Genomic DNA, 144,179 nt, shown 5'->3' with positions numbered 1-144,179 from the left:
GAGGATATGAGCATCATGGCAAAAACAATAGAAATCTGTTTAGACTTGAGATAAAAATTAATTGATGCTCACAAAGCAGGAGAAGGATATACAAAGTCATCAAAGCGTGTCATGAACTGGAGTGAGAAGCAACATCCAGAAATTCAAAGAGAGCCAACCAGCACAGAAAAAAAGCCTGGCAAATGTAGGAAGAAAAAGATTTCAAAGACTCTGGAAAGTAAACTAATGAGAGATGTGTCTAAAGACCCCAGAACAACTGCCTAGGCACTAAAGAAAGACAAAAAAGACCATCACTACAGCCCTGCACAAAAATGGACCAAGAAAAATTCCACTTCTGCAGACGAGACACCTTCAAGCCAGACTGAAGTCTGCTAAGGACAACCTGGAGAAGGATTCTGCATACTAGAAGCATGTCCTTTGGTCAGATCAGACCATACTAGAGTTCATAGAGACACAGAGATGTTTATGTTTGGAGAAAGAAGGGAGAGGCGTATCACCCAAACAGCACTTTCCCCTCAGGGAAACACAGCGGTGGGAATATTATGCTGTGAGGATGCTTCAATGTGTCTGGAACTGGGAATCTCGAAGGTGAAAAGAATCATGAAGAAAGAAGGATATGTGGAGATTTTAAAAGAAAACCTGAAGCAGTCAGCAGCAAAACTGGGTCTGAGTCGTCAAGACAGCAACCCAAAACACGCGGCTCCTGGTGAAGAACTACCTCCAGATGACCAAAGTGAACATTATCAACTAGCCTGCACAAAGCCATGACTTGAACCCAATTTACATACTGACATATAGCTATGTATGCATATTTTGTGCAATATTACATACATAGATATACTTATGTATGTTTTTCTTTTTGGGTGCAATAATATATGCATAAATACATCTGTTAATACTAACTATGTGCGATAGGGCTATGTGCAATAATACTAGCACTTTAACTAACCAGGCCAAGGGTGGTGTGCAATAACTTTAGCACTTTAATTAACAGGCCAAGGGCGATGTGCAAGTGCCTTTTTAAGCACACTCATGATTATGTGCAATATATCAGCACACTTGCACTTTAGCACTAAAGCACTTTATTGTCTCCCTTATACACTTTAACTACAATGTCACTTATTTCTGGTCTGTCCTAAGCCACGTAACGTTATATTTGGGTCTTTGTATTTTATTGTACTGTCCAAACGGTCTGGTTTTGGTGTTGTCTGATTTTTATGTAGATTTTTAATGTACTTTTTGTTGTATGTACCATCAACCGGCTGAAGACTACAGATGGAAATTAGTCTATGGCTACAATCTGGCACATTTACATGTTTATGTTCATTAATGTGCATTGTCCCTTGTTATAATAAAAAAAAAAAAAAAAAGAAAGAAAAAGAAAAAGAAAAAGAAAAAGAAAAAAAAAATTAAATCTGTGGGATGACCTAGGTCCATGCCAGAAAGACCATCAAATCTGAAGGAGTTTGAGAGATCAGGAAAAGAATGGGCTGGGATTCCTCAGGAGACATATCTGAGACTTGTTGAAGACTACAATAAACAACTGCAAGCTGTTATCCAGCAAAACGGAGACACAATTGACTATTAGCATCAGGGCAGCTAATAATTTAGTCCGTAGTAGTTTCTGAGGAATAATTTTGTTTCTGTGTGCAAAGTAAAATAATGTAAGAATCCAAAATAAAACTAGGATGTTTGGTAAAGCTGCGTTAAAAAGTCATTTATCTGTTTAACAGCACTTGGGATATCCTTTAAAAAATGACAGTGCCTTTAATAATTTCATCCTCATCTGTACTTCAAAGCATCAGTTTCTAAAAATAAATGCTTAATTGAGCTTTTGGTGTGAACCTGGCATTAATACTCCATAAGAACAGCGTGAGACTCAGAAAAGGCAGTAGAGAATTGAAACTTCTAACCTCCTGGTCAACCAGACGAACATCAGGCCGAACCTCCTCACAGTAGTACAAGTAGCGCAGTGAGTTCCCAGGCAGATCTCCTCTGGTCAGAATGATGGAGTCATTTGGAGCGGAGGCCAGCAGCTCCCTGCCGAACCTCTCGACCACACTGTTTCCACTCTGATCACACTCCCTAGGATCATCAGCAGACACATTATCAGAGTGTACACCATCATCACAAGATGTGTTTACTTGAATTTAAAAAGGGGCTTGAATGAATCTTCACCCTGCTTAGAACTGCGTGTGATCTGTAAAACTGTGTATGAGAGTGAGTTGCTGCTTGTAGGTACGCTTTCAAGGTGCTCTGAGGGTAAGTTGTCAGTGCCCCCGCCCCTTCCCCTCCGCAGAGCGCCGTGGCTGCCTATCTAATCGTGGGGAGACAGGTGTGATGGCTCTGACAGCACAGGCCATGCACTCCCCTTGATCAAAGCCGCTCAGTGATGGCTGTCTGGCACTCCCCAGCACTACGCCGGTGTAATCTGCCTTCTCGGACAGCTAACATCTCAGACTGAGCTCTGTGAGTGGAATCTATGTGCTAACCGTGCCTCTCTTTAGCCCCTACCATGGGGTGAGCAGAGAAAAAAACTGACATGTGGAGTTCAGACCTGCAGTATGAAGCGCAGAGGAGAAACAAATCAGGTTGACTCAGGGAAAACTTCTGCATGGGGATTTTAGAAGGAACCGGAATGAGAGCAGAGTTTGTGCTTCACTTCAAATGTGCCCAAGAGACGTAGTTCGTGCAACACACACTGCACAGTGAAACTACTCCACAAATAAAAGGAACAGATTCACTGCTTTTGAGATCAGGACAGCCACTATCGGTGGTTGGAATCACTAATTGCCTGCAGAGCAAAAGGGTGCAGCTAATTATGGAGGTAAAACTTCACTGATGGTATCAGGTACAAGATGTACAGCCGTTCTTGCAGAGTCAACCTAGAAAATGTATGTAACAAGGCTAACTTTATATCTTAGCCCTAAAGAAACTTCTGGGATATTACCTGCAACTTTGCAAAAGTGGAAGCTCTCGGATGAAGTTGTTTTACTCTTTACTTAAGAGTATTATCAAATGTTTATTTGAAAATAAAAATGAGTAAGCTGAAGACTTTTTTAACTTGAAGAGGACTCAAGATCATAAGCATAGTCGACTAAATGATTAAAGCATCATCTTGGAAAGCTAGAACAAGAATTAATAGTTGGTGAAACTATTGTTTTTATTCATGCAGGCCCACAATGTCTGCTAAATGATGAGTCTATGCTGTAATGAAGCCACTCACCACTAGATGGGGCTCAGTTTAATGGATGTTCTTTTCTCCGCTCTAGTGCCCAGATGTTAACGTACTAGCAGAACGGAGTAAAATTGCAGCATCCAGATGAGCAAGCCTAATCAAAACCTACACACACAGACTCATTCCTCCATTCTTTGCAAAACTGCTCAAGCTCTGTCAGGCTGCACGGAGATCATGTACAGCCCTTTTCAAGTCCAGCCACAAATTCTCTATTGGATTGACTCGGCCACTCCAGAACATTCACCTTGTTGTCTTTAAACCATTTTTGTGAACCTTTTCCTGTATGCTTCAGGTCATTGTCTTTCTGTAGTTCTCTTGGAGACTGATTAAGATAGTCCTCCACGATTTTTTAATAGTTTGCTGCAATCATTTTACCCTCTACCTTTACAAGCCTTCCGGGGCCGGCTGCCAAGAAGTATCGCCACAGCATGATGCTGCCATCCCCATGCTTCACAGTGGAGATGGTGTGGTGTGCAGGGTTTGGTGTCCACTAAACATGAAATTTTGTTTAATTAGCCAAAGGCATAAATCATCTACCACCATAGACAATGACTGCTGAGTACTGAGACTGCCTGCAGAGTAATGCATGCTTTAAAATGCCTCATATGTCAGAGGCATGTAAAACAGCTGTAGATTTTGCTATGAACGGATGTAATGAACTGAGCAGTGGTATTAGTATGGTGTTTAAACGTGTTTGGACATCTTACATAAAATGTACATTTTAAGTGTTTTATTACTTATTACCAGTCATCTAGGCTGAATTCAAATTAGTTTAATTGATTGGCAAATTAATTGTAAGGAACATTCTTCGACTTCATAGTTTAGCCCTAATTGTAGGTCTAAAAATAGTGTTTTACCCACATAATTACTGTTTCATTTGCAAAATGATGTTGTTATTGACCCCAACAATAGAAAGCATAACTGCACATGATTATTTGAACATTGAGGCCTTTGTTTGCCCATCATGAGTCCGTTACCATAATAGAGTGTATTACTCACCTGTGATTGCTGTGCGCCATATGTGCCAATAGACCCACAGTGAGGACCCAGCCTGAGGTCTTCCATAGCCCCCCACAGCCTAGCCTCCTCTCCAGCTCCGTGTGTGTCTGGCTCAGGCCGAGGCCTGCCAGCACACACACTGCAGCATCACTCTGGAGCCAGAAACGCTCAACCTGCAGGAAGGAAGTGTATAGGTGTGCACAGACAAGCACATAAACACACTTCAGTGTCTACTGCAGTGTTTTCCTGATTTAAGTGTAGAGTCTATCATACCAACAGACCTAGAGCAGCATTAGCACTTATATAAACTGTTTTTTTCAATCATCTATCTCAGGATTTACACTGTGCATGTACTGATTTCCCATATATTAAAATTTAGACCACTGCATTTCAATGCAAACAACAAAAATGGGTCCAAGGACGTATGCGCATGTATTTAGGTGCTAATATTTAGGTGCTAATGTCTAATGTCTACTACACATTAGAATATTTATTTTCTGAATACATGCTTTGCTCTTAACCTTTTACTAATTATATCTAGCTTCTTTGCTTTGAAATTTAGAAAACTTGTTCGACTGACACCCAAAATGCCTATGTGTATTAATATTTTAACACTAGGGCTGCAACAACCAATCTGTAACACTGATTAAAAGCCGTTATTCTAAGAGTTGACAACATATTAGATCATCCATTCAATGTGTCCCCCAATCAGAACATTATTTTCCATGATGCAGAGGAGTCTACCTCTCAGACCCACAGTTGGCTGGCTTGTTGTGTAGTACTTGGTTTGCTAAAGATATGTTTAAATATGCTTCATAAATTCACTTTTTAATCACTTATTACATCAATGGGACTGACTACCGAAAAATTAGGCCTACAAATGTTCATCAGAGAACATCGGGCATTTCCAGAGAACTGATTAACATACTGTGTCTGTCTTGACAGCCGTTTTAAAAAGATACACACCCTTACAACTGTAAAAATTAAAAATTTCGTTGGCTTTCAACTGTTGTAAATATTTGATGTAATGTAAGTACTCTACTAAAAACAATGTACAACACAGGAGTTGCCATTTTTTATTTAATGTTGACACCTCAGTGCAAAAAATCTTCGTATTATGTTTTTTAAGTAGGGCTGTCAAATAAACACATTTTTAAATCACAACTGATCTCAGATGTCCTGTTGCTGATTGTGATTAACCCCCCCTCCATGCAACAGGATTCTATTTGCTATTTAAAACTGCTTTTGTTTCATTTTGGATTATTTTTGTTTAGCTTTGTGTGTACTTGTAAAATCAGTCATTGTACTTTTACTTTTTATTTTACCTTTGAAAGTATTATTCGGGAGACGTATTAACCACATAACCACATTTTAAAAAGCATCAAGTACTGAGCAAAAAAATAAAAGCCTAAACAAGAAGGTTTAGCCAAGCTTTTGGGCATCAACACAAAACTGACAACACGACAGTCAGTAGTACATAATCCCAAAACAGCTGTTGCATTTTACTTAAGGATGAGTCACATCCTAAAATAAACAATCTGGTTGGAGATTTATTTTCTCTTGTTGTTAATGCAAGAATACATATTTTACTGAACATGACCTTCAACTATCAAAAGTAGCTACTCAGTACTATGAGTAAACTTTAAAGGACTTACTTTTTACTTTTACTTGAGTAGACTAATATACCAATACTTTTACTTTTACTTAGAACATTTTTACCACAGTAACGTTACTTTTACTTGAATGTGATCATCTTGTACTTCTTCAACCTCTGGTACTGTGTTCAACTAAAGGCAGGCATACACTGTGTGACTTCAAGCCCACTCTCTAACAGCCGTAGTGAAACATCAGCTCATACTGTGCAACTCAATCGCTTACAATGCCCGACCATCACGCATAATTACTATACTTACACTGGGGGACAGAGCAACAAAAATCAGTGGAGATTCTTTGACAGTGAGGGTGAAGTCGTATCAAGTCATATCCTGTCTTTCTTTTGCTATCTCTCTCTATCACACAAACAGCATCTGTGTCGGACAGGCATATTTCCTGATATTTCCTGCTCTTTAATTCCTCAATTGGAGGGGGGGTAGAAAGTAGGGGTGCCCAGTATTATCGGTATGATACTAGTATCTGAAGATAGCTAAAAAGTGAAATATCTGTATCAGCACATATGAAAATTTCTGCTGATATTTAAGCTATAAAAATCTGCCTGTATCAGCTTAAAATTCTGGCCATATGTACAAATAATTTAGTGGAGTTTTAGGCTGGACTCATAGACCGATGTCAGCTGAAGTCTTTTTCTCTATTCATAATCATTCCTTACACTCTAAAGTCTGTTTTAAGGACTAAAATTTGTTAATTTGTTCATCCTAAAACTGTAAATTGTGTGTTTTAAGGGCTGAAGTTTTAGGTCTGAACTACATTTAAATATCTGTATTGATATTGGCTAAGGCTAAAATTATTTTGTAAATATCAGCATAAAAGCGTAAAATACAGTGAATTAGAAAGGCAATTCTGCCATTGTCTTGATGATTTAAGATGTTGTCTGAGAGTTTACAAAGAATTCTGCTCGTGCCCGTGCTCTCTCTGTGGGAGTGGATCTCTGTACGACCAAAAAAAATCAAACATGTCAGAAATCCATCGGGAGCAGCTCGTCAGGCCATAGTCGGGTTATGCTTGGCTGAGGTTTCCCCTGTACACTGCACAACAAATGACGCACAATAAAACTGAAAGTTGGCACAACTTCCAAGTGAGTATGCGACTCAAAATTCATGTCTGAACTGAAATTTGCAGTGTACTCCAAGCTTAAGAGTAACTGAATTATTGACTTATTATAAATTTCGGATGTTCTTTAAAAGACAGTGGGTAATGTTTACAACTCAATAGCACCGTACTATGCTCTGATCATATCCCAGATAAGAAATAAAAAAGGTTAACTGAGTTCTAGTTTGATATCGCCCTGCTTTTATTTTGAAAGAAGATAAGGATTCGTGTTGGTGAATCAAAGATTATGACAAATTCTATCTTGAAAAAGGAATCTTCTATGGATTACAAATGATATAAGGCAACAGTTAAAAGGTAAATATTTGATGACACAAGGCACAGATTACTTCTGACCTGTCCACTGAGCTGTCTGTGAGTTTTCCTCAAGAGAAAAAAGACATTAAGGAGCAGTGATGAACTTATTTTACATCACTTTGGTTGCAGGGAGATGTTGCAGTGGCTTAACCAAATGTGCTGAAAGGGAAAATAAAGCACTGATTAAAAAAACTGATGCACTAGTTATGGACTTAATTAATCATGACTGATGTATTAACACTGAAAGCCCCAATTTTTATTTAATTCTAACAGCTCAGAGGTGGAAAAAAGGGTTGGAAATGAATGCATATTTGTTATCTGACTCACAAATCAGGAAAAATACTGACTCAGTTTATCAATTATTAAAATATTCATTAGTTGCAGCCCTATCTTTCTAAAAAGCATTGTTGTTAAGAATTTAATGTAACAGATACTGCTTGGGAAAGCTTCTCAAGGAAAAGGTTTCAAGAGATGCTCCATGTGTTACAAATACTATTAAAGCTCTCAGTAACTACAGAGCTCTGTCTCTGAAAAATGCTCTCAACCATTGTCTACATGAATGATGTAAAAATACTGACAGTGAGTTCATGTGTTATCACCCACCACTCCGAGCAGCAGGGGTCTGCTGATGTCCAGGTTTGCTCTCCAAGCGAAAAACAGTGAGTACACGACTAACATGGCAGTAAACAGCCAGGCCACAGAGCGACAAATCCTAGGAAAGAGAAGGCATTATATATTCAGTCAACCAATACTCTTCTTTTTATTTTAGATCATTTAAAATTGCACTGTATACCCCTGGACTGCAATTCCCACATATCAACTGCAAAGTATTATGTTGACTATTTTCTCTGTACTTGTTTTGAATAAGTCTGTAAAAATATTAATGCAGGGATGGAGATCACAAGCCCGAGGGCAAACATATACGCCAGCCAGCCAAGAGGTGCATGATTGATTTTCTAATGCAGACTGAGTCATAATGAGCTGCTGCCAAGCGCTGAATCACAAACTCATTACAGTACAGCTGTAAAATGTACTTATACACTAAAAAGAAAAACATGCTAGCCTTATGGCAATAACAAAATCATCATCTGAACCTGAAGAGACACTTTCAAGCCACAGAGAATGACTTTTGCTTTTCCTGCCAAAAAATTGATCTGATGTGCTCGACTGACTGGCCACGAACTCGTCCTGTCAGAGGCTGTTGTTGTTTTTCTTTGAATTATGCAGTGTGAAAAATACATGCAGATTTTGTAGTATTAAAGTGGCATTTTTATAGTTTCCTTTTGGCATCTTATGAATTGACCTTGCTCCATTTCATCACTGTGTATATGCATTCAAGTTGACCCAAGAGAGGAGGGGGGTCGGCCGGTGCCCTCCGGAGCCCCTGGGGTGTCACTGGGCTTTATCAGCTCTACCCCGCAGACCCCAGGAAAGGCTCCACTGTAATGAATAACAGGATCAAACTGCCATACTTCCACAAACAGATACATACAAGCAGTGATTTACTTGTACACACAAACATGTTTGTGGAAAATTTAAAATACACATCAACCTGTCTCCATTTGAATGTGGAGCGCCGCGACAGCTTGACAGTTAGGTGGCTCAGTGTTTTTTTGTGTTCTTTTTTCCTGAGATCAGCGTTTTGTCAGTGGTTTTGTTCCCCGTCTCTTACTGCAGGGGATTAGATTTTTTGGTTGAAGTGGCTGAGGAGATGTGTGTGACAGAATTTGGTGTTTTGTATGCCCGCTCCTCGCTTGTCCTACCTGTCCCGTGAGGAGAGGAGAAGGCCTGTTCCTGCAAGTGCGAGACAGGGGAGTGAGAGGTCCGCCAGGCAGTGGTCCAACTGAGCCCTGGAAAGACACGCGCATAGAGTATATATGACGGACACCAAAGACAAGCTCAATTACCCTCCCTGCTACTGAACTCAAGGACACCAATTATGAAATGCCCTCCATCCCCTATCAAAAACAAACTCCTTGGACTGTGCGCTCTTCCTTTCAATCGGATTGACGGATACGAATGACTGTGTCATCCACTCCCCCCCGCTGCCCCATCCTCTCCTCACAGCGCCTGTCAGTCAGCGAGCGCTTGCTCAGAGCAGAGAGATAGTTTCCTGCCTCTTCCTTAATACCCATCTCTATTTGACAGCTTATTGAGTCTCTATATCTCCCAATGTACACTATGTGTGAATGTGCTCACAGGCGAGTGTTTGTGGGTGTGTGTGTGTCAGCTTCTCCAGCGGGTTTTACGTCTCCAGTGCGACATGCCTGTCATGTTCGCCTCTCTTCCCCATCTTGAAGGTGTGCTTGTCCATCAAGCAGCGGGGGTGATGGGAAGGGGTGGGTGCCTGGCAGAGGGGGAGCCAGTAGTGGGGGGTCTTAAGATGCACATGCACCCCCATCCCGTCAGCTGGAGAGAGATACCAGGAGTGGGATGACTGCAGTGGTGGTGGTGGTTGTGGTGGCAGCAGGGAGTAGGGGAGGTGGAGGGGTAGGGGGGGTTGCTGGAGTGGAAAAATACAATTTCTCCAGCTCTATTGCAGTGTCTGTCATCACAGCTTGTCACGCTTAAACACCAGAGCTGAGTGATCATTTCAAACTGCTGGAGAAACAGAACACAGCGATTTGGCCCTCTAAGCAGGTTCAGTTCTGCTTTGATGGGAGAGAGTGGAAGAGGAAGAACAAAAGCTGCTGGGGAGAGGAGAGACGGAGAGAGAGGAACGGGCGGCAGAAATGACTCCGGGCTCTCAGAAGAGATCGGAGTGTCTGTGGTTAAACCTGTGTCAAACACCAGAGCCAGCAAAAGTAAGTGGTAGGGTCCTCCTTGGCTACAACTGACATGCCCTCGCCGCACCCCAGATCAAACCCTCTCAGATTGTTTCCTTCATACTTCATCTTAGGAAATGATGACCAAGTAAAAACAGGACCCTAAGACTGTACAGACGTCTAAATACAACTTCACATTACACAGCTGAGTTTTGCCAAAGAACTGCTGGAGTATTAGCTTATTCCTTTTTTTAAAGAATAAACATATATATAAGATGGATCAAAGACCAAAGAAAAGGATCATTTTCAGCTTCCTTTGCTATTTTTTCTGTCTTGAATTCTCACAAGTTATGTAGACAACACCAGTAACTTCAGGATGTCAAGGTAGGCTGAGCTGGTTTTAAAAATACTTCAATAAAAGTTAACAGAATTTTCAGTGAACCCAAATAAATCCTATGATGGAGTATAAAAGTGAGGGCTAATCCCAATTCTTCCCCTTAGCACTTCCCCTCAGTCTACCCCTTCCCCTTCAAAAAAGAGTGGTAAGGAGTAGGGTGGAAAACATTTCCGTAAGAAACATGACACCACGTGATTGCTGTTTCATCATCACGCATTGTTGATAGAAAAAGCTGCATCCTCAGAGGTGACAAGAGTTCACATTAACAAGTACCCTTGTCAGATTTGGTACGGCCAGTTCCTTGGGTCCTTGCCAACTTTTTACACCTGTCTGTGGCAAACGTAAGACATCAGACAAGAAGACGCATTGGCGAAACCTTTAATTCCTGCCAGATCAGCTTATGGTACTTTCCCAGCAAGTTCACATTTATTTATGTTTCTTTAATTATTGTTATTAGTTGTTATTTTCAGTAATGATGCATAACTGCTGACTTTTGTGCGAACTGTTCATAATTCAGCAGTTATGCATTATTCCTGAAAATAACAAACAATCAAACCAATATTAAAGAAACAGAAAAAAATGTGAAATCAATGGGAAGCAAACCTGGAAGACAGACTCTTGATCCACCACTAAGCTACTGGGTTGGCTGAGAAAGGTAGTATTTTTCCTACAAATAGATGACAACACTTAGAGTGGTTGAAAAAACCATTACATGCATGTATGTTAAACAAGAAAACGTGTGGTTATAGAACAGACAAAATACAACGAGCAGGTAGCGCAGTTGCAAAATTAAGGAGCGAAAGCAAAAGTCTAATCACTGAGTGAGAATAATTTGTTTGCAAGTTTTACTGTTGATGTGAACTTGTTTTACTTGTTTTTGTTTGATACTGAAGTATTGTGATTGTTGTATTATCTAATAATTATTGATGATGTATTATATATAATTTAATACATGGAAAATCGAGATTTATTTTCTAAGTGTTGTAGTTTAAATCAGAGGACATGATCATGCGCTCTGAGTTTGACAGTGTTCATTACAATAACCAATGGTGCAGTTATACAGTATTCAAATACACATTTAGGGAATAACCCCCCATAGCTCTAACCTAACACACCAGATGGATGTGTTTCACACATCCATCTGGTAAAGCTTCAATAGGAAACGTTTGGGAAAAGGCCGAGGCTTTGAAAAAAACTCGGAGTGTGACTGGATGAACGTTCTGTCTGTCACATCTCTATGGGCCAATAAGAGCAACAAAACACGTGACGTAGCCGCTATTGAGCTGTGCGTGCGCAGCTACCGAGGAATAACACAAACCATGGCGGCTATAGACATGTAAGTACTCGACTTTTGTCGTTTTTGAAAATAAAACAACTCACTGCTGTTCTCTGTTCTTCTTTAAATGTTGTCAAGTTCTGGTAAAACTGTCGCTTTAGCAGCATCCACACTAAGCTCTTTCGCCATAATTGCACCCTCCTCTTGCATCTGCTCGTTTACAATACGACTCTGCCAAACCTGAATGTATTGCCCCTCGTCGCTGACTGGTCCTGTCACTTTCTAACCGGGCCCAAACGTTTCCAATGGGAGCTTAACAAGATGGATTCGCCAGTGAAAAACAAGGAAACGGGCATATCCATCTGCTTTGCAAGGTTACCATAGCTCATTATAGTGAATTACTTAAATTAAAACAATAACAGCCTCTAAAAAACATAAAAGAGCATTTACCAAAGATTATTGCTCTCGATAAACTAGCAGGTAGCCCTTTGCTAATGATAGAAATATATGAGAAACACAACCGTCGTATTTTCTATAATTAATCACAAATGCTGAAAATTTACATGCCTCCATTCATGTGAATGTGGTGCATGGTGGGAAATTCATTATACGTACTCCTCAGTTTCAAGTGTGGTCCTGAAAAATCTTGGTTCAAGGGCTATGTAGCCCTAGCCCTAGTCCTCGAATCAAAAGAGAATTGGGACACCTTCCCTTCACCTGACATGGACCCACAAAACCAAGAGAAAGAGCTAAGATAAGGGTTAGAAATGGGATTGGCCCCAAATCTTACACTAAATGTAACTAGCCATATAATTTGACAAGATGACGTCCAATTTTAACGAGATGTGATTATATATATTTTGAATCATCATGTATGAACTCATTGTCGACAAATTCAATTTACTTAATTTTGCAAACACTCTTTCAAATTTGTAAAAGGTCAGTCATGAAGAAGCAACAAAAAGACTCACCTTAACATTGTAGTGAAGTTTACAGAGCTCTCTGTCTTTGCCTGCAGCACAGAAAGAATAAAACCATCATTGTAAAACTTTGGTTTTTATAATACACACATATACTCTGTAGTTTTTACATGACAATAATGAGAGAAGAGTGCAAACTAGGGATGGGCTATACGGCCTACACATAAAATCTTAGATTTATCACTCTAGATTTGAGATGTAGTTTTAATCCATTTTATTTACACCTTTAAAAAAGACTAAGATTTGCTTTTATTTATCAATAACATTTAAGTAGAATAAACTAAAATTCCCTTTAGAGTGAAAGTGTAAGCTGAATACTTATTTTTAAAAGTGCACTATGTAGTTTCAGTGAAGATGGAAGCTATTCCTGTTCTCAGGGTCTGAAAGTTTTTATCTGCTAAAGAAACAGACTGAAAATAACGCTGATGTCTTTATGTGATCTATAAGTAAACAAAGCCATCAGCAAGAATATTGTTTTTTTCCATTATTTATCCTTAATTGCCTGCATCTCTTCCACTGAATCATTTTTTCAAAAATCACAATTCAATGACAAAATTGATTTATCGCCCAGGCCTACCAGACTGAAGGTGCCATATTCAACCCTCAGGAGGTGGGTCAGCAGGCCTGACAGAGTGGTCTGATCCCCCCAGCTCCAGCGAGCAGTGTTCTGATAGGAGGAGATGGGCAGGTAGATGTAAGGCAGGAAACCAGCCAGGAAACACACTCCAAGAGTAACAAGGACCCACAAGGACAGCTCCTGTTCAGATTATTCAGAAAGAGAGAGATTTTCTTAATCTGTTCACAAATATTCATGTAAAAATGAACAAGAATTAAAAGATTGGCATAATAAGAAATGTAATTATATTCTAATACTTACCAAAAAAACGCTACCTTTGTTATACAGTTGCATCTCAAAAAATTAGAATACCATGAAAAAAGTAATTTCTTTTCCTGTGATTTTATTCAAGATTACAGCTTATATTAGAAAATCATAAAAAAAAATCAGTCCAAAAAAAGGATTTATAACATATGAATGTTGACCTTCTGGAAATTTATGCTTATTATTGTAAATGGTTTGGGCTCCCTATGCACAAATAACTGCATTTTGCGACATGATATAGAGCTAGTCAGCCCATGGCACTGCTAGGTGTTAGTCTAGGTTAGCAGCCTTCAGTCTGTATTGTTTAGTCTGGTGTCTCTCATCTTCCTCTTGATATTTACTCAGCGACTGTCTATGGGGTCCAGGTCAGACCAGTTGGCTGGCTAATTAAACACAGTGATACCATAGTCAGCAAACCAGTTTCTGGTAGTTTTGGCTTCACTGAGGGAAGGTGCCAAGTCCTAATGGAAAAGGAAATCAGGATCTCCATAAAGTTTCTCAGCAGATGGAAGCATCTACCAGGAGATGTGCTCTGACATCTCCTGGTAGATGGCTGACAGTGTTGACTCTGGTTTTCATAAAGCACAGTGGATCAACAGCAGCAGATGACATGGCACCCCAAACCATCACTGACTGTGGAAATGGAAAACACTGGACTTCAAACACCTTGGAGTCTGTGCCTCTGGTATCTTCCTCCAGACTCTGGGACAATGATTTCTAAATGAAGTGCAAAATTGACTTTCACCTGAAAACAGGACTTTGGACCACTGATCAACGGTCCAGTTCTTTTTCTCCTCGCCCAGGTGAGACACCAATAACATTGTCTGTGGTTCAGGAGTGGCTGGACACTAGGAACAACACACTTATAGTCAATTTCCTGGACCTGCCTGTGTGTGGTGGCTCTTGATCCACTGACTCCAGCCTCAGTCCACTCCTTGTGAAGCTCCCCTAAGTTCACGAATCTGCTTTACTTGACAATCCTCTGAAGGCTGAGCTCATCCACGTTGCTTGGCACCTTTTCTTACCACACTTTTCCCTTCCAGTCAATTTTCCATGAATATGCTTTTATACAGCCTCTGAGAAAGCCTTCCCTTTCAGCAGTAACCTTCTGTGGCTTACACAAGTGAAGGATTCTTCTTGGATCATACAAAACATGAAAATTTTATGTCAGGGTTGTACTTGAGTTACAGGATGTAAACATTGATAAACTTGCATCATTAAAAACATTATGGTTTACACTACTGAAGGGAGATGTAAAGAAACATGACCTTTAAGAATCCAATTTGTAATAGACGTAAGGAGATGCAACACAGTATCTCACAAATTGATCGCAGAATTTGTTCGTTGTGATTTCACAGTAGGAGCTTCCTCAATTTATCCCAACTGCTATAACATATACTGGAACTATGATACATTGTCTCTGGGAATGCTAGAAAAATAAACTATTTTGGAAAGCAGAATATAAGGAAAAATAGGCTTAGCGATAGAACAACTGTGCCTTTTCCCACTTTTACATATACTAGGAAATATACCCAACCATCTGAAGGAATATAAGGAAACTATCCTTTTATTTAATGATGGTTATTTGATGTTATCCTTTTAGAGAAGTTGAGATATTGTATCTGAGGATGGACTCATCTTTGTAAAAGACAATGGAATAAACCATGGAGTCTTCTAAATATTAAGTTTAGGTTGGCATAAAGACAACTGAATGGACTTGTTCTGTCAATGTTCAACACCACTGCTTAATCACATTTGTACTTTGCTGATAAATGTTGAAAATGATTCATGGACTAGCTTTGCAAATCTATAAGACATCGGACACCTGTTTCATGTGAGCATGTAAATATGAGACAACAGAACTTACCTTTTGAGAGTAAAGTCTGTAAAAGACCCAGGGAATGATGACCAGCACGTACAGAACCAGGGTGTGCTGGTTGCAGAGTCCCAGGCCACAGCATAGCGCTCCCCAGTGTGCCACCTGACAAAGTCAAGTTTGTTAATACGGCATTTTGAGATGTTTTTACCAAGTAGTCTAAGGCAGTGGTTCGCAACCTTTTCAGCTCACAATCCCCAAAATAAAGATGCCAGAGACCGGGGACCCCCACTGTACCTGAAGGTGGTTGGACAAGCCATGCACAATCAAGAATAGTCAGGTGCAGACAAGGCTACCCACAAGAAGGGATAAATGTGAGAGTTTTCTGGGTCCCAGCCGAATTGCGGTACCATGGCCCAAAATCATGGTCAGTTCTAAAATTAAAGCGGTGGTATCCATATTTTATATTTAACTGGAATATTTTGTTTTTATCATTTCGTGTCGTAGTAAATAGCCTTTTTAAAAATGTAAATCCTGTTTCTTAAAAAACAAAATTGGGTTAAAAACGTCTTAAATGGGTTAAAAATTGAAAAAAATGTGGAAAAGGTGGAATGGGATTTGGAAAGTAGCTGAAATGGGTTTTAAGTGGCAAAAATTAGATGAAAGTGGCAAAAAAAATCAGCAAAAAATTGCAAAATGGGTTCAAGCGAAAAACAGGCATAAAGAGTGGTAAAAAGTGTCCAAAATGGGTTTAAAGTGGCAAAAATGGGTGGAAAAAGTGGTAATAAGTGGGTCAACATAGACAACAATAGGTAGAAAGTGGCATGAATTGGTTTAGAAGTTGCAAAAAAAGACAGAAAAAAAGTGTTGGGAAGGGTTTAAAACTGACAAAAATGGTTTTTAAGTGGCAATGTGTTAAAATTTGGCAAAATTGATGTTAAGTGGCAAATGTGACATTTAAAAAATATTTTTAGTTTTTCTTTAAGGCATCTCGAGACCCACTCTCAGTACCCACCCCTCCTCCCCATGCTGAGAACCACTGGTCTAAGGAATGATTATTAGAAGCTGAAGGTCATGTGTCACTAATAAGGTTTGTTACCTTCCTCCTCTGAGCTGCATTTTCTGCACAGTGGAAGCTTACAGTCAAGAAGAAGAGCAGACCAACAAAAAAGTTGTTGAGAGAGAAAACTTCAGCCACCATCGACCACTGCCAGCTCAGCCTGGATATGGCGAACGATCCTCCAGCCAGCACAGCTCCAGGACCAGGACCTACCAAGCTAATAAGAGGGAAGAGGCTTCAGTTAATGAACACTACTCTAGACAGGTGAGTATTTAAAATCACATTTTGATTTCAACTCTAAGGTTGCTGCAAAGTTTCTCAGACTAAAATAAATCTGGGAAAATCTACGATGCCAATTCTAGACTATCTCTTTGTTTTTAATCAGTTTTAAGGCTACAGAACTTCTTTTTTCTGTGTTTTATAACTTTTCTTTTTACTTAAGTTATACTGCATTGACACAAAAGGCAGAACAAAGTCAGCAGCTTTACAAAAAATTAGAAATTTACACCGAACAAAAAAAAAAAACAACACTTCCCCAGACTCACTGAGGGACCCACTTTAATCTTCCCTCGACCCAAGTTTGCTTCTCAGACAGGACCTTGAAAAACACTCAGTGAATTCAGGCCATTCAAATGAGAAGTCCCTCTGCGGCAGCAGCAGTCCACAGTTGATCTGGAGCAGACTGGCAAAGAAACCACCGTGGTGGAGATAGCACTTTATCCTCAGCTTCTTAAATATAATTTGTGCACTAAAGTTTTCCCCCTTCCTCGTCTCCTGTACAGTCTCCATCTCCTTTTGCAGTAATTGAAGCAAACTTGGGATAATCTGTCATACGCTAAGACCCACCACTTACTAAAATGAGAGACAGAGGGGGAGAGAGAGGGAGGCGACAAACGACGGAGGGAAGGAAATAGTGCCGGGAAGTGTGCGTTAAAAGGGTGAGACAGTGTGCGGGATAAAGGATGAAATAAAGAAAAAGGAAGAAAAAAGTTCAAGAAGAGAGAGGGGGGGAAGAGAAAAGGAAAAAAAAACACAGCCTGGTCCCCGGCATGCTGGCTCTGAAATATGAGCAGGCTCGACAATTAGGGAAGTCAGGCAGTATGGCCCTTTCCGCCATTGTGTGGAGTGGCTTAGAGTCCTCATCAGCCTATCAGCTAACTGACAGGCAGAGAGCTGCTCTATTCAGCACCGCAGATACAAGCTGCAGGCCAAACGGCTGCCAGGTCCCTTATGACCCCACAATCCCTTGCCGGTGACAGCTTCAAGCTCCATAGCAAATTAGGCGCTCTCACATTACAATCGCAGAAGACAGATTCCATTAACGGTATCTGAAATTGAGTAGAGAGCAGGCCCGTTATCAGACCTGACTCATAAGCACCGCCATTAATCACAAGGCATGATACCATTTATACATTTCCAGCTCTCTGCCTGCCGCTGTGATAGTCAGCCACAAAAGGCCTGATGAGACTTAGGCTAGGGGAACAATGGAGCTTTCTGAGGAAAGCGCGGTAAATCAGGAAAAAAAAAAAAGAAGAGAGGGAGAGCGAGAGGATGGTAGAAAAGAAAAAAAACTCTTGCCTGCTGACTACTTCCCCTTTTTTTCATGGGTTTTCTCTCTGCTTCTCGCCACTATTTTTCCCTCTGTGTTCTCTGTAAGGCGAGCTTGGTGAATGAATATGCATGTGTCTGTGCACTTTAAAGAAAGGGGGGTGGACTGTGTTGATGGGGCGTCTAGCAGTGGGTCTTAATAAGAGATAGCAGCGTCTTTCTCACTGCACCGCTCCAGGAATTAGTTGTAACTTGAAGGAAAGGATGAAGAAGGATGGGCTGGGTAGTGGAGGATGGAGAAGGGGAGTAGGGGGGGAACTTTTGTTGAGGTGCAGAGACCCCCCGCACCCATAATTTTACCTCCCTGCATGACAATTAACCCATAGCTCTTACACCAAGCAGGGGGGCTGATTTTGGGGTTACACTGGGTGCACAGCAGTCATGGGGGTCCACAGATGGGTTATTACACCAAGTTTGGTCCTGCGTTTGATACTCCTGTCCCCCCCTCACTTCTTTATTCTCCCTGAGTGCCTGACAAATCTCTCTGTTAGAGCTTGTCAGTCGGCGAGAGCTCAGTGATGTGTATACAGTGCAGGCTGTAAATGACCTGTCTGTCTGCATGGGACCACCTGGGTCCCACTCAGCCCTCTCTACAGCTCATTCTCCAGGCCGGCTGCTCCCAGGGCGCCCGGATAAAGCGGGGACACATTCTGACACTGGAGCGGCCGTGTTCCCTGTTATCACCGCTCAATGCAGTGCAGGATGCTGCTGTGCTGAAATGTTGTGGCTCAGTGACAATGGCCCTGGTTGAGACGTGGCAGGAGAATAACACAGCTGCCAGCGAGGCCCCTCTACCCTGAACTCATCCACCCTGCCAAAACATCTGTGTCAGCACTTGGGTAATTAACTGAATGACAAATATGATACATTCAGCCCAGAATGAAGCACAAACGTGCACATAATTTAAGTTTTTATAAGAGGAAATGACCAATCAGGCAGCTTTCTTTTAAATAAATCCAAAGAATGAAGAAAAATTAAAACATTCAAATACAAACAATTCACATTCAAAAGGAAAGATCAAAGGTAAATAAAAATCAAATAAATGACAATAGCTGTGGTAAGCAGTGTCCCCTTCAAGGACACAACAAAAGCTCTGAAAAAAAAATGACTTTGAAGTGTCTAAATGGGACCTGCCTTAGTTGTGCAGCATGTGCCAGAGACGTGCCAGCATCATCGCCTGAGCTAAATAACAGCACACAAAAAGCCGACACCAGCACTCTGCACCGATTGAGGCTTCACAATGGAAGCTGGCCGAGGGAGCCGCTGTCACACACCACCCCGGGGAGCACACAATGCCACAGCTGTGCCATCGTGGATCAGGGCTGCACTGTTCTCTCACCGTGTGGCGGTTTGGGGGGAATGTCGCTGGAAAAGAATCACACATTCCTGAAGAGGGTAGAGAGCCCATGAGAGGAGGTGGCCTGCTCGGGCCGAGGCTGAGGGTTCCAGCTGGCCCTGGATGGCACCCTGGGGCTCTCCTCTGGCCAGGACATCAGGCAGGGTACTTAGTAGCCATTATATGAAAGTGGTTAGTGTCAGATGCAATGTGCTGAAATTTCAAAAGCAGCAACTGATGCACCAATTTAAGCCTTTGAATATTTTATGAATCTGTGTAAGAGAATCAAACAAGTTCTCAAAAGCATGCCTGTAAATGGATAAGGGATGAGTGATATTTTTTATCTCAGTCTCACTTAGCTATGGAGTTGGTAGCATCAGCACCATCAAAATTAGGGATGCACAATATTGGACCTTTGCCAACATCTGCACATTCCTTTCAGCTGGTAATGAGTTGATATATACACAGTTAAGACCTAAAACTTCACTCCTAAGGCACACTTGAAAGTTTACGGGGCAAGGATGAACAATGCAAAAGGATTCAGCTGACATAAATTCCTTTATCCAATCTATACTTACAGCGGATATATATTAGTTTTGGTTTTATAACTAACTCTCAAAATTATGTTGTGTTCAATGTCTTTATCAGCGCTTGAAAGCATGGGTATGGTTAATTTTGTAGCTGTGATTTAATTAAAAAATTGACACTTCTATGTATTCCAGATTCATCTCATACAAAGTGATATTTTTTCCAAAAACTTTTTTGTTTTTATCTTTATGATTATCGCTTATAGCTCACAAAAATCAAAAGTCCACCATCTCAAAATATTCAAATATTGTAGAAAGCCCAATTTTTTGTCAGTTACTTGTCTCATTCTGGTTAGGTACACACAATCACAATCATGGGGAAGGCTGCTGACTTGACATATGTGCAGAAGACAACCACTGACACACTCCACTAGGAGGGCAAGCCACAGAAGGTCACTGCTGACAAAACAGGCTGTTTCAACAGGCTGCATCAAAGTATTTTCATAGGAAGTTGACTGGAAGGGAAAAGAGTGGTAAGAAAAAGTGCACAAGCAACAGGGATGAGCTCGGCCTTCAGAGGATTGTCAAACAAAGCGATGTAAAGACCTTAGGGGAGCTTCACAAGGAGTGGACTGAGGCTGGGGTCAGTGGATCAAGAGCTACCACATATAGACAGGTCCAGGAAATTGACTAAAAGTGTGTTGTCCAAGCGTTGAGCCACTCCTGAACTAATGAGGTCATCAGCATCTCACCTGGGCTAGGAGGATAAGAACTGGACTATTGATCAGTGGTCTGAAGTCCTGTTTTCAGATCAAAGTCAATTTTGAATTCAACTTGAAAATCAAGGACCCACAGACTGGAAAAAGATCAGAATCCAAGTTGCTTGAGGTCCAGTGTTTTCAGCAGTGGTTTGGAATGCCATGTCATCTGCTGCCGTTGGTCCACTGTGCTTTATCAAGCCCAGAGTCAATGCTGTCAGCCGTCTACCAGGACGGCTTCATGTTTCAATTTGCTGAGAGGCTTCCCACAGTGAAGCCAAAACTACCAGAAACTGGTTCGCTGAGCATGGTGTTACTGTGCTTGATTGGCCAGCCACCTGTCTGGCCTGGACCCCATAGAGGATCTCTGGGTAAATATCAAGAGGAAGATGAGACACCAGACTTAACAAGACAGATGAATTGAAGGCTGCTATTAGAGTAACCTTGGTTTCATAACACCGCAGCAGTGCCACGGACTGACTGGCTCCATACCACGTTGCCTTGATGCAGTAATTCATACAAAAGGAGCCCCAACCAAGCACCAAGTTCATAAAAGAGTATAATTTTCCAGATGGTTGATATTTCTGTATTATAAACTAGAAAAGCACTTGGAGAGTGCAGACCTCCGCCGTTAGCCCCATCTCCCAATAGAAAAGAATCCTTTAAAAAATTCCTGGTTCCAGACGGTGATCCGGATCACTCCCAAAACCTAATCAGTTCTTCCTTATGCCATTTCTGAAATTTCCTGAAAATTTCATCAAAATCCATCCATAACTTTTTGAGTTATGTTGTTAACAAACTAACAAACAAACTAACAAACAAACTAACAAACAAACTAACAAACAAACTAACTAACAAACCCTCCCGATCACCAAACCTCCTTGGCGGAGGTAATAATTTATTTTTATTGGTATTGTGTGATAATCTAATATTTTGAGATAGTTTATTTTTTATTTTTGTCACCTCAATCATCACCATTTAAACATAGAAAGTTGTCTAGCCTCCCTGACTTGTATCAAAAAGAAGCTGAGTCACCCAAAGATCCACTTGAAAGACTATTGTTAGCATACTGTCGCTAATAACTTCACACTAAATATTGTTTAACTGATAAAACTCTAAGAAATGTTTTTATTACCAAAAGACCAGTGAGTAAACTGCTTAAGTGCTAGTTATGATTTTACGTGGTATGTGCACGTGTAACTTTGACAACCTCAGATCAGGCCAGTGACTCACATCCCACTGAGATCTTTGGCAACCCCCCAACCCCCCAAGATTGGGAACCACTGATGATATAGAGTACATGTAAGTTTAACTTCTTGAATTAAATCACAGCTAGAAATCAACTTTTTCATAATATTCTATTTTTAGATGCATTTGTATTCATGTCTTTAACTATCAGACATTTCTTCACAAACTCATGATAAAGATTTAAGCCACAATGCTTTCCATGGATGTTCAGCAGTCTTTTTCTATGAAGGTTAAAAAAAATATACTAAGGTGATTCTGAGGTTGACAATGTCCTAATCTTTTTTTCCAGACCATTATAGACAATATCAGATTTGAATCTCAGACATCACAGCCTAATTTTCATCCTGCCACTAAACCACTCACTTCTCCGTCTTTCCTGCCTTCTCCGGTGTGTGACGAGGGGGCTGTCTGCTCACACAGAGAGAGGAGGGTAAATAAGGGTCCCAGCTCTGCCGCTCAGACACCCCTCCTCCAGGAGAGCGCTGCAGTGCACCAAGTGCGTGTAAAATTAATCACCACAATTCTGCTCAAACAATGCAGCCACTGACATGACAATTTCTCCCAGAATGCCATCTTAATCTCCACCCAACACACAAAAATTACAGGAAGAGAGGGAAAAAAACAATTTAGAAAAATCCTGTGTTTATGCAATTCTCTGAATACCATTTTTTATTGCCGCCTTTTCCAACAAAGTCATTAGGCACACACCAGTGATACATAAATGTTGCTGTATAGATTCCATTAACTAATTCTGGGTGAATTGTAATTGCCGAGTCTGATCCGTCTCCGTGCCTGGTGCCTTATTAAGACCGCCTGTGGTGGGTGAGGAATGTAATATTGACGTCCGAGGCAGACACAATCTCGGGCCCACGGGCGAAAGGAATATTAAACTGCTACTGTATTCTGCTGTCTATCTCGCCCTCCTCCCTCCTCCGCTCTATCCCCATCCCATAGCCAGTAATGAGGAAATAACATCTTCATTAGACATCTGTTTAACTGTATTAGAGGATGAGTCCTGAGGGAACCATTGGTCATGCTGAAGATGGGGGGGAGTGAAGGAGGTCTGTTGGACTACAATATGACGAATGAGATACTGCAAAAATGGAACAAAAGGTCTACAGATTGGGGCCTTTTAAATAATCAAACTTAAATGGTCCTCTGCATTTTCAGCAGGGCACAGAAATGGCTGTATTCTCTATGGGAGGAAGATTTTATCCAAGTATAGCAGATGTGAGAGGGAGGGGCTGTCCTACCACCTGCAGGAAAGGTGAAAACCTCATCCAACAAAACAACTCTATTTAACAGTTTCCCCAACTTCACATCACAGTAAAAATATCTCTCCACAAATAGCTACAAAACAACAATACCCACATACCTGACATGACCCCCAACAAGAAACAAACAGCCACACTCTTATGGAAAAACAACCCACCTGAGTGAGGAGGGAAGAGCGCCATCATGACCATATGGTGGAGGTCCTTATAAGGAGATAAGGATGGCACCACGCCCACACTCCGGTCCTCTGAGGTATCAGCTGTGCAACATGGGTACACATAGGTGGGGGAGCCTCTCTCTGAATATAAGGACTGCCAGTGACAAGAGAGGCCAGACCCGTTTGGTGTGCTTCAACAGCCTTGTTATGTAATCGTGTGATCAAACAAAAAGTGCTGATGACTGAGCGTTCAGGGTTGTTTTTCTGCTCTGATGGCTGTCAGCAGGCTGCCGTGTCTGCTCCCGGTTTCTCAGGATAAGCTCAGGAATGGAGAGAGAGATTCCTCGCAGGTAGCAGAGATTCAGAGCAGCTTTAGCAGATAAACTGTGAAACGAGAGAGAGAGAGAGGGCGCAGAATACCGAGCTGTCTGGATAATCCTGCTATGAAGGGTGCATTCCTCCAGAGACTCACTGCTGAGGCCTTTAGCATTCAACGGGGCCAAATGTTTCCATCTGCGAACCTCTGAGTGCAATCGATAGTAATTATCATTACGTCCAGCATCCTCAAAGGCTTGTCAGGCCGTGGTGTGAAAACATAACAAGACGTGCAATTTGGCCATCAAACCATATGATCAAGCCAAGAGAAGTGTAATTGACAAATCAAAGGGAGGCTAAGTGCTACAGTTTAACTTATGCAAGAGAGAGAAGTGGCTTCCAAGCCTATCAACTTACATTCCCCCACATTAAACACGGCAATCTGGCCGACTAATTTAAATTGATACATCAAAGGCTTGCCATGTTGGGTATACTCCAGATGAATTTCAAGGTCTTACAATTTACTGTTTGAGAGAAACTGCCTTCAAGTATCTGTATTAACTCCAATATAGTTTCCATCTGAAAATGATCACACAAAGGCAGATTTGTTTGGCGGGGGGGTCTACTTCACTCAGCTGAGAGAAAAATGAAGTAAGAGAGCTTTTGGCCACAAAGCAAGATAGTCAAGAACTTAACCTAAGATTCAGTACTTATAAAAAATCAAACAATATGGATACCTGCTTACTGAATTTGGGGTAGTTTCTTGTTTTTTTAACAACCAAAGAATGCAGGCAAAGTCCCACACACTGTCTAAAGTCCACATATAGACAAGCACCATTTCAGTAATTCCAGTCTTTACTCTTAACCAAAGGCTGCGGTGCTGGCTGGTGAAAGGGACAGAACACTGTCTAAATTTGACAAATACATTGGCAACATTACGTCTTAACACACTGATATTTTTAATGATGAAGTGCGTTCTCACAAAAGTCAATCTGTACCATGTCCAAGAATGCTTGTGACAAAAATTCCAGTTTGTTTGACAAGTGTGAATGCTCTGTACCACACTCAGGCAAGGAGCACAGATGGAAGCGGTGTGCTCTGGCACAATACCATTGCTCTTGCATGTGCCCATGCATGGGTGTGCAGCACTGTTTGATCATTCCGATGGACAATCACTTTAAACTAAGGGTGCACCGATTGCAGTTTTCTGGCCAATCACTGATCTTTAAAAAGCCTGACCTGCTGATTCTGATTTTTGCCAATACCGATTTTTTGATAACTGACAGCATACACCTTCAATGTTCCAATCTTATTTTATTGAATAATATTGAACAAAACCCGTAAAACAAATCAAACTTGTAGTTTTAACTGCACATGAGGTAGTTCTCTCAAATATAAATGAAAAGTTTAGAGCATTGCTGTCCAAACTACTAAATTATATCAGTTCCTTTAGTCTTTCAATTTTCACCTTTCAGTAGGTAGAGGCATATGAAACCGATCTTATCCACCAATCTTATTTACAAGAATCGGCCGATTGCCGATCTCCTAAAATTAAGGAAATTGGCATCGATACCAATCTTCGCCGATCGATCGGTGCACCCCTACTTTAAACGATGGCAAAATGTTATCATAACTCAAAATAGGCCATAATGCAAGTAAAGTTGCTGTCATTTTTCCTTTTTGCTGGGTCTTTGAGACTTTCTGGGAAGCTGTGCTCAGGTCACGTTGGGCTTAGGACGGTGTGAGTGCACACCTGGCAGGGGGACAGCTAGCATGCTTTAGCATGGTACAGGGCAGGTGTGGAAAAAGTACAGGACTGTTAAACTCAAGTAAAAGTTGCAGTAAAATATAGATACTCTGGTTAAAATTAACTTCAGTAACTAACTAACTAACTTCAGTAAAAGTGAAAGTGCTGCTCTATAAATCTACTCAAGTAAAAGTAAAAAGTATCTCAATTAAAGTTTACTTTAAGTACTGAGTGGCTACTGAGGAGCTGTACAGTAAAATATGAGTTTTCCTCATTGGTGAAAACAACAACAAGAGAACAGATCCAACCAGGCTGTTCAAGTAAAGTCACACCTCTATAATAAAGTTAAATACACAGCAAAATTGACACTGTTACTCTTTGAAAGTGTTTGATATTTTACAGTATGATAGAGCTGCAGTAATTCTTGAAAACCTGTGGCAAGGTTGGTCTCTTCTGGCAAAAACAGACTCAAACTCACAGCAATGCAATTCATGATGATGAAGAATATGGTCTTTGTGTGCTTTAGGAACACCTAAAGTCTCAGACAGGAACTCTAACTTGGTGGATAACTTCACTCATGGTGCAAATGTGTCCCACGTCAAAAACAACAACAATCCACCAGAAACATGACCAAAAGAACCCTAGTAGGGATCACTAAACAACAGGCAGCATCTAAACACAACTAAGCCCTCTGCCCAAGGGCATGATGTGAAACTCTGCCCACACAACGCCCCAGATTTGAAAAGGCAGTGGGCAGAGCTTAACAGAGTTGAACTAATAGTGATGGATCAACACTGTCAAATAGCAAATGTCACAGTTCCCTAAGGTCCATAAAGTCCAGAACAGAACAGATTAATGTATTGGCTTGGACACTCAGTTCATTGAAAGTGTAATGGCTGTGTTTTAAAAAGTGTGATGGCTGTTTTTTTAATGTTTTATATGTTTTCTCTTGCCTTTCCTCCTCCACTCTGATGATAGCTTAATACGGCACTATTTCAACTTTATAATCTGACCCATGTTCCAACTGTTAACACTGAGGAGGCAGGATTTACAATCCATACCAGTCAGTCAGTGGTTAGCTCTGTTGCCTTAAAGAAGTTCCCTAATTCGAATCCTGGTTGGTCAGGTCCTTCCTGTGTGGAGACTGTTCCCATACATGCACAGATGCTCCAGCTTCCTCCCACAGTCCAAAGATAAGATGGTTAGGTTATTTGGTGACTCTAAAATGTCTGTAGGTGTGAGTGTTAGTGGGCCAGGTTGTTTGTATTGGCCCTATAATCGACTGGTGACTGGTGACCAATGACAGGTGTGATAATCTCCAGTTTACTGCAACCCTAATGGGACAAGCGTATAGATAATGGATTGATGGATGGACTGCAGCCAGCTACCAAGGGGAGCCCTAAATCTTTTGGCCTCACTCCCAGGCAGCTGTTGCTACATCCATCCTAGTATGAGGTCTATATTTCAATGTATCCAACATTTTAACAAACTTACCAGGGAAGTGTGATACAAAACATTTCAGATCTTATTTATGTTAGGTATAGATAGGTCCAATTAAGAGAGCAGCTATGAACTGATAGTTTTGGCAATGATATAGCGCAACTTCTATTCCTGTCTTGTCCATCTATTGAAGCACCCAAACACCTCCATAATAGACATGAGGGGGGACCATCCAGAGAGCCCACACCCTCTTCATCCTCCTCATCATTTGCCCTTTCCAGTAACCCCTTACCAGGAAACGTGTGCCAGCTGATCCACAGCCAAAAGCTAAACCACTGAGCAGATAATGACTAAAACCTTTTATGCTTATTTTTCAAATTGAAAGCGTAGATTATACGTTCATACTTAAGGGCTTATCTGGTGTGACCGTGTGATCTGGCTGAATTCCTTACAACCCATCATCCCTTTTTGGGGGGGTTGGAGGTCCTCATAATGACTTTTAACTTGACCGTAATCCAAAATTGGATCTAAATCTGCAGAGATTACAAACAGGGACTGCAGTTAACATGCACACTGTAAGCCAAATATCACCCAGACTGCATGGATATTTTCTGGCCACAAAGTAACTGTCTGTAAATGTCTAGCCAAGAGCTGAGTCCAATTTACTGATAACTCATCAAGTGCATTAGGACTTGAGGGTAGTAGTGGGATACAAAGCCAAAACGCCTAAAGGAGCACAGTGTTTCTTCCTTTTTTGGTCTTCCCTTGTTCTTTTACTTTACTCAGTCCCATCCCTTAAGAATCAACAAAACCATTTACAAAGAACCAACAAACCCACTCTTCATCAAACAGAAAAAAATGAAATTTAAGGACCAGGTTGACCTCTAAACTATTGAAGTATCCAAGTATCCGAATAGCATTCAACCATTTTTTTCAACAGAGAGAAAGCAAAGACAAAGTCAGAGGAGTACTTGAGTTTTAAAAATGAGACATAAGCACAAATGAGGATGAGGATATGAAAACATATAAATCATGAAGAAAGCTTAAAAAATCTTCCAAAATAACAACTAAAATCAACTATAATTAAATGATAAAATAAACAGTGAATTATGTGCATTTTATTGATAAACACCTTTGGAGTGTTTGTCCTTTTCCAGCACCACTGCCTGTGTTTGAAGATGCTTTATAAGTGATGCCAAGAATTCCTGTAAATAAGAACTTTAGATGACATCACAGCACTAAAGTCTGACCTTCCTCCCCATTTAGACTCCACTGCATGGGATATATTTCACATCAATCTGGCCAACCACCCATAGTCTGTGTTTGGGAAGGGCTGAACCTTTTATAAAAATCTCAGAGGGTGATTAGGCAAACTCTATGTCTATTAAATTCAGTACAGACCGATGAGAGCAAAAAAATGCATGACATAGTAGACACCAGGATGAGTTTATCATGCAGCTGCCATCGTTGTTCACGATCATTGGAGCTAGCTACTAAATCAAACTCTTTCTAAAGCCAGTTGGGAGAAAAGCAAAAAGAAATTTCACCAAGGAAATTTGTAAACCCTGCAGTTATCATTTACATTGCCCTGTGTTTTTAAGGCCTAGTCAACATGTGGGTGGATATTTTTAAAACGCAGTGTTCTAGAAACATCTTTGTCCACAAAATGCAAAAATGCACTGCTGTAATTATCAAACCATGTCAACAGTCTGTCCTTTACTGTGCAAGTGAATCAGTTTACTCACACTGATGAGTGAAAATCTGTGTATGTATCTGTAAGAATGGAGAAACTTCTGTAGCAAGTCCAGTTAGCACCACTTTGGCTGCGTCCGCCATTGCTATGGAAACAAAAAGTAGCATCACACACCAGTGACGTAAAGCAGAGGAGAAAGTGGCGCATAGTGTGATGTTACAGGCCAAATTCTGTGTTTTACCCATCTACATGGAAGCAGGGTAAAGGAGTATCTAAAATTCTCCATCCTGAAAGGAGTTGTCAATAAGGCGTGTTTACAGTGACCTAAAAATGTACATTTGTGTGTGTAAGTAAGGTGAAAACACTAGAAAAACATTTGTTTTTAAAAATACCCACCTTCGTATAGACAGGGCCTAAGTCAAAAGTAGCAGGAGCCAGATACCATTCATGAAGCCAAAGGAATAATCCTCTGAAGGCTCACACGAGTTGGTAAAGAGATCTTGATTGCCCAAAGATGGTCTGCAGCTATGACACCTGACGAGCTGCAGCTGTGACTGCCCAGTACTCCTGCCCGGCTGAACTAGCCCGCAGTGAGAGAGAAAAAACACACAGAGCCTCCTCTCCAACACAAAAACAACAATCTAAGCACAAAATCCAAAAAAAACACAAGATCAACCATGACACATCAACCATGAATAGCATGCTGTAGAAACAGCATTATTTCCTAGGTTTGTTGCACAAGAAATATTTGCATGAACTCATACAGTGTGGTATACTGTGTCATGAACATGTGGTTAAAAATCACATTAAACAAGAAACCACTGGGAATGTTTGGCAGCATGCAGAGTGCACATCTCACAAGATTCTACACACGTTTCTTTCAATCCCTTAAAAATGCTCCTTCTAACCTGCAACAGCTGAGCAGCACTCCACTGCGCCAAGGTTTTGCTCTGACCTAAGGTGAGCAACCTTGCCCTGATTAGAGGGCAGAGATCAGAACTGGGAGTTCACGTCGGAATAGTAGGGCAACAGCTGAATATTTTACCCTTTTTTTGGCTGTTTTTTCATCCATTCCATTGAGTGAGTACATTGGGACGTTGAAAAGTTCATGCTGCGCTGAAAATAGACCTGCATCATATCCCCAGTGAGGCACAGTGGAGTGGCGATTCATGGACACACGCCAGTGCCAGACTAGAACAGGGGCAGTGGAACTGCTCTGATTGACCAGAGAGGGAGCGATTTGCTCTGCAATAGGACTCGCCAGCAGATCATGCAGCAGCTGTATGTGGAAATTGGAGGTAAGTGATCTTTCCAGTAACTTTCTAAAAAAAATTGCAAAAATCACATTCTTTGTTGTCTTTTTTCTTGCAGTGCCTCCTACACCCTGCCAGTGCTTCTGTCTGCCACCAGCCAGCAAACTCACTTTCATTTGCACCGCAATCATCTGTAAATAAACTCATTTCACCTACTACCTTGGCTGATCTGCTTCTGCCTCCTATTTAGCAAATCATCACAATTTGTGTTGATACTATCCTACGGCAGCAGCTTCAGGCATTACAAATAACTATACAGAAATGGCCTCATACTACTGGTAGTCTTGATTGTTCTTGTAGGTCATTAAGAAGCATTAATATTCATTTCAATCAGTTTCATAGCCTGCAAAAGACTCCTCACAGAAGCTATGAAAGAAAAAGGGTAGTGCGACATGTTTTTACTGAGCCTATTTTATTATTTTTTTTTTTTTCAGTCTTTAAATATGTTAAACTGAATTATTGAAATGTATGAACGAAGCTGGCAGATTTGAATTCACCTCAGAAAGCAGTGATGCTTTTAGTTTGGGACTGATCCAGTCTGGGATAAGATCCAGTCCCCTGGGTTGCACTTCCTCCCCAGCCTCTGGCCTACTGCACGAGGACTGACCCTTTACTCTGACCTACTGCAGACCACCTGGCATCTTTCTGGTGGCCAAGCTCAAATCAAGAAGGCCCAACACAAAACTTCCTTTTTTACCTGCTTTCACCATACTAGCACTGCATCTTAACAATCTGCAGAGGTGTACAGAAGGAAGGAATTACATCACATTCAACAACTCCTTTTCTGGAAGAGTAAACTAGAAGAATATGACAGGCTAGGAAGTGTCCTCGTGTGCATAAACAGGGACAAAAAGGAAAAAATGTCGACACTAAGCTGCCACCGACAATGCAATGTGGGAAATCACTTGGATCAGCATAAGGTTGATGCAAGGCAGTCCAGGAGATAATCACACACAAAGAGGAAAGGGTGAAATACTTCCTTCATGAACAGGGTCAGCAGCAGGTGAAACTGCAGGGTGGTAGATGCACTGAAGAGACCGAAAAGTGAACTCATAATTGAGCGAGGGGAGAGATGTAGAAGAAAAGGGAGGAGGAGGAGGAGCAGAAGTAGTCGTCTTGTTCACAGATAAGAAATCGTGCCATGTCAGGATTGGGAACACGCTGGGCAGTGGTGTTAGTGGCAGGGAGGGGGGGGGCGTGGATGGCGAGTGGGGGCTGGAGGGTGCGATAATTGTGATATACATACACACGCACTCTCACAACGGGTGGCTGATGGGTAAACAGGCGGGGCAAGGCGAAGGAAAGGAGGAGGGCGGCTGGGCTCTGCTCCTGAATACTGAACAGAGGATCAGGGACGACACTGCTGGTCTGTCAGGACCCAGAAATACCATTCTCTGCTCCAGACAGCATTGACATGCAAAAAGTCAGTGAGAAAATTTAGAGGGACCCCAGAAATGTCTTGATTTTATTGTTGCTTCCCTTGGACGTGTGACTTTTGTCGTATAGTTGTGTACATGCAAAATTATCTGCTGTCTGGGCTAAAGTTTTTACAACAGAGCATTCTAAAAACACAAAACCTTTAAGAATAAGTGAAAAATAGCATAAAAACTTACTTTCAATACCTACCTGCAAACAGAAATGCACAGAGTACCGCTAGCTGCAGCCCCCAGCAGACTGCTCATCAAGTTGACGCTGTGGGCCGGGGAGAGGGCGGGCAGGAGGCACATGGCCAGGCGAGCTAGAAGGGTAAAGATAGGGTATCCTGGAGGATGCGCCACCTGAGAACAAAAAAGGACAGTAGCATAAAATGCACACCCAGAGACAAAGTTAGAGATGGCACAATGATGAACATCGTTTGGTTGAACTGATGTAGGATTGGGTGGTATCCATCCATCCTTTCCAAAATTTTGTCCAGGTATATGGCATTACCACAAAGTAGTGCAGGGCAATTAACAAAGTTTCAACTTCAATCCCCATTTTAGTTTTCCATGATAATAAAATAAGATAAGCATGATTAAACAATCACTACACCAAATGCTGTTTTGTGCACAGGATTTATCATGTGGTAAAATTTCAGCATCTGGCCAGAAAAATGATTATTTTTGTTGATTATTTTTATATATAACTATTTTGATATATTTATGTTTTTTTTACTCATACATATTTTCATGTATTGTTCTTGTAAGTGTTAAGAATGATGCATTTTTTGCAGATGTATTACAGATGTTGTCAAATTAACAGGTCATTTTGATCTTAATACCAGTCAAAATAATTGTGATTATGATTTTGCCATTATCTCACAGCCCTACCAATAGGTGATTAAAAACTAGGGCTGGGCAAGTAATCCCAAATGAGATCAAAATGCAAAATGGTCTGCAATTTTCAAATCGCAGACACTGCAATATTTCCTTGACCTGAAATGTGTCAAAACACCAGTTTGATGCCATTTTTTATGCAACAGAGATTTTATGCTATAAAAATTATGCATGCATTCAAATAACTGTTTTTGGAAGAGTTTACAAAAATCCTACCTTTCCTGTTTCTTCATCAAAATGAGAATAACATAAAAACAATTATCACCCCCTTCAGTATTGCAATTGATGTCAAATAACATTGTGCTGGTTTTAATATAGAATGGTTTATTGCTTGTGTTTCCTGAACAATCCATACGATGAGGAACCAAAAAATTATCGCATATTAAATCACAATCGCAATATTAGGGGGAAAAATTATGCAATTAAATTATGTTCGCAAATTGTTCAGCCCTATTAAAAACCACATTAAACAAGCAGGTCAGACCAAACACCTGCCTGTGTGCACATGCACGTGCAGCGAGCAGGGCAGAGCACACTAGGGGTGGGCGATATGGAAAAAAAATCATATCACTATTTTTTTATGGCCAGAACACGATCTCGATTTTATCACGATTTTTTTTTCATTAAATTTCTAAGATAAATTTGCAAGTTAGTGACCAGAAAAAAACAACCTTTTCTCTGATTTTTCTCTATTTCTTCTGCACCATCCTGTTGGCCAATGCATTATATGTATGTGTGCATGTGTGTGTGTGTATGTGGGTGTGGGTGTGTATGTATGTGTGTGTATATATATATACACAGAGGTCTTATCCCACAATATATTAAAGTTCCAAACATTTGTTTTCCTGCATTCTGATCTATTCTGTCTTCTGGAACCAATTTTCTGCACCACTTTAGTATTATGATGTGTGTCTTCATCTGTGTTTTAAAATCTGCTTCACTGTTTATTAAGCACATTTTGACACTTTGATTTGCATTTTAAAGTATATGGTCTTTAAAAAGAATTTCTGCTGCTGAAGCTTTAAACAAGTAGCCTGTTCATACAGTATGCAATTTGACATCACATTTACTTCAGCCTTGTTTACAGACTGCCAAATAAAGAAAATATAAAAATGACACACATTTGACAAAATTTTGAGACATGTGGCTATGCAGTTAAGTAGTGACTGTATGTTATTTTAAAGCAATTTTGATTTCTATTTTAAAAAGGTTGTGTATACGTTGATTTACTGCTCTGAATAAGGCTGTGATGAGCAGTGATATAAAGGTGTCACACTGGAACCTGCCTGCTGCTTAGAATGAAGGAGAGAAGAGGAGGAAAGGCAGGATTAAGTGCTGCAGCAGTATGAATGTAGGCCAAAGAAATGCATGTAAATCAATGATTTTACTGTTTAAAACATTTTCTAATAATGATGCATGTCTGGACCCCGTGGACATCACCGCCTCCCTCCGTAAAAAGACGCTGATGTTGCAACATTTCACCTGTGACTGCGTTATCCTGTGACGTTTACTTGCCAGATGGAAAGGCTTGTAAATTACTCGGAAAATAATAATTGAAAGCAAAACAATGTCGGCTGTAACTGTTAAGTCAGTAGGCTACCTGCCTCAGACATACTTTACTCCGCTGAACCGCGGTATGCTTCATCTCTCTCCTCTGTTTAAACCTCGGCAGACCGGAGGACGCTGTCTTTACAGCTCATCAAAAAAAAAACGTTGATAAGCAGATTGTGCAAATAAATATTTTTTTGCACACTAATGGTTCAGAAAACCAAGACAAAGCTTCATATAATAGTTCGAAATCATCATGAGAACTAAATCTTTAGTTTCGTTTTCACTTTTAGCGTGAGTCTCCACTGCATTTGGGAGCAGAAGGAGAGGGGGGGAGGGAGCAAAGAGCGAGAAGTAGTAGAGCCGATCCTACGATAAAACAGATTAAGCAGATCGCCAGTACATTCTATTTCTTCACGATCTGAGATCGTCTTATCGCGCACCCCTAGAGCACACCTCAATCATTTCATTCAATCCTTTGACAAAATGTTTTGAATCTTTAAAAAAAACTATAAGGAGGTTTATTACAGGGGTGCTGGAAGCTATATAGGTCCTTTGCATTTTAGGTTCTTTGCAGATGATGTCATGCAGCAGCAGAGAAAAAGTGATTTCAAAATAGAGAAACACTACCAAAAAGTTAATGTTTTAAGCAGTTTATAACTATCCCAAGCGTTCAAAGTGCGACAATATAAAAATTCTTAATTATTCAGCTACTTGTGTCCTAAAGTAGTATTGTATTCAGGCCAAAGCAAAATATTTAAAAACTCATGGAGAAACAGAGGTGGGCAGGAATTAAAAAGCCTCTGTCAAAACCCTCCCGCACAACACTCAGGTATGGTCCGTTTCCTCAAAGCGGTCCGACTTGGTTCAGCACAGTTTGGTATTTGGTTTAGTACATTAAACTCTGATTTACCCATGTTTCCTCAGTTGAAGTTTGCCGTGTCTTTTGAGACATCCAGATCATTCGGCCCGGCTAAGTAGAGCTGGTTGTTTGGCTCCAAAACGGCTCTTTGTTTGGTCACAGTTTGGCTTTTTAAATGTGGATTTAATAACAGCAAAGGATGGAGGAAAGGACACTGACTCTCAAAGAAGAGCTAGCTACTGCAGCTAACTTAAAAGTGCCATTTTGTAGAACAGGCTAATTCATGAACAGCTCTTCATCGCTTGGTCACTTAAGGTTTATCCAGCTGATAGTCTATCACCTTTTCAATTAAAAGCATGTTTGTAAAAACGTGAGGATTTTTTATATGTTTAAGGGGCTCAGCTAGCCTCTTAGCGGTGTACAAGACTCTAGACTCTTGTCGCCCTTCATCTGACTAGACTACGCTAGGAGGCCTGCAGGACTGAGTATTTGTGATGTTAACCAACTCCATGCCAGGTTAATCTATTCAACTTTAAGTTAAGTGCAGGGATTGTATCAATAAATGTTGACATTTTCTGACAATTGCAGCATAGAGATCCATTTAGGACTGTAAACCACTAACATTCCTCCGTTCCCCTTCATTCCTAATGGGATCACATGATTGCAAACAACCTAGAGCTGCACTGTTTACACACTTCCCTGGTGAACTGAGGTTCATCAGAAGAGATAAACAAATGGAAGTTTTGTTCCTATTTTCCTCTCTCTCTGTGCGCAATGGTCCATATCTGTCCTCTTTTCTTCCCTCCCTCCCTCCTAGAGGAAATATGAGAAATAATAATCCAAAACTTTTATTGGACAGGATCCAGGAATGTGAAGTAATGTTTTGTGTGCATCTAAACTAATAAAGAGAGGCCATAAAAATTATAATCGTTTATTGTGCTGTTTATTTTGCATTGCAAGTTTCATCCAGCCACGACTTCCTTCTGCAGGAAGCTTATAAAAAGTTGCAGATGACTTCAGCACCCTAAATGAAGGGTTCCCAAACTTCTCAGCCTGTGACCCCAAAAATAACAGCAGAGACTGGGGGGCCCCCACTACACCTGGAGGTGGTTAAACAGTACGATTCTGCAAGAAACATCATATACAAATTTAAGTTTTAGGGAGTTTTTGAACAAATTACATTCATTTAAGCACAAATTTCATGTATTAACTATGGCTTTATTTCAAAATTAACTAATTTAAGGATTTTTTTAACAATAGTGGAACAAATATACAACTTTAAATCTTTTTTTTAATTATTGTTTTTTTGTCTTGTTTTTTTTTTTAGAAAGCACCCTGCGACTCCTCTTCAGCGTCTCGCAACCCCCCGGGGGTCCCGACCCCCACTTTGAGAACCACTGCCCTAAATAACCAACAGCTATTAACTTCATCTAAATATCCCATAAAAAGGGGTTAACAGAAGTTTTAACATTTTAAAAACTGTTGTTTGTTTTATGTGCTTGATTTTGCTGTTGCAGCACCTCATCATCAAGTTTTTTAACTCACATTGCTATGGTTCAATTAGTAGTGCATGTTTCACAGTTTAACATTAGAGAAGAACATCGTGCAATGCCGTGTGGAGAGCGGTGCCATGCCATGAAGCACACATTTCAACAGCATATCCTTTTAATAAGTTTGTTGTTTGACAAATTAGCCCAACATCCCTAACAGGAGCTCTTTAATCACTTTTATAGCATCTTCACACACAGGCAGTGGTGCTGCTGCTAGAAAAAGACACAAACTCTTAAGGAATTTATCATAAACATGTGTATTACACAGCACTGTCCTGTGGCATCTAAAACAATACCGTGGCTCCTTTTAAATACCCCTGGATATGGTATTATTGCCTATATCTAGGAAAATTGTAGGTATTGTACTTTTTTTAAAGAAAGAAGAAGAGTGAAAGCAATACTACAAAAGCTATAATAAAATTAGGAGAAAAAAATCAAAGTACCTGTGTACAAGTGGCATTAAGGAGAAGAAAATATATGTTATTTTCTTAGCCAAAGCTAAGTTCGGAGAAAATCTAGCTGCTGTCTTGTCCTTACTGAAAGCAAATATGTTACACTGTAGTTTTTAGTACTGGAGAAGAGGGAAAAGCTGCCTAGTATGACCGCAAACTTACTCCCTCTTCTTACTTCTTTTCCTCTGGCCTCTTCCCAAGGACAGTGCCGCTCCCTAGAGCCCCCCGCTGGAGCACGTGGTGCTCGCCAGCCCCAGCCCCCCAAACCACCTCCGAGCTGCAGTCATTCTCGCCTGGGGGATCTAAGCAATCACAGCAATTAGCTACTAAGTCTCCTCCACCCAGATAAGGGCTCAGTCATTAAACACAGACTCATTCGCTGGCCCTGATAACATGAGCCACGCAGGCGGGGAGACAGGGCAGCTCTTCTGATGAACGCAGAGCTGCGAGAGGTGACAGTGTGGCTGCATCACCGGTCACCTCAGACGCAGCAAAGGCTCGGTTACATACATAAAAACTTGACCTAGAACAGAGGGGAGGGTTGCAGACAGAGCATGTAGGTCAGGAGAAGTCACAAAGCAATAAGGAACAAGTTATGTCGAGAAAAAAGAAAGCAATTCTGCAGACAGCTTGATGAGTGTTAGCGTCAAAAAGAGCATCAGTTAAGAGTCACAGAAATAGAGAGACACATGGTGTAAGGGGGACAGGGATAGAGGCAACAGGGGGCACAGGGAAGCAGAACTCAGAAACTCTGGGGATCAGAAAGGGGGGCCAGCAGCCTGGGGCCCAGGGGTTGGCCTGCAAGGCCCTGGGGAGGCCTGAAAAGCAGACAGGCAGGCCACACGGACTGCAGCACTAACGGCAGGATTACTGGCATAGTGACACCGACACAGCCTCCCTAAAAGGATCACAGCGGCGTAATAAACTTTATTAAATAATAAAACTTATTATAACTGTTAACCCGATTTAGTTCATTCTTCGCGGCTTACACACACACAAAAAAAGAGGGGTGGATATAATAAGCCTTATACCGTACATAAGGCAAAGCCTACAAAAGCCATCGCCTTACCATTGACTTTAATTGGATTTGAAAAACGGGTTGCAAATTATAGCATTCTCTACTTGCAACTTAGTAAAATAAGTGCATAGAAAAGAAGGGGAAAAACCTGTGGACTGAAAGTAAATTAATCTGCTTTCTGCCCATGCTTAATTAAACTTCCTTAATGCTTATAAGAGTTAATGAGTGAATTGATTAAACAATACAGCTAATACTTACCCCCAGCTCACAGGCAGTGGTGATCAGCTCTCCTGTGAAACAGAATAGGGGAGGAAATTAATGTAAACCCAATAATTATTATTAAGAGACAAGTCTGCTCCCAAAGTTTTCCCAAATCAAATACTTGCACTGGGGTTTTGCATTAATTTGCCAGGATCAAAACCTACAAATCTTCCCAGTGTGACATTTCCTAAGCGGCACGCTCATTCTCTTCATCTCTCGCTTCTCCCCTGATGCCTCCCTCCCTCTCTCCAGCACACACAGATATAAACACACACACACACACAAACCATTAGGCTCCCTCTCTGTCACACAAAGACACACACATATGCTGATCTGAGAATAATGCCTTCAGTCCCATCCTCCCCAATGCATCGGGGTCCTTTCCTTTCCCCCTTTCTTCTGCTGCTCTACGTGCCTCTCTGTCGCTCCCACACTCCCAGTGTCTCAATGTCTCCTTTAGTCCGTCGGGCACAAACAGAAAGGCAACGTTGGTGACAGTCACAGAATGAGGTAAGCTGGAAAAATAAGAGCCGGTTGCACAATTTTTTGACAAGCTCTGTGTGAGGCGCAGCACAAAGTGAAAAGAAAACCCCTAAAAGCTATTTGAGGGAGCTTTAACGTATCTGGGCACAAACCCATTTGTGCCAGAATACACCCAGAGCGTTTCAAATTAGACTGATTTCTCACCCAATGTTTGCATCTCCCACTCATGAAAATTGAAATTTGGTTCAGATTAAATGACATTGATAATTTTTTAGTTCAAGACAGCTCCCTCTACTGGTACTAGGTGGGTAGTCAATACAATAAAAACAGAGCCCTTGTTTTCTACAGAAGCAATGACAAGATAATAAGCCTATATTTATCCTTTATTAAATCTATATGGATTGCAGAGTCAATTTGCAGAAAAATCCTTGTGAAAATACAGCAAAACAGTTTTTTCCAAACACACCACAGTCAGTTATTTTTAATCAAGCATCTTGAAGTGTTCAGAAAACATTCAAAACTCAAAATAAACATTCTCCAGCGCAACAACTTGGGCCCAGATTCAGCCCCAACAATTATAGAACAGAATGGCTGCATTTCAGATGGCATTGGCTGCATTACATATTCTGCAACCTTGCCGATACAGTGAATTATTATGCCTAAATTTCTGCCACATGAGGAACCCTAACTCTTATCGCTCTAATGGACCATGAAGTCAGAACTCCTCCACCTGCACAGCTTAAATGTTTTCACAGCTTCACTTCACCTGGCATGAGCCGCCAGCTACCTGCCATCATTTTTACATCACACTTTCCCAGCCCTCATCAGTTCCTCAATTTCACTCATTTCCCCTCAGTAGCAGCACACTTTTACACCATTCAACAGAGAAAAACTCTAGCTAATATTGAGCCAAAACATCCATCTCGGAGCCACAGAGATGCAGTTCTGCAGCCCCACTGCTAAAAAAGGAAAATATTGACTCAACGGGGTAGCGGCATGGGTGCCAAGAGTCTTTGTGATAGTGGAGCATGGGCACCCACACCAGTCTTCCCATAATCCCCATCATTTCCACACTCCACATTCCTAGACAACAGCGTACCCGCGGGGCTGTGCTCAAGCCTCTCCAGGGCACATCACACCTAAAGAGATTAGGACACAGAGACGGAGACCTGGAGAATTCGGAAGGGTGTTCAGCTGGCACTATCAGAGCGGGCATCCTGCACCGTCCCTAAACACTGTGGAGAAGGGGCTGGCCATTTTTTCAAAGGCCTGCGTTCGCTCGGCAGCAGCACAACCAGCAGGGGCTACTCAGCTACTCCAATTGCCTGCTCTCACCTCGTCTCCGCTCTCTCCTATCCGGACGAGCTTTTCATACGCTTTCATTTTGCGAATTGTGCATTTCCCCTCTGCACAGCAGCAGCTTGTATGCCAGAGCCAAGCAAAGCTAACAAGCAGAGCCTTCATGCCCTAAAGTCCACATTTACAAGTTTGTAACCTAGCTATCACTTCAAAACACTGTTTGTAATTGTGCAAGGCAGGCCTTTATAAACTGCATTACAAGTATGTTGGAAAACACATCGCCCTGCAACACAGGAAGGTGCTGATTGAAGACATTCAGCTCCTATGTTAAGCCTTAAATTTAATTCATGCACATACATGTTCAATTCAAGCAAACCATATTATTTTATAAGTCAAGGCTGGTCAACAGTCCTTTTTGATTATATGTGGTGTCCAAGTCTCCCACCATGCTGCTCCAGTCTTTACAAAAATATTACTACCTTCCTCTTTACAACTTCAGAGGAAAAAGCAAAACAGTTACATGTGCAATGATGTTAATCATAAAGAAAGAAATAACACATTTATCATGTTCCTATTTACAAATTATTTCCATGGATAAACTTCTTGAGGTACTATCTTGTTTTAAGAGGGTCCAAACAGAGAAAAGAACTTTGACTTATAACTAGATGAATGACAAATGTTTCATTTATGTGTGGAGGAAAGGAGGAAATGTACAAAACAAGTATGGTGATTTTGAAACCTGATCTACTTACATGTTCTGACTGCATTTCGTTAGAAATTTGTGTAAATTTCCATCTTAATGTTGGAATATGATGCATTTAACTTTGAAATACAATCCACTTCCCTTTTAAACGCTTGGAACCCCAAGACAGTTTTAGCTATTTGTGGTCTGCCTGTGTTTTTTATGCAAAAATGTCTGTAGAATCTCAACCCTTTTAGGCACAATTAAGTTGTGGTTATCTATTTTTTCAGGACAACCTGTACTATCAGAATATCTGTGTTTCAACCATATCAGATAAATGTATTAAAAGTTGTATGAAGTAAAAGAAAATCTCAAACTTTAAACAAATCACGGCCAGATCAACAACAAGCACGACTTTTCACATCGGTATTCAGTTTCTACAGCCCTGGTCTATAAGGAGAAAAAAATAACAAACAACCTAAACTATCACTCTAAACTATCTCCACTTTGGTTGCTACCAACAAGAAAACAATAAAAGAAGAAATTCAAGCATTGTGATTGGCCCACTGGCTGATAGGAAGTTGTCGTCTTTTATTTCTGGTGTCAAAATGGACGACTGATAGCAATATTGCTGACATTTTCATCATGAAAAGCATGATAAATAGCCACATTATCACAGATTTAGCGAAGTGGATTTGTAGTATCAAAGCTGAATAAACCCCAGGCTTTGTGCCTGGATTAAAAATGTTCTGAAAGGGATATAAACGCCAGGAGCCATTTGTAGATTGGCAAAAAAGGTAAGATTCCAATCACACTTCATACTATAGAGATATGTTTTATCTTTCCTGAGATAATGTAAACAACCCATGTGCTACAGATTGCAATGGCTGGCAATCTAGGGTTCAGTGGTTAGCCTGTGTCACGACAGTCTATACCCAGCTCACGTTCTTTATTGTTAAAGAAATGTCTATGTCCTTTCCAATATTTCTGTCTCAACAGATATTATGAGGATGCTTAAAGAGGTAGTGAACACTTTAAGACTTTTTTTTTCCAACTGTACACTGAGGTATCTGACTGAACTATGATAAAACATATCAGTGTTGGTGTTAAAGCTGAAATTTGCACCAAACTGATAAAAATCTGGATTTTACGGCTTTTAATTAGCTCAAACAGACATCTGCCTTGAAAAAACTTTTCTGAAAAGGTGGGGCTTATGTCACAAAGTCTCTATAAAAGGTAGAGCGTTACCGCCTCTAACTGACTTTACCATTCAGAGACCATTCCCATCCTCTCCTGCCTGCACCTGCACTGTCTCCGCTCTGAGAGCTTCGGCTATAGTAACGCCGCTGCTCGAGCCAATGGACCGAACAGGTTGTGCTCAGAACCACCACGACACTATAGCCTGTGTCAGGGGGGACTCTGGAGGGGAAAACTCCTCCACTTTAAAAGATCAAAATGAGGCAGCAGTGCTGTGGGATTCTGTCTGTGTCTCTCTCTGACAAGGGGACATCACTGTCACTCTCGCCTCATCTGAAAAGCCCAGTCCTTTTCCCCCTCCCTCCTCTCGGAACCAAACTGTTCCATTTCTGTGCATTTTTTGAATTACAGAGGTGGGCAGATTTAGCTCTGAGCCAGGGGTTCACTTACACTTTAAGTTACTTCAAGGCTTCAGGTCAAACTTTAAGGTCAGGGGATGGGACTCTAGGAGTCTCTCCTCTCTGCCTGGACTGTTTCTCCTCGTCCAAGACTCTGTAAACAGTTCAATGTCAGCCATCTGAGTCTCCTGTGTCTTTTTCTCATCTCAGTGTTCCAGTAACTTCCTCATCAAATTGGCGTTGTTGGCAGGATCTCAACACAACAAAGACTGGTAAGTGTGCATATTTTTATTCTTTGTCTTATACCCTATCAGAGTTTGAAGAAATAAAGAAAAAAAAAAACTCCATAATTTGGCTATAATCCATAAACGCCAACTGAAAATAAACATGTCTGGTGATAATTTCAAAGAGCAATTTTGATACTTTGAAAATGTTACAAATATTTGTTAATTCTACACTATTATGAAAATTTTACAAATTCTAAATGGCTCTCTGTTAATTCCAGTGTTACAGAAATTTAAATAATTCTTAATATTCTCAGAATTAAACTGCAGTGGTTTATTATTAGAGGGTGATCAATGGTGGGCTTGGTAAATTCTGCTTCATGATGAAAAAAAGAGCAGATCATTGAAGGATCAAAATGCAATGTTTGGCTACCTTTGCATCATTGCCTGTGTTTCTTTTATCTCTTTGTAATACACTTTGAGACTTGTGAAGTAAGTTTTTTTTGTAGTGGGCTGAATAGAAAAAAAATGACAATAAAACGAATTTGCAAACCCCAATCATTAAAACCTGTAACAATAAGACATTTTATGAAAGCGTTTTTTATTTATCTTGTTCGCACTTTTCAGATTAAACCTGATACAACAAATCCCCTTTCTTTATCCTGAGATATTTACTCAGAATGCATTACCTCAATTGGTTTCTGCCTTACTATATTTAGAATGCAGAACTATTAAGGTTGAATCCTAAGGAAAAAAAAAAACAAAATACTGACTCATACCCTAAAGATCTGGATGTTGGTACAGGCTCAGGTTAATCATTATGCACCTGTTCCTGTATCACTTCAGATCACATCCGATCAGCTGCAGCAGCCACACAAACACGGAGCTAAGATTGGCTGACCTGGAGCACAACAAAGCCACATGACCAGAAGAGACGCTTAAGCTAGCAGGCTAGCACCAACCTGAGTCTCCACCGGGAACAGTCTTCTGAACACAGGGCACATAGAGAGCAGCGACACAAGCGACCGTAGCGCATGTCAGCATCCAGCTTGTCCTCTGCTCCGAAGACATTTTTCTTTCCGTTTTTTTCCAGCAACTTCTACAGCCGACGATGTGGCAAGCTAGCTCTCGTTAGCATCCGTACACTTCAGGTGCTAAGGACTGCGAGTCGAGCTTTGCTGGAAAGTTACCAGTTACCCGAAAACCGAGGTAAATGTAGAGCTAAGATAAATTTGAGTTCCAACAACATAGAGTAAATATTTAGCTTTACGGTGTAATGTGTGCAGGATTTACGCTTAGCTTAATTGAAACGTTCCTGTTCCCGGGAAGAAACGAGTTGTTCTCGCAAACTTACAAAACTCGCGAGACTTCTGGACGCTCCGTTCCTAACGGAGTTTGGCAATGTTATTCCTTATCTACATTATTCTTTAGCCCTGTACGGAGCCTTATATGTCTGTTTGTGCTTCAGCTCCTGATTCTCTGTTACTCAGAGGCTTTACAACGGAAGGGGGCAATGAAACGCCCAAATTCCTGTCATAACCTCTGTTCGTATGGAGGAAAGAGGAAATGTGTTTCCCTGTTGTGAACAAACACCAAAAGACAGTTAACTGTATTAAACTGTACACGAGAATTATAAAAGCTTGGTAATTTTTGTCCAAATGTAACATTATCTACCTTGTTAAAAAATGAAGTTGACAATGTTTCTAATTGTGAGACATTTGTTCATTCTCTGCAATTGTCAAAACTGGTCTGTGGTGTTCAACCATTGCACAATGTGTGACTAAACGAGGTAAACCTGACTTTAGAGCACATTTTCTCCACACTTGACTTCATTCCGTTCACTACTTTTCTTTTGTTGTAGATGCAACCCAAACCTGTTAGTGTCCTTCTATTGTAAAGAATTATGTGAGCTATGCTGAGTATTGTTCTAAAGGATGAGTAAAGGTATGCTTTGCCATAAATGTCCAGGTAAACAACTCTTTATCCTATCTTGTCCAACATGAAACCTTTCAAAAAAGATTTCCATGCCTTTTTCATTGTAGCCTTCTTTAAACTCCCTGTTGTTAAGGAGATAATCCTAATACCATATATATTTTGACCAGCCTTTTCTTTATTTTCGTTTTAAGATTGTATTATTGATGAAAATGTGGCTCTTCACTCACATTTAGAATTTTAAAATTTAGCTGATTTGATATGTGGGAATAGATATTTTCAACAATGTTTGCAATAAATACAAAGAACGGCAAAACCTACAACTACAGAAACCTTAAGAGCTATTATCCGTTAAGGTTTTTATAGTCTTTCTCTCCTTTGATGAGTAATTTTGGGTTTTTAGTAGAGATCTGGACTTATTGATGTTATTATTTCTAAATAACAAGTTTTTCCAGTGAAATCTAGTTTATTTCTTTATATTTTTAGTGGGGGGGGGTTGACCCTTTATCACAGGAAAATGGAGACATTTTAGCACATTAATTTACTTCCTCACTTCACGTGGCCCTTGAGTTAATTTCAATATTTCAAGAATATTTATACCATTAAATTCATTTGTATTTAAAAAAGGTAGAAAAGTAAAATAAAAGAAAAGAAAGTTAACTATTGTATTCATTGCATTACAAAAAAATGGGTTAAGATGATTAAATTAGGCGTTACTATTTGCATGATTAAAGCTACATATTTGTTCTTTCTGTTAGATTCAAAATAATTGGAGTTGTTAAGTCAAGCGTATCCCACAATTTGTAACAATTTGTCCCTCTTGCAGTAAAATAAAACTACTTTGGCGCTCTCAGTAACCAAAGTTGCCCATTCCTGACGTAGATATTTCAGATCATCAAACAAATTTTAATATCAGAAAAAGATAACCAGAGTGAATACAAAATTCAGGGTTTTTTTTTTTAAAGATAATTTCACTTTTTAAATGAAAAAAAAAACATCCAAGACTACCTGGCCCTATGTGAAAAAGGCATTTGCCTCCTAAAGCTAATAACTGTGTGCCACCTTTGGCATTTGCAGTAACTGGCAATGAGGTTTTCACACTGCAGTGGAGTAATTTTGGCCCAGTCTGCTTTGACAGAATTATTTCCCACGTTTACCAGAAAAGATCCTGATGATCCCCAAGACCTTTGGGAAATTATTATGTGGACTGACATGACAAAAGTTAAACTTTATGGAGGGAGTGCGTCCCATTACATCTGATGTAAAACCAACACAGCATTTCATCAACCTCATCTTACCAACAGTCAAACATGGTGGGAGTGTGATGGTCCGGGGCTCCTTTGCTGCTTCTAGACCTGGACAGCTTGCCGTAATTAATGGAACCATGAATTCTGCTCTCTGTCAGGAAATCCTGGACAAGAATGTCCGACCATCCGTCCATGACCTCAAGCTTAAGCCCACTTGGGTTATGCAGCAGGACAACGATCCGAAAAACACAAGCAAGTCCGCCTCTACAACATGGAGGGTTTTAAGTGACCTTGTCAAAGTCTGCCGAAATCTGATTGAGATGCCGTGGCATTACTTTAAAGCACAAAAACACCAGCAAGCTGCAACTACCATGCAATCTTGCTTTTTGGTTTAGGTTTCTTGCCCTGATTTTTAGGCTAAATAATGTCTAATAACATGCATCTTTAACATTAAACTATTTTCTTTATTTAATTTACCAGCTTTGGATATGAAATGAATTAAGACCAGGTAGGAGAAATATTAGTGCAAAAGTCATAACCCAGCTATGACTAGACTTTTTGAATACAAAGCAAAGACTGATACTCATAAAAGATGCTTGGATTCAAAGTACTTCTTAAATCATTATTCTGCTTAAATCTGCTAATACACAATTAAATGTAGAATAAAAGCACCAGATTATACCTGAAACAAGATAAATGCACCCATAAATGTCTCACAAGTGTCCACATTTCCCAGGTTGAAGGGTGACTGTAATAAAGAAATTGCCCTATTGAACTGATAATAATCCCAGCCCACCATAAATGAGTCTGATCCCTCAGTAAATTGAGCCCTCGGTGAGGTGGAGTGGTGTCAGCACCTAGGCAACTCTCGGATGGCTCTCTAATCCTCGCTTCCCTCTCACCACCACCCTCATCGTCTAATCAGTCCCGAACACACACGTAACACTCACACCCATCTGACACACACACACCCAAGTACTCACCCTTCCTCACACTTGGGCTCAGCCATCTCTTCAGCGTGATGTCACTGCTAATCCACGCTTGGTTATCCACTGGGCTGCAGCGCTGCCAGAGGGGGATGTTTTGAGGGGAAGAGATGGATTGAATTGAGGGAGGATGGGGGGTAATCAGTCACGTCATACAGTTTTCTCTGTACAAACCACTACTTCCATTCCATAGAGTGTATACCAACAAATTTCAGCTCTGATTGGAAGGATAAAACATGTCTGCAGAGGCCTGTAGCTCCCAATTTAGGGGCGGGAGAATCAGAGGAGTCTGCTGGATAAGCATCCTTCAGTCCCACCATCCTTGGCCCCAGTACAACCAGAAAATGCAAGGCCTTATTACAGACGGCTTGTCCAAACAGAGGCATTACCCGTATGGAGCTCCATATGGCACCAGGCTATTAACAAACATTAGTTGAATGTAATAGCAGCGGTATTCATTATCTTTTCAGATTCTACTTGTTTATATCTGTCTGTGCATGTGTGTGTGTGTTTTGGGTGCTAGAGTGCATACACACACATGCCAGCATGTGTGATTAGAGACTATAATGTTCCAGCTCTGGGGATTTTGAAGCATGAGATAAGAAATGGCATTAATGGCAAATTGTGACGCTCCAACAGAGCAAAACATTTTTTTTTTGTAATGTGCATATGTTTCCTGTTTTTACACCAACAATCTCCATATTGTTTCACATGGAAGGGCAACTCTGATTGTTGCAGATTTTTGAACGCAACACAAATGAACAGGATCGCCATGCATGAACAAGTGGCTTACCACCAAGTGAAATTCAATCTATTTGATTTTGTATTTTCCTCACTCACCACATATCTGTTTTAATCTTACTTTAAGCATCCTTGAAATGAGGTGTAATCCAGTTAAGCCCATTTGAATCTGCTTCACAGCCATATCACACCCATTCATGGTCCCACAGACCGTCTAACCACTAAACAAGGGCTCACTCACAGGGTCCACAAGCTAAAGCTATCAAAAGATCATAAACTGTAGAGTTTTATACATGTGTGACTGCACTGACTTTCTCATGTTGAAAAATCCTTCATATTCAATTAATGGTGGACACCAGAAACCAGAGTAAACCAATATATACAGGCCCTAGTTTTATTTGACCACTCCAGAACATTCACCTTGTCTTTAAACCATTTCTGTGTAGCTTTTACTGCATGCTTCAGGTCATTGTCTTGCTGTAAAATAAATTTTCCCCCAGGCTGTAGTTCTAGTGCAGACTGAATAAGATTGTCCCATAGAATGACACATTTATTTTACCCTCTACCTTTACAAGCTTTCCAGGCCCAGCTGCTGAGAAGCATCCCCACAGCATGATGCTGCCACCACCCTGCTTTACAGTGGAAATGGTGTGTTTGTGGTCTCACCAGTCTTTTTTTTTTTTGTAGACATTACTTATATTTAAGTACAAATATCACTTTATAGCTATGGTTTTATATTCTAAATTAAACTCATTTTAAGGATATCTAATATACCACTTTGAATTACTTCAGATTTCTCCTCGTATTTTTGATGATTCCACTACTAATGTTCTACTTATGTTATTAGCGTTTAGAAATGTGAATTCGGACATCATTTCAAGCTTTAAAAACTAAAGCAAGAGGACTTGCAGTATATGTTTTTGCTCATTTGTGTTACCTTTAAAAGTAAAACATATATATATACATGCACAGTAATGCAAGATCTGCGGGATATTTTAGTATTAGTTATTTGATAAGATATGTTTAGTGAAGTCAGACATGGTAGATTAATGTTATTCGGTCTTGTATGTGAGCGAACACACCATACGATACAATAGGATAGGTACTAGTGCATGCCATCTTTCATTGACCACTACAACAGAAGGTCCACCACAGTCAAAATAGTGGTTATTTCACTAATTATTCAGACTTTTGGATAACATCTAAAAAGTTATGTAAAACTATGACAAGGTTCTATGCGGGCCAGATACTTGGCACTGACAGGCTGGACCTGGCCCGAGGGCCACCATTTGGAGGCCACTAGCATTTGCTAGATCTAAAAATATTAAGTGTTAATCCCTATTCTTAGCTGCCTGAATCTGGTGCCAAATGACACTTGTGTGTTCTATGCATCCTGAAAAAACCTGGGTTCCTTGTGTTCTGCACTGTCATGCTTATTAACCAATTCATTTCTAAATTAGTAGAACTGTGTCAAGATTCTAAATGAAATCTTCTTCTCCCATTTAGGAGTGAGATGGTGCAAAACTGACTTGGATCAGAGGACTCCTTCTCCTTGGGAATCAGGATTCCCACTGCTCTACACCAGGCTCTCAGGACAGATTGCTTTTCTCAAACCAAAACTAAAACTACGATAATGCTTCAATTACTCATTCACAGTAAAACAAGATACTCCCTACTCCCTATCTTGCAAATGAATTCAGCAGCATTACATGATCTAATAATCTAATCATAAACTCAAAAATTATGCCAAGCACATGACAAATGTTTGTTTTATTTTTCTCAGATAAAAAATCAACAAAACAGCTCAATCTTCCTGTATTCTCGGCAAAAGTGTGTTGAGGCCTTGAACCAGCGAACAAGTCTTCAGAGAGATTAATTCTCCTCTGTGATCCTGTTCTCATTACAGGAAGCAGGGGACTCAAACACACATAATAACAGGGCCGACTGCTGTTCCTTTGTAACATGTGGCTACCTAAATGATCCTAAATAAGATAGATGACAAGGATAAAGAAAGTCATAATCGGCATTTTGCACAATGGAACATAATAGTCTGAGGAGAACAAGGGGACAACATACAGAGCTGGTGTTTGCATCGCCTGGAGCAGCACACCTCGTTGAGAGCAATTAAAATGAGAGGATTCAATTTTGTCAAACACCAGGAACCTGAGATAAATCTGGTATCTCATTTTCCAGCGGAGGACACTCCCCTCGTGTCGCTGCTATCATGTTTGTTATGCTATTTTTAAGGAAACAGCTGGCTACTGACAGAGTTGGTAAAGCAAGCCCCCTTTCTATGAGTGACTCTAATCCCAATCATTTCAGTGTGACACCCAGGGGTGAGAGAGAGGGGGATGAAAGATGGTCTCAGAGTGTGGTGTTGGAGGAAAATTTTAGACAGAGCAGGAAGGAGGGAGGTGGTGGGGGCAAGACAGCACGTCTCTGCATGGTTTCCATGTGGGAGAAATCCACTTACTTGAACTGATAAAGATTTAATTAACACAAGACTCTGCAATTACTCCATAATTAAAGTCATTTGTCCTCTTGTTTGGATGAGTAGGCAAGACGCCACATGTGCCAACGTATGAGAGATGGAGGGCATCAGAGGCTCAGAGAGGTGCACTCTTGATGTTCAATTTAATGCTTGATTTTACAAATGTGTTTTCCCCTCATATGTTCCAATAAAATATTTGGATCTTATTCTGTTTAGAATGTTTTATTTGGCAACTCATTTGTTATTCACTGGGAGAGTAATAAGCTGAGTGGACTGAGCACAGTGTCATCAAGTGTCATCAAGAACCACATGAAATAGTAAATAGGCCTGAAATAATGGTAATCCTCTTCAAACTGAACTGCATTCAGCTTTAATTGTGTAAACCTTACACATAGAAAGCAAAGGATTGACAAAAAAGTAACAATGAGATCTGATTATACGAACCATGAAAGAAGCTTGTCCTTGGAAAAATGAAAGACAAACATATCAGTGCAGTGATGGTTAAGTTTCAAAAGTGTTTTACTCTAGATCAGCCAGTGGTTCTCAGCTGGTCTGGTAGAGACTAAAGCACCACTATTACCACCTCCTTAATGAGAAATCACAACCCAATTTCCAAAAAAGTTCACCCAGTCGAATTTATTTAACAAAAATGTTGCAGTTCTGACCTAAAAATCTGACCTGAACAAAGAGACAGCACAAAAAAACATGTTTAAAAAGAGCACTGATACAGAAAGCCTGTGAGGCCATGAAAACACTCTATCTTACTTAATTTCCAATGATACCATGCAAAATTTGGTTGTCTTTGAGATCTCTCAAGAAATTAACACGTTATTTTGAGAAAACCAGCTTTTTATCCCTATAAAACAAGATAAATTAGTCAAGATTTTACAAAAAAAATTGTTTTTTTTATGGTAAAGATGGGGTAAAATTGAATACAGTGCCCATAAAAAGTATTCACTCCCTTGGATGTTTTACCTTTTTGTTGATTTTAAAAAACAACTCTCTACTTTTACAAGTTTCTAGGACCGGCTGTCAAGAAGCATCCCCACTGCATGATGCTGCCACCACCGTGCTTCACAGTGGGGATGGTGTGTTTGTGGTGATGTGCAGTGTTTAGAATCTACACTATATTGCCAAAAGTATTCACTCTCCCAGTAACTGAAATCAGGTGTTCCAATCACTTCCATGGTCACAGGTGTATAAAATCAAGCACCCAGGCTTGCAGACTGTTTCTACAAACATTTGTGAAAGAATGGGTCGCTCTCAGGGGCTACTGTGATAGGATGTCACCTGTGCAACAAGTCCAGTCATGAAATTTCCTCACTCCTAAATATTCCAAAGTCAACTGTCAGTGGTATAACTAAGTGGAGGTGATTGGGAAGGACAGCAACTCAGCCACAAAGTGGTAGGCCACGTAAAATGAAGGGGCGTGGTCAGTGGATGATGAGGCGTACATCACGCAGAGGTCACCAACTTTCTGCAGAGTCAATCGCTACAGACCTCCAAACTTCATGTGGCCTTCAGATTAGCTCAAGGACAGTGCGTAGAGAGCTTCATGGAATGGGTTTCCATGGCCGAGCAGCTGCATCCAAGCCATACATCACCAAGTTCAATGCAAAGCGTTGGATGCAGTGGTGTAAAGCACACCGCCACTGAACTCTAGAGCAGTGGAGACGCGTTCAACTGGAATGATGAACCACGCTTCTCCGTCTGTCAATCTAATGGGCGAGTCTGGGTTTGGCAGTTACCAGGAGAACAGTACTTGTCTGACTGCATTGTGCCAAGTGTAAAGTTTGGTGGAGGGGGGATTATGGTGTGGGGTTGTTTTTCAGGAGCTGGGCTTGGCCCCTTAGTTCCAGTGAAAGGAACTCTGAATGCTTCAGCATACCAAGAGATTTTGGATAATTCCATGCTCTCAACTTTGTGGGAACAGTTTGGGGATGGCCCCTTCCTGTTTCAACATGACTGTGCACCAGTGCACAAAGCAAGGTCCAAAAAGACATGGATGAGAGAGTTTGGTGTGGATGAACTTGACTGGCCTGCAAAGAGTCCTGACCTCAACCCGATAGAACACCTTTGGGAGGAATTAGAGCGGAGACTGAGAGCCAGGCCTTCTCATACAACATCAGTGTGTGGCCTTATAAATGCGCTTCTGGAAGAATGGTCAAAAATTCCCATAAACACACTCCTAAACCTTGTGGAAAGCCTTCCCAGAAGAGTTGAAGCTGTTCTAGCTGCAAAGGGTGGACCAATGTCATATTAAACCCTATGGATTAAGAATGGGATGTCACTCAAGTTCTTATGTGAGAAGGCAGGTGAGTGAATACTTTTGGCAATATAGTGTATGTCTGATTAGCAAAAAGCCCCATTTTGGTTTCTTTGGTCTCAAAGAACTTTCTTCCACTTGACCATGGAATCTCCCATGTCTTTTGGTAAACTCTAGTTGAGATTTAATACACGTTTTCATCAGCAGTATCCTTGTCTTGGTGACCTCTCTTACCAGTCTCCTAAAACTCTGAAACATATTCTGAATAAAACACAAGACACTAAATTGTGCCCTATAAAGAGGATCAGGGCTCAGTGAAGAAATCCTAATCCATTACTATTTGTCTCAACAAGTCAACTGTGCAGACTGATGGGTAGTAAGAAACCGCACTTCACCAGGGCTGTCAAGTGGGAACCCTCCTTCGTCGGTGTTTCATCCAGTTAGTCCCACGACATCTCCAGAGGGCTGAACAGTGATCTCTAGCGTCCCAGAGCCAGCCCCCTCCATGCCAGCTCTCACCATCTACCATGCCAGCACGGAGACATCATCTTACCTATTGTACCACATGGCCCACACAGCCTCAACAGCATGCCATGTCAACAGACCCAGGCTCCGTACATGCAAGCTCCAGGTAGTGACAATGCCGATACTACCTTCCTTAACACCACTCATGATAACAGTGCAACAATTATAGTACAAACATTACACATAACTAAGAGTAAAAAAAAGAAAAAGAAACAAAACAAAACAGGGAAAATGAGAGTTTAGAATAGAGAGAGAGAGAGAAAGCAGGCTTAGTAATAGGGTGGGGGCAATATATACATGATTATTATTATTATTATTGATACTTGATTATTAATTAGCAGGTACTTGGCCATTTTAAGTTATATTAACTGAATTTTACTTGCACCTTTATGTTAGGTTAACCAATTTTTGAAGCTTAACTAAGCTGTGGAATTTAATAATTCTGCTTAAATCTTAATTTAGCTTTGTGCAATACTTTTCTCAAGGCCACATTTCTCATCCATTCCAATTTGCTCTTGTGTCTCTGAACCAGGAAGCAACCTTCCGCAGAGTCCAATATGCGTTCCATGTTCTGTTCGAACTGCTTTCCACAGACAGGAAATGTCTAACAGAGAGGGCAACTTCACTCATGGTGCAAAAGTGTCTAATGCCTAAAGGCATTCTGGGAAAACTATGCAGCTTAAGGGATGATTGTCAAACAATTTGAGTACAATGACAAAAAACTCTTAAAGTGCTTGAGTACTATTTACTTAAAACTAAAAAGTTTTTGCATCAACTTGAGCTGAGGCTATTTTAAACTATTACGTTTACTCAACTCTTTTTTAAACACCTTTCACTGTTCACTGTGTATGTCTGTTTGAGCCTCCAGATTCTCTGCAACCCCACTGATAGCTGCTCCATGCAGCCCGACCCACCAGTTGAGAACCACTTCTTTAGACAGAAATAGTAAGTCATTAAAAACATCATCCAATATGTGCTACAATGCAGGCGCCAGGAGATAAGACAACATGGCTGCCAAGTTTACCAAGGTATACGTGACCTGGGTTTGTTTTTAAAGGCTGTATGAGCTGTGACTTAATTTATGCAAAGGGAGGAGTACTATCTCCTATTTACAGATGATGATCTGCATATAATTTGGCTCAGTTGCGTGCTAGGTAATTGAGGTAAATATTACAGACTTCTGCGTGGCAGTTAAGGAGTCCTGCTGATATCTTGGCACAGAGCCCACAACCACCTGTGGCATTTTATATACAAGGTAGAAACAATGTACAAAGACTGAGAACTGTGAAACAGGTGGTTAGATGTACATTCACTCAGCTGATTATCACATGAGCAATAAACATGACAGATCAAACTCCAAAATGCTGACTGTTTTTTGGTGAACACATGCCCAACCAAGAGATCACATTGTACTTTTTCCATGTAAAACTAGTTCTGAACAGATGTAATTTAATTGCCACATTTGCAATGAACACATCACAAAGTTTGAATTTCACAGAGTAAATATAAAGAAAGATGTTATGTAAACAAGCAACGCTCTCTCACTCAGCATGTGAACATTTTACCTGAAGGCCTTGGTATAATAGCCATGCTTTCACACTGTTTTGATGCAGTCAAATGAAGCTTAAGCTATCCATCAGCCATTTAACAATTGATTTGCAGCAATTCTGTGGTTAAAAATGCTTTTTAGATTTATTTGGTTTCAGAAGAGACATTTTTGAAACAAAGGCATTGTGTAAAAAAACATTTAAAACAACAGATAGGCATAAAAGCAGGATATAATTCTATTTTTAGTGCAATGCCAATGTTATTACTTTTCTCATGTTGTACAGGCCAAAATGACACAAAGAGAATTTTCTCAGTTTAAAGCAGCAGATTGACTGAGAAGCAACAATGTCTACAGTCAAAGCTTTAAAAAAGTCATCCCCATAACAATATTATTGCAATTTTATAGTTATGCATTGAGGATGGGAGGATGGGATAGTTATGCATTGAAATAATCAGATGGGAAGAAAGCGTTAAAAGAGAAGGTTGCAGCAGGAAACGTCAACTACTCAATTCCAAGTGTTCTTGTTTGGAGATGTTCCCTGCCTATAGGAGCTGAAGTCAGGAATTGACTAGATGAATAACTATCACGGTTTTATTCGTTAATTCATTTATCTACATTCAAATACATTATCTACATAATCTACATTCAGTGCCCCATCATGACAAAGTGAAAATTGAATTTGAAGAGGTGACCAAGAACCCGATGGTCACTCTGACTGAGCTCCAGAGATCCTGTGTGGAGACAGGACAAAGTCCCAAAAGGGCAACCATCACTGCAGCCCCCCGCCAGGTCATCGTCATGTTGGAGGATGAACCTTCAGCTCAGTCCGACATCCTGAGTGCTGCAGAAAAGGTTTTCACTGAGGATATCTCTTCACTTTGCTCCATTCAGCTTACCTTATCCCTGACCAGTCTCCTAGTCCCTGCTGCTGATAAACACCCCCACAACATGATGCTGCCACCACCATGCTTCATTGTTGGGATGGCATTGGGCAGGTGGTGAGTGGTGTCTGGTTTCCTTCAGGCATAATGTTTAAAAATGAGGCCAAACAGTTCAATCTTGTTTCTCACAGGCTGAGAGTCCTTCTGGTGCTTTTTTGCTAACTGGAAGTAGGCTTTCACGTGTTTTGCACTGAAAAGGCTTCTGTCTCACTACTCTGCCATAGAGCCTAGATCAGTGGAGGGCTACAGTGATGGTTGTCCTTTGTCCCATTTCCACACAGGATCTCTGGATTTCTTGGTCACCTCTGAGGCCCTTCTCCCCTGATATCAGTTTGGCCTGGTTGCCAGCTCTTGGAAGAGTGCTGGTGGTGGCAAACTTCTTCCATTTGAGAAGTCCACTGTGCTCCTTCAGTGCTGAGGTGTTGCAACATCTCAGCTAAGCTCCAAAGAAATAGGAGGGACCTGAGCTTTATTTAAAGTGTTTTGCATAGATGATTGTAGCATCAGGCTGCGACATAAGAAAATTGCAAAAAGTGAAGGGGGTCTGAATACTTCCTTGCAATCCCTACCCAAATGCTCTATCTGCTTCATAAGCCGATTCTGATCAAATAAAGATGTATACTCTTAAAGGGACTTTTTGTGCATTATAATACAACTGGAAATTGTGATCCTGTACAATTTAGTCATGTGGCTGTGAGAAGAGTTAGAAGTTAATTAGGTTTCCCAAAGGTTATGCTGGAAGTACTAGGGTTTGTGTCAATCTTTTTCAGAGTCCTGCATCAATATAACACATGAACCTCACTTCCTCATCCAGGAAGCTGGCTCAAGAGAAAAAAAATATTGTATCATTCCACTTCTATTTGCATAACCCTGCCCTGCTTAAGGCAGGGGAGCCACTGAGTGATCTCAAAATTAGCATGCTGTCACCTTCAGTGTCTCTTCTGTCATTCAGAAAAACAGGCGAGTGTGCAGACATATGAACCCATCGCACATCTACAGCAGAAATGTTAATTAGCAAGCGAGGCATCCCACGGCTCCATTCCCACTCCAAATGCATAACTGACATGTTATGTATTTAAATCCCTTTCATGTGCCCTTATTATAGAGGAGAGGAAGTCACATGAGAGAGTGATGGAAACTGTCATCATCAGCAGCATCGCATTTTGCACGTACATAAAAATAAAAACTGCTCATAACTGTGCGTATTTGTCAGTCATGTTTGATGGCAGGATTTAAATATGAAATAAATCTAACAAATGAATAATTACTTCATAGAAATGTAAAAGTAAACACATATGGATGATGAAGATTAATCAGTAAACATCCAACCTTAAAATATAGCAAACATACATTATCTTTGGGAGCATAATTGCAAATATAGAGGATTTTCAGGCATCTATAGGCATGTTAATTTACTTAATTTGATTTCTCTTGTTTCAAATGTATGTGTGTAGCATTAGCACTGAGTCTTTTTCATAATAAACATCAAACTTCTATTTCATTGCTGTTTTTGGCTATAGGATGCTGCAGGCTCAGTGGATTTGGGCTAAATGCCAACATCTTTATTTTTGAGGAAACAGTGCCCTCTTGTGGCCACAGAGACGAACTACATAAAGGGGAACGTGGCTCCTGCAGTCACTTCCTGTGGTAAATCTTAAGATGTGACTGATAAGACATAACATGAAATGCATGTAAAGTAAGACTTCAAGAAAAATGTGTGCCTTATCTTATAAAATAGCGCGTTTGATAGAGCTATCATAACAAAGAGCAAGTTTGGCGAGCGAGGAGGCTGAGGAATGATGAAACATACGTGTAACTTAACATTACTGCTGTGTTGTGTGTACACAGCTGAAACATCTCTAGTTCAAAGGGAGAAGCACCACAAAAGGAACAAATTGTTAAACTTTACATGGCTGTCACATTTTAAGAAGGCCTTAAAAATCAGAGAGACAACCAACTCAGTTTGTTGTTTTTAAAAAATACTTTATTCTTCGCAAAGGAGGCATTGGGAGCATCAGTGCGTTCTATGGCTTGTGTACAGAGTTCCTGTAGGAGACAAAATCATAGAACAAGCCCTTGGGTGAACTGAGGGCCCCACCCATGTTTACCGAGGAGGAATGTTTGAGGCAGCTACTCGGCAGCTGCCACAGAGACACAGTCGAAAAGCAAAAGGGGCACAGTGTTGGAGCTCAGAGTGTTGGGGAGGAATGCTACTGTACATTATGTGACTTAGTACTTGACCCTGCTTGGTAGTTACATAAAATCAGAAGGAAAAAAAGCCATTGAGAACTGCTCTGTGGTTTGAGTGAAGCGTAATGCTGCTGAGAATGTTAGGTATGACTCTCTTAGGAGCAGAAACAGAAAAATATGCTGCCTTTAATCAAGGTGGATGAGCTCTCATTTTTAATGCAACCCTGAAGAAAATTTAACGCTATCTTAAGAACAATACCTTCAATATTTCTTAATTTAATGCTTGATATATTTCATAATCTAGAGGCAGATTATTGCCTTCAACTACACTCTACATATGGGCACAGTCTGCTCAGCGAACATCACAGAAGAATGCACAGATTCGTCCCAGATTCTTTAGTTTCAGTTCATCCGTTGCTTTGTTTTGGACAACTTGACTCATCCACACACAAAAGAACTTACTAAATTTGGCATGGTGTGCGATAATATCATTATTCCCATGCAGCTGGGTTGCAAACAGCCTTGCCTGTAATCCAGAGCTGTCACCGTTCCACCGTAGCAGCAGTTTGGGTTTAAGGATTGTTTACAGAAACACTTTGGATCGGAGAAAGTGGACGTTACATCTCTCGCGTGGAGAGAGAAAACAGCTCCCTCCTTATATTTGGTTTAATCTCTGGATGCTGCTGAGACTGTGCCCAGGTTTGACAGCAGAGAAATCATTGGATCAGACCCAGCGTGGGATAAAGCTAACAACAGTGCAGATTGAAAACAGTACGTGTGTGGGGGGCAGGGATGCAGCTAGCCTGTGAGCTAGGTAGCACGCAGGTGTGGTTGACTCATACGGTGGCACAGTTTCCAAATTGTTCCATCTCATACCTTTAACAGCACAGCCATTTAGAAAGCAATAGTATAAATGAAGCACCGCCAGCGAGAAGTGTATCAGTACATTCATTGTCAAACCCCTGCTTTGATTCCTGTTTTCTCTCAGGTAGCTTTCTTTGAGTGGTGGGTGGGGGAGGTCATAAAAAGGGGGATTTGGGTGAAATGATGCAGGGCGATTTTAACACCCACACAGTCCAAACCCCTCCACACATATACAATCATCCATTAATGCACACTCTCCTAAACATCCACACATTATTTCTGCAGGAGAAAAATATATTAACATTTGCATTACAAAACAGTACAAGGGCCTCAGTGTAGTAAAATATGTCGGGTAAAAACGCGAAGAAGAATCTGTGTGGGTTGTCTTAAGGGTGCAAAACTATCTCTCCCTTTGCCATCGACAAAATATCTTTGCTCATTTAAGAAAATACTCCCACAGTTTAATGGGATTTGAGGCACTGGATTATATCTCTATACACAAAAAAGTCTTTGACCCTCCTCAAAGTTTTTTCAGCAAACGGAAGCCAAATCCAGAGAGCTGCGTGATCCAGGTGTCAGCAGGATTTCATGGCCGAGAGGGCGAGGGGAGGGGGGCTTTTCACCCGAGTTTCTCCTGTCCTTTCTTCCAGCCAACAGTCCAGCTGTCTGGCTCTGTAAAGACTCAGACCCACCAGGAATTGAACTACAAACCCTCCACCCCCTTTTCTTCCCAGCAGACTCAACAAAACCTGCTTAATGTTTTTGGTTCAGTCCGATTCCCGAGTGAAATCAATGAATTCCTTCTCTGCAGAGCTGTGGTGCAAACCCAGCAGTCATTGTAGTTTAAAACATCCCAGCGCTGTAGCCTTGTTTAAAGCAGAAGGTTGGCAGAACAGCTGAAACAGTTTTCATTCTGAGGGAGCCAGGATTATTTGGTCCTGTTTGCCCCACATCTCTGTATCCCACAGAGGCCATCAAAACAACCACAAGAAGCCTGAACAACCTGCAATAGCTCTCTGCTGTGTGGAATCCCCAGTTTGTGACCAGAACATGCTCCCATCCACAGCTGGCTTAAACGAACAAGAGAAAGCAACAAAATAATCCAAATAGTTTCACAGCATGTTGGCGTTCCTTGTCTTGTCTACCTTACTGGATCGGGACCCTTTACATCAGTCCACAGGGCCCTGGAAGATCAGCTTGGAACAGCCCTGAGTCAGACTGAGCTGGGTGGCACAAAAGGGGCAGGCGGCGTGGAAGGCGTGGGTGCCATGGGGCAGAGGGATCTCTGACCAGTACTTAACTGACTTCTCTGAACACACGTGTCCGCATGGCACAAAGGCGTGGGTGGGTGCCCCCGTGTCCACATAGAAGGCCGGTTCACAGCCCAGCCACAGCGGCACATAGGGCCCGACCACCCGACACATCGGGCACTCTCGCTGGGTGTTGGGCTCGTGCTCGGAGCGGTGGCCCCAGTTGTGGTAGCCGTGCACGTGACCGCATGCCAGGTAGACCCAAGGCTGCTTGTCCTCCAGGGAGGAGAGGGCACGGCTGCGCTGCATGCTGGGGAAAGCGAGGGTGTTGAGACCCACAGGGCACTGAGGACGTGCAGCGTTGATCTCCTGCCTGAGAGCCTCCAGATGCTTTTGGGTGGGGGTGTGGAAGAGGCCTTCGGCAGTTCGCCACAGTAAAGTAGCTCCACACAGATCCACCAGGGAGCCATCCTGCAGTATGTTACTCTCATTCTCAACCTGCAGATGTAGCAGATGCACAATAAACTTCAAGGCTAATGCAACTGATAAACGAAATCACATTACTGTATGGATCTGGCACGTTTGCTGTATGACTACTGACCAGTTTTCCAGGGGTCTGTGCTGAACGTGTTTCTCTCAGTGTGTAAACATCCCCACAAACAGAGATCTCCCTCCACACGCCAGGCTTTGACTCCTCTGTGAAGCCACCTTTTGGATGCATAACCAGCACGCCATTGGTTGTTAGTCCATCCATGTGACCATCAGGATTCTTCCACTTTGCAGCTTTTTCCTGCAGGCGAGATTGAACATGGATGACAATAGTGATAAAAGTTATTGCACTGTCTATCCGGTCCAAACTTAAACATTCAAAGGCCCAAACTTGATATCCTGTAAAGGTTAGTAAAAATACTGTTTCTTCAATACAGTGCATTACACAGTAATTACCCCGAGGAAGATGTTTTTGGAAGAATCAAAACCAGCTGCGTAGATGCGAGCAGTGAAGGGTGGGTTGCGCTCGCAGACGACTCTGCAGGCAAAGCGGGAGATGGTGCTCTGAGTGATGGGAGTCTCCTCTCCGTCCTGGCCTCCCGCTATTGTGTCCGTCACCACATAGTCTATGGGACTCTCGGTGGAACGTCCAATCTACAAAACAACCCCATAATTGATTAATATCCTGCTGCATTATTACAGCTTCTTCTGATGTATTGTCAATACTCTGGCACTTTTTAATCCCCCGCGGACATTTGAACTTTTGACTGTTCTGCTCCCCAGCAGTTTAGTGTTCACCAGTTTGTGCTGTTTGGGAATTCACAGTATGTCCTTGCGTGGTAGAAATGCTGAGACAAAACACTTTTTTGCTGTATAAGTCTCATTCAGCAGTCTTTTAGACCAGTGAATAGACAATGTTTATCAATTTTTTCAAAAATAATATTTTTGGACTTCTTATAAAGCAGTCCAGAATTCAACCCTGAAAATGTCAGAGCAGTTCTGAAGCTGAACAAAGTTAAAAACAAGCATTTCCCGCTTTCATTTCCTCCTTTTATCATCTCAGTTGACCCGAAGTCCGTCTTTTTTGGACAGTTTCCTTTTTCTATTTTGACTGTGCTGCAGTTCAGTGTTTTGAATGGTTTGGTTTGATTTTGCAGACAAACACACACAATGCTGAATTGAATGTTCTTACACAATTATAAATTTCATCATTGCCACAGTATTTATTCAGATTAAAACAACAGAACAGTTCCCAGTCAGACATACTCCCTTATAGAGTATGAGAGGTCAAATTTATATATCAAAAAAAAAATTCTCCTAACATTTTCATCTTTAAGCCTATTAGTATGATTGATGTTTGTCTTCATTTTATCATTTAGAGATGCAGGATATTACAGGCATCATATCAGCATCTGCTGATATTTCCTTAAAAGTTAATTATAGGTACAGAGATGAAAATTTCTATATTAAGGACAATTCTGCCTATATCACCCTCTATGAGCTGCAAATATTGGCCTCCATGACCTATAAATATCGGCCTCTACAACCTATGTAAATATTGGCCTCTATGAGCTAAAAACATTGGCCACTGGCTGTATATATAGTCTATATGAGCTATAAACACTGACCTAAGTTAATTGTTAATAATAATGGGCATCTGTAAGCTGTCCAATCCCGTGCATCCCTAATACATATACAAATGATTATATAACTTGTTTTTGAATCATCAATGTATAGTGGTAAACAAACAATACACTGCTTTCCTCATTATTAAGCAAATGACATTTTTCTCCTATTTTCCTAAATATTAATGCAAATGACAGTCAGAGTATTTTTCAAGTCGTCAGCCGTTAGAGCATAATTCAAATGTTTTTGTACAAACTTCAAAAAAGCTACAGTCATGGACGAAAAAGGATTGGCGTCCTTGGAATTTTTCCAGAATATACACCATTTCTCCCAGAAATTGTTGCAATTACAAATGTTTTTGGTATACACACGTTAATTTCATTTATGTACATTGGAACAACACAAAAAAACAGAAGAAAAAAGCCAAAATTTACATAATTTTACAAAAACTCAAAAATGGACCAGACAGAATTATTGGCACCCTTTAAACTGTGGGTAAATCATTTTATTTCAGGCATGTGATGCTCATTTAAACTCATCTGTGGCAGTAACAGGTGCTGGCAATATAGAAATCACACCTGAAGCCAGTTAGAATGTATGAAAGTTGACTCAACCTTTGTGTTGTGTGCCTGTACGTGTCACACTAAGCGTGGAGAAGAGAAAGAAGAGCCGAGAATTGTCCAAGGACTTAAGAAGCAAAACTGTGGAAAAATATGAACAATCTCAAGGTTACAAGACCATCTCCAGAGATCTTAAAATTCCTTTGTCCATTGCTCGTCATATAATCAAGAAGTTTATAACCCATGGAACAGTGGCTAATATTCCTGGATGTGGACTGAAGAGAAAAATGGACAAAAGAATGCAACGCAGGATAGTTGGAATGGTGGATAAACAAAAAGACATAAAAAAGCCAGACTGGAGTTTGTACCTGTTACTCCTTTCCCACTGGCCAAAAAACCCGTTCAAACCCACTAACAATCTGATCCTGTTGACAGTGGGAAAGGCTCTAATCGGCATTCAGACCCATGTCGACTGATCCTGCAATGGACATGGGTTTTTATCAGCTCGCCTCCAATCAGCTCCAGTGGGAACGTCACACCCGTTGGAACGCGGGATGACTTTGACGTGATGTGCCTACATTTATATTAATACAAGTAATACGTTTATATTACTTGCCTGTTGTGATCTCATAGATCCTTTTTGTTGTTGCTGTTGTTGTTGTTGCACAGAAACCTTATTCTGTCTGCTGCACATTTAAGCCTGAGGAGGCAGGAGTTTAAAGGCAGAAGTTTCGCAGCACGGCAGCGCAGTTTAACAGCACATATAAACACAAAAATGCCCATCTCATAACGAACATATCAGCTGAGAACTTTTTTCCCCCAAGAACAGATTTAGCTCATTCAGCCCGTTAAAATCTCATGGATCAGCTTACAAAGCGCCATGTGTCCTGTCCGTGCACAGCTGGAAAGAGAGATCCTTTTCAAACGATATTATCTATTAATCTTTTTATTTATTTATTTATTGCATTATTTGCCTCTTGGAAATGATCACATCGATCTTCTTTTTTCGTTTGTTATTACACAGAAACTTCAGCCCGTCAGCTGTGCATTAAAGCCTGATGCGCGCTGCTGCTGGAGGAGACAGGAGTAAAGGCAGAGGTTTTGCAGCATGGCAGCGCAGTTTAACAGCACATACAAACACAAAAATGCTTGTCTAGCTCACTCCTATCATAATGAAGATATCTGCTGAAAGCTATTATTTTTTCGTGAACAAGTCAGCCTTCTACAGCTTTGGATTTTTCATGGTTTATCACATGAAGCGCAGCGATTCCTGCATAAAAACGCAGCTGGAGAATGGGAAACTTCTCTAAAAGGTTGTTTCTATTTCCCTTTATCATATGTCTGCTCCTTGGAAATGACTATATATCCTTTTTTTAGTTTTTGCCCTTAAATCTCATTTAAAGGCAAAAACTAAACTGAAAAACTAAACTGAAAACTCTGCCATCTCCTCCATCAGCTGTTAAGCCGGATGACAGCTGACGGAGGAGACAGGAGTTTGGCAGGCTGAAGTTTTAAATCATTAAAAGATCAGTGTTTGCCTAATATTTCCAAGAAGCAGATAGATGTGAAAATTTGAAATAGAAACATTGTTTAGAAAAGGTTAACTTTATTTGGCTGTGCTCATAAGTAGGAAGCGCTGCACTTCACTGGATAATCCATGAGAAATTCAAGACTGTAGGATCTGAATGTGTCAGTAGAACATTAAATATTCTCAGCAGATATCTTTGTTATAGAAAGACTGAGCTAGAAATGCATTTTAGTTTAAATCCACTAGGGGTGTAAAGGTACGTGTATTCTTACCGAACTGATTCAGTACGGGCCTCTCGGTACGGTACAGACGTGTACCGAACGAATACATGTGGAGCCGACCTCACATACAGACGGAAAACCAGAGAACACCACACTGTCCTGGCAACAACACAACCACAGCAAATGACAGCAACAGCCTGAATATTCCCAGATAAAAGTGTCCTCTTTGGGAACACTTTGTTTCCCAGTAAAATACAACAGTGGACAAAGACAACAACAATAGCTCTGACACTATACTGCAGCTGTGTCGCTAAAAGCACATCATCCAGCGGACCAATCAAAGCATTTGAAAAAGCTCCACTCAAACAAGAATGTCACAGTAAAGAGGAGGAACAGCAAAGTCTTACCAGCCGGTTCTAAATTTCTTATTCTTTAAGATCGTTTTTTATTATAACAATGGCGCTCTGGCTCTGTGAATCAAATCAATTTTACCTTCACACGTCAGCCTCGAAGGAGGGAGAGACGGACTCTGCAGCTGCGTCCTAGGTAAAGTTATCCTCAGATTTCACACGGCTCTAACCTTTTAATCCACCAAGATGGGCTGTGAAAAGTTCTCCCAAACTTTGTAGTAGGTCCCATTGATTAAATAAGTAATCCAGTGCTGAAGTCTGTGTTGAAATCGGCAGGAAAGACGCTAATTAGCTTACTTAAGCTAACGCATGGTAGTATGATGATTCGTTCAAGTTGGCTGGGAAATTTTGGTTTTTAAAAGATGGATATAAATACGTCAATATATCAATGAAAATAACCTAGTAACTCAAAAATGTATTTATTTAATAATATTTTTAATCATGGAACAACTTTTGGAAGGAGGTTACAGCATTATTAATAATATAAATGTCATTTATTCAGCCTATTTATTTCAATATGGCTTAATTTAAAAATTAAAATACATTTTATTCATTTACTTCAATTACTGTACCGAAAACGTACCGAACTGTGACTTCAATACCGAGGTACGTACCGTTACACCCCTAATATTCACCTTACTCCTAGTCCCCACTATTCTTTGCGTGAAATATGGGCGCAACTTTTGGTCCCTTCTACCTAAATGGGACTTTGCATCGAATACAAGATGTGAAACCCGATTTTTAGAGCAATTTGGACATTAAAATATGCAACTTTCAACGACATTACCTCGGATAACCTAGACAAGCATATTTAGCTAACTTTATTAGCTTCATATCAGTATAGAAATAAACTATCATGTTTTGATAAATGAGTTTGGACACCACCTTCAGATAACATTTCTAGTTTGTGGGGTTGCTGAAATCCTTATTCCACCAACTAATCCCTCTTAAAATGTGGGAATTATATTAAATAAAATTATTCATGACTGAAGTTGTGAGCTTTTCAGTTTGGTAAATGTGAAGTTTTGAATTAATGATGAATTAATATTGAAAGAATTACATCCCAAATGCATTTAAACAGTGAACAGCATGTTTAAAACACTGTTGTTAAAGATATATATTTAACTTTGTCACGCAGTCAAGTCACCAGGCTTCTGCTTGACTCTAAGCCCACAACCTGTCCACTCGATCAGATACCATGACGATTGCAGGCGATTGATCCCACAATCAGCCCTGCTGTAACTTGTATCATCAACTCCTCTCTGTCCACAGGTGTTTTCCCAGCTGCATTCAAGCAAGCGCGGGTCACACCACTGCTAAAAAACCCACTCTCAACCCAGCCCAGGTTGAGAATTACAGGCCGGTCTCACTTCTCACTTCAAGGGTCAGTGCTTGGTCCCCTACTTTTCTCAATATACACCACCTCACTTGGTGCAATCAATACACAGCTATTCCTGTCCTTTCCACCAGATAACAAAACTGCCTCAGCTCGTATCTCACCCTGCCTTTCTGATATTTCTAAATGGATGAGGGAACGTCACCTTCAGCTCAACCTGTCCAAGATTGAGCTTATTATCATCCCAGCCAGGCCCACTGTGGAACCACAGATCAGTATCCAGCTTGGATCAAATAATCTCTTGCCCACTAAGTCTGCCCGAAATCTGGGTGTCATGATTGATGACCAGCTAACCTTCAAGGTTCTCATGGCCTTGATTGCTTGGTCCTGCCAATTTGCCCTCTATAACATCAAGAGGAACAGACCCTACTTGACAGAGCATGCTACAAAGCTCCTGGTACAGGCTCTTGTAATATCATGCATTGACTATTGCAACTCATTACTGGCAGGCCTCCCTGCATGCACAGCTAAACCTCTGCTGTTGATCCAGAACGCAGCAGCACGTCTGGTCTTCAACCAACCCAAGAGAGCTCATGTCACACCTCTTTTAATCTCTCTACACTGGCTCACAGCGAGCTGCAGCTCACATTAAATTCAAAACTCTAATCATTGCTTACAAAGCAGTAACTAAAACTGCTCCTGTTTACCTGGAGTCCCTCATCCAGGTCTACACTCCTTCTCGCCCACTACGCTCAGCCAGCGAAAGGCGCCTGGTACTTCCAGCGCATCATGCTCCTAAGTCACTAGCTCGACTCTTCTCCTCTGTTGTCCCTAAGTGGTGGCATGATTTACCAAACTCCATTCAATCTGCAGAGTCCCTCTCTACTTTCAAGAGAAAGCTAAAGACCCAGCCCTTCAGAGAACACTATGCACTTAGCTAGACTATTCTCTACTGTTGTCCCCAGTAGTAGATTGAGTCTTGGCCAAACTATTCTCCACTGCTGTCCCCAGTGTTGAACAAGTCTCCCAACTACAGTTGGCTCGCACTGTCCTGCTCTACTTCGGGGATTTCTTTGCCCAGCTCTTTGTGAATGACCCAGCACTTGGTACTTGGTAATTAGTTGTTGTGAAGTCTAATGGATGGTGATGAGAGATCTCACATTTTGCTTGATTAATTGTTGGGGTTTATTAAAAAAAAAAAAAAAATTGTATACTGCATGGCAGTACCTGCATCCAATTGGACCTGAAGCACTTTGTGGCACTTGCTGATGTTGTTTTTTCTTGTCTAGATCTTGCTTGTGTTGTTCTTGCTCTCAAATGTACATCGCTTTGGATAAAAGCATCTGCTAAATGACATTGTAACATTGTAACGTAATTAGTTCCACAACTGAAGCAACAGGTACTGACTGAGCATTACAAAAAATATTATTGAAACATTCAGCTCATTTAACTTTATTGAGTTAACAAAAATGAAGCAGTATTTATTGCAGCAAACATTTATTTCAGAACAACCACTGTTGACACTAAATCACTTTAGTAATCCCTTGGAAGAATCGTGTTTTGCTATTACTGCTACTGTACGGGAAGTTCCAACCACATTTATAGCAGTAGACCCCCCAGGAATAACTTAGTATCCACCTTATTTACTTACTTACAGCTTACAAAACAATGTGAACATGTAATTTCAAAAATATATCAGTATTTACAAATTCGCAGTGAATTTCTATCAAACAACTGTCGTTCGTAGTTAGCATCTATCGTTAGCTGCTGTATTAAATTACATGTAATTATGTACTTCCGCCTTAGCACCGAAAGTTTTGCCCATATTCATATTTACAGTAGCGGCCCCAGAAATAAGGTGGATATGTGCCATGAAATTTCATTGCCGTGCTGCAATGGGCGTATATAGCCTTTCAAAACAAGATTCATATTTCACTTTTTACGTTTCTCTGCTTGCTGCGTTCTAAAACCCGCTCTCTATGACTTAACAGGCTGAATTGCTGGTGGCTCCATCAGACGGCTTCATTCGAGCTGCAATACTCAGTTCAGACTGCTGCGACTCATTCTAGAACCGTCCTGCGTCGTGAATCTTTGGTCTAAACTGGGCTTTAACTGTGTTTCGGCGCTGATGATGATGTCTCTAATGTGATGACATCAGCATGACGCACCAGAGGGAAAAAAAAAAAAAGTCACGCAGCTCGTCTGCTGGCGATCAGACATGGGTCTGCTGGCAATGGGAAAGGAGTCACTTGCCGATTGTTAGTGGGTTTACCCGCGTTTAAAAAAACCTGCTTTTACACACTAACTTTAGTGGGAAAGCGTTATGAATAAGCCCCAATCCTCCTGGGAGAACACTTTGAGGGCAGATCAGACTAAGGTAGAGCTTTTTGGAAAAGCACGTCATTCTATAGTTTACAGAAAACAGAATGAGGCCTACAAAGAAAATAACAGTACCTACAGTCAAACATGGTGGAGGTTCAAAGATGTTTTGGGGTTGTTTGGCTGCCTCTGGCACTGGGTGCCTTGACAGTGTGCTAGGAAATCATGAAATCTAGAGACTGAAAGGATTTTGGGCCATAATGTAGGGCCTAGTGTCAGAAAGCTGGGTCTGCATCAGAGGTCATGGGTGTTCCAGCAATGACCCAAAATATACCTCAAAAAGCACCAAGAAATGGTTGGAGACAAAGTGCTAGAGAGTTCTGAAAAAGACAGCAATGAGTCCGTATCTAAATCCCATTAAACACCTATGGAGAGATCTCAAAATTGCAGTTGCAAGAAGGCACTCTTCAAATCTGAGAGACCTGGAGCAGTTTGCAAAAGAAGAGTGGTCCAGAATTCCAGTTGAGAGGTGTAAGAAGCTTGTTGATGGTTATAGGAAGTGATTGGTTTCAGTTATTTTCTCCCAAGGGTGTGCAACCAAATATTAAGTTGAGGGTGCCAACATTTTTGCCTGGCCCATTTTTTTGAGTTTTGTGTAAAATTATGTCAATTAAGCTTTTTTCTTCTGCTTTTTTGTGTTGTTCCAATGCACATAAAGGAAATAAACATGTGTATACCAAAAACATTTGTGATTCCAACAATTTCTGGGAGAAATGGAGTATTTTCTGGAAAAATTCCAGGGGCACCAATACTTTCGTCCACGGCTGTATATGACTGACCAGCTCATTATTTGATATAAATATTAATAATACCAAAAGTCAGTCTTTGGCATGAAAATAAAATGCTCAATTGAATATGAGGAAACCCATGGTCATATTTTTCTATAGGAGATTATCCGTCAGTAACCAGGTAAACTCAAGGTATTAGCCATGATTTTTCATGGGTCATTACAAACTCATTTTCAGACAGAATTTATGGAAAACAGTGCTGTGTGCTTGAACAAATACTTTATATTGATGTAGTTGTATTTTTTATAATTTATCATCCATCTATAGACCAAAATTGCAAAACGTAGTGTTGGTCATTTATAGCACAAGATCTGTTTTTATATGAGGGAAAAATACATTTAAAATATAAATGCATTTATATAAATACAGATTTGACCACAGCTGTAAGCTGCTACAGAAGCTAGAAAACACTTTGAAAGTGCTTTGATTGGATTTTGTGAATGTGTGTGAACTCTGCATCTTATTCAAAGACATGAAACACACACACAAACGGCCTCCACTGCAAGTAAAGATATTTGCCAATGGGACAAGCAAATTTTACTTGTTTCATATTTTAAAATGAGAAGTACTTACTGCTTAAGATGGCACATCTCATCTTACATCTTATAATGAAATGGGTGAATAATAAATGTAAAGTAATGGGTTATGATATTCAACAACTTAGTGTCAAACATATTAAAGCAAAACATGCCACTGAGGGGTCTTTACCTGAAACATGTCAGTGTCTTTGTCATGGCAGTACTCCACTACTACCGTCTGGTTCCTGGACAGTGTGTAGGAGATGCTGTGTTGGCCTTTACAATTTACAGCCTGAAATACAACAAAAATCTCATTACAAACAAGCTACACATTATTACATGATATTTAAAAGAACAGATGCATACTCTAGCTATTGAAAGGTACACACAAGATAAGCAAATATCGGTTTTACTCCCTATAAACAGCTGAATACAATTTCTGTGTCCTTGCTGAAGCTAAAACACAAGTTTTAAAACATGCAAGTGCTGACTGGAGAGGCATATTCTTACAAAACATAACCAAGCTGTTAATTACATGCATTAAATTTGACAGAAGACAATTAAGTTTAAATATTTCTTCATTTCAAACCCTTAAAGGATCAGTGACAGGAATTTGTGGGAGAGGAGCAGCATGTAAAGTCACACTCCCATGACAGTGACCATAAATTGCCCGCTGGCCTCAGTTAACACAAGCTCGCCCACCAGCTGAACTGCCTCAGTCTGTGCAGCGATGGACGGTGGGTTACAGCCAGTCAGATCGGGCTCCCATCAACACTTACCACATGCCACTATCATCCGGCTCTAATCTGCGAATTCCATTTCCCAAACACGACCCCCCTCCCCTTCCTCTCCTTTTGTCACGTGCGAGAGAGGGAGAGAAAGTGGGTCATCAGCGCTGCCACACTCTGCTGTAACCTCAGAGACAGACGGGGACAAATGTCATCGTCACATGCAGTCTTGTCTCGACTGTGCCACTACAAACAAATGGTGCTCCACCTGTTCCACTGTTAGAGAACTTCATACACACTCCACAACATAAACATGTATTTTTATAGGCACGACACCACGCCCCCTTAAATGTCACACAACCCTACCCTCAATCGCCGGCAATAAAAACAACGCCACAGGCCATCGGACCCCGCGTAAGGAAGATCAGTGCAAACAATCGCACATGAACGAATGCGATGATTGAGATCAAGCAGGGACACGACGAAAAGGCAAGGGCATGATTTGGAAAAAAAAAAAACAGGCAAGCAGCGGCATCATGGGAGCTCCACGTTATCTGTCATGAACACCAGAGTGTGCACAGACACGTGAGCTCTCCCCTCTCAGCGTCTGAGCCACAGAGCAGTCTCAGTTCATCTGTATGACACTGCTACACTGAGTGAGCTGAGAAGGAGGCGTAAGCAGAAGAAAATAATCGAGAAACGGGGGAAATGGTTGGATTTACTTTAAATAAGGGGGCTCCCTTCAAATCAAGCTCAGTACACTGCTCAGCTCTGAGGAATGACTATTTTTGACCTTGTGTACAGCGGGGGAATGCAGGGTCAAGCAACTGCAACAACTTCCTCCTCAGTTTACCCTCCTAATCCAAGGCTTGGTAACAGGATGGCAGAGAGGAAGAGAGGAGAAATGGGGAAGAAGATAACAGAAGTTCCCATCTATGAAACAGAGAAGAGCCATTGCTAATCCAAAAAAGATGCAACTTTTAGTGGCAGTCAGCAGAAAATGTATCTCAACCAGCACAAAACTGAACTCAATAGAAGCTTGAAAGATCTCTAAAGAAAGCCTCTGTTGCTGGAGAACCTCTACCCAGATACCAGGAGGTGAGAGTAACCTGAACTAGCAGGCATTCCTTCCCGCCAACTGAGCTAAACTCAAACAAAAGTCCAAAATATAGGCCTCTCAAAGAGGTGCAGAGGTAAGCAGGTCCTGCAGCTTGTTTTGCTTGGGAACCAAAGGCAGGAATGCAGGAAGGCAGACATGTTTTACTCGATGGGGCAGTTTCTGGCAGGCACTCCTGCGCAAAGAAAAGCCATGAGGCCCGGCTAAGAGCTACAGTTATTGTACTGGAAATGTCAACATATGGGGTCTGCCAAAAACAACGTAAAGAAGTTTACACCACTTTTCTGGAAACACTAAATAAAAAACACTGCGGTTTTGAGAAATATTTTCTTTCCACTACTTTCAATCTGCTGAGCTCAATCACGAAATGAAATCAAAATCCCAAAATATATTGGCCCCATCTCTATCCTGGTTAACCATTCATTTATAGATTTTGTATACATTACCTTGCTGGCCTGGGGCGTGTTTAGGATGTGCACAGTGCTCGGCTTAACCCCATTGGCTTTGGTCCTCCTGTACAGCGCAAATCTGCTTTTCCTTCTACCCCTGTCTCCATTGGGCAGAGAGCCATTGTAACTGTAACAGAAAGAAAACAGCAAGTTCAACTTTTATGAACCGGATTTACAGCTGCAAAAGGATATATCAGATGAGATTAAAATGGAAATTATTTTAATTATATCACAAGTTGAACATTCATTCATTTTGAGAAAGGAGCTTTGCCAAGCATTACATCGCTGGTAATCTAGTACACCCTATTAGCAATGTAAGCGTTACCTTGGATAATGTCTCTTATTACATAACGCACTCTGGTACTTGTGATTTCAGCGAGCCAACTCTGTGTAAACTGCAGCTGTTCTTTTGCTCTGTGTCCCTGGCAGGAGCAGGCTTTAAGATGCACGTCAGGTTTGCTGTCACTGTAGGGGTGCACAGGCAGACTCACATGACTCAAACACGCCCAAGTTCTCAGATAAAATATTTAAAAGCCTCGGTAAAAGCAGAGGAGCATGTACAAGAACTGTCTGTCTGCACAGTCTGCCGTGAGGGATCTCATCTAGGCTCCTCCTTCTGTATGAAGAAGCCCCTTCCGGTAGGACTGCTCCTCTCCCCGTCCACCAGCTGGTTCCTACAGCTGGGACACCCCATGCTCTGGTCCCATCCAACACACAGACCTTCTGTCACCCACTCACATGTAGCCACAGTGTGCTGAGCAGACACTTAGCACAACAGAAATAACTCCATTAAAAGCTTCATGTTTGCATAACAATGCGCATCAGAGTGACCACAAACAGCAGCGCAATCTGAAAATTCACCTCTTTGGTGTTACACAAACAAAATAGTAGCAACTAGAGGCTCTATCTGCTCCTCCCTGCCTCCCTCCAAAGCTTCTCCACCTGTCCCATGACTCCACACGGTTGGCCAGGCATGGAAACACATGGTCCCAGTCAGAATGGTGCACAAAGCTGGCCTGTAGGACAAGCCACCCATAGAGAGCTAGAGAGGCTTGTGATGATACTGTGGACAAAATTACACCTGATATACCAACAGTAGGAGGAAAATTACAAACAATCATCATGGATATATGTCCATCAAAGTAGTGACTGATACCAAATGAGTCTGAACATGGTCACATCTACTATTTCATTTCAGACATTTTCAACATATTGATCTTAAGTGGTTACAGCCTTAAAGTAGGGCATTATGGGATCAAAATACTTAAATATCTCTTAATAAACTCAATACTTTGAAGTTAATCTAACAGTGTGCTGCCCCTATCCTCCCATTTCATCTGTCCCAGAAACTCATCACCTAAATAAAGAGCAGCAAGGCCTATATTCTCTTCATCATGATAGAAATAATACGATGATATGCAGCTCAGCACTGTGCCATGGTGCATTCTAGTTGTTGAATTAACCCTTGTTTAAAAAATGCCACACTTGGCATCTATTATCTATCAATACATTTAGGAATAATATTCTGTCAGCCAGAAGCCTCCACCGTCACATTAGCTAGGACAGGCTCTATAAAGCTCAGCTCCAACTAATTGTGATCATTTTCCCTTTTGACCCGTGCCAGACAGACAGCGGATTTACCTTCCAATACTTACAAGCAGGGATTAGAAGACTGTGTGGCGTATCACCTATCCTCCAGGGCTGCACTAAGCAGCCAACAGCACCTCCTACCTCTCCTGCTAACATGAAAGGCTAGTGTTTTCAGGACAAGGAGGAGATATGCTCAGTTGTTATTACCACCATTAGCATGACGCAGAGGAAAGGTGGCCTTAAAGGGTCACAGAGGATGGTACAGAGGTTAGATGATGCTACAAGTTGAAACTGCACTACATGCAGTAGACTCCAGTTATAGTTGGAGCTCTGAGTGTCCATTTGACTAAGGTAACCTTGCCCAAGAATTAAACATATGACACATATGTACACCAAGACGCTATTGCATAGCCCTAACCTTGCAAAGCTAATGGATAAGCCAGATTCCATGTCTGTAAACAGGTGGATCCATCTTGCAAAGTTTAAAGATGAAATGCTTGTTCTTGGTCAGAGTGTCTACACTAACCTTGCAAAGCAGATGGATATGCCTGTTTCCTTGTTTTTCACTAGTGAATCCATCTTGCAAAGCTCCCATCTGAACAGTTTGAGCCCAGTTAGAAAGTGACAGGACCAATCAGCGACGAGGGGCAGTACTTTCAGGCGCAGTGGAGTCGTGACGTAAACAAGCAGCAACAAGAGGCCGGTGCAATTATGGAGGAAGAGCTTAGCGTGGATGCTGCTAAAGCGCCAGTTTGATCAGAACTTGATGACATTTCTTTGTTTAAAGAAGAACAAAGAACAACACTGAGTTGTTTTCTTTTCAAAAACGACAAAAGTCGAGTACTTACATGTCTATAGTTGCCATGTTTCATGTTATTCCTCGGTAGCTGCGCACACGCAGCTTGATAGCGGCTACGTCACGTTTTGTTGCTCTGATTGGCCCGTAGAGATGTGACAGACTGATCATTCATCCAATCACACTGAGTTTTTTTCAAAGACTCTACCTTTTCCAAAACATTTCCTGTCGAAGCTTTCCCGGATGGATGTGTTTCACACATCCATCTGGCGTTTCAGGTTACATCTACACAAGATTAGCATGGGTACAGCTATAGTAGTGGTGGGTGGTAAACCGGTATTAATGCAGTCTCCGGTAAAAATGCTGCCATGGAATGGATTTTTGCAACACCGTCATCACTGGTTTAAACGCTTGTGTTGTTTTGTGGTGTACAAAAGGCATGTACAATGCCACTGTTGGAGTAATAAAGGAATTTGTGACAGAAAGCAATGCAGTCTGAGTCCAGTCAACAACATGTTTCACTCTGACATTAAAAGAGCAGCCAGGTAGCAGGCCAAATGTGACCTGTTTATGTCCGTGTGATTATTGTGAGGTGCAGTCATAAGGAAGAAGTAAGTGTTCGCTTTGCACAACTTCTCTGTCAGCCTGCCTATGGCTTTAATACTAGCTGCAGCAACACATATTACAACGGCTTAAACCAGTGGTTCTCAACTGGCGGAGCCTCAGGACCCGCGACCCAAACTTCTGATATTTTACAAATCAGATTTATATCGAGAAAAATAATTAAAGTGTGCACCTCAGAAAATATAAAACAAGTAACAAATGAAAGAGAATATGAGTAAAGAGATTTTTCTTCACATTTTGGTGCAAATTTTGTTTCTAGGCACACCTTCACCACTAAAAAGGTCTCTGCAACCAACTTTTGCTCCCGACCCACCAGTCGAGAATGACCGGCTAAAACAACTGTTCAAAGGTGTTAAAGTCCTTGATGATTCAAAGAAGCAGTTAAAGAGGACTGAGAAAAGGGTCTGAAAAGCAACTGTAGACTCTGTAGTAACGTTACTAAAGATTAGTTCATCAATGATGGTACAGCTGGCAAACCCCTTACAATAAAAGTCTGAAGTTATGGTTTTCCTGAGTGGTCTGATTAAGAAGGCCGACATCAGGAAATGTGGTATTTTCACATGCAGCTTGACACACCTGAGCAAAACAGGAATGAAACTTAAAACTACAGATTCCCTTCTAAAGAAGCTACACAAAGAGACATTTTTCTGAGCTCTTATGCTCAGACGTGACTTAAAGTATGTCATCACAGGTTTATTTTAGGGGGAGAAGGGGGTTGTAACCCCTGAAAATGCATTTAAATTAATTATCTTTTAACTCTGTAACACCACAACAAAACACCGAAATCATGAAGGACAAAAATAATACTAGACAATGTTAACAGCTGCCTTTCCATGGCCTGCTCGTGTCATATGAATTGAAGCTCTTAAGAGCTTGCAAAGTATGTGACTGAAAAAACGATAGTCAAATCACCCTTTGAGTCATTTGTTAAAGGCTCTGCCCAGATAGATATAAAAAATTCCCCATCCCGTGTGAAACAGGCTATCTGGTCTGTCAGGTTAGTGAAACATCTCCAGCCTTAATTAACATTTTTAAAACTTTGATGGGAGTGGGAATTTTGATTCTAAGATGCACTGCAGCACTAGAGTCGCCACAAAACTAGAATTTTAAGCTAAATACAAGCTATGTATTTAGGGATGCAAGATGTTGGATTTTTGCCAATATCTAATATGTCCAAATTCATTTTTGCCGATACAGATGTCAATAGTGGTACATACAAGGTTCTGCCTAAAATTTCACAGACTTGATGCCCGCCTTTTAAGGTGAAACAAGGTACTGGTAATGTTTTTCAAATATTCCACTGCAATTTTCTTCTCCACACTTTGACCCATGATCCAACTGCCATAGGCAGAATCTGGACTCATCGCTGAACATAACGTTCCTCCACATGTTCAGGTACCAGTGCACATGTTGCAGACACCAGCACAAACGGGCCTGACGGTGATGGGCGGTCATGGCAGGCCTCCTGGAAGCCCTATGAGACCAGAGATTGGCTGCGTGCAGTCTGTTCCGGATTGTCTGGGCAGAGAGCCGTCGGCCATATCGTCCTGCAAACCTTGACTGTAAATCTGTGGAAGACCGCCTACAGTACCGAAGTGCTGACAGGGTGAGGAAACGGTCTTCTTGGGGTGCTGTCTTGTTGGGATGACCACTTCACGGCCCGTCTCTGACATCCCCCTTTACATGGAACTTGGCCTTCAGTTTGGAGATGGTACTAGGGCTCACTCCAAACAATGCCGCAACTTGGTTTTGTGGAACACCAGCTTGAAGTTACCCTATGGCACGGGCCCTATCCAAACGTGGCATGCTGATTCTTGGAGCAGACATGTACGGACCACTGTAGCAGAGTCCATGCTCACAGAAGCTCAAAACAAGAGTCAATAGCAACAGCAGAATAAGCTGTTTGGCACTGGCAGAGAAGATTTGGCACATTTTTCATGGGCGCAACCCACATACTCAGCTCTGCTGCTCATCCCAAAAATGCATGATCCTTACAAATGTGGCACCATTTAAAAGGGAAATAAACAGGCTATCCAACAGTCTGAGATTTATTGCCAAGAAGCATTGTTACAACAAAGAAATAATCTACCAAACACAAATTTCCTTACTTTTTGTGCTAAGTTTAATTAAATGGACATTTCTCAAGTAAAAAATTAAGACCAAGCAATGCTAAATCTGTGAGCCTGTTAAAGGTAATTTTAATTATGGGTTAGCAACAAGCTACCAAATGCAGATGTACTTTCAGGTCCATCTCTTAGAATCTTTCAATTAACGGTAGTATTTTCTTTGAGATGTACATCCCTTACTGCTGATTTTTGCTGGTGATATAATAGCTGTTAGAAATGGGCGGTAATACGGTCATACTGTATCCCGGGTATTAAAGATTAGCCACAGTACTGCTTTACCGTCATGAACACAATGCTGTGTAACGAGCGCACACTGATAATAAATGCCTTAAGAATGTGTCCGTTTCCACCAGCAGCACCACTGCCTCCATGTGAAGATGCTTTTAAAGTGATGACAGAACTCCTGTTTATGATGTTGGGGTAGATTTGGCAAATGACGAGCTCATGCATACTGGCGCATATAATTTTCTTGTGCCATGTTATGGCACGGCGTTGCGCTATGGTCCTCTCTAAATTCAAACTGTGAAATATGCACTGCAGACTGTAAAGTGATCCATGACAACATGAGTTTAAAAACACTTTGATTCTTCTAATGAGAAATTAGGAAGTTTATGAATAACCCTATGTGTTGTGTCCTACAGCAGCAAAACCAGGTACAATTAAAACCAACATAGGTTTTAAAAACCTTTCAACTTATCTTACCCCTTTTATGTGAAATTTAGAAGTGAATCTGTGCATTTTGGTCGTTTTAGGCGCTGAAGTACTCTGTAAATTTCATACACTTTCCTTAAAGCGATTTTGTGGCTATTATTTCTACCATTACTTCTGGGAAGAGAGAAGAGGGAGGAAAAGAGAGCACGTATGTGCCAAAGATGGAGAGGAAAAAGAGAGAAACTGTTTGCTCCTCTGTCATGATGTAACTCAGTTCATCTGTTAAGTGTGAAAACAAAGCTTCAACTATAAATACCCTTCCAGCATTCCTGTAAACGTCGTCACAAAGACTTTAATTTTTAAGAATCAAAGCATTTTGATAAAAGATGCTCTACTTGCATGTGCACGCCAGCATGTGCATCTATAATGTGGATTTAAACACCTGGTGGTAATGTTTACCCTGGTAAAATAAAGGGAAAGATTTGATGGTATTAAATAAATGAATACCACCCAGTCCTATTGGCTGTGAATATGAGCTGATGCGCTCATATTTGCCAATACGATAATTGCCTTTTTGGCTATTATCTGCTCACATCAAAATCATGCCGATAACATTATGCATCCCTAAATAAATTGATACCTGCTTAGATGCCATGGCAACAAAAACAGTATTCCTAGGCAGCCAATATTAGATGATTTCATGTATTTTTTAGTTATCATTTTGTGGTACAAAAACATGCCCATGTTTGTTTGCAAATTAGATGGTGTGCAGGAGCCTGGAGGCTGCCTGTGCATCCATCGTATGAAACTGATTTTTACATTTTTTAATCAAAATAACAGAGATTGTGTCATCTTAAAACACAAAGTATTAAAAAGTATCAATACATCATCATTCGTGTTAACTTCAACTAGCACCACACTATTATTTGTACTGTCAAAAACAATAGCTTTTTCTGAAGGCCAACTGTGGTATCAGACATTCATTTGCAGGCTTGCTGTAAAATTTTAGGCAGTGGAGACAGAAACAGATACTGGTATCTTTACTGGAACAACTGCTAAATGCTACATCCACCATGTCACCACATGGAAGGCAAACATCGGTCATCTGACTCAGATTCAAGCTGCCATGGCTCTGAGCATCCATCTGACTAATGTAACCTTGCACAAGACATTGCACCAGCTCTGCCAACACCCTGACCTTGGAGTGATATGAGAGCACAAAAGGATTACTCTCCCTCTTACACCAGAATCAGTGTCAATTTGTACCAAAGATGTCCCTGAAGTTGATTTGTACACTTCCTTCCCTGAGTGGTTCTTTGGGGAGAAATGTACAAAGTTCACTCAATAGGCCCAGTCTCCGTTCCACAAAGGACAGAGGAAGCTGAGGAGAGGCAAAGGCTGGGTTCTGATCAATCCATCCTTTCATTTCCAGGATCCCCACGCAACCCCCCTCCCTCTTCACCCCACCTCACTGACCAGCACCAAGCCAACACGCCCAGGCGGAGAGCAGAGATGTGGGATAGCCATGCAAGTAATAAGAGCCACCACGGTCATGACAACAAACCACTGAGGGAACTGCTGCTCAAACAAGCTTTGTTCCGTTCTGTCAGCTATCTTGTCTACCATCAGTTTTATCAATGGGATGTGATGTCATGGTAGTGATTATACACCCGTCACATCTGATTCAAATATGTGTCTTTATGTCAGGAGAGAGAACAAAAGTGTCAGCTTCAAACACACCACATGTTCAGCCTGGGGTAATAAGCAGTCAGCACTTTTTGTCCCTTATAATAAGCACTATGGCGGTGAGTGGATGGGTGGAGGGCAAGGGACAAAACCACACACCATATATGTAATTCCCACAACACAAACACCTACAAATGTTCATTTCAAGCTTAAACAACTTCCATATGAGCTGCAGTTCTGGCCACACTTCAGTAGCTGATGACACAGCAAGTGTTTCCAATCATTGGTAGAAGCTGCTGCCCTTTTATAAATATAAATATTTAGAAAAATAACTGGCTGGGGTTTCATCTGGAAAGAGAAAAAAAACACAGATGTGCATTTGAAACAGTTCTGACAAACAAAAAGGGAGCTGAACCAGGTTTTACTCACTGACAGGATAAGACATGTAAACTAATGCAACTAGAACTGCCCAGAGTGGTTTCTTACTTTTAACAGATTAGGGAGGATATTGTTTGTAATATTGCAATACTTCCACTGGTAGGATTGCAGTATCGATGGCAAAACCTTTTTCAAAAGGCTTTTATCTGTCAATAAGTCTTTTTTTATCTCTAACAAAAGAAGCTGAAGCATTTGTGTTCAAATTTGTCTCAACACAACTTTGACTTTATAACCTTCTCCAAAATTGTTCATTAAAATCCAGAAATTAATCCCATAAATGCCAACCTAAAGAACTTGACCAAATCTAAAACAAATCTTGAATCAATGTGTGCATTTTTACTTTTTAGTTACTTCTCCAGTCAAAACAGTGAGGACATTGGTTTAAGCTTCTGTGTTAAAGTTTTCTGCTTTCTCTGTGTTACATTTTAATGTAACCTGAATATCCCTGAATATAGAAAAAGGTAGGGGTGCATGCAGGTCTCTACCTGGTCCTACATGTTCACTGACAAGAGCCCCGCCCCCTCCTCCCCATGTCAGAGCTGGGGTCTGATGTTTGTTAGGATGCTTTGACTTAGTGTCATGAGAGAGAGCTCGCCAACGCAACTGATTTTTCCTCTAAAGTTCTGTATGAACTGATGCACCGCTTGTTTTACGTCCGAGATAGTTGGACGAGCGCTGGATTTTGGCGCGAGATTGTAGCAATTGTGCACAATTTATTAAATTCTCGCAACAAGTCTGACACTTGTAATACAGGAAAGTCATGCAATCCCGCGTATATCGTGCTGCAAACTGACAAACCGGTGGGAAACGTTAAAATCAGTGGGCTCATGTCCGCACCGGCTCCCTCTTGATCTTCTCACCACAGCAGGCAGATATACGGACAGTCACACAGGCATAAAGACAACAGGAGGAGGCGGAGGCATGAAATGTGTGTGGAAAAAGTAGTGAAGAGAGAGAAAATAAGTAGATAAAGTCAATAGAGGACAATCAATCCTCATAAAGAACATTTACCAAGATACATAACATTACCTATTATAAATATATGTTACAATAAAAGGCTTCCTAAATCATTTTTGGTTATTATTTTGTTAAATCTTTGAGATGTCAGACTCATGTGCATGTGAGAAGACTTTTGACAGCACAGATCAACCTTACACTTAATACTGGTCTGATACAGTCCTAAAGTTGCTCCTGATGTTGCAGGAAGGCAAAAAGTTCATTTCCAACCTTGTCATTCATACATGCATAAATAATGATAGATAGATAGTAGGGCTGGGTATTGTTAAGAACCCCACGATTCAATTCGATTTTGATTCTTTAGATTGCGATTCGATTCGATTCATTTCGATGTTGATTTAAATGCTTCAATGTCAATTCAGTAAGAAGAAGAAATACACAAGTAACCTGTTGACAATTTTTTAATAATTATTTTCATGCCCATGTGAACATATTTGGTAAGTCACCTCACATTTTTGAGCAATAAAACATCTAAAAATAAAAATTTGCACAATAATAACTTATTTGTGCATATGGAGTACAAAAGTAAAAAAACAAGACAGTTCTGTATAAACACTGAAAAAGTAAAGTGCATGTAAACTTAAATAATATTTCTGTCCTCTTGGAAACTGTGATAAACCTCACATAACATGGTTATGGTAAGTTGTTGTTTGGTCAAGTGCAGCCTCCATCCATACAACGCGAATCACACGCACAGCAACCCCCACTGGCCAGGAGGTGAATCAATTCAGAGGATTTGCTGAATCGATATTGAATTGGGGAGGAAATATTGTAATGCATTGATGAATCGATATTTTTACCCACCCCTAATAGATAGATAGATAGATAGATAGATAGATAGATAGATAACTTCCTTAAAACACCCTTTAAAGTTTAAGAAATGAGGATGGAGAAAGTAAAAGACTTCAGCTGATAGGTATGTTGATCCTGCCTAAAACTCTCCAAATTTATTTTTTCATATGGCCAATATTTACAGCTGATATAAGCAGATATATTGGTTGTAAACATTGCAGAAATCCTCATATCTGCTGATAGCGATGATGACATTTTCGAGTAAGTATCTGCCAATACTTGGGGTGTAACAGCCCTCAGAGGCCATGGTTGGGTACGGGTTTGGTTCATCGATATAAAAGGTACATGCAGTCTAAGATTTATAATTACACATTTCCCTCAAATATTTTTTTTTTTTTACAACGATTAGTGCAGTTTATACTTTTTTGATCTAGTGTTATTTAGAACTATCAGTGACAGTTAGTGCAGCCTGTGATGTATTTAACATGAGACAAAAAAGGAGAAAATATGAGAATATGCTACATAAAAAGAAATAAAGAAATTAACAACCTAATATCTCCTGATTTGTAAAAAAAAATAATAAATACATCGTAAAAATTCAAAACTATGTGCATTCTAGAGCAAGCCAGTGCATGGTTATTCGTGCAAAATCCTGACTCGTGTTTGTCAGTAGCTATGTTTACATGGACCACTTGTAATCAGAATAAATGCCTGATCTGAACAAAAATGCTTCATTTAAACACTTCATTTGTAACAAAATTAAGTAATCCAGCCAACTCGGAAAGAAACTTCATTCCAAATGAGATGGGTGGTTTATGCCAATAGTTGTTTAAATCAGTGTCCATGAAAACAATCAAATCATCTCTACCCATTTAGGGTGAGTTTTGTCTTACTAACCACTTTTTTTAACATAAAACTTTTAAGACCTCAGAATTGTTGATCAGATAACGTCAGGTACAGACACGAGAGAGTAGCACAATCCAATATGTTCCGTGGGAAGGAGCTGAATTTCTCATAAGGCACATTTCTGGTAGATTTGACTGGTGGCATGTTTCCACACATGTCAAGAGCATTTTTATTCACATCAAATGAATCGGGTGGCATCATTTAGCTCCATGTGAACAGAGACCTTAAAATCTACAATCAGAATAAATTTAATCGGATAGAGAAAAAAATGTGCTTATGTGACCACAGCTACTGAAGGAACCCCAGACAGGATGGGACATTGCAACGGAGCCAGAGCAGAGCGCTTAAAGTCGTTTGAAGTTGGTGTTCTCTACTTCTACAGGTCAGTGCATAGTCTTTCAAATGTATTTGCATCAGTAGTATCTTTGACCCTCTCTGCTTTCACATCCAGAGGCTTTTTAAAAACAGCATTATGGCGAGGGAGAAGGAGCTGGCGGGTCTCACTGGTTGTATTATAGAGGTAAGCAAACAATAATGAACATTACTGCCACCTATATTGACATTTATTTGCTTTTGTTTGTCTTCAATGGTTCAGATGATTCATTGTGTGACAACGTCCACCGAACTGTGACATTCAGGAGAAATACAAATATTGTTTAACCCCTAGCCAATGCCAATATCATAGCAATAATACTGCACGTCCCTTAAAAACGGAACAGGCTGATGTTATTCTTCCCCTAAGGATACTGTTTGCAGCATTTTAACTATTTTTACATGAGTGATGAAGATAATAACTGGATGACTAATCCATGATAACAAGCTGCCATTGAGACTAAAATAAACACTAAAACAGATTTTATCACTGTGTTGTTTGTACTACAAAAATTTGATTTTAGATTTTTCATTATCAAGGATTAGTGTGAAAATTCTTACAATATGGCAATAGCAAGGATTTTGTCATCCAGTGCTTCCCAGCTGGTGTGCCAAGACACAGTAGTGAGCCATGGGAATTTGTAAAAACTTATTACCAAAACTACTTCAGCTACAGATTGTGTAACATGTATCAAAGAGGCTACTTTGCACGGATTTGAATTTGTCGTGCCTTCAGATTTTGGCTTGATCCTTAAATAATCTTTAAGCAAAAGTTTGAAAATCCAAGCACTAATCTGTAAGAAGAAAGTTCAGTCGTGACTGCAACATAAAAACACGCTCTTTAAAACTGCTCACAATGAAGGTTAATTGATTTAAATCAAATAAGAGAAACTCATAATAGGTTTTGGATTATCTTGAAGGATGCTGTAGCCTTTTTAACAACATACCATGTGAACAAAATATATGTATATATATTAATACAAATAAGTCTGCCATGCAGTGTTGTCCATGTTAGCCTTCTATTTTTTTTTATCATTTTAAGTACTGTATATGGAATAATTTGAAATGCCTTTCTTTTAGAAGTTTACCATTTCATTTAAGCTATTTATGTTTTGCATCATTGTGCAAATCACTGTCTATCGCACTGGACATTTGAAACACACATTACAATACATTAAATTACGATATACATAGATATCGCGATACAACACGTTCTTATCCATGTCAACAACAAGTTTAATCCCCAACGTGAGCACGTGAAAGGTAGAATTTCAAGAATTCAGGGAAAAAAATAGCGTACTGGGATAAACAAGCTGAATTCAGCAACAGATTTTGCATCTTGGAAACAATACAAACCATGGCCTTAAGGTACTGTGCGCGTGACTACAGAAGGAAAGTTGTGTTTCTTGGGATAGTATTGAAAATAAGAAGGAGCCTGGGGACTGGGGGAGGGGACCATCACCACTTCCGAATTCCTCAAACCCCACGAATCGAACCTTAAGGTAGGACAGGGCGCTTTGGTCAGAGTTGCTGAGTGTGGGATTCATTTCTGTCGACTTTCTTCAAATTAACCATAACGTATATATTTGCTGGACATTTGGTTTTACAAATAATTAAAAAAAAAACCGTTCTTTTTCTGTGAAAGAAGTTACAAAATCCCCGCCACAATCTCAGGAAAACTAAAATGTACACATTTCTGACTGCGCACGTGTCTGATTAGTGGAGTAACGTGAGCCCGTGAATCTCAACTGAGATGGACGTTTTTTTTTCTGGCAATATCAAGAGATTTAGCCGAGTAGGAGTCAACGTTTCTCTGTGTTAGAAACAGGGCACCAAAAGGTCCACATCTCATCTATTTTTAACACTTTACATGACGTACAGTCACGTCGCCAAGTTAGCTACGTGGGAGCCCCCTCGAGAAACTTCCTCCGGATAAATACTCGCTTTCAGTCAACACAGAATGTACGAGAACTCGTTTTACCCCAGGTAATATGTCGACAAGCAAGGCTTAACTTACCCTAGCACCACCAGTTCCCCGTATTTCACTGGGTCTTTGGACGGGGCGCAGTGCTCCTCTTGGCTTGACGAAAACATGAGGCTTCTGGCTTCACTGTGTAACGTTAGCTATACAGTAATAAAAACGGCTCAAAATGACCAGGAACTGCCTTCAAAAAACAAGAAAGGCTCTCATTTCATATCGTATATCCAGTGGCATATGTCTCTGCGCCTAAACCTGTCCAATTTTCTGTAAATACACTGGTCTTAAACTTCTTTACCGTGACATAGCAAAATGTAACTTACTTGGCGGTTGAATCCGCTCTGAAGCAGATACAAAAACAGCGAGCAGCAGGGCCGGGATGTACCATTCCTTCTTTCTTTACTTTGTGTAGGGGGGGACGTAACGCTTGCACTGTTTATAATATCATGATTCGCAATAATTTTGCTCTATATTCTTGTAGAGACGTATTGATTAATTAAGCGAGGGTTATTTTTTATTTTCGTGTTGTAAGAAAAATACAATTATCGTACTTTAATTTAAATTTCCTCTGTGGACCCCCTCACATGGTTCAATGATCGTATCCTGTATTATGTAAACAAAGAGTACAATCTGGAGATTCTTAAAGGGATCATACTTTTCCTGATATGTTTGCAAAGTTTCCAATGTCCCATACCAGTGTTAATTTCGTCGACTGCAACTATGACTAAAAATGTTCATCAACAGCCTTTTATTTCCATGACAAAAACTAGACTAAAACTAACAAAATAAATCTGTGATGGCTAAAACTGACAAAAAAGCAAGGTTAGTTTTTATCAAGATGACAAAACTAGAATAAATGTAATTTAGTTTTTGTCTGACATTAAAAATCCGTGATATTTCTTCACCGTGGGTAAATCTGTCAAAAAAACAATGCATATGTATCTATTCTGCCTTTAAGCTGCAGAAAGCAGGTTGAGCAGAGTGTGGAGAACACACTACCATTATTTGGTACCAGATTTAGGCAAGAAAATAAATGCTTTGACTAAAATGTGAGGACTTTTTATGGATTTAAACTAGACCAAAAGGTTTCTGAGTTTTCATCGACTAAAACTAGGCTAAAACTAAAAAGAGCAGAAATGACTTAAATGGGACTAAAACTAAGATACATTTCATCTAAAGACTAAGACAAAAATTAAAAGTAGCTGCCAAAATTAACACTGTCCCATACCTTATAAAAAATCTATTTACAGTTTCTTTGTCATAACATTTGGAAAGTGTATCCCCTCATAAAACTAGCTTCTTTTAGCGGGAATGTTTAAAGAATCAAAACTTCATCAAATAAAGCGAATTTTTACATTTACATGGGGCTATGTGAGTACAGAGGAGGTTTTAAGTACAATAATGTAGATCATACTAAACATAAGCACTGGTATATTTCCTGACTGAGATAAAAAGCACTGAATGAATGGATGGTGAAATTAGATTTACCCTTCACTGCTGACCCCTGGGCCCTCTTCAGAACTCTTTTATTTGATTATGACTTCACTGCAGTAAGCAACCACATGTGATTTATTGTATAACCCAATTACATCACTTTTTATCTGGATGCCTGGAAAACTTATTTTCACATTACCAGTGTTTATTTCATGGTTTCATTTTTTTCCTGCTCCATATTTTCAAGTTTCTTTACTTGCACGTCTACATATGTGTGCTGATCTATTACTGTAATATCCTTTAAGTCCACATGAGAGGATGCAAATCTATCTAATAATATCACCAAGAGCCTAGTCATTTGCTTAATTGCTTCTCCTGAGAATGCTTCACAGACTGTAACCAAATGTCCACACCTTCTCAACCTCCAATGTAACCCTTTTCACTATCCCACTTGTCCAGTTGTTCTCTTTCTGATGAGCAGCCACTTCTTCACCTTTGTCTGGCAGTCTCATCAACATTTTACTGCCTCTATCTTGTTTTCTCAAGAACCTCCAGGACTGGAGGTGTCCTCACTGCTCCAGGCCCCCTTCAGTGTTTCTATTGCCTCTGCAATTATAGCCTCCTGTTTGAGCTGGTGTTCAGTTTCAAAGTGCAATAACACTTGACACAAAAACAAAAGGTAGTGGGGGTCACTGGGGCACGAGAAGATTCGTACCTCCCTGCACTTTTGCAAGAACACTCAAACTTTTCAGAAGAACATGCATTTTTGTTTGTCTTTATGTGTGTGCTATATAAATCAGATTAACGAAGGCATTTGTTTCCATTCATAGCTTCACATACTTGTCCATTAATAGTATGCTGGTGTGAACTTCAGCTTCTTCAGCAGTTGTGCACAAGGATCAGGCTGCATTAGGCCTTTAACTACAGGCCTGAGGGCTGGCCTTAAAGCTTTGCGGGATAATGAATGTTTACTGCTCTTTTGTGCCACTGTCTCTTTCCGCTTGCTTTCATCCACTGGGCATTGTCTGTGTAAAAGAGCACTACAGTCTTTTCTATGTTTCTGTGACTCACCCTCCCATGCATGCACACACACACACACACACACACACACACACACACACACACACACACACAGTAGATTTGGGGGGCGGTGGGGATCAAAGGCTCTCTAGCACATACCACACTGATGGAGAGCAGATGCAGGGAGTGGGCTGCTTTGCTGAAGTTGCGCTGGCGTAGTGTGAGTGCAAATCTATGTTTAGGAGGAGGAGTCAAATGTTACCAGGCAAGAAGCATGCAGAACACAGCAGAGGCAACAAGCTAAGTTGCGCAACTGAGACTAAACACTGTGAGCAATGATGACATAGGAAAGACAAAGCCCCCATTAACTTCCTCGCAGGCTTTACACGTCAGACTTTTCATGGAAGTCATGAGATTATCAGTAAGTGTCTGAAAAAGTGTTACCTCAGGCTGGTTTCTCCCACTAATTTAAGTCTTTTGTTGTTCCTCCCACAAAGGATTTCAGACAAAAGTACAGGAGAAAAGTGACAGGGCTGCAGAAAATTCCTCATAAATTTGTCAGTTAAAACTAATCATGCTTTAAAATGTATTGTAAACCATTTATTATCAGAGGAATAAAGCCCTGCACTTGAGAAATCAACTATATTACAGTGACACATACGTGTCGACATACGTTACCACAGCAGCCTCCAGCAATGAGCTGTGAAAGACGCTCCCTCTATTATCCACCTTATGACGAGTGCGTTGAGGATACAGTGGTGCTTGTTTGGCCGCGAGGTTTCCATGAAGGTAAAAGCCAGATCTCCAATCAGCTGACTGCAGCATGACAGTATGGGAGAATGTGAGGAATGTGCTGATCCCATGTTGCCCGTGCCCCTGACCTGACCCCCACCCTCTCCATGGCAGCACAACAGGACTGTTGTTTATAAAGGCCTTTAAACATGCAAAAGATGAAAGTAAGAGGATTACAAAGAACCTGTATTCATCCAATTGAAAGACAGTAGAGGTGATTATCATTTTAAAACATTAATGAGAATCTCAATTAACATGTGGGATTCAATCACATGAAGCCACTCCCACCATCAACAAGTGACCACAACAGATTTTTGTTTACACTTTGAGCCATGCCAGATGTTCTGGGTAAGCATTTGATTATTTCAACAGTTGCATCCTCTCTTCCCCTCAGTTCTTTGCACTGATAAATACAGTACCTATTAATGTAGTCACCTGCTTGGATGTTTCACTATTTTATTGATGTCATAAATCAATCGCAGTCCATATAATTGTATCCAACTTTTTGATGAAAAATTACAGAAAAAACACCTCTTTGATGTCAAAGTGAAATATTTACCCCCATTTAAAGTGACTGACCTATTTCAACAGAGGTCCAGCCAACTGGTGCTTAATAGTCTAACAATTAATTAAGTACATATGTCTCAATTGATTGTAGTATAAAGCTATCAGTGTCTGGAAGGTCCAATCACTGGTTAATCAGTATTCCTGGCTACCATTATACCATGAAGAAAAAGGAACACTCCAAGAAACCCAGAGAGAAGGTTATTGAAAAGTATAAATCAGGGGAAGGATGCAAAGAAATTTCAAAGACACTGAACATCCCCCAGAGTTCCATCATATCGATCATCAAGAAATGGAAAGAATATAGCATGTGTGCCTAGATCAGACCATCCTCACAAACTAAGTGACCGTGCAAGAAGGAGACCAGTGAGAGAGGCCACCAAGACCACTCTGAAGGAGTTACAACCTTCAGCAGCTGAGATGGGAGGGACTCTGCATACAACTGTTGCTAGGGTCTTCACCAGTCAAAGCTTTATGGGAGAGTTGCATAGATACAGCTACTGTTGAAGAAAACTCATAATAAAACCCTGGAGTTTGCCAAAAGTCATGTGGGAGACTGCGTGGTCAAGTGGAAGAAAGTTCTTTGGTCTGATGAGACCAAAATAGTGCTACTTGGCAACCAAACAAGGCACTATTTGCAGACATCAAACACTGCACATTATCCCAAACACACCATCCCCACTGTAAAGTACAGCAGTGACAGCATCAAACTGTGGGGATGCTTCTCGGCAGCCAGCCAGCTGGAAGGTAGAGGGTAATAATGATTGCGGCAAAATATAGGAAAATCCTGGAGAACAGGCCTGCAAGACAATGACCTGAAGCATACAGCGAAAGCTTCACATAAATGGTTTAAAGACGACAAGGTGAATGTTCTGGAGTGGCCGAGTCAAAGCCTCAGTTCAATAGAAAATTTGTTGGTGGACTTGAAAAGGGCTGCTCTTGCCAGATTTACGTGCAAGCAGACGGAGGTTGAGCAGTTTTGCAAAGAAGTAAAATTGCTGCGCCCAGACATGCAAGTCTGACTGAGACCTATCCACACAGACTGTGCTGTGATTGCAGTCAAAGGTATTACGTTGTAAAAATCTGGATTCACTTTGACTTAAGTTTTTTTTTAATTTCTTTGTCAAAAAGCTAATATTGACCATGATTGGTTAATAAAATCAAAAGGGTCAAACATTCAAGGGCATGTATCCTTTTAATCAGCACTGCATTGTAAACCTTGATTCAGGCATGAGAAAGCCCCCTCCTTTTTTAGGGTTTATACAGCATGTTATAACATTAGCATCCCAGATGTTTCCATATAAAGTCTGCACTCTTTGTCTACTTCAATACAAAATAATTCTTTAAATTACATCTCTGCATGACAAACATGCACACAGCACACAGGCAAGTTAGGTGAATATTTCACCAGCCAGCAAAAGCTTCATCTACTCCCTGTGTACATTCAGGCTCTAATTGACTCTCCAAAGGCATGTGCTGCCCCACAGTGGCAAGGGGAAAGAGGTGCAGGGAATAAAAAGAAGCAACACGAGACTCTGGGCAGATTTATCAAGCATCCCTTTTATTAACATCACCTGTTACAAAAAGAACAAAAAAATTCAGTGTTAATGAACTTAGCAACAATATAGCAAGTGTTGATTACAGATGATATGGGACGCTTATTCCTAGAGTAGTTGCAGTAGGATTAAAAACCTAACACTGTTGACCTGGCCTTATTTTTCCACAGCCAGGGTCACAGACTCCCTTCTCTCTGGAGCGGCAGTAAAGTAATTTGTCCATGCACCTCCATAGTTAGTCACTTAGTGACCCTTCTGATATGCTGAGACCCCATCTGATCCCCAATCTCCCACCCAATACTGAGCCAAGGTATGCATGGAGCTATGAATTCATGAATGCGATAGTTTTTCTGCTCAGGAGGCAACAGATCAACAACATTGTGTATTTCAGCAGGTCCTACCTATTACATTTCAACAATACATGTCTTGAAAGTAAGAAAAAAAAAAGACTGAAACCCAAAAGTTTGTTCTCAGCAAGGTGGAAATTTGTCTCACTGCGCTCTCTTTACAAATAAACTACTGAGTATTCAAAAGGATTTCATTGAAAAATACAGGTGTTTTAAAACAGAGGAATGGTTGCCACACAGTTTAAATGATGCTGGATGTGTTTAAGTTAAGAATAAAAATTAACTGCTGAAGAAGAGGAATGTGGTGGGAGCAGAGTAGTGTGTGTTTTGGTACAGTGTGTGGAGTGTTTGGAGTTAACAGTAACCATTTCTTGCTCCCTTACAGCCGACTGGAGCTGAGAGAGGTTTCCCAGAGTCAGTCAGACGTGGCATACAGTACAGGTGAGGTGTGAAAGGAGTTTGAGGAAGGGGAGTGGCTGGGCCTGACAGTATGGTGTAATGGTGGTAGTGATGAGACCAAAGGTTGAAGGCGGTCTCTGTAGTGCAGTCAGGGTGGCTGCGTAGAGGGGGGGTCTGTTGTCCTCTTACTATACCTTGGGCAGATCTTTTTCCCCCTCCTGGAGGACATCAAAAAGAAGAAAGTTTCACAGTCAAACACTAGGACAGGGCCACATTTTTATGTTTTATTAGGACAGATGGAAAACAGGACTCACCTCTTCCTGTCCCTTGGTGAGTTGCCGGCTGACGGCTTGTAGCAGCTGCTGCAGTTCTCTGACTGTTTGGTTCAGTCCTGCAGTCATTTTCTCCTTTCTGTCAATCTCTTCCTGTAAAAGACAGAAAGACACAATATAACACCTCATTACAACCCCTGCAGACTTTTACGACTAACAGTGCTTTGGACTCTTACTCTCTGTGATGTCAGACTGCTGTTCTCGATCAGGTCATCCACGTTATCTGTGGCGTTTGAGAGCTCCCCCTGGATCAGATCAAGAGACTGCTGGGCCTGGATTAAAACACAAAGAGAGGAGTTTTTTCAAAATCTGACCTAGACACTGAAGCACATCAGCTAACAAAGCCTTAACAAGCATTCAGAGGCCTTCAATATGGTTGGCCACCCCATCTCAAGTGGACTGTCTGTTTTGATGGGGCTGCCTTTCATTCTTCTGTGTCTATGCTCGTAGCCAACATGCATCTCCTTAATGTGTATCTATGCATTTAAAAAGGAGCAGACCACAAGCTCTGATTGGTCTACTGGGTAGTGCTGGGTGACCACCAGTCTGAGTTGACTACAGGCATATCACATGTATTCTAATATCCAATATGCATTTCCTCATCCATATGTCTCTCTTAGTGTCTTTTCTTAGTAATAACTGAGTATAATCAACCGCAGCTCAATATTTATCACTCCAACACCAGTATGATACTCTTGGTTTAAGCTGCCATGGTTTTCTGTACACAAAAAGGAAATGTGGCAACAGGACCAGGAACTGGCATAAACAAAATCGCACTGCCGAGTAGCATCTAGGCGGAGTATTACAGAGCAGCGCAGAACGCCAACGTACAAGTATGCAGCACTCATGCCAGCCCAGGCCACCACGGTGTAGCTATAGTGTAGATTACATGTCAAAGTATAAAACAGACTTTACTGTGTCAACAAGTGTTTAACAGAACTCAAGCAACAGTTGCAGACTATGTCAAGTCACCATTTAAGGAAGTCAGCATAGGAGTACCCCATGGATCTATCCTTAGGCCCATTCTATTTACATTGTATATTAATGATAATGCACGAAAATAGATACTTGTTAAAATTAATCTTTATGCTAAAATATTATATTCGACTGTGTACACCAATAGGTTGTTTACAATCATGAGATCCTGGGTGCCCATTGGGGAGTCAGGAAGTTAGGGACAGACATCAGGAATGAATGGGAACAGAGGAGAGTTAGTACTTTATAGCTCTAAATGGACCTCTAAGCTGCAGTTATCATTGGGAAATTTCTACATACATTGAGTATACAACAGTGATTTCTTCCCCAGTTTAAAATTTACCTAATGTGGAGGTGATCAATATCACAAATTACTCAGTCCTCCAGACCTCCTAGCATCTAGCTTTGTCTCTAGTCAGATGGAGACAGAGTCTAGAGGAGTCTTGTACTGAGCTAAAAGTCAAGCTGAGCCCTTTTAACATATAAAAAATCCTTTTTTTTGTCATAAAAATGCTTTTAATTGAAATGGTGATGTACTGTTAACAGAATAAACTTTGTGGGGTGAGCAACTGAGCAAAAGTAGGATAAGGAATGCTTTTATTTTTGCACTTTGAACACTTGGCATAGCCCTAAACAGCTCATAACATGCCGTTTTGAAGGAGTTTCTCTATGACAGAAATCTCTTCTTGCCCACCAGGGGAGTTCTCTGCTGCTGCGTGATGTCATCTGCAAAGAACCAATAGTCTCGCCCTTTTACAGCGTCAGACTGATTTGAACTCTTTCCACCAAGTTTTTGATGGTCAAGATTACTACTAATTTATCTCCTTTTCTTTAATTGACAAGCCTGTTTTTTTTTTTTTCAATTTATCAACAAATCCCTTGTGGAAGTACCACATTTGCATGATGTCTTGGGAAAATGGGGTAAAATTAAATAAATGCCTACATTTTCTTCTGATATGGGTTCCAAACTGCCACATTTTTCATTTAACAAATTCAAGTGGTTGAAAAAAATCTCGGTCACGTATTCTTATCACGTATTCTGTTTCCAGCTCTATCCACTGTCCTGTCTCCTCCAACTTTTTTGCCGGATAAAGGCAAAAATGTCTAAAATAAATCTTTAAAAAATAGCACAGTTTAACACTGAAAAAGGAGGACAGATTTCAAATATTGCAGTGCCAATTATTAGGAATAATTTTCAAATGATGGCTAAGATGCCTTCTTACATCATATTGCATCTTTAAAAGAACGAAATAAAATACGGAAACACTGAACGGGACATGGTTTGCAAGTATGAATATGTTGATATATTTCAAGTTTTCATTTTAAAGTTTATTCTTTTTTAACTTGTATTGCTGCAGGGCAACCCTGGAAAAGAGAGCCTGGCCTTCCCGTAAGAAATAAGGGGTGAATAAAAACAAAATTCTCACCTTATAGAGGTCACCAGCCACCTTTTGCCTCTCGTTCTCTTCTGACTCCAGCTTGGATAGAGTCTCTGTGAGCTGGGTTTTCAGCTGGAACAGAAAAAGACACTCAGCCAATGATTTACAACTCATCCCAAATACTTCAGGAATACGCATTCAGAAATAAGCATTGTATGAGCATAAAAGCATTCAGTCTGAGGTCACACTCCAACTTTACCAACATAAGAAGGGTTGAAAGCTCAACACTAACAGTTTTGTCCTACTTTGTCCGGAAGAAAAAAAGAGCTCTGAATACCAAAAAAGGTGTTCGGCTGTGTTGGTTTGGGCAGGCTGTTGCAGGTGCTTGTGGAAAGATGAATCACAAATCGGAAAGCCCAGAGGATGCATTTAATTTAAAGCCTTATCAGAGGACATAGCACTCCAGAGCACTTTATCATACTTCAATCTGGATTTTACAACAATAGAAAAGCACAACTACTGAGTCATTTCCTGCCACGATTTTATAATGGAATTTGCCTTACAGTGACTAAGTAATTCCAGTGTACCTAATTTGTTAAGCCATTGTTGCTCAACAAAGTAGCAATGTGTCGCAGTGAAAGATCATTCAGTTCATTATTTCACAGTACAACAGATGGCCAAAAAATGTCCAGTTTTATCACAGAAGACAAGACAAAACAGACAAGATTTTAAGAATCAGAAGAATTGGAAGAGGGAACAAGAATGTAGCTGAAGCTGGAGAATAAAATAACAGCTAGATATGGAGCTTGTGGAAGCCATTTGTTAGATGCTGGGCTGAAAGTGATAAGAAGTGCCAGGAGAGAAGGGAGGAAAGTGTAAGTCTTGTAAGTATCACTAAGTGTGAAAGTGAGTCATCATTCTCAACCTCTTTTTTGCCACTTTACAAAAAATGAAACCTAAAATCAAACAAAATTATTCTCCAGGCTGAGGTTTTAGGTGGGTATGTTCACTGAGGTTATGGATTGATGACCCACAGTTACAGGAAAAAGTCAGAACCCTGCACTTTTTGGAGGCAGCGCTGCTGAATGAAGCAAGGGAGAGGTTTTAGTTTAAAGAAAGCTACAGCTAAAGGGTGAGCAACGCTTACCAAATTCAGCTCCTCATTCTGTCTGATAGCCTCTGTATAAGAGCCATCAAGTCTGGTCTGCAATTCAGTCAACAGATCTTTGAGCTGAAATTAAGTTTGAGATGATTTGTTTAATGGGAATCTGTGGGGAGCTTGGTCCAGGAAAGCACACAGTCTATGCAGAGATATGAACTGATCGGGTTATGAGACATAAAAGGGAATGTCCTAGAGCTGTGTGATAAATAAAGCACAGGACATTGTTGTGCATGACTGTAAATCACCAGAGACACTTGATTAGGTTAGTTTTGTAAGTAGTTTATCGCTAGAGCTGACTATGTGAAGCGTTGTACCTTCATTTTTACAATATTCCTATGTTGTATTAACTCTCTAAGCCCCGAGTAAAGCAAGTGCAGGATGCCACAAAAGCATCAAAAAATACCATGAACAAGAAAGTGGCACGACAAAGCTCTATGACATGACCGAGGAATCACAAGTCTGGGAGAAGCAGCCGTGTTTTACTCACCTCTCTGACCTCTGTCACATATGTGGCACTCTCTCGCTCTGCTCTTTCCAACTCAGCCTCCAAGTGTTGCTTTTCTCTTCTCAGCTAAAGACACCAACAAAAGGTCAGAGAGGTTAAAACTTCTGATTTATTTGAGACACAAAGAAAGGGAATGTTTTAAGATCACTTACATTTTCCAGCTCTCCTCCATCACTTAGTCTCTCAATCTCCTGCTCCAGAGTTGTGACTTTCTGACTCATCTGTGGAAAAAGATAATAAATAAATAAGACTGATGCAATAAAGTATGCATATGGTATAATAATTCATCTTGTCAGTGATTTGGTATTAATCCTGGGGCTTAATGCCAAGCTAAACCTGACAACTTACCTCTCTGAGCTCACCCTGCGACAGCTCCAACTTCACCCTCCAGCGAGACTCCTCCTGCTCCACGCTGCTCTGGAGACGCTGCAGGATGCCCTCCTGTGGATGCAGCAAGAATGACAGATTAGGCAGCCACAGATGCCACTATGACACCACAAATATTAAAGCGAAAACTCACCGTCTCTGCCAAAACCTTCTTGTAGGTCTCACAGTCTTTCTGTAGAATCCTTTGGGTTTCTTCGGCTTCTTTTAGCTTCTCAGCCAGTCCCTAGCAAAAGAGAAGAAGAGGGATTTTGCTGAAATAGCTTCAAATTAAAGACAGAAAGTTCTATATTTCCCCTTTATTTACCTCAGAATCCCCTGATGCAGGGGGGGATTGTGTGGCTGAGCTTTCAGCTGCTGCGCTCTCAAATAGCTGAAGCCATTCCTGATGGTTCTAAAAAAAAAAGACGGGGCAAAGAGTAAAAGAAAGCAGACAAATATGATGCAAAAGAGGCTGTAAGAAGGTTGTCATTGACTGTGTTTACATGAACTCAAGTATCCCAATTTCTGTTTGTGCATGCGTAGATTTTCAGATGTTTACAAACTGGGATATGCCATTATCCTGATTTTGAGAAACTCAGTTTTGCTACCTGGAGGACTAAGAAAGAACATAGGATAATGTGCCATGTATACACCTAATCCCGTTTTCTAAAAGCTGTGGACTACCTGCATAGGTGAGGCTTTGAAATTGTTCATTTAACTCCAGATACTTTAAAATATTTTGGGTGTGTGGCGGAGTGACAGCTGGTCCCCTTCTGCCGCTAAGCATCCTGCTGAAGGGGTGCCCATGCAGAGATGAGTTTAGGAGTATTCGCAAGTTTTTAAAAGTTTTAAATGTATCGTTTCATCCACATGGAACCGGCATTTTGAGAGCCTGAAAACACTACTTTTGAAGCTGGTCCCAGACAGGATTTCGTCCTAATTCTTTTTCTTGTTTCATGACTTTTGCTGCAGCTGTTACACATGCCAGGACAGCAAGCTGAGGATATCGATAGGGATCCATGTTTATTTTTATTCTTAAGTCTAAGGCAGTTTCCATTCAGTTGGTCGATTGTTTGGTCAATAAGCTTTCTTCCGATCAAGATCACCCTGGTTGGGGGGGGGGTCTAGCCCCCCTCCCCCCACGACTCGCTGACCACGGGGCAGATAGCGCGAGAAGCCGGGCAAGCTTCTGAGAAGAGAGAGATGCACAGCAGGGGAAAGAGCAGATCAGTGCAGCTCTGGGAAATACAGGTAGAAAGAAGCAAACAGTGTTGCAGGATATATTTTCTGTTTATTTGAATCAAAATAACTAAGAAAAAACACATCAACACAAAGATGCAGGCGGCGTTTGTATTGAAGTGGCTGCCGCTGAGTGTCTCTGCTCTGCCCTCTCTCGCAGCATCAACTCCCACGGCCAGTTTAATTCACTGATAGGCAAATAGGCTTCGTTTATCATCTCAAAGTGTTCACTTTAGCATTAGAGTCTCTTACAGACAGACAGAGAGAAGAAGAGAGAAAAGACAATCTCTCCTAGTCATGAAGTCTTATTAAGGCTTTTGTAGCAAAATCCCTTGCTCCTCTACTACCGCCCTGAGTAACAAATGGTCATGGTGAACAACATACGCCTCATGTTCTTAGATCCAGCATAAAGCACAATCAGCAGGGCTGCCAGGAGACAGTTTGGGGAAAAGTTTTCGGTGTACAGGCTTCATAATCTTCTATTTTGGTGTATTTCTGTTGCAGCGTTACAGCGCCACTTACATACCTGGCATATACTACAGTGTTTATGCTTAAGCAGACATTTCTTGAAATGATGCCAAGTCTATCGAGAACTTTTTTAAAACAAGAAAGAAATAAGACTGTTTATGCTCTGGAATGATCATGTCTACTAACCAAGGCCTGAAATGTAGAAACGATAGCTCTTAAGGCGTATTTTTCAAAGTAAAAGCTCAATCTTTTCAAGGCCGACCTTGAGCTACCTGTGCTTTCACATAATGCTTTCATTTTTAAGTGACTTCCTGGACAAATTTGGTGAATTTAGTGAATTAAATTCACTTACAGGATTGTTTAGGCCTTTCTTGGCATCTTTGCTAAACTTTCTAGTGAGTTGCCTAATAGTTAAAACATAAATTCATGTAGGCCTATTCATTCTGAGATCTCTCTTTAACACCTTGCCATCCTCTCGGTCTTTTTTCTGCAGTTTTTTGTTATTTTTACTGAACTTAAGCGATCTTAAAGTACATAACATTGTTGTATAAAAGCCAATACCCATATAACAACTTTAATAATCCTTAAAGAGGTATGGCAAAAAGCCTTAAAAATTAAGCGTAATATGCCTATTTTATCGATGTGAAACTTCCCAGATGAAGTTTCACAGATGCCTGCACAGATATGATGCAATGATCACAAACTGGGATACTAGTATTTCCCATGTATACAGGGATATGAATAACTATGTAATCACAGAATCACAAATATGATCAAAACTGGGATGAAGCTCATAGCTGGAATACTAAAGTCTAAGTAAACACAGTCTTTGCAACCTGCATGAGGAAACAAGTCCATATTCTCCATACCTGCTCAGTGGGCAGAGGCACATGGGGCAGAAGTCTGTGCAGAACATCTCGACACTCGGACTGAACCGCTGCCAGAGCCGTCTGGTTCTCCTACAAGGCAATGGGAAGGGCAAATAAAGACAAAAAAGAAAGAGAGGTGATTGAGCACCGATTGTTTTAAAAGTTTTATCTTAAAGACATAGTCGCTGAAGCAGATTTGAAGTCATCAATTGAGCCGCTCAAATCAATGCCACAGGAATGATTCAGCATCAAATCATAATTTTTAGCGCAATAGGATAAACACAGTCTCGCTCCTGCTTCCAATTACCCTGAGAAAACATCTCTCAACAGGCCACACCTACACAAAGTGTCACCAATGTGCGATTCAGAGCATATCACATGCTTCAGTCCTGCTGCAACCACAAATACATCAATCTGCTTTCATAAAATTGCACAAAGTACCTTGAAACTCCTCAATAAATAAAAAGGTAGCTATCAGTCCTCCCACAATAGGCTAGCATCATGCACTGTCACTCTGAGGCCTGGAGGGAGAACGTACGCTGAGCACTAGCCAGCTGGCGCTGTAACCGCCATTCACATTAACACAGTGTGTCACAAGGCGGCTCAGAGACAAGTGAATGCGACCAGCATGCACTGACAGTACACAACAGCTGCCAAGGAACTCCCTAGCTTGGCTATGAGAAGGTGCTTTCTACTGTACTCGGATGGCAAGAGGAGCAGCTGCTGTGCCGACGGTTCAGCATGTACCCTTCCCTAATGCAGGAAAAGGACGGCAAAAATACACGCACACACTCCTGGAACTGTTAATAGAGCAGCTATCTATACCAAGAAACCTGCAGCTCCTACAGCAAACATACAGCACTCTACTCAAGAATGATAAGACTTTCTGCACTGGAATTAAACTGATTACACTGATTCTGATTGATTGGATTGCATGATTTTAGCATTTGGGACACATTGACAAAGATTTTGAGAATAAAGCAAGTCATGACAATATAAAATTGTAATATTACAATATTAAAGCTGCATGTAGTATTGCAAGAATTTTCATAGAATTACAAGAATAAAGTTGTGATTTGGTAAAACACTGTGGTAAGGTTAAGAATAGTCTCACTATCTTGGACAATCTTTTCAGGTTCCAGCTTTAGTAAACCTACTGTGTTCTGATTTTTTCTTTACAATATTCTTGTGTCATTTTAAATCAGGCAGCTAACTGCTCTTCTTGTGCGGCTTTTCCACTATGACTTTTGGTCGTGCAGATCCAAACCAAGCTGTGCCGTTTTACTTTTCCATCAATTGACCGCCAAGCAGACCCGTGCCCAGGATGATTCTGATCTGGAGCAACATGCCCGTTCAGCCTCCAAGTGCACCACAGTAGTCACGTTTACATGGACACTTTTATTCCAATCTGATTGAAATCAACCCAATTAAATGTTTTGGGTCAAGCGTTTACATTGTGTGTGATCTATCCAATCAGGTGTTTATATGTGCCCATTTTTAATTGGAATAGCGGCCACCACGTCAACGGTCACCACTAGCAACCATAAATCATGTGACCTGTGTGTCACATGATTTATGGTTGCTGGTGGTTTCCAGTGGTATATAGTCCCGCTGCTCCGTTATTTCTCTGTCCCCCATTAAGGCCGACATCCCCTGAGTCGTGGCTTCTCCACTACCGGCATTTGAGTCTAGAGGCCCGTTTCTGCTGGCGAGAACGGCTCCCGACAATACGTCACCATGCAGTTACGTCAAGACGAAGAGCATGCGCAGAAAGAACGTGTCAGATCAATCGGGTGAAGGTGTTTACATGGAAGAATTTTCCCTCTGATCGGGTCATGAAAAGGTGTAGACCACCCCTCTGCAACTGATTAGATTTTTAATCGGATGGGGCTTGATCAGGTTGATTTAGGTGTTTACATGCAGCATTTCTAATCAGGTTGAGGGTTTCACCCGCTTAGAAGTGTCCATCTAAACGCAGCTACTGACATCAAAGCAGTTTTTCATCATTCAGGGACGCATCCCAGATGCATTAAGGTAGCAACTGCTGCACCAAACTTTGAAATACCTGCCGGATTACCAATAGAAGAAGAACCTTTGAAGTAGAAACAATGGGTGCTTCTTCTTATGGTAGTACTGGAGTGCAGCTATCTAACATCATCGGCTCTATGTGATGGAAAAGCCCCCTAATAAACCCCTTAAAGCTCCTCTGAGGACCTTTGGGTAGATTTTGGTGCCCCTTTTGGACGAAATATCTCCTTCTGATATTGTCCTATACGTGTGCACTCACTGGCCACTTCATTAGGTACAGTAATTGACAAATATCTAATCAGCAAGGCAAATGTCAGAAACCACAGCATTTAAGAAGATAAACATCGGCAAGATGGTCTGCTGAAGTTCGAATGGAGCACCATAATGATGAGGAAAGGGGATTTAAGTCAGTGGTTCTCAAGTGGTGGGTGGGGACCCAAAAGTGGGTCGTGAATGTGTGCCAGGAAGCCCTAAGTGGACATACAGTAAATTCATTACATGTATTTATGGGGGGGGGGGGGCAGATTTCATTAATTGCTATGCTTTCCTTTTATGCATCTCCTTTTCTTGGATATGGATGGTTTCACACTTTTAATAAAGTTATTTATCTTGTCATCATGGGATCACAAAGTTTGGTTTTCATGAAAATGTGCTAATTTCCTCAACAATTAAAGAAAGCTTCCAAAATGTACATGATATGAAGAGGAACTGTAGTAAAATGAAATGTATGGATGCATTTCTCTATGTCCACCCAGGGCTTCTGTAGGGTGCACTTTTTATGCATGTTTCTTCTTTTGTTCAAGATTTATTTTTGGGCTTTTATAAAGAGAGGAGAGCAGTGAATAGAATCAGAAACAGGGGCGAGAGAATGGGAAAGAGACGTGGCAAAGCAGCCACAGGCAGGACCCAAACCCGAGCTGCCAGCACACATGGGGCGCAACCCAACAACCAGGCCATCAGCTTCACACTTTTTATACACTTTTGTTGTGTATTTTTCTTCAGACACTTTTTTGTTCTATCAAAGATTAAAAATGCATTATATTTCATCGACTAACTTTGAGTTGTTGAAAATTTTCTGAAATTCGGGATGTGATTCCTCATTGAGGTGGTGGGTCCTGAGGCAAGACCAGTTAAGAACCACTGATTTAAGTGACTTTGAAAGTGGCATGGTTGCAGTTTCTAACTGCAGGTAACCAATCTGATTTGTTACAGGAATTAAAACTGACTTGTATAATACAGTGATAAATCAACTCAAACATTGTCACATTTGCTTTTGTAGGTCTTAGAGAGGGATAACTTAATTTCAGTCTATTTCATAATTGTGCAAAAACACCACCTAGGAACTTTAAAGATTAACATACATGCCGACTATAGGGCGTTTGTACTGTGCATTTCTGCTGTAGTGCAGCAAAGAAGCTTTGCTGTTGTTGCACCATGAGACACCATGCGACATTTGTACCGATGCTGTGATGGTGGGTAGAGGCCACAATCAACAAGAAAACAAAATAATTTGAAAGAATTACTGTGCTGACAGACAAGTCAGATCGGAATATTTTTTGCCACTACCATATGTCCCTTCATGATTTTGATTGGCAAGTGAGGGAGGAGTGACACTGACGAGTGCAGTGCAAAAAGTTTTACTGTTTTCAACTGAGAGCGTAGTGACAAAACAGCTAACACTGAGGGCATATTTTTCATGCTTAAAGCCAGACTTGGACACAGGCTCTTACACTCCACTGTAGTCGATACAGAAGAGGAATGACCTCGCCCCATTATGTTTCTGCAACTTTCATTGTTGAGGCGAAATGTCAGAGGGGTTTAAGTATCACAGGTTTAAATGGCACTGTAAACTGGGCTTTTGTCTAAAACCTCTGGTTTTTCTCATAAAATTTTAACTTTATTCTTGAAAATCTGACTTCCTATACTGTCCGAATTTGGGAAATCACAACTTTACTCATATTTGATTCTTGCATTATTAAAAATCTGTTGTTAATTTTATTCCCTTCATTTTTGTAATATGAAGACTTTATTCTCAAAATCTGTTTTTTTTTCTTCACTGTGGACCTGATACTCAGTCATAACATTGAGAAAATGAATGTCAAAAAACAAAATGATGCAAACATGCTGGAAATGAGCCAAATGACAGAAGAAAGGAAGCTGCAAGAACGATTAAAATGAATCTCTCTCTCTAATGAAATCTAGTGAAATCATTTCTAGGACACTGCACACTCATTTTTAAGCTTTAGCGTGAGAAATAATTTTATATTTCAGAGCTTACAGCACAAAAATGTCCGCTAAAGAGACCAATGTTTATTTAATAGAGTCAGACTTCCTCATGGTAGCAGCATAGGTCACAGCTCAACACAGCCAATTAAACTTGAGGCCAAACAACAGAGGAGAGGGGGGGGAGCGGGAGGTAAATGAGTATGCAGCTTTGTTATGAATGATGGTGAAAAAAAGAAGTTTCACTGGGGCAATCATGGCAAAAAAAAGATTTTGGAGGGAAGGATGGGAGGGATGCATCAGATTGGAACTAGAGTGAAGCAGGTGGTGGGGGGGGGGTGTCGAACCTTGACAGCTTTGCTGAGTTTCCCTTGAAGCATGGACTCGGTGGCTGACAGAGCTTCCATTGCACTCCAGTTTTTCTCCCGAAGCTCCTGTTTTGGTCAGTTCCAGAGAGATACTACTTTCAGTTTAGCCTTAGGGTAATAATGCATTCAGCGACCCTCAAATGAAAACTGTAAGAGTAACAAAACAACACTGAATGCATTGCTCATTTTAAGATTACTACACTCTGCTTTTCACCCATGCTCCAACTGCTAAAAATAAAGATGAACGAAGAGCCTTCAGAGTCCCAGTCTCGCACCTCGTGTGGGTAAAAGCAGCATGCAGAGTATGCAAGATATGTATAGTAACTTTTCTGCAAGGCTCCTATTAACATTAAAGTAATAACGTCTGTAGAGATAGAAAAGATAGGCACAAAAATAAAAAATAGATACGTTTTCAGAGAAAATATGCTTCTCGAAAATAAAAGGTAGGCGAGTTTCTAATGCTCTGAATCCTCCACAAGCACAGACAAGCTAGCTGAAACACTCATGGGCACCGGTGAGCATAACAAGAGTAGGCTGGAGGCCCTGTTATGCAACGCTTAGCTTAAGCAATCCAAATCAAAATAGACATCTGTGCTGATGTGTAAAATCATGTTGACAGCGAACCTTAGCTAAAGAACGTTTTCTATTCTGTTTGAAACAAAACTATTTTAACAGAACAAAAACAAAACGAGGGAGACTTAGTGGCAGAAGACAACAGGAGGTATGGATGTATGCAGTGTGCAGCTCCAGTGGGGAAGAAGATACCACACAAGTAGGAAGGTGGGGGGTGGGGGTAGCAGGGGGTCTTGAAGAGGTCATACAGTTCAAGGCATCGCTGCAGGAAACCTACGTTGTTCTTCTTCCTGTGAAGCTCCACTGAGTCCTTTAGCTCAGCCATTTCTGCCTGCAGGTCTGAGATCTGGTTCTCCTTCTCTGACAACCTGACAGACAACAGAATAACCAGTTAAAATGTCGTCATTATGTGGTTAAAAAAGTACACATGTGGAGAATAAGTAGGTTGTGTTTAAATGTCATGTTACTCACGCTGTAAGCAGCTCCTGGCTCGGTACTGCTGTGTGGGTCTGCTGTTTGAAGAGAGGAAAAAAATATGATTTGACCAAGAGCAAAAACAAAAAAATAGTCTTTATTACCCTGATATTAATGGAGGTGTGATCAAAGTTTGAAAACCATTTATACAACTATCAGCTCTGAGTCCTCATCCAAGAACAAAAACACCAACCTTAAAACTTGATTTGATGTGTGCTTGGTGAAAAATAAAATTTATATAAAGCCTACTGGTGGTGGTCACCATATTGGAAATGCTGTCTCGAACTCACAGTTCACCTAGGCTAAATCCTAATATCCAGCCTAAAGCCTAAGCACTAAGCCCTAACAAACTTTGATGGTGTCAGATGGGCAGTGCATGAGCCCTGCCCACCTGACACTATTAGGACACTATTACACTGCCTGGAAACAAGTTGCAAAATTAAATACCAAGATGTATTTGTATGTCTTTTATTACCATATCTTTGTATACATGAATGTGCATGGGTTTTAGCCATGTAGGGCTCTAAGGGGCAGAGTCAAGCTCAAGGTTAAGGTAAAGGTCAAGGACAAAAGCATCTCTTTTGTGTTGGCCTTTTCAGTCCAAAGTAGAGCCTTCAAGCACAATGGGGCAGCACTAAACACTCACACCCTTGCTGGGAACACACCTCAAAGTCCACCATTCAAACACACTAGTTACGCCTCTTATTATGACTAACTCTTACCCTTCATTTAATCAAAAAAGATAATTTCATTAAATCCCTTCTTATAGTTTGTTCCCATCACAACATGAGCTATTCAGACCAAATGAGTGTTAAGAACCAGGCTGTTTGCTTCAGATGTTAATATTGGCTTTTTTGAGTAAATGTGACTTTCAGGGCTTTTGTTGTCAGCCTCAGATGGACACTCAAAGAACTGCAGGATTTTGCAGTTCCTCAATGGCCTCGGTTTCATTACTGAAAGTTGCAGCTTGTATTAGATGTCCAGATAAGTGTGTAGTAAAGAGAACTTGCGGGAGGAAAAAATTATGATTCAGGACTATTCTCTAACTTATTTCAGAGTTAGATAAACAAAGCACATTTAACCTTATAAAAATAGGGAAGTATATTTCTTAAAATCATTTTTCTCTACAGCCCTAAATTGCATTTTGACTTTGCTGTGTGCATTTCTTGAGGGAGTTTCTAACCTGTTGTTGTACCTGCTCCACCTTCTCACTCAGCTCCATCGTCCTGGCCTCCAACTCAGCCTGCAGCTTCTGGAGCTCCTGATCTTTTGCTGCCAACCTGCATGCCAGGGTTTCACATTATTAATCTGATCTGTTAAGGCTGTGCTGAAGAACCTGTGTTTTCTCGTGGTGGGGGAGATGGACTTACTGAGACTGGAGTTCTTGGAGCTGGGTACCAGCACTGCTCTGCTCTTCTGGCGTCTCCTTCTGTCTCAGCTGCTCCATCTCTGCCTGCAGGGCAGCCAACTGCTGCTCCAGAGCCTGTGAGACACAAACAGCTTCAGACGAGAGACCTCAAACTAGGCCAATACATGTAGAACAGAAGGGAGGCCGTTTAATATGTGATACAATAAGAATCGTGCACCTCTGCTGTCTTCTCTCTGTCCTGTGCTGTCTGTAGACTCTCCTCCATTGATTTTAGCTTCTCATCCCTTTCTTGGATCCTTTAAAGAAAGAGAAACAAGCCTTCAGAACTGCTGAGGTAACACAAATTCATTTATCTGATGATATCTGCCACAAAAGGACACTTAAGAAGACAGAGCCCCTATCACAAACGGAAATCAGGTGTTAAAAGTCACCATGAGGGGTGTGCTTGGAGATTAGTTTCAATATGTTAACAGTAGACTAAGTAGCAGTCTTCAGTTACATAACATGTAATTATGACTTCAGCTGCTCTTCATCCGAGCAGGCTGGCAAAACCGCTGCCACTGATTAACTAGTGTACGTGAAATAAAAGTTAGGCGCAAAGCATCCATCATTATGAATTTATACGTGTTGATGACTCAGTATGAGAGAGAGAGAGAGAGAGAGAGAGAAGTTCATAGCGGAGAATTATCGCTCACAGCATATCATTTTGAGCCTGATCAGAGTTCCAAGCACTTCTGATGAATAAAACCCTGACTTTTCTAACTCGTATGAGCCCCTACAGTCATTCCTCTGCGTGTCCATGTACTATCTGAGCCCCCCTGAAATTATTTTACGCATCATGAACTGTGCATCTCCCTGCGTTTGGATGCCGTTCAGTGCTTCACCAAACAAACTCATGTCACAGGATAGCCTGTGTCCAGAGCAGGATTAAATGTTCAGTTAAAAGATTTCTTAACGGTGACACAAGCAATTTTAACCATCTGATGAGAGCTGGAAGTGAGGTAAGTTAATTCAGTGGACGATAGTTTGGCATTATAATTTTATAATAAGAGAGGAAATCAGCTATGTGATTAACCCCGACACACACTTGTCCACGTAATTGGCACTCTCCTTTACACACGGAGGATGAAAGGTGTGTGTTGTCCTGTGAGCTTCTGTTTGTGGCTCAATCAAGGGAAGAAGTTTTATTTCACAAACCCAAAAAAAAAACAAAAACCTCTCACAGTGGTTAAAGCCTGACATTGCTAGAAACTGGTCAGAAATGTGGACTGGACTGTGATCCATCAGAATGAGATGGTAGAACTGCGCAAAGTTAAATTCTTCAGCTCTTATAAAATCTTTGTAACTTGTTGAAATACAATGAGACAAAATATGTATATTTCTCTCTCTCTCTCTTGAAAAATCCTGCTGTCTCTAGTGAGCAGCTGCTACCTCTGCTCTGGGGCGGGTCCTTTTGTTGTTACTTCACGCTACGTCACATTCCCACGCTTGTGCACCTTCATTTGCATCCGTGCTGTGCCTAGGCCCACCTTGTCCATCCGTGTAGGGGCCGTGAAGTGTGCAGCGCCGAAGCACGGAACAATTGCACTCTCACTGGCCAAACGTACCGGACATTAGGCTGAAACGGGCTCAGGCACGGTAAGGATGGCCTAGTGTGAGTACGCCCTAAGCTGTGCTGCGATGACATTGCGTGGAACGAAGCAGGCTTTGTAGTGAGTGATCTGTGCTTGTTACAATGTATTTAGGCAACAATGAGTTACAGTTTATTAGAACATATTAAAGGCTTTAAATAATTAAAAGTAGTGAGTGAAAAACTGATGTGTCCCAAAGACACTGTACACAAGTCTCTCAAAGCCCTGGGCTCGCCAGAAATCCCTCATGTAGCAACTGAGCGCATAAGACCACATGTTCTTTATCATATAGTTTTAACATGATCTGAGCTGATGACAGCTTTATATGGTGCAGCTGAAAAGTGTTTGCTTCATTTAGTGATGGCATTTTTACAAGCTACGACCACTGCTCCCTCCTCAAACGAGTCTGTGACGTGTTCAGGAGAGAGGATGTTTTTTGAGTTTAGCTCGTGGTCAAGTAAAAGCCAATCACTCACATATTTTCTGGCTTTCTGTTTAACCTTCTGGGATAAAGTTATTCAGAATCTTGGGTAGATTCATGTTGTGAAATTCCCAAGGGCCCACAGATTGTGTCTGGACCGGATTCCTGTTTCATTTTTTTCACATCATCTGAGCAACAGCTCATATAAAGTGTTTGGAAGAGCAGAGCCTTCTAAAAGATTCTGAGGGTGATTGTCACATTCATAATGGGCCAATCACAGCAGTATAGCATAATGACGTAGTGGGTCTGTGCAGCTTCATTGAGCTAACTACATAATGTGAGCATGGCAGGCTGGCGCTGTCATTTACTAATTAGTGGAGCCAGCTTTTAGTGAGGTTCTTGACTCGTCTTTTAGTTTGAAAGGCTGCTCCGAAAAAATCTGAGTTCATCAGAGGTATTTGCTTCACTGGCAGCAGCCATTGTTTACTGGCTTGCAGCACAACTAAACCGCCTCGTTCTCCACAAACAGTGCTGATTGGTCTAGTAAGATTTCAGACCAAGCACAAACGTTTCAGAAAGGAGCTTTGCAAGATGGATCTGCCTGATGACAGGCACAAAATCTGGCCAAACCATCATCTTTCAAGGTTAAAATCTTGGTATATACCTGTAAAAAGGCTGATCAACGCTGGAGAAAACTGATCGAGTTTCAAAAAGCAGAATATATTGTGATATTGTGAAACTACCACAGAGACTCACTGCAAACTACAATAGTATAATCGAGGGGATTTAGAGATCAGGAGTGTGTATACGTTAGCAAAAAGAGTATTTTCAGCAGCCTCACTGAAAATGGACTCTCTCTAAATATTTGCACTTTTTTGTTGAAAATCAATGATCAGCAGCCATTTCCATCCAAGGTTTAGATTTCTGTTAACCTACAATTTACTCTCAAATGTGAGATCACCTATACTTACTTGTTCTGGAGTTCTTCAACTACTGATTCTGATGATGCCTGTGATAAGAAGAAAAAAAATCCAATAAACAAGAATAATTTCCAAAGAAACACAGCCACTACTTTTAATTACAATAATAGATTTTACCTGTTCTGCTGTCTGTCTCTTAATGGCCTCAATTTCTTGTTTAAGTGCCTCATTTTCCTCTCTTACAACCTGTGTCAGAAAAAAATATTATCTTGATTATTTTTGTCCACTGAGATTGTTATCAAAAGTCAAGCACTTGCATACAAAACCATTTAAAGCACGCTTTCACAGTCTAATGTGGGCTTTCTTCCAGCACTATTTTTTGCAAAGGAGAAATCAAACACCTTGAGTTCTTCCTCCTTGTTGGCCACCTCGATGAGCCCCTTCTCCAGGAGGTCCTCCACCGTTTTCATGTTCTCCTCCTTCTCTCGGACACTGAAAAGGGCATTCAGTCAGTTAATCACTATGGCTTATTATTTCCATTGACAGAGAAACAAGCCAAACCAGCTGACGTTATTAAAGTATGTTCCAGTTTTTCATGTGAACACACCTCTTCTGGAACTGGTCCAATGCCAACTGAGAGGCAGCCTGTGAGGGGAGAGACAAGAAAAAAGGCAAGAGAGGGTGTGTGAGAAAGAAAAAAAGACGTGCAGAGGTTTGGAAATGAGGAAGAAGAGTAAAAAGATACCTGATCGGAAATCTGTGCCTGCAGATTCTGAACCTCTGCCTTCAGCGACATGTTCTCATTGTGCAAGGCCTGCAGATAAAAGAGGATAAAAATGTTCTAAGACAAGCAAATACAAAGAAAGCGCTCACTGGTTTTTAAACTGAAATATCTGCAACTGTGAACAGTTTCAGCCCTCTGGACACAATGAAGGGCCTAGAAAAAGCTTTCCAAATTCCTGCAGACTAATGATCCCACAGCAGTGTTGATATAAGACGCTGGAGATGAAGCTCTCATGTGACCATACCTGCATGTTAGTTTCTCTACTGGCCCCGCTGCTCCTCTCAGCATTCAGGGAATCCTCCAGACTCTTTCTCTGCAGCTCTTTTTCAGCCAATCTAACAAATTAATGGAAAATAGAGGGTTAGACAATCAGGTAATCACTAGAGGAGCAATCATTGTGTGTTAAAAAAGGTAATAAATGAAAGGGGTTTCTTACAGCTTCTGTAGCTCCTCAATGTGGGAGACATGGGTGGCCTACAAGAGGAGAAAAGAAAGGCTATTGACCTTCATATGTAACTGGATATGTTTTATTTCACTTCATATGAGTAAACAGGGTAAAATGTACCTGTGAAGAGATCTGGGCCTGCAGGCTTTCATTCTGGACTTGAAGAGATTTGTTTTCATTCATTAGTTCCTGAAAAACACCGCCTGTATTAGCTTAAATTTAATATCATTCATGTCAGAGCACCAAAATGAATCTTTTCTGACCATTTCTGTGCTGCAGTGTGTTGAAATTCCATGTAATTTGATGTGATAGAGTCAGTGAATAAAAAGATGTGGTTTGTAGCACTGATTTTGTGTGTTTTTTAATGTCTCACCTGGACCCGTGCCTGCAGTGAGTCATCCGGCATGCTGTGCTGCGACATCTCCATCAGCTCCATCGCTCTCTCCTCCAGCCGCTCCTTGGCCACCATGGCTTCAGCCAGGCTGCTGTGCAGGGTCTGGATCTCCTTGTTCTTGCTGTTAATCTCAGTTTCTGCCGCCAGCAGCTGGCTGTGAAGCTCTGCACACACACATTCAGATTGTAACACTCCTATACACTTTGATATAAAAAAGACAAGTTAAAGGACTAACTCGGTTTTGTGACATCATATTTCATCACCTTGCTTTGAGGTCTGGAGTTTCTCTCTCTCAGCGTTGACGCCGTGGCAAAAATTCTGCAGATCTTCCCAGCGCCGCTTCGCCTCCTGCAGTTGGGCCTGAGGATGGAGAGATGGAGCCAATTTGGTGAACGCTTTTCACCCACACACGATACAAGAAAACAAGAGCCTACGAAATGTTATCAGGGGTGGCTTGAGTGGGCGTCAAGATCCTACGCTTTGAAGCATTGGAGCCACACTTCATAGGGAGAGATAACAAATGTCATACATCCATCTTCCTCTCACTCTCAGTGTCATTACTATAGGATTGAGGCTGATGGGCATGCAGGGAACTTTCTACATTTCTACATGCTAGACACCATAACATTTCAGTAACAGATCTGGGTAGTCATGAGTTAAATGACAAATGAGTAAAATGTCTAAAATACCTGAAAAACAACAGAAAAGACAAAAAATGTTTTGGAACCAATTTTCCAGATATTTTGGCATTATCAATCAATATGAATATTTAGCGATAAATCTCCCTTAAATATCGGCTGATGTTGTACATTTTAGCGGTATATAAAAATAAATCTGTGGAAATTCTAGTTTGACTTTAAAGTGTGCTCTCAGGACTGACATTTCTTTTTTTGTTCATTGTTAAGCTTTAAAATGCCTTTAAAGGGATAAAGTTTTAGGCCTGAAAGACATTTGTATTTTCAGTATATCAGTATCGGTTTTGGTATGGATATCAATATCGGCTAAATGTATTTGGAAATATCAGCATATTGGATATGAGCAAAAATCCAATACGATGTATTCCCATTTAGTTGAAAAACAGAGAAACCGTCCAATAAAATTGCAATCAAAGAAGGTAATAAATGTACCAAGAATGATACATGCTAGTTATTATCCACAGATTAAATATCATCATTGTGATTCCTGACTCTGTGCATACAGGTGCATCTAAAAAAAATTACGATATCATAGAGTCATCACTGTCAGCCATCTACCAGAAGATTTTAGAGCACTTCATGCTTCCATCTGCTGAGAAGTTTTGTGGAAATACTGATTTCTTTTCCCAGCAGGACTTGGCACCGTCCCCCAGTGATGCCAAAAATACCAGAAACTGGTTTGCTGACCATGGTGTTACTGTGTTTGATTGGCCAGCCAACTGGTCTGACCTGAACCTTGTAGAGAATCTTTGGGTAAATGTCAAGAGGAAGATGAGAGACACCAGACTCAACAAAGACAAGCTGAAAGCTGCTATCAGTACAACCTGGGCTTCATAACACCCCAGCAGGACCACAGACTGATTGGCTCTATGCCATGTCACATAGATGCAGTAATTTGTGCAAAAAGAGCTCCAATCAAGTAGTGAGTGCATAAAAGAGCACAATTTTCCCGAAGGTTAACATTTCTGTTTTATAAATCCTTTTTTGGACTGATGTTTTGTGATATTCTAATATTGTTAGATTTTTGTGAGCTGCAAGCCGTAACCAAGATTAAACAAAAAAAGGTCTTGAAATATTTCCCTTTGTATGAAATGAATCTAGAACATATGACAGTTTTACTTATTTAATTAAATCAAAGGAAAAAACAAAATTCTTCAAAATATTCAAACTTTTTGAGATGAACCTGTAGATTTTATTGCTGCCCTTTTAAGGGTGCAAATCAATCATGGTGTTAGCATTGACTGGTGTACCTTTCCGTACCCTGTTCTATATTTTTTTCGAGGCATTTACGATACTGGCATCAGCAAATAAAAAGCTCTCGTTAAAGAAAAAAAGTCTGTCGTGAAAGTCTCGACTCTGGGGCATTAAGCTTTGTTGAGCAAGCACCTTCTAATGCTTCATCTTTGCTGGTGGTCAATGAAAAAGACAGGAAAGGCTGATCCGAGTGTCTCGCAGGAAAGTGTTGTTTATACACAGCACAAAGCCTCAAACATTCCTGCCTCTAAAGCCAACACACTCCTCCCAATACAGGTTCTCTTTCCCACACCCCAGGACCTCAGCTACAACCCCCCTCCCCGCCCATTTCCCTGATAAAGCTACCACACCCGCTGACCCTATTTGGAGCTGTAGGGCACTCGGAGAAGATTTTCTCTCCTTTTTCTGCAGCTCGGTTAATTTTTTTTTGTCTCGGATGATGTTGGAGAAACTGAAGCGCAGGCTAAATAAACACACTGTGCATCTGGATGACTGTACCTCCAGCTGGGACACGTTCTGCTTGTAGCTGACCTCCAGTGACTTCCTCTGGTGCTCCTCCTGCTGCAGCTTGCCGTTGTTTTCTGCCAGCTCTTTCATCAGAGCGGCGTACTCGGAACGCAGCTTGTTCAGCTCGGCTGAATTCCTATCGGACAACACGAGCACAGACACATGCAGCAATGAGTGATATGAGGCATTGTTGTGGGTAATTGTTGATGCATCAATCTAGAAACAGCATGTATCGTGCATTTTTATTGTGCGACTGTGCATGTAGATGAGTTTTGCCTTTAAATTAGAAAGACATGGAGAATATCGAGATGTAACATTGGAGCTAAAATGTATGCATGATATGAAATTCTGATGTAAACTGGATAATTTGGGAGTCAATGCTGAGCAGACGAGACATGTAAGAAATTCTAGCAAGCATGACCAGAGGGGTCATGTCGTGTACTATCAAGTTTAATAAAACACTGACTTGCTCTCCATCTGGTTGGTGGCAGAGCTGACTGCGTCCCTCAGGATGCCGTTCTCCTGCTGCAGACGAGTGATCTGGCTCTCCAGCTGTTCTCTCACCTGCTGAAACTAAGGTTAAGAATATCACACATTAAGTATTCAGACTTAACCCTCTGAGCCCTCCGCTATTTTTTCAACCGTTTTATCTCACCTGGCCTTTTTATCTTAAAAAATGTATAAAACATCAACCCGTGGTGCACAGTCAAGCTCTAAACATCATTTTTATGGCAAACCGAAACTTTAAGAATAGGTATGCTGCAGCAATGTCATTTGAATTTGAAAAAAGTTATGGGACTATGAAGACAAGAGATAAAACTTAAAAAAAATTAAAACTCAAAGGTATGACTGAGTTTTTTTGCACAAACTTGTTCTTCCACCTCTTTGGGACTAAAAACAGAAAAAAAAAAACATTCTGTGACAAAAAGTCTTCAAAATATTCACATTGTCACAAGAGACAGAGAGACACATCACAGCCTCTCTGTCTCTCTTTCTTTCGATTATGAGTCATTCAGGCTCTCTTCTACAGTTTCTAAATGTCTGCACATGCGCTGTTCAGCAAAGCATGATGTGATGACAGAACAGCCTGCCATTGGTTGTCACAGCCCAGTCACAATGCATTCTGGGATACAAAATAACAATATGGTAGAGGGCATTAGCTGCTAACTGCAGGAACAAGGATTATAAAATGGATAAAAAGACTTTCAATATCAGAGTTACTCATTTGGATTTAATCTTAAAAGACCCTGGAAAGTCACTCAAGTTCCAGGCTGGCTAGAAAACCTTCGGTAAGGTCTCCGAAGGCATGGGTAGCATCACTAGAACGTCACAACAGAGGGCTTTCAGAGTTAAAAAAAAGTGTCTACAATTTATGGTTAATAAGTTATTCAACTTTGAATAACTTGTTTCGTCTTGTTATATACGACGTCAGTCTCGAAAGATAATGAAATCTTAAAAAGAATGCCTCATAATTTTGGATATTATTAAAGATATTATTTAAAGTTGTCTACATGTTCCATACTTATTGTTGTACATTTAAAATACAATCTCTGTTCCTCTACAAAGGAAAAGAAACAAGGGTTGGCAACAAGTGTACTCATCTCCATCTTCAGAGACCTCACCTTCATTTGCATGGTCTGCAGCTCCTGGTAGCTGCCCTGAGCTTTGGCCTGCATTCCCCCAAGTTCTTTCTCCATGGCTGCACGTTGTTCTCTCATCATGGCCTCCACACGACCTGTCTTCTGCTTCTCCACCTGAAGCTCCTAAAGCAAAGAAGCAATAGGGAATATGAGGCACCTTACTGAAACTAATGGAATTATTCTTGCATTATTTAGGATTATTTTGGATAAGTGTGTAAATATTTCAACAGAACATGTGAATCCTGACCTGACTGAGCTGTTTCACTTTGTCCTTGGCTATAGAGGCCTCCTCCTGCAGAGTTGTAAGGAGTCTCTCTCGTTCCTGAGCAGCGGGGTCAGGTCTAGCTGCAGTCTGGTGGTTAAGACATGCAACATCTAAAAAAATGCTTGCAAAGCAAGTCCAACTACAAATACAAGCTCTTCTGGTAAATGCAAATTCGTGTTACAAAACTAAACTAAAATCTTTGACTTATTTATGCCTCACTTTTTGCCAGGCCTCCAAGGCAGTAGGGCTCTTCTCGCGGAGCAGAGCCATCACACTGATGGCCTCGGCTTCAGACAGAGCCAGGCTGGACAGACCTGACAGCAGCTCTTTCAGCTTCACCTCTGTGTTCTCTGTCACAAAATGTTCCACATAGAGGAATGATATTTAGCCTGAGAATAATTAGCAGCAACTAAAAAGTACAGATCAAATTTCTTTTTTCCTCAAACCTTTGTCGGTTTCATTCTTCTGTTTCTTGCCACTTCCTTTGGCTGGTACGTCATCATTATGGGTTGCCTGGTGGTTTGCAGAAGCTGCTGAGTCAGCCAGAACATGAGCATCATCGACTAGAGGTGAGAGGAAAAAAAGTTAAATGCAGGGTGAAGTGTTAAGGCAAGAGTTGAAGCACATATCCCGATATTTTGGAGAAACTGTGAGCCTTCTGTAATCATTACCAGGCTCAGTCTTCTGCTTCTTGGCAGAGTTCTTCTTTTTGCCACTGGGAGCACTTGGTGTTGCACCGTCCAGAACTTTGGTTTCAGCTAGGATGGGAGCCTCCTTCTTTGCTGGAGCTGGAGCCTGCTCTGCTTTAATCTCTGTCTGCTGGTCATCCACTTGAAAGGTAAAGAAAAGGGAAAAGATGCCATCAATCTCAGCCAGTCTACCTTGAGAGTAATGATGGGGGAAATTCAATTATGGTTACACTTATTGAGGATGCCTGGTTCTTTAACCTCATATCCTTCAATCATTCCTTCTTCTAACTTTGTTTAATCTTTTGATATTTCTCAAAATTCTATTGGTGATGTTCCCACTTGTAATTGTACTTCTTGCTACTCACCAGGTTCTGCTTTCTGTTTCTTCTTCTCTTTCTTCTTCCCAGAGCTCTGAGGAGGTGTCTGAGCCTGAACAGGAGCCTGAGCGACCTGAACCTGGGCCTCTGGCTTGGGAGAAGGAGGGCTGGCCTGTTTGCTTGCAGCCACAGGTTGCTCCACCTTCCGAATGATCGGCTTTGAGCCGTTGACTTCAGGCTCCTCGGAGGAGGAAGCTGCAGCGGCGGCAGCTGCAGCAGCTGCTGCTGCAGCTTTGGCAGCCTTTTTCTCCTTCTTCTTCCTCTCCCTCAGACTGACAGGGGCTTCTGGAGACACTGAAACTGGCACATAGGGAGTGGGTGTTGGTGGATCTGGCTCTGGTGTAGCTGTGGGTGCAGGTTCTTCCTCAAGCTCCAGAGTAGAGCTGTTGGCACCGTCGGCCATGTCGAAATCCCGAACATCCTCCTCTGATTCTCCTCCACCTCCACCACCTCCGCCGCCTCCTCCACTGGCGCTCTCCTTCTTCTTGCTCTTCTTCTTGTCATTTCTCTTCCGGGTGTCTGGCTTGGATGGCGGCAGCTTGAGGTCCCGTTTCTGTCGGGCCAGCACCTCATCGTACGAGGTCTCCTTCATGAAGAGCCAGAAGAAGAGGAACATGAGGGCGATGACCAGGGAAGGGGCCAGGATGAGCAGGTACTGAGAGTCGTAGATATCCACCGCCATTCTAAGGAGAAGAAGGACACCAGAATAAATAAAGGTGCCAAGTAGCACACAGACATGATATGTACCTGCTGATCATTTACACAAACTGTATGTATGAATGACAGTATAGGAGCTGGCAGAGGCTGTAAAGGAGGTGTTAGTACATCTACATCGCTGAGAGGGTGTGAGTAAGAAGGATCTCATACTCACACCCTGTCCTCTCTCTTCGTGATATCATCCACATTATGTCTTAAGTCCAGACTGTGCCTACATCGTACTACTACAGCTAATTGGGAGAGTGGCTGTCTGTGTTGATCTACACCCCACACTGTTGCTCCAATTGTCCTTGATACTTCCCAGGAGGCTTCTTGGGTGAACCAGTTCAAAAATTACGTCATAAAAAAATCATAAATATGTACAGATTTTAAATAAACCAGAGTAATATGCAAAGTGTGGGTGATTATGTAGCAGAACTGAGAAAGTTGGCGCAGGACTGTAACTTTGATCTGTAGCATGAATGAAGACAAGATACAGCAGAGGCTGCTGTTGGAGGACGGACTGGTGTTTACGATATTCCTTTTATTAGTCCCACAAGGGGAAATTCCAAGAAAAGGCACTCAACTTTGCACAGGCAAAGGAGGCAGCAAACAGAGACATTGTGGACTCACAATGTCCTTGTAACCGAAACAGAGCCCCAGGGTCAGTGACACAATCAAATCCCCAGCAGGACACAAGAAAATACTACAGATGCGGTGGAGAAAAAAAAACATGGCCAAATACTACAGGTTAGCCAATGAAAAATGTAACAACAGTTGGAAAAATGGGACTTCCATAGTGGGACACATAAAATTAGCTTGTAGAAACAAAACAGGGGGTAAAGAAAGAAGATGATGATCCAGCCTAAAACGCCAGCTATTGCTATAGCTATTGCTTCATACAGCCAGTATAGGCACTTTTATAGCAAAAATATTGGTTGTAAGTATCAGCAGAAATCTAAATGTTTGCCAATACTGATAACTCACTTTTTTAGCTAATATCTGCTAATACGGACACACCTGAGTGTAATGTGGTACTTCTGCCAGATGGACGCTGTAACACATCTGAAAGCTTTTTACTAAGAAACTCACTCCACTTCTCTTAATTGAAGAAATGATCAAGTTTACTTAACATTTTATGTAACTGATCGATTGAACAATCTATTTAACTAAGTGTTATCAAGCAATGTAGAATTTTTTTCTGAAGTTAAAATTAGTATCAAGCAATACTAAATAAGTTGCCGTGTTATAGCCTATTTCAATTATGTTTTGGCATCAAGATAACTAACGCAGATGTACACCCTGGTCTATGTTTTAGAATTGTTGAATTTCTTGTGACTCAAACTGAAATTTTCTTTAAAGTGTGTATGCTTTTTCTGCCAATATTTACACCTGATACATCAGCAGAAATTCTCATAACTGCAGATACCAATGTTTAACTTTTTACATTTATATCTGAGGATACAAATATCATGCCAGTAATATCATGCATCCCTATAGAAAAATCAATCTATTAAGACAACCATAATTTACAGAAGGCTTAACTCTTACTAGGAAGAAGATGCAAGATTTCATTTAGAACTTAAACCTGTGTTGAAATTATGAAAGCTGGAGCAACCCCTTAAAACAGTGATTCTTAACTGGTCCCACCCTTCCTCAGTAACAAGACGTGATCCACATTTCTGAATTTTTCCAATCACAACCTTCTGTTTTTAACTAAAAAACTGTGCAGTTCGGACTTGACAGAGACAAAAAAATGTGATGAAAAGAAGACATGGAGATCTATCCTTTAAATTAAAAGCATATCGTAAGATTTTTCTAGAACACATCCACAACTCTCTGAAAATGGCTCAGCTACCCACTTTTGGGTCCCGACCCACCACTTGAGAACTGCAGCCTTAAATGTCAATAGAGGATAAACTCTGTTGGAAGTTATAACTTGCATTCAAACAAGGATATGTTGGAAGTTATGAAGAACGGCTGCAGCCCATACTGTGCACAATATTGATTTTTTTGCTTATACTTACCCAAATATACAAAATCTTACACACAGTGTAACACAAGACACCATATACATATATCAGTTGCCAATGTATTAGTGCTATTTTATTTTCAAATGCTCTCAGATTGTCAGCAATTGTAACATTAGCTACTTGTTGAATATTTAAGATCACTGTTATCTCTCTCTTTCTCTCATCAGTTTTGGTAAAATAAATAAATAATAAAATAATAATGATATAATAAATAAAATAATAATCTATATATGTTTTTTAAGCCACTTAATTTTTCAATCAGTAAAAATAATGGGAATTGTATCATTTTACGCATGCAAAATCAAAAAGTATCACACAAATATGACAACCTTATATCAGAATTAACTTAAAATGTGTGCTATATAGTTAGAAAGGTCTGCTTTTCCCCTCAAACACATGGTTTCTTATATTTCATAAAGAATTTTACTTAAATATCTGCTTGGTATTAGCCGGACAGAACAAAGTTATTAAAGGACAATTAAAGCCATCAGCTTCCCTCATGAAGGCTTTAAAGGGGACAAAATAGGTCAAGAACAACTCTGCTAAAAAGAAGATGGCTCACTGTCTCATTTAGTCACTTCCCTCCTTCAGCCCCCACAAGGACGACTTGGTGGTGTTCTCGACTCATGTTAGGATGGATTTGCAAGAGGCAAAAATATACCCACATGCAAGTGTGACCCGCCAAAAGGGCTGCTGCAGCTGCAGTTTGGCCTCTGCCTGCTTCAAGTCAAGAGAGGAGGTTCTTCTTTAATTGCAGGATAAGTTAACAAGAGTCAGGAGGTCCTCACCTGGGGCTTCATCATTTTTAATATGTGCCAATATGTGTTTTTTTTAAGGCTACAGAGTCTGTGAACTGTGGATGATCAATGCAAATAAATCAGTGCTAATTCATTCTCATTTAATCCAAACCAGCTTCCGGAATAAGTGTCATTTCTTGGCGTAAAGGACACTGATAAAATGCCTGCATGATGGTGAGGGATGCACTGGGTTTATTTGTCATAGCAACAGTTACTCATGCATTTTACACATATGAATATTAATTAATGCCACTTCTCAGCCAAGTAATCTGATTAATCCACTGATCCAACACAGCCTATGATTTCCTAATTTTCCTCTGATTTGCTTATTTATAGCATGTTTTTTTTAATTAAACACTTTCTCTTGCAGCATGTTTCCTGCAGTTAAAACTAGCTGACTTTACTCTTTATTGCACGCTACATTTGCCAATCAGTTATGCAAGTGTCACAAAAGACAGCAGCCTTATTATCTTTAGCTGTGATTATAAAATAAAAGCAGCATTTTCAGGACGACAGACAGTATATGACCTGGCGTGCAGCACAATCGCATCCTATTCTTAAGATCTGTGGCAGTGATATAGCGTGGGAGTCGGAGTCGTAGAGCAGACCTCTTTAGTAATTTGGATTAAGCAGATTACCCATGATAATACATTTAAGAATAACTTGCCACTGTAGGCCTTCCTGAGGACTGGAAGGCTTAGCGCTATAGTGTAATAATGTTGACCCTGTTTCATTACATCTTAGAAAACACAAATGTTTCAAGCCTGTTTATTTTCTTATTTCTTTAATAAGTCTTTGAAGGTTTTCCTCTGAGCATTTAACCCACTATATAATCTTTTCTGAACGTTCTTTAAGAGGTTTTGATGACACATTTATAAGGTAGTGTTGAGGGATGCTATTCTGAGTGGCTGATCTTACGATTCGATTGTAAATGTTTGTGGTCTACCTTTAATATCTCTCCACTTCATTTCCTCTGAGCTGCTTATATGGCATCTGTGTCAAAGAGCGAGCATTCTTTCATACTCGATAAGCTACAGCTGGGGGCAAACACTTTAAAAATATGCTGCTGAAATCTGAAATAGCTGCTGGTTTGAAAAGCAAACTCAGCAGAGTCAAAACCCAAGCCATGCTTCTAAAATATGAGCTCTGATTAGAGTTTGTCCATCTCATCTCGTCTGCTGGATAGTTATCTAATCTGTGACCTCGTTAGAAGACAAATACAAAGTGACATATCAACACAGAAGGCCTCTACTACAGCTAATAGCAGCATGCACAGTCTGTCAGTAAGTCTGTGGTCCCTAACCCTGTTATGAACTTGATAGACCACTTTTTCAATTTCATAAATCAACAGAAAAGACATTAGAAGCTTTAGTACAGAATGTACTACACCTAAACAGCATGGGCAAACAAAGCTTTCATTTCAGTGTTCAGCTACCAATTCAGGAAATTCTTTTTTATGCATTCATTTCATGCTTCAGGGAAACTCCCATGTCAGAAAAAAATCAAGCTGTGAAATAACTCCTAGTGTAACATTGCCTCTTGGCCTCTTAGGTATGGGTGGAGTAGGTGGTGTCAAAGTTTGAAGCCTGCTTGCTTTCCTTCTTTCTTTCACTTCCAGGCCTTACACACAGTGGAAGGTAGCATACGTTTCCTTGTGCAGCCTGAGCCTTGTCCCAGCATCAAAATGAGCCAGGAGGACAAAGCCCTCTCGGGCTGTTGGCTCCCCGGAATCTGGCCACTTGGCTGGCCGGGCCTCTTGATTTGGCAGGACTGGAGAGAGAGGGGACTCCTGATATCTATCAGGGCCCAAAGAGCAGCTCAGACAGTACTTGAAAAGCAGGCCATGCTGCACTCTAAATCGAATGCGTCTGAGAACTGAAAGCAGGCCAACGGTTTCAGGAAACTGAGAGCCATTTAAATAAAGTTTCTCTAGTAGTTTAAACATAGGCTTTAGTGTCATTTATAGGGCTGGGTATTGTCATTGATTGCCTGAATCGATTCAAGGTCCTGATTCAATTCATTGTAGGGATGTTTTAGTTAAAAACCTGTTTTGCTTTAACATTAAACAGATTTTCACAGAACAAAATGTGGAAATATAACAAAGACTGTTTAATCAGACACATTAAAAATACCAAGGTCTGCATAAAAAATGACCCCAAACTAGCAGTATTGACCTAATATTTTACATCCATGAAGCGCATCTTGCATATGCATATCCAGCCTGTATTATTAATCCCAACTAGATATCCGATGTAAAATGAATGTATGATTAAAAACCTTGAGTCTGAGGCTAAAGGCTTTTAGAGGTCAATTTTCAAGCTGCGTGAGAGACAGGAGTCCGAGAACGGTCGCACAAGGAGCCATCAGGAAATGTAGCAAGCCTATATATATAGATCAATTTCTGGATTTGAATGAATCGATATCGTAATTTAAAAAATGAGAATCAATCTGAATTGGAGAATCGATTTTTTAAACCCAGTCCTAGTCATTTAAAACAAGGAAGTAACCAGAATTTTTCTAGATTAGGATAGCATAAGTGCAAGGCAGAGTGACAGACCATGTTCACCTCTCCCTGTTCCTTCATAACTTGAGGTACTATTTGCATTAGCTTAAAAAGTTCAATATCGTCTTGACAAATATGAAAATTTCTGCCGATATTTTGGAGTTTTAGGCTGGACCAACAGACTGCAGCTGACAGCTGAAGTCTTTATCTTTATTCATCATAATTCCTCACACTTTAAAGAATGTTTTAAGGACTAAAACTTAAGGTTTCAACAACATTTAAATCTCAGCATTGACTAAAATTAATTTGTAAATATTAGCATATCAGATATTGGCCAAAAATCCAATATCCCTTTTTGTTAATGCAACTTAAAACAATGTTTGTCACAGTAACTATAATAGCATTTAACTACAACACATTACTACACAACTTTAGAGATTTAAAGGGCTACTGTCTGTCAATCTATCCCTTTCTCCAACCAGTATCTGATGATTGAACTTTAACTTCTACTACTAAAAAGTTTAACTGAACAGGTAGTAAAAGCAATCTAGGTCAGAGTAGTATGCATGGCAGTATATTTTTGACTGAGTGGTTAAGCAGTACGGATCCCAATGTGATAATTCACCATAATCAGTGGTCATAAACTAAACATTAAGTGCCAAAGTACAATGTGGGCCACCTTGAAGAACATTAACAAACAGGTTCAAGTCCTTGGGAATGTCCTGCTCTTCCTGTTCAGTCTGTGACATGGAGGAATAATTTATATTGTATAGAATAATCTAGAACACTCAATGATAGGTGATCAATCTTTATAAAAATTGCAATGAGGCCAACAAGTTGACACTTAAGTATGTGTAAATAGAAAGATACAACCTGAAGCCATCAGGACACTGTGTGACAGATGTGCATCGTCATGTCTCCAGTCACCACCTTAATGCTGACGTGGTGATGTTGCCAACAAAAAGTGGCGATCAATTGAAGTCCCAGAAGTAAGTTACAACACCTTGTCTCGTCTTAGAGATAGTCTGACATCCATTTGCCACATCCTCATCATTATACAAGGGTAGATCACTGTGGTTGAGTACCAAATGTCCCAGCATGCTAGGTCATGTCTAATCGTGGGCCTTGTGCACACTACCAAACCTACATACGTAATGGCAGCTGTCCGTACATTAATGAAATTTTTAACGTGATCCAGCATTGACAGTCTTGCTAGGTTAGCCCAGCTAGCTACATCATGCCTCATAATGGAGAGAAATTAAACGATGAAGAAGTATGAGGAAGAGGGGGCACACACGCCGACATATAGCTAGCCAGCATGCCTAGCTATACACTGTTTCCTGATTTTTTATAGCAAAAATTAGTGAAGGGGGATCCACGATGGCCTGGACATTGCTACAAGTAGTTGCTGATATAGTTAAAGCAGTCAGGAAAAGGCTTGAAGCTAGCTACTCAAGTTCGTCAGCACTATGAATGAGCGAGCTAACGCTAGCTGACTAATGCGAGCCAGGTCCTAACGTTAGCCGGTCAATCCAATTATTAATACAGAGGAAGTCCTAGGCGACTAGAAAGACTGAAATGCTAAGTTTGTGTCTCTTTTACTAACACTCAGCCCACCGGGAGGCGTGGACGTCTGCCCCTTGGGCCTCGCTCGCTGCTGACCCAGCCTCCCTCTCTCCTGAAATCTCTGACCCGGTCTGCTGCTTCAGTCTGCCGCTCAAGTCCTGAGGGCCGTTCCCAGGCCTGGGTAAAGAGCTTAGCCGCGCTTCTACTGGGGCAAGAGGCGTTTTGACGGGGAAACAAACGCAATATTACCAAAAACATCTTACCTGTGGCTTCAGTTTTCTGTTCCCTTAGCAAGTGGTGAAATGGCGTTGTTCTGCGTTGACTCTGGCAGACTCCTGACTTCCCGGGGCAGCTCCAGCCTGCCTTTCTTCTGCGCTATCCGTCAGACTATCTCCGGTTTCTGGTTCGCGGGGGCGGGTCATAGTCAAGCTGCTAAGGAAGGCTCGTTTTTATAACCACGGTATGCCGTCGCGAGCCGTTAACATATAAAGAGATGCAAAATGCAACCCGCCCACTTGAGACAGACTAAGTGAACAAAGCGAACGAACATAAGACGCGAAAAGAGAGGAGTGGTCATCGCACTTCCCCCAAGTCCATAACACATGAGTACAGAAAGTACTTGAATACTTCTATGGGGAGGTGCTGGATATCTGTTGAATTTAGAAAAGCGACAGCATTTCTTTTCATTTTAAAATCATTTTAGAACACCCGTCTCCCCACATATTAATGCGATACTTCACACGACATACCTGCCAAAATTTGGGTTTCAACAACGGGCGATTTATTTGTTTAGAGGGTATTAAAGGGGTGCCAGGAGATGTGGCTAGATACCACACGTGTTCCTTCTTACACGTTGAGTCACACAAATAAAGGTTTAGTTTCAGCCTTCAAATTTAGTGTAAATTTTGACATTACTCTGGAAGTGGGGGTCGGGGAGGTATTCTCCCCTAGAAAATATTGAGGTTTAAAACGTTGTTTCCTGTGTTTAGATGTATTTTATTCACATATTTGTCATGAAATTGTGTTTTTTGAAGAAAAAAGAAATAAAAAATTGGACATATTTCATTTAAATATCAGCTTAATGACTGGTTTTTGCCTCCCACATGAATTTTAACATTAGTGTCATCAACAGTTACTCTGATGACCTATAAAAAGTCACATTACTTTGATGACCTCTCAACAGTCTCTGAGTTACTGTTAGCCCTGCTGATGTAAAATATCCTGCACTCTCTTGCTGCTTTACGGTATCTCAAATACCATAAGAAAGTTCACTGTGGTAAAAGCCTCACCTTACATACACAGTTGTACTTATTAATATATCAACTGTAACTTAAATCACTGTGGTAAAAAGCCTCGCCTCATATGCATATTTGCACTAATTAATCTACTTACCATACTAATTCTAAATCTATTTACTGTACTCAAATGCTCTAAGTAATAAATCGAGTCACTGTAATTTAAATACTGTAGGAGGGCTCTCTGTGGTAAAAAACCTCTCCTCATATTTTCTGCTACCTCGGCCCTTCATGCAGCTCTTATTTCGTCTGTCTCACCCCTTGAATCAGGTTGCGTGTTGCCAGGTCACGGGGTGGGCAACAGATAGCCCAAAAACACGGCAGAAACCCAGGTAAAACGGGAGTGCTGGCAGGTATGTACTTCCAAAATTAACACATATACTTTCTATGTATAACACACCCATGAAACAGGAATTTAAGTAAGACTAAATAATGTATACTTTAATTTTTTCACTTCTCTATCGCATCAGTTCACTTTTTATATATATTTTAATTAATAAATAACAATAGTGCAATGGTAAAACTATCAATGACCATCAGGCTCTGATCTCCTCATCTTCTCAGTGTACCACTGCCCCTCCCTTCTTTAAAGCTGAGTCAGTCATTCCTCCTCTATGTCAGTAGACGCTGCCTGCAGCTCTGCCTCAAACTGCTTCTTCAGGCCCTTCAGATACATACGCAAGCTGTCTGGGTCCAGTCTGGAGTTTCTGGCAGTCTGCAGGAGGCGGGTTGCCAGGTGGTACACAGCTCTCTGCCTCTGTGTTTCTGGATCATTCTGATGTTTGGCCTAGAGCGATAAAACATAACACCATGGGTCTTTTCTCTTTATCTGGATGTTGTCTGATATGTGCTAGGATTAATAATCTGTCATGACTGAAGAACTCTTGTTCAATTGTTACATAAATGCAAAAATAGCAGCAAAACTCCCCTGTACATATGAATGAAAGAGCCTACAAATACAGGTGGTAAAAGTAAATTTGATCTCGTTCAGTCATACCAAAAGCTGCTGGCTGACTTTGGAGGCAATTGTCATGGCCTTCTGGATTATGTCTGAAGGAAGCGCAGTCATTTCTGCAGCTCTTAGACCTAAAGAATGAAAAAACTTTTGTAATCATGTCCCTGCCAAATCTCCACAGCATCACACTTAGATTTCACTGGCTCTACCATAGTGTCTTTCATCAGAGCATCCTCGATTCAGCATATACGTATAAACCACACGCTCCGTGTCTGTGTCAACACTGCGCATGTGCTGAACCTCCATGTGCTGGTTCTCAACATTGGGATATAGAGACTCTAGTTGGCACAGCTCAAGAAAATGGGTGGCAAAGAGGGTGAACGCCTGCAAACGGTAGGGAAACAATACACCTTAAAGACAAAGGCAATGGTTATCACTTGTGTTTGTCATTAACAGGTGCACCAAGGCAGACAATAGAAAGTTAATGCAGAAAATTAGGGAAAGAATCTGATCAGTCTGGTTCTGGCGGCAGTGTGGAACGGTAAACGTGCACATTCTACCTTGAGGCTAAGGAGGAACTCGCAGACTGAGTGACAGATTCCAATGCCCTCCTCAGCACTGGTGCCTCTCCCCAACTCATCTATGATGATCAGGGACTGGTCACTTGCATTGTGAATTATGTAGGAGATCTTTAGGGAGGACACATGCAGTCAATTATTGTTTAATTGTCTTCAAATTGTAATCAAACTGTAAAAATAAAACAAACCTCCTTCATCTCCAACATGAAGGTGGAACAATTAGTTTCAAAATCATCATCAACACCAATCCTGGTGAAAATCTGATCAGCAACTCGGAAAGAAGCATACTCAGCAGGGACAAAAGAGCCTGGAATCAGAATCAAAAAATCAAAAATGAAAGCAAATCAAAGCACAGCAATGTGTGAGGCTGAAAGTTTTACTGCTAACCTATCTGAGCCATGATCTGACACAGTGCCACCTGTTTGAGGTAGGTGGATTTGCCGCTCATGTTGGGCCCAGTGATGATGACAAAGTTGCTGCCCTCGGAAATGTAGCTATTGTTTGCCACGGGCTGCTGTCCCACTATTCGCTCCAGTATAGGGTGACGTCCCTGCTTGATGGCGAGAGTGTCTGTGAACTCTGGACGTACTAGTGGACATAGGATGAAAAAGAAAATCTCAAAAGAAATGCATGTTTGTTGGTATTTTTTTTCTTTTTTGTTTACATTCATTAAAAACTAAAACTCTGATCTATATAATATCCTTCCTTGTAATTTCTTAAGTAATCATGAGCTATCGGTAAATGGAAAGGTGTGTCGCAAAATGATAAAATGGATTTATGAGAGAGGTGTGTGCAGCCGTGGTTACAGCCAGTTAGCTCCTCTGCTGGGGAGACTTGTCTCTGTAAATACAGCGCACCAGTGCACGCTTATGTAACAAGGGTAATCTGAGTACATGCTGGCGGGGATGGAACGGGGCAGGCACTCAGCACATGTATATGGAGCTACACATTCAGACAGCTGAGGGGCAGCGCTCATAGCCCACGTGGTTGTGGATGGTGCTGCCAGCGACCCACAAAAAAACAACCGCGGTCAGATCAGAGGAGCACTTCCTCGCTGTCACCATGTGTGATGATGACTGGGTGCTTCCTCGTGTGCTTACAACACCCATTCAGACAATATCAGTATATCTGAAGATTAATGTGACCGAGTCTGGGCTGGAACAGTGGGTCATGGTTACCGTAGTCTGAGATGGTGCATGAATTGGCCAGTGACAGCAGCATGTCCAGCATGGATACAGCATCAGAGAGCTTGTACAGACAGTGGATGTGTTGGTGAATGGTGCTCAGCAGCTGACATATCACCCTGTGTGGAGACAAATTAGATGATGCAGGAGCAAAACACTGGAAGAATGTAAAATAAAGCAAATAGCACTCTCTAGTGGATAAAAAGAGAACCAAAAGCCAACTCAAGGGATAATCTGACAGATAAGACAGTTAATACATCACACAAGAGCATCTAAAAAAAATCAAATATCATAAAAAAGTCAACATAGCTTTACCAGACACAAAGTGTATAACATTTTGGCTTTTTTTGTTTTAATCTTGATGATTTATACTAACAGCACATGAAAAAAACAGTATTTAAAAGTATTATATATGTGCACAAGCAACAGGGATGAGCTCAGCCTTTAGAGGATTGTCAAGCAAAGCAGTTTCAAGAACTTAGAGGAGCTTCAGAAGGAGTAAACTGAGGCTGGAGACAGGGGATTAAGAGCAACCACACATAGAAGTGTGTCCAGGAAATGGACTACAAATGTCCTAGTCCCTGCATCGAGCCACTCCTGCACCACAGACACCGTCATCAGCGTCACACTTGGGCTGAGTAGAAAAAATAACTGGGCCTTCGCTCATCTGTTTTCAGATGAAAGTCAATCTTGCATTTCACTTGGAAATCAAGGTCCCAAATTCTGGGAGATCAGGGAGGCACAGAATCAAGGTGCTTGAAGTCCAGTGTTTTCAGTTTCCACAGTCAGAAGTGGTTTGAGGTGCGCATGTCATCTGCTGCTGTTGGTCCACTGTGATTTAGCAAGTCCAGAGTCAACACTGTCAGCTGCTATAAAGAGATTTTAGAGTAATTCATGTTTCAATCTACTGAGAAGCTTCTTGAGACACTGATTTCTTTTTTTTCCATCAGGACTTAGCACAGCCCACAGTGAAGCCAAAACTACCAGAAACTGGTTTGCTGACCATGGTGTTACTGTGCTTGATTGGTCTGCCAGCTGGTCTGACCTGAACCCCAAAGATGATCTCTGGGGAAATATCAAGATAAGATGAGACATCAGATTCCACAATATAGACGAGCTGAAGGCTCAGAGCAACCTGGGCTTCATAACACCCCAGCAGCTTGACTGGCTCAATGCCATGTAGCACTGATGTAGCACAAATTACTGCATCAGTGCTACATGGAACTGCATCAGTGCCATGTAGCACTGATGCAGTAATTTTTGCAAAAGGAGCTCAAACCAAGTACTGTGTGCATAAATGAGCACAATTATCCAGGTCAACATTTCTGTATAATAAATCCTTTTTAGGTCGGTGTTTTGTTTTTAATAATTCAAGATTGAGGATTACTGATTTTCTTGGGGAGTAGGCCATAACCATCAAGATTAAGACAATAAAAAGAAATATTTAATGTGCGATAAATCTAGAATAGTTGTGGAAGTTTCACTTACAGAATACCCCCCCCCCCCAAAAAAAAAAAACATCAGTACCTCGAACAGTTTAAATGAGTGCCTATAACTGATTGCTCTGCATGTTTGCGAGTAAAAGATGATGATCTCCTCACACATATGACATGTGAAAGATCTCCCTCAGGGCCTCATCACAGCGGTCATTCATTTTCATCAGGTCTGCAGTGGTGAAGCCATAGTTGTTCTTGTGCTTGGTGACCTGAAATGGTGGATAAACAAGCCTACTCTTTATGTTCATTAAATGATTCAATTGTTATAGTCCACAGGTGAGCTGTCTTATTTATGACTGATGGTGAGTTTTCCTTTGACTGTTATTACATAGGCTGTTAGCAGCCTCTTGAGTGGACTCTACCTTGATAAACTCTGCAGGGAGTTTCCCTTCTGGCAACATCACTCCTTCAAGCTTCATCTGGATGTAGAAACCTCGAGTTGTGCTGAAGCTGGTACGCATCGGCCATCCATATTTCTCACCCATCTGGCTCACTATCCCTGTGCAACATGGTACTATTCATTTTTAATGGAAGACAAGCTAAAGAAAGGAACAGTGTAATACAGTAAAGCAGCTAGAATAAACACCTGCAATGTCATCCACAATCTCAGTGTAAGCTCTGCGGGCAATGTCAAGGAACTCATTAATGTTGGGGCGGACAGCATAACATTTCTGGGTGCGCATGTTCAGGCTCCCCTTCAGATAGGCAGTGTCATCATTTACTACTGTCTTGATCTGCTCCAGGATCATGTCAAACCTAAAGCGGACACAAATTTACACCGCAGGGTAAGTCTTTAGACATTGGATAATAGTACACTGACGTCAGACATGGGTTCAGTACCTGTTGTCTTCCAGAGAGGAGCTGTATGCTTTAAGCAGAGCTGTGTTGCAATTCTTCAACACCATCTGTTCATAGAGTGTTATATTTTTAAAGGTAAGTCCATACAAGATGCATATTTTTTCTTATTCTACCTATGACTTTGGGATGGATCTTTTTAAATTTCATGCATTCAAAATGACACAGACCCTTAACCCTGGCACCAGATCCAACGTGTGCTTTAACTGAATAACGTGTGTAATTTTGGCCTCAGCAACCTGCACCTGTAAAAGCACAGCAGTGTCACTGAAAGGTGCAGAAAATCCCATGAAGAATTTTTGTTAAGTTGAGCATTTTAACATTACACATTCCTTTGTGATGGGATTGTTATACAATGTAAATACTGTACATACTGTTTCCTGCTTCGGGATTTGGATGAGAACAGAGAGCAGCTGGTCGATGTCAAGGAAATGACCAATAGCTAAGGAATGAAGGAGGACAAATGTTAAAATACTGCTTCATGCACCTATCTTTATACTTGATGTGTAGTTTTAAGCTTAATTCTTACCATTCTTGAGGCCATAGAAGAGCTCCTCATCCTGCAGCAGCTCCTGTATGGAGTCCAAGCGGATGTTTATGGTGTCCACATCAACTAGAGGTTCTAGGATATTTGAGCGCAACCTTCTGGCACCACCCGGTGTTTTTGTGTGATTAAGTACCCCTAAAAGGCTATGTTCACTCCTATACATAGATAAACAACATACTCAACACCAATTTTACTAAACAAGCACAGTGCATAATGTAACAATACCACTACTGTTTACCTTCGATCTCGATTGTTGACCACCAACTCTAAGTTAGAGGCAGAAGCTGAGTCTATCATTGCTGTCTGTTCACTCCCTGTAAAGCTCACTTTGAGGGATTTGGATGCATACACAGAGTTCTGAATGAACTCTAAATATTTCAGCAAAGCAGCAGCAGCTGCTAAACAATAATACCTGAACAAATCAGGACATTTGGTCATATAAAATATAAAGCATTATAGTATATATGTATCTAAAATCATTGGCCACTTTATTAGGTACACCTGTTCTCTTGTTTTTTTTTTTTTTAACACAAATGGCTTATCAGCCAATCACATGGCAGCAACTCAATGCATTTAGGCAAATAGCAGTGGTCAAGATGACTTGCTGAAGTTCCAACCGAGCGTCAGAACGTGGAAGAAAGGGGATTTAAATGACTCTGAATGTGGCATGGTTGTTGGTGCCGGACAGGCTGGCAACAGTAATTCAAATAACCACTCTGAATCTCAACAGCAGCAGAAGATCCCTCCTGTGGATACTCCAGGTTTCACTCCTGTCACCTAAGACAGGAAACTGAGGTGACAATTTGCATGGGCTCACCAAAATCAGACAATAAAAGACTGTAAAACCATTGCCCGGTCTGATTAGCCTCAATATAAGCTACAACATTCACATGGAAGGGCCAGAATTTGGCATAAACAACATGAAAGCATGGATCCATCCTGCCTTGTATCAACGGTTAAGGCTACTGCTGGTGGTGTAAAGCTATGGGGGATATTTTCTGGGCACACTTTGGGCCCCTTAGTACCAACTGAACATCGTTTAAACGCCACAGCCTACCTGAGTATTGTTGCTGACTATGACTACAGTGTACCCATCTTCTGATGGCTACTTCCAGCAGGATAATGTCACAAAGCTCATATCATCTCCAGCTGGTTTCTTGAACATGACAATGAGTTCACTGTACTCCAGTGGCTTCCACAGTCACCAGATCTCAATCCAATAGAGCACCTTTGGGATGTGGTGGAACGGGAGATTAATATTATAGGTGTGCAGCTGACAAATGTGCAGCAGCTGTGTGATACTATCATGTCAATATCGACCAAAATCTCTGAGGAATGTCTCCTACACCTTGTTGAAACAATGCCACAAAGAATTAAGACAGTTCTTAAAGCAAAAGGGGGTTCAACCCAGAACTAGCAAGGTGTACCTAATAAAGTGGCTGGTAAGTGTATATGTTATCATGCCCAGTAACGTACTTAGCTTGCACTTCCATGAGGACTGTGCCAAATTCTGGAGCACACAGCTGCTGAATGTACTCCAGTCCTTTACTTTCATTAAAATACTTCCTTTGGATGGCTGTGAAAGCTACTCCCTGACAAGAAAAGGTAAAACACTCTCATACAACCTTAAAATAACAAAAATTTAAAAAGTCCATTCACAGTTTACCACATGTTTGTGATTTCTTCTTTCCAGTCTATACATTGTTACCGGGAAGTTTTCTGTGATGAGGTTGAAGAGTTTTGTCCCTTTTCCTTTCTCACTGGCCGTGTCTGACATCAGTATTTCCATTGGCACTGAGATATGAATCCTAGTTATAACCTTCAAGGAGGAAAATGTGCATAAAACAGGAGGATTCTTTGTTTTGGAGTGGGCAGCTTCAACTAAAGGCCTTTGCACAGTGAGTTAGTTTTTTCTTCCAAAACTGTCAATAAATTAATTAATTGATTAAAAAAATAAAAAAATTAAAGACTGGGAATGCACAATATTGGCTTTGTGTGGTTTCAGGTGATTTAATCTTTAAAGCTAATATCTGCAATATAATATATGATATCTGTATCTTCATTTTATACACATGTTGTATCCTTGCATTCTGTGGTTTTCAACCATGGAACATAATGGACTAAGGCCAAATTGTGGCTTAAAGCCATGTTAAACAAGACAAACAGAACTGAAAAGATGTGCTCTTCTCACTAAAACCCCTTTAAGTACATGACAAAGCACCATGGCGCATGCATGATCATGTCACCTTAACCTTCTCGTCATGAGATATATAGAAAATATAAAAACATCAGCTCAGAAAAAACATCGGCTAAGTGTGCAAAGACCTTAACAAGCAAAAGTTTTTCACCTTTAGTCAATACACTAGTTACCTTAGCATATGTTCCAGTGTCTGCAAACTGTGATAGTACAAGTTCTGGACATTTCAAGTTGAGGCTGGCCATGCCAATCTCTCCCCGGGCCAAACCACGCCCTTCAACCACAGCCACTATCACAGAAGCGCCAGAGGTTATGGTCGCGGAGGAGGAGGTTGTTGCTGTTAAAACAGAGAAATCAGAATTAGACTCAAGCTGACTCTCACTTTAAATACTCTTTAACACTTCAGTACCAGTATGATCTGTCAGCGGTGTCCGTGCAGAGTGTGACCCCAGGGTATTCCTGAGTCTTGGTGTTCCTCTATGGCTGCAGAGTGGTGTGCTGACAGAGATGGATGCAATGATGGATGAGTTTGCCCAGCCTGACGTGAAGCTGTGAGGGGGCTGACCTCTGACTATGAAAAATCAGGTGTTACTACAATGTCACTCTTATCAAATATCCGTTTACACGTACCAATTCAGTTGCTATACAGTAAATCATATTGTGACTCCCCTCCACCTCTCCTGATTAAGTGAAGACTCCAGTGTTAGCTAAAACTACCCAAGCTATCCATCAGATCACCTGAGGGTATCCGGGGGAGTAATGGACCACGGCTGAAGCTCGAACTGTTTTCATCTAAACATTGGTGGGATGAACTAGAGGAAGCAGATTCACACGAGGTAGTTTCGTTCAACCCGCTTTTGTCAGTCGAGGACACCCCGAGAGGTCGTCCACAGTCTTGTGTGTCACCGCCGGGTGTCACTTCATCTGTGCTGCTGTGAAACATGTTAAAACCTCACAAAGTCAGTTAAACGAACAAAAATATTAAAATTTCATTTGTATATCAGTAAAAGTCGGCAAATATGCTAGCAAAAGTCAAAGGACAAGTTTGGTAAAATACAGAAAAGTCTATCTGCTAACAAGAAAAGACCGCCACTTGTAACTGCCCTAACGCGCGTGTGGCCACGTTTGTGCGCATGTGCGAGACAACGACATCAAAAAATGAGATAAAAGCGATTTAAAAAAAGAAATAAAAGGTCAGAAATTGTGTCATAGCTAGTAATTATGGTGAGATTTTAAAGTTACAATTTTAATACGAAAATTAAAAATAACATTACATTTAAAAGACGAAAATCAGAAATAGCAAGTCATGACTATGAGATAAATCAAGATTATGAGCTGGTAATTCATAAAGTCGAAATTATGAGATTAAGAAAATCAAAATTGTTTGATAGTAAGTCACAATTGTGAGATTAAAAATTCAAAATTACAAGAAGATAGTCATTGATTATTTAATAATTTAAACATTTTATCTCCGAATTATGGCTATCACATGATTTCAATTTTTAATTTATAATCTAATTTCGAATTTAACTTATATTTTAAACTTTTGTCCAATAATTAAGAATTTCTACTTCGTACAAATGTCTTACCATGTCATAACTTCGACTATTATCTCGCATAATTAGGATTCACTTTCTCATAATTTCAACTTTTTATCCCAACATTTTGTTTTGGTTAGTGTAATCGCCTTTATTGTGAAAAAAATAAACCGGAAATTGTGTTCCTGTTCCTGCGGCGGCCAATATGGCGGCTGAGACAAATGAGAATGATTATTTTGTGAGGGAAATAGAGAAAAATGACGGTTGTACCTTAAAGGTAAAGCAGTGCTACTTGGGAGACGTTGGCTGTGTTGTCTGGGATGCTGCTATCGTTCTTTCAAAATATTTAGAGACGAAACAATTTTACGAGCCGTCTTCAGGAGTAAACGCGTGGGCAGACAGGAAGGTGCTGGAGCTCGGAGCCGGGACTGGAGTTGTTGGTTTGATGGCTGCAACCCTGGGGTGAGACGCTTAGCTTTTGTGTCCATGTTGTCTTAAGGTGTATGTATGTTTTCGTGTGCTTTGGTTACACTACCTTGGACTTTTTTCTTGTATAAAAAGTCCTAGACTGCTAAAGTTTATTGTGATAAATCTTCAAGTCGACTTAAGTTTTCCTATCTGTATTTTAAACCCCACAGAGCTCAAGTCACTGTGACAGACCTGGAAGATTTGCAGACTTTATTGAGGCTGAACATCCAGGAAAATTGGGCACTTGTCAATAGCGGATCAATTACTGCAAAGGTACTGAAATGGTTTGTACTTCAATTTTGCCTTTTTAACATGCAGTGTAACACCCGCTTGGTTTTTGACATATGCTATTTCTCAGGGGAGATATCTGTTTAATTTAGGATAGATACACCTAAGTTGTAATTGCAGTGAATAAGACCAGTAGAACAAAATTGAATTGCTGTTGCTATTACAGCTGTAGATGGCATATAAAGAAATACAGATACACAATTAAATGAAACACAAAACCACAAAAGATTAACTAAACACAAATGTTACAATCATTTAAATTACCTTTTCTCTCATCAATCTACTCTCAGTATCCCATAATGACAAAGTGAAGCAGGGTTTTAGAAATGTTTGCAAATTCATTAAAAAAAATTTAAAACTGAAATATCACTTTGACATTAGTAGTTAGACCCTTTGCAACAACACCTGAAATTAAATTGACAAATATATTTTAATCCATAGCAATAAAATTGCTTGGACATGATTTGGAAAGGTTACACACCTCTCTGTAAATGGTCCCACAGCTGACAAAGCAAATCAGAGACATATCAAAAACCGAGCCATGAGGCCAAACGAACTTCCTTTAGAGCTTGGAAATAGCATTGATGCGAGGCACAGATCTGGAGAGGGCTACAAAACATTTCTGCTGCACTAAAGGTTCCCAAAAGCACAGTGGCCTCCATAATTCTCAAATGGAAGAAGTTTGGCACAACGAGGACTCTTCCAAGAGCTGGTCTCCTGGCCAAACTGAACAATCCGGAGATAAGGGCCCTAAAAGAGAGGTGCCCAAGAACCCGATGGCTGCTCTGACTGAGGTCCAGAGATCCAGTGTGGAGATGGGACAGAGTTCCAGAAGGACAACCATCACTGCAGCCCTCCACTGATCGGGACTTTATGCCAGAGTGGCTTGATGAAGCCTCTCCTCAGTTCACAAAAAACACCTGAAGGACTCTCAGAATAAGAGAAACAAGATTCTCTGGTCTGATGAAACCAAAATTGAATTGTTTGGCCTCAATTCTAAATGTTATGTCTGGAGAAAAAAGCCACCGCTCATCATTTGTCCAATAACATCCTAGCAGTGAAGCATGGTGGTGGCAGCATCATGCTGTTGGGGGTGTTTTTCAGCAGCAGAAGAGTGGGAGACTGATCAGGGTTGAGGTAAGCTGAATGGAGCAAAATGTAGAGATAACCGCAATGAAAAGTTGTTCTGCAGCTCTCAGGACCTCAGACTGGGATGAAGATTCACCTTCCAACATGACAATTACCCTAGCTCACAGCCAAGACAACACAAGAGTGTCCCAGCCAGAGCAAACATCTCTGGAGAGACCTGAAAATGGCTCTCAACTGATGGTCCCCTTCAAGCTTGATTAAGCTCGAGACGGTTTGCAAAGCAGAATGATAGAACATCTCCAAATCCAGGGTTGCAAAGCTTGTTCCATCATATTCAAAAGACTCAAAGATGTAATTGCTGCCAAAGACTACAGGGTTGGTATGCTTATGTCAATGTGAAATTCAGGTTTTGTCTTTTGGATAAATTTGCAAAAACATCTAAAATTCTGTTTTCACTTGTCATGATGGGGTACTGAATGTAGATTAATGAGAGAAAAAATGAATTGAAATGACTGTAGCATCAAGCCGCTACATAACAAAACTGACAAAAGTGAAGTGGGTCTGAATTCTGATGCACTGTAGCTGTGGCAGCTGCTTCTGTGTGCACATCTTGATCCCTTTTTTCAGTAATTAATTGATTAGTAATCCTCTCTATTTAAGTTAACATGTTGTAAATGAAAGCAGCAATATATCAGTCAGCAATAGCTAAACGTTAATCTAACTGCTGTACTTCTTGCTTTCTAAGGGGTGAAGATGTGTCTGAATTCCTGCCGCCTCCACATTATATCCTCATGGCAGACTGCATTTATTATGAGCAGGTAATACACTATAGCCATCTGCTCTGTATCACTGTCACTGCAAAACAGAACAAGTGCAGTGTTCTTTCTCTTTTAATGATTCATCATTTTTTTCTGCACAGTCTGTCGTTCCTCTGGTGGAGAGCTTGAAGCAGCTCTCTGGACCGGAGACCTGCATCATCTGCTGCTATGAGCAACGCACAGAGGGTGTGAACCCAAAAGTGGAAAAGCGTTTTTTTGAGGTGAGAATCGTCTGTGTCTTCTAAGTTTGTAATGTTGACAGAGGTCACAGCTTGGTACAAATTCAGGTCAACAGGAAAAGGAAACAAAAAATCCCAGATGAATAGTTCTAGTTTTGTTTAGGTTATTTAGATCTGGCAGCACTGACTTATATTTTGTTCCATCTGGTGTTATTTAGAACTATCTGTGATGGTTGGCACAGCCTATTGTGTATCAAACATCAAAAAAAAAAAAAGCCAAACTAAAGGAATAATGTTACGTAACACAGAAATGAGTGCCATCTCCTGATTTGAGGCAACAAAATACGTAAAACTAAGTATGTTGCATTAATAGCAAAGTATAACATTTCTGTGTGCTCACATAGCTGGTAGTGAACAGCATAGGCAGCAGGTGCTTGTGCTGAATTACTGCTCATGCATGCCAGGAACAGACCACTGACTGAATTATGAGTACATGGGATGGGACACATCTAAGCATTTTAAATAATAACATAAAATTCAGAATGTAGACCATTTTCTTGAATCTCCCAAAGGAGAAAGATGTTTAAACTCTTCCCCTGTATATCTTATTTCTATTTCTGTCACCATAGTCCACAATGGGCAGTTTCTGTGCAGCTGTGTTGCTCTTTTTGGACCATCTGTTTTCCCCATATGGAGCAACCACATCTACTCGCTATAGTACACTAGCTGAGCTCTCAGCTTGCTGTGATTAGTTGCTCTGCTTTCCTCTGTCTCTAAAGCTGGGGATAAACTGTACATCTTTCACAGTCTTTACAGATTTTGAGAATACAAGGAGACTTGGCTGATGTGGAATCACAGACTACATGATTTTTCAGTCCAACTTAAGCCATCTGAACGCATCAAACTCTTGTGCAAACTCTGGTGAGGGCAACAGTTTGAAGAGTACACAAACATACCAGTTGGTGGGGGTAACGCATCAATGGCTGTTGGCTATCATTATTTTCAAATGCCCATTACCTCCTGTCATCTTCTGATGCTTTTTCAGTGTCCTGCCCTCTCTTTTTCATTGGGTGTTGTCAAAACGTGTTTGCAGTTGGGTAGGTAGTAGTGGTGTAAAGGTACGTGTATTCATACCATACTGATTCGATACGGGCCTCTCGGTACAGTACAGACGTGAACGAACGGATACATGTTGAATGAAGCTCGCATACAGACAGAAAACCAGAGCGCACCTCACTGTTCCACTGTCCTGGTAACCACACAACCACAGCAAACGACAGCAACAGCCTGAATATTCCCAGATAAAAGTGTCCTGTTTAGGAACACTTTGTTGCCCAGAAAAATACAACAGTGTACAAAGACAGCAACAGTAGAGCTGACATTATTCAGCAGGTGTGTCACTGACAGCATGTCGTCCAGCAGACCCATCAAAGCATTTTAAAAAGCACCACTCAAACAAGAATGTCACTGTAACGAGGAGGAACAACAAAGTCTCACCAGCCGGTTATGAATTTCTTATTATTTAAGATCGTTTCTATTGTAACACTGGTGCCCTGACTCTATGAATCAAATTAATTCTACCTTCAACCGTCAGCCTCGGAGGAGGGGGAGAGAAGACTCCATCATGTCTGCAGCTGCGTCATATGTTAAAAAAGTAATCCAGTGCTTAAGTCTGTGTTGAAATTGGCAGAATAGACGCCAATTAACATGCTTAACAAGCTAACGCAGGGTTGTATGATGATCCGTTCAAGTTGGCTGAGAAATTTTAGTGTTTAAAGAATGGGTATAAATATGTCAATATATCAATGAAAATAACCTAGTAACTGATGAGGATAAATATATTCTTACATAAAAAAGGTAAATAGGTGTTAATGAAAGGTAGTAATTAATATAACAGCTAAGGATATAGTAATATCACTATTAACTACATAAAACCCTAAAAAGCTTAGCCTCTGAGAAAAAGCGGTTTGTAAAGAAGCCCCCTCTTTAGCTTTTGTCTTAGCTCAGCAACAAGTGCAGCTTTGGCCTAAAGCCAAAGGGAGACAAAGAGAAGTGCAGACTCTGCTGATTTTTCTGGGTGTAGACCAAGTAGGGGGGCAGATGTTGGAGATGTTATCGGGCCGAGACAGGGGATTGGCTCGAGCGAGCCAGAGTGAAATCCTTATAAGGCATTTGCAAGGCAGGGCATAGGCATGGCAGACAACCACAAAGAGATAAGCTGAGGATAGGTAGTAATTATGGTTGAATTTATTGCTCCCACATGACCGCAAGGACGGGGTTGTCTGTGGGTCAGAATCATAAGTCAATTTGGGGCTTGAATGGAGCAGAAGTCGTGGACAAGGGGGACCTCTGCTGACAAAAGCCTCACACTTGTTGAATCAGTGTTTTAGCACACGGAGTAATATTTGTTGAATACTGTTTGAGCATTTAAAATGATTGGTTTGTTGGTTTTAATACTATGTACATCGTTGCAATATCGTTGCAACACATATGATGACTTAACTGTATGTTTATAGTGAACATGCATGGAGCCATATAGTAATTAAGTAATAAGTGCATTTCTAAAGCCAAGCATGCATATGAATATTGCTTATGAAATTAGGCACGCAATAATTTGTATAAACACCAGAACAGTGAAACAGGGTCTTTAGTGGACAACGGGGCATCATGATCTTTAGAACAGAGCTGAAAAGTATGAGTAAAGGAGGAGCCCAGGTGTGGCCAAAGGGGCTTGGTCCAAAGACCTGAAGACTATAAAAGATGTGTTTTGTGGTGAAGACGGAAGTTGTTTTGTCGACGGCAACCCGGGTTTATTGGTTGTATTCACTAGAATGCTAAAATAAACTCTTTTTGCATCAGATCCTGCCTGATAGTCTTCTGAGTCCTGTTTTTTGGCTCTGTTGATTTTTGACCAATTTTTAAACACAAACTTACCCAAGTCTGATTTTTTTGAACCACGATATAATTCAAAAATGTATTTATTACCTTCGCCAAGGAGGTTATTTGATCGGGTGTGTTTGTTAGTTTGTTAGTTTGTTAGTTTGTTTTTTAGCAACATAACTCAAAAACTTGTGGATGGATTTTGATGAAATTTTCAGGAAATGGACTCAAGTCGCACTTAAGTTGTACACACCAGTGACTTGAGACTTGACTTGGACTCATGCACAAAGACTCGAGACTCGACTCAGACTCGTGATTTGGGACTTATGCACAATCTTCAGTTTTTAATTTTTCCATCATGATCTCTTGTCCCCTGTCACTCTTTTCCCCTTTCTCCCCTTCCATTTGACGGTTCGTGCGTCTTTTACGCAGCATCAATGGCTGCTCTCCTCTTCCTTAGCTTAAGAATTTAAGAATTACAACTCTTCAAACATCAGAGTGTGAAGTCAGTCAAAAGGAAGACAGAAACATACCATTCATTCCATCACAACTAGCATGTGTGATTCATCACAGTTACCTTTAGACCATGTCTCTAATTCATAAATGATGCACCATTTTCAGTAATAAAATGAAATCAGAAAACTTTTAAATATATTTATTCCTCTTTTATGTTAAACTAAAATGTTCATTTAATTCTGCGACTTTGGCAGCTTCTATGGCCTTTTGCGATGTAGATCCATTCCGAAATAAATTAAAGAGAAAGAAGAGATTTCCAGAATAGGCTGTTTTGGATTCCAATCCTCTTTTTAACCCACTGAGTTCAAGTGAAACATAAATTGTCCAGTGTAACAGACATTTCACAGTCATACCTTTAATACTTTCAGGAGATCACTATCGTCTCCTCAGCTATCCCGCTGGTGTCATGCTCTCTGTAACGGGACCAGTAGCTCTGAGTCGCGCACCACCAGCTGGCGGTGTAATAGCCTCTGCACCGTCTAAGAAATTATACCCTGTTCCCTCAAGTGTCCTCTGGCTCTACTGGAGTGTCATAAGTCTTAGACCCTCCGTCTCCGAAGACTTTCAGTTTGGCCGGATATATGATATGAGATTTCATGTTTTTGCAGTTAAGCAGCAGTTAGCAAACAGCACCATTACTGCCACCTGACTGCTTTTTATTCCACTTCATTCAGATGTATTCATGTACAGAACTGTGACACCCATGCAGGTACAAATACTATTACAGGCCTACTGTAAGGGGAAGAATTACAAAATGTTGTTTTTTGTGTTGTATTTCAGCTGCTGCAACAAAGCTTCACCTGTGAGGAAATCCCTGCAGACAAGCAAGACCCAGAGTTTAGCAGTCCAGACATCCACATCCTACACATCAGAAGAAAAGTCTGACTCTGTTGTAAAATGTGTTAGTGTTGTTCTCCTTACATAAAATGCAGGCATTTAAAAATTGTACCAATGAGTATTGAGTACATGTTTCTTTTTCCTGCAGCTTAACTTTTTAAAGAAATTATATATTTTCTGATATATATTTAAAAACTGCCCTGATGCATGTTTTAAATAAAAAATGTATTTTAAAGGTTCAACATTTGATATATATTTTATACCCTACAGAATAGTTTTGTTACCAGAAGGGTTTTTTGGAAAGTAGAAGGAAGAAGTGGAGGCGCAGGCATTACAGGTTGTGTTTATCTTTAATAAAATCTGATTTTTTTAGCTGGTTGGTCACAAACGAAGAGAAAGAATATTTCTGTCTTTGTTTATTTGAAAACTAAGGGTGAAGTATTTGCAAACCTTTTGCTTTCAATGCAAATCAGTGAGAGTCCAGAGTGCACAGCTGAGTAAACTTAAGAAAATAAAAGAGGACTAACTTGAATACTAAGTCAGTGCTCACTTCCTTACTGCTCCACATGGTGAAACAAAAGAGTTAGATAAGTATAATATACACAATACTGTGGTAAACAGAAATGGTTCATCTCTTGTGACCTTTCCTAAAATTTATGAATGAGGTTTGTAAATTATGTTATTGCCCTTTTTAAACACTAGGTGGCAGTAACTGCCTGAAATCCAAATATAAAGCACTGACCTGCAAGTAAATGTTTGTGTTGACCTTCGGATTACTAATCTAAGGGTCATGTTTGTTATCTCAGAGTTAAAAAAAAGACAATGTTGCAGCCCCAGTACACACATGTAGAGCACTGGGGAAATAATCATTCATAAATTCTAAGGCCCTGTTTATTTTCATGAAGCTCAGCCACTATTAAATCTGAATCCATCATATCCAAGCTCTCCTGCAAGTGTTCACTCTCTGTGTGTGGGGAATTCCACCCCAACTCCCAGATTAGCTAAAAGATTACGTCTCTTTTTCGAGCATAAACCATGAAGCACGCCCCGTGCTCCCACAGGCATGCAAGGGCCCCTCGCCGCCTTTCATGCAGCACTCTGTTTACACAGTGAAGCTGTAGTGTAATGAGCAGGGTGGCCTCATACAATCAAACCAAATAAAAATGTTAATGCTGAACCCGACAGGTTGGAGGTTAAACCCAAATCTCTGATTAAACAATCAAACGATCAAAGCACTTACACTAAACCAAGTTTAGTTGTGCATTTTTAAGATGCACCTCGTGAACCCAAACAAGATGCTAACGTGCCCCCCACCCCCTGAAATCTGCTGATTCTTTGCAGCAGGAAGATCAGTGTTGGCACCGTGCCTCATTGCTATGAATATTCCTGAATTTAATGCTCGGGTTTAAACAGAAGAAAGAATCTCATATAATCAAGATTATATCATATTCAGCTGAAAATATAATATATACAGTACAGTCAGAAAGTAATCAGATCCCGTTCACATTTTTTTGATTTTGTGTTGAAGCCGGATGCTTCCAATTCATTTTTTTCACATTAATCTACACTCACTTTTTTGCAGATTTATTTGAAAATAAACTGAAATATTACATTGACATAAGTATTTAGACCCTTTACTCAGAATGTAGTTGAGGCACTTTTGGCAGCAAATACAGCCTTGAGTATTTTTGATATGATGCAACAAGCTTTGCACAGCTGGGGTGTTTTCTTCCATTCTTTGAAAATCCTCTCAAGCTCAACCAGGTTTGATGTAGAACATCGGTGGACAGCCATTTTCAGGTCTCTCCAGAAATAGGGTTCAAGCCAGGACTCTGGCTGGGCCACTCTAGGGCCACTGATTTCAAGTGTTGTTGTAAATGGTCTGAATACTTTTGTTAATGACATATTTCAGTTTTTATTTTAATCAATTTGCAAAAATTTCTAAAATTCTGTTTCCACTTTATTTGAATATATTTTAACCCCAGAGTCCAACCCTTGTCCCATCTGTTAATATGAAGGAGATGGGGTTCATGACCTATACTGCATCCAGCCAGCAGAGGGAGTGCTTAATCTTTGGCTGCTCTCCTAGGCAGCTGCTACCTTGTCCATCTTAATATACACGTTTGGCCTCCCTGTAGGCCTGGCCAATCACAAGAGGAATAAAGTCAGATTAGTTCCCTTATTTTATCCACAAAACTCAAGATCATTTAAGACAATCCCTCCCTGCAACCTTTCTCTCTTCAGCCTAGAGGCAGCTGGACTTGCACGAACAGAGTCATCCTCTTATTGAGGTCCCCTTTGGCTGTGACCAGGATATGTTCAGCTAATTAATTAGCCTGACTGCTTGAATCGAACCCATGCCCCGCAGTGTAGCAAGGACAGGACCCAGAAGAGGATTAGAGTGGTAGAAGATGGCTTTTTTTACTATTTCCCACCCATAGGTCTCTCAGTCAAATCATTTCTAATCTATTTTACAGTCTCTAGTGCTCCTTCTTCTGAGATAACCCCAAATAACGAATGTAATGCTGTAGTCTTCTGGTGGTAGGCTAATTAGGCTAGCACTACAGGGAGGCTCACAGTAAATGAGGACAGCCCACAGTGAAGCAGCGGTGGCTCTAATCTGTTATCATGTATACATTACAGTGGATTCTGGTGACTGTAAACATTCATTAAAGAACATGTGGCGCACATGCTGCATGCACCAAGACAGAATGAGGGCATTTTCGGCCTACAGATGGAGCTATTCGCCAAAATAGCTGAAAACCTGCATTAGAAATTCAACAGCTCTTATAGCTGACTATGCAAAAGATGCATCAACATCAACTGATTGTTGCATGATAATGATTGTTTTTCATGCCTGATTAGAGACTTGTCACCCACATGCATTCTCCCTATTTGTCTCCCAAACAAGAAAACATGAGGGAGCAACACCCTCCTCCAAAACCAGATGGGTGGAGGAGAGTCCGACTCCATGCAGCCCATGTGGTAGTGCGCTCCACTCTGCTGCATCACGGCCAAGTGACACAGAAGCTCCTTTGTGTCACCATCACCATCATCATCATCCCGCTGCCTGGAGCCAAGAGACACTGTTCCAGAAAGGAAGACTCATTTTCTCACTCACTATCAGGGAGTGGCTCAAGAATAGACATCAAACTGGGCTGATTAAAAATAGAAGAAGAAGTCTGCGTGGATGTCTGACTTCTCTGATCCTGGACCATGAATGCCATTCCTATACAGAGCACCACCACCAGTGTATGATAAAATCAGCTTCTGAACTTTGTGCACTGCTAAAACTCAATTTTAACACAAACTAAAGCAAAAACTCTCATACTGTCGGAGCAAAGCCAACTAGCTTATAGAATACAATGCTGACTGCACCCCACTCTCATTCTCACCCTCACCCCCACCCCTCCCTGCAGGGGAACAGAGGGAGGGCGGGGGTGCTGTTAAGACAGCTGTGCTGCAGTTGAGAGGGGACACAAATCCAGTACTGTGAGAATATTGTGCACGCTTGCCCCCCTTCTAACATTCCTGTTAAAACTGTGTTAACAGCACTCTAATATTCCAGTGATTGCCTGTGCCCTGAAAGGCCTAGACTGCTCAAAACAAGTCTGTTTTCAACAGTGAATTAGAAGGGATTTTTTATTTATATTTAGACTGGTTTTCTGGGAGATTAAATCCATCAGAAAAAATGTAATTGTGTGCTTAAAACTCCTTTGTTGATATCTTTGCGTGTCCCTGCAGCATTCTAGTGCACTGATGTATCTGTCATCATTACACTGTGTGGTGGCCCGGCACCAAGAGAAGGATTGTAGAGGGGAGGAGAGTTGCTTGTGAGTGTGTAGCTTTCCCTGAGTCATTACCTCTCAGTAGCCTGAATCTGGACTATGTGTGTGTGTGTGTGTTTGTGTGTGTGTGTGTGTAAGCGGCAGCGCCTGACTTGCCAAAGATCTGAGCCTTTTCTCCTCCCAAGCCCAAACTGTTGTCTAATCCAGACGCAGCGTCACTCAAAACACTGCCTGCCCTGTGATTACAGCAGATCCTGTCAAGAGATGAAGTCATTCACAGAGTGTGACGGAAGCCTTTTAGGTCACT

At 40.8% G+C, this 144,179-nt stretch overlaps 5 protein-coding genes across 20 annotated transcripts in view; 1 reads left to right on the top strand and 4 right to left on the bottom strand.

The window, feature by feature from the left end:
* The window catches only part of tmem260 (transmembrane protein 260), a 48,172-nt gene extending 4,880 nt beyond the window's left edge, over positions 1-43,292 (bottom strand). For 6 of the 9 annotated variants that reach the window (XR_005993308.1, XM_041812851.1, XM_041812844.1 and 3 more), the window contains exons 1-11: positions 43,161-43,292; positions 37,913-37,944; positions 31,536-31,687; positions 16,532-16,709; positions 15,484-15,597; positions 13,314-13,493; positions 12,728-12,768; positions 9,082-9,168; positions 7,922-8,030; positions 4,238-4,410; positions 1,914-2,085 (exon numbers count right to left, since the gene is read on the bottom strand). Coding sequence is in view for 8 of the 9 variants with exons in the window: in XM_041812851.1 (XP_041668785.1) it covers positions 1,914-2,085; positions 4,238-4,410; positions 7,922-8,030; positions 9,082-9,168; positions 12,728-12,768; positions 13,314-13,493; positions 15,484-15,597; positions 16,532-16,709; positions 31,536-31,687; positions 37,913-37,944; positions 43,161-43,269 (1,347 nt within the window). In the remaining variant the exon portion in view is untranslated. Of the gene's footprint in view, positions 1-1,913; positions 2,086-4,237; positions 4,411-7,921; positions 8,031-9,081; positions 9,169-12,727; positions 12,769-13,313; positions 13,494-15,483; positions 15,598-16,531; positions 16,710-28,992; positions 29,101-31,522; positions 31,688-37,912; positions 37,945-42,977; positions 43,068-43,160 lie in introns of those variants that run through there. The other 3 variants (XM_041812846.1, XM_041812849.1, XM_041812850.1) reach the window with 3 other exon arrangements.
* A 10,768-nt stretch (positions 43,293-54,060) lies between these two features.
* On the bottom strand, positions 54,061-84,642 carry peli2 (pellino E3 ubiquitin protein ligase family member 2). Its single transcript, XM_041812754.1, has 6 exons — positions 84,345-84,642; positions 71,327-71,456; positions 69,226-69,327; positions 60,126-60,323; positions 59,782-59,970; positions 54,061-59,678 (listed from the first exon to the last, which is right to left on the bottom strand). Exons 1-6 carry the CDS (start codon positions 84,419-84,421, stop codon positions 59,100-59,102), a joined length of 1,275 nt encoding a protein of 424 aa, XP_041668688.1. The 5' UTR covers positions 84,422-84,642; the 3' UTR covers positions 54,061-59,099.
* A 5,013-nt stretch (positions 84,643-89,655) lies between these two features.
* Positions 89,656-122,750, bottom strand: ktn1 (kinectin 1). 5 transcript variants are annotated; one of them, XM_041812395.1, is made up of 36 exons: positions 122,628-122,750; positions 114,758-115,452; positions 114,375-114,533; positions 114,150-114,266; positions 113,923-114,053; positions 113,686-113,790; positions 113,421-113,561; positions 112,265-112,371; positions 111,790-111,934; positions 109,606-109,702; positions 109,322-109,506; positions 109,069-109,137; positions 108,940-108,977; positions 108,748-108,838; positions 108,465-108,533; positions 108,327-108,364; positions 108,121-108,211; positions 107,897-107,965; positions 107,771-107,808; positions 104,965-105,043; positions 104,749-104,861; positions 104,562-104,658; positions 103,376-103,416; positions 103,182-103,272; positions 102,311-102,397; positions 97,713-97,802; positions 95,462-95,548; positions 95,291-95,380; positions 95,119-95,211; positions 94,923-94,991; positions 94,753-94,836; positions 94,251-94,334; positions 93,152-93,235; positions 90,926-91,021; positions 90,732-90,842; positions 89,656-90,635 (listed from the first exon to the last, which is right to left on the bottom strand). In XM_041812395.1, exons 2-36 carry the CDS (start codon positions 115,449-115,451, stop codon positions 90,606-90,608), a joined length of 3,810 nt encoding a protein of 1,269 aa, XP_041668329.1. In that variant the 5' UTR covers position 115,452; positions 122,628-122,750; the 3' UTR covers positions 89,656-90,605. The 5 variants fall into 5 exon arrangements, with proteins under 5 accessions (XP_041668329.1, XP_041668330.1, XP_041668332.1 ...); XM_041812396.1 differs by having other exon boundaries at positions 103,376-103,413; XM_041812398.1 differs by having other exon boundaries at positions 103,376-103,413; positions 104,574-104,658.
* Positions 122,751-124,129: 1,379 nt separating this feature from the next.
* msh4 (mutS homolog 4) lies at positions 124,130-132,556 on the bottom strand. The gene is made up of 19 exons (XM_041813073.1): positions 132,210-132,556; positions 131,881-132,042; positions 131,645-131,808; positions 130,983-131,093; positions 130,751-130,866; positions 129,257-129,429; positions 129,102-129,169; positions 128,898-128,972; positions 128,713-128,777; positions 128,459-128,628; positions 128,235-128,371; positions 127,978-128,081; positions 126,371-126,495; positions 125,580-125,780; positions 125,381-125,499; positions 125,175-125,303; positions 124,824-124,998; positions 124,657-124,745; positions 124,130-124,446 (listed from the first exon to the last, which is right to left on the bottom strand). Exons 1-19 carry the CDS (start codon positions 132,412-132,414, stop codon positions 124,261-124,263), a joined length of 2,574 nt encoding a protein of 857 aa, XP_041669007.1. The 5' UTR covers positions 132,415-132,556; the 3' UTR covers positions 124,130-124,260.
* Positions 132,557-133,177: 621 nt separating this feature from the next.
* On the top strand, positions 133,178-140,195 carry vcpkmt (valosin containing protein lysine (K) methyltransferase). 4 transcript variants are annotated; one of them, XR_005993277.1, is made up of 6 exons: positions 133,178-133,471; positions 133,648-133,761; positions 135,600-135,672; positions 135,774-135,893; positions 136,659-136,772; positions 136,897-137,012. XR_005993277.1 is itself a non-coding variant. In XM_041812165.1 (5 exons), exons 1-5 carry the CDS (start codon positions 133,215-133,217, stop codon positions 136,716-136,718), a joined length of 624 nt encoding a protein of 207 aa, XP_041668099.1. In that variant the 5' UTR covers positions 133,178-133,214; the 3' UTR covers positions 136,719-136,996. The 4 variants fall into 4 exon arrangements, 3 of the variants coding, with proteins under 3 accessions (XP_041668099.1, XP_041668101.1, XP_041668098.1); XM_041812165.1 differs by having other exon boundaries at positions 136,659-136,996; XM_041812164.1 differs by lacking the exons at positions 136,659-136,772; positions 136,897-137,012 and adding an exon at positions 140,028-140,195 and having other exon boundaries at positions 133,179-133,471.
* The last annotated feature ends 3,984 nt before the right edge of the window (positions 140,196-144,179 follow it).

Source organism: Cheilinus undulatus, linkage group 18 (assembly GCF_018320785.1).
Source record: "Cheilinus undulatus linkage group 18, ASM1832078v1, whole genome shotgun sequence".
NCBI classification, from domain to species: domain Eukaryota; kingdom Metazoa; phylum Chordata; class Actinopteri; order Labriformes; family Labridae; genus Cheilinus; species Cheilinus undulatus.
The sequence above is the reverse complement of the archived record's forward strand: the minus strand, read 5'-3'. Positions and strand labels throughout refer to the sequence as shown.

Coding starts and splice junctions, on each gene's coding strand:
- vcpkmt (XM_041812164.1), top strand. CDS start 133,215: ATGGCGGCTGAGACAAATGAGAATGATTATTTTGTGAGGGAAATAGAG. Junction 133,472..133,647: donor TTGATGGCTGCAACCCTGGG/GTGAGACGCTTA, acceptor TAAACCCCACAG/AGCTCAAGTCACTGTGACAG. Junction 135,894..140,027: donor TGGAAAAGCGTTTTTTTGAG/GTGAGAATCGTC, acceptor GTTGTATTTCAG/CTGCTGCAACAAAGCTTCAC.
- peli2 (XM_041812754.1), bottom strand. CDS start 84,421: ATGTTTTCGTCAAGCCAAGAGGAGCACTGCGCCCCGTCCAAAGACCCA. Junction 69,328..71,326: donor ACACGCCCCAGGCCAGCAAG/GTAATGTATACA, acceptor GTTGTATTTCAG/GCTGTAAATTGTAAAGGCCA. Junction 60,324..69,225: donor AAGACACTGACATGTTTCAG/GTAAAGACCCCT, acceptor GTTGTTTTGTAG/ATTGGACGTTCCACCGAGAG.
- ktn1 (XM_041812395.1), bottom strand. CDS start 115,451: ATGGCGGTGGATATCTACGACTCTCAGTACCTGCTCATCCTGGCCCCT. Junction 95,381..95,461: donor CTGCATCAGGGGATTCTGAG/GTAAATAAAGGG, acceptor CTCTTTTGCTAG/GGACTGGCTGAGAAGCTAAA. Junction 95,212..95,290: donor AGAAGGTTTTGGCAGAGACG/GTGAGTTTTCGC, acceptor CTGCATCCACAG/GAGGGCATCCTGCAGCGTCT.
- msh4 (XM_041813073.1), bottom strand. CDS start 132,414: ATGTTTCACAGCAGCACAGATGAAGTGACACCCGGCGGTGACACACAA. Junction 125,781..126,370: donor ATGCACCATCTCAGACTACG/GTAACCATGACC, acceptor TATGTCCACTAG/TACGTCCAGAGTTCACAGAC. Junction 124,447..124,656: donor AAGTCAGCCAGCAGCTTTTG/GTATGACTGAAC, acceptor TTATCGCTCTAG/GCCAAACATCAGAATGATCC.